This window comes from Manis pentadactyla, chromosome 8, assembly GCF_030020395.1.
Source record: "Manis pentadactyla isolate mManPen7 chromosome 8, mManPen7.hap1, whole genome shotgun sequence".
Lineage (NCBI taxonomy): Eukaryota > Metazoa > Chordata > Mammalia > Pholidota > Manidae > Manis > Manis pentadactyla.
In genome coordinates this window covers 90,495,524-90,627,045 of record NC_080026.1, presented here as the reverse complement: position 1 = coordinate 90,627,045, position 131,522 = coordinate 90,495,524, and the positions used below count along the sequence as shown (strand labels likewise).

General features: G+C 39.7%; 2 protein-coding genes across 6 annotated transcripts; both read right to left on the bottom strand.

Annotated features, from left to right (window-relative positions):
• Nucleotides 1-1,722: 1,722 nt before the first annotated feature.
• DDX50 (DExD-box helicase 50) lies at nucleotides 1,723-43,066 on the bottom strand. Of its 2 annotated transcripts, XM_036923989.2 has the most exons (15): nucleotides 42,850-43,066; nucleotides 39,253-39,549; nucleotides 36,832-36,907; nucleotides 36,288-36,466; nucleotides 23,748-23,865; nucleotides 23,447-23,632; nucleotides 22,851-22,996; nucleotides 19,504-19,653; nucleotides 9,748-9,909; nucleotides 9,198-9,317; nucleotides 8,368-8,441; nucleotides 7,986-8,145; nucleotides 5,615-5,749; nucleotides 3,841-3,885; nucleotides 1,723-2,219 (listed from the first exon to the last, which is right to left on the bottom strand). In XM_036923989.2, the coding sequence occupies exons 1-15, from the start codon at nucleotides 42,937-42,939 to the stop codon at nucleotides 1,941-1,943; spliced, it is 2,217 nt and encodes a 738-aa protein (XP_036779884.2). In that variant the 5' UTR covers nucleotides 42,940-43,066; the 3' UTR covers nucleotides 1,723-1,940. The 2 variants fall into 2 exon arrangements, with proteins under 2 accessions (XP_036779884.2, XP_036779885.2); XM_036923990.2 differs by lacking the exon at nucleotides 19,504-19,653.
• A 28,098-nt stretch (nucleotides 43,067-71,164) lies between these two features.
• On the bottom strand, nucleotides 71,165-127,395 carry STOX1 (storkhead box 1). 4 transcript variants are annotated; one of them, XM_036923986.2, is made up of 4 exons: nucleotides 126,972-127,395; nucleotides 79,419-79,571; nucleotides 75,528-77,886; nucleotides 71,165-73,276 (listed from the first exon to the last, which is right to left on the bottom strand). In XM_036923986.2, exons 1-4 carry the CDS (start codon nucleotides 127,279-127,281, stop codon nucleotides 73,129-73,131), a joined length of 2,970 nt encoding a protein of 989 aa, XP_036779881.2. In that variant the 5' UTR covers nucleotides 127,282-127,395; the 3' UTR covers nucleotides 71,165-73,128. The 4 variants fall into 4 exon arrangements, with proteins under 4 accessions (XP_036779881.2, XP_057361912.1, XP_036779882.1 ...); XM_057505929.1 differs by having other exon boundaries at nucleotides 77,690-77,886; XM_036923987.2 differs by lacking the exon at nucleotides 126,972-127,395 and adding an exon at nucleotides 100,358-100,522.
• Nucleotides 127,396-131,522: the final 4,127 nt, after the last annotated feature.

The following is a 131,522-nucleotide window of genomic DNA, read 5'->3' as shown; positions in this document are numbered from 1 at the left end:
TTTCCTGCCGAATCTACTGCTGAATAGCTTCTCTTCTCAATACTCCAGTAAGGTGATTGCTTCCAAAGTCAAATCTCTCTGCCAAACCAATGGCTATTACAGGCTTGTCTTCTGGTTCCTTTGAAAGGCTCATACCACTGGGCTTTGTCTTCTTAGCCCTTCTGGATGGGTTTCCCTTTCGTCTTCTATGTAGTAGTAACATTGGTCTGCCTCTGGGTTCCCTCCTCAGTCCTCTTTTCTTAATAAACTTCAGTTAGATAATCTCATCTACAACCTTAACTACAATTACCACTTTTTATTATTCCCAAATCTTTGTCTCCAGAACATATCTCTCTCCTGCTTCAAACCTATAAATCCAAGTGCCTACTGTTTATCTCCTTACATATCTCACGAGCTTCTCCATATTTAAATATATATAATCTTAACTCTCATCTATTCCCACTCTCCCCACTCACTTTTCATGCTCTTCCTCCTAGCACCTTAGTGACAGAAATCTAGGTTTCATTCTTCTGCTCGCTCATCTTCCAGTTCAATCAAGCACTAAGTCCTAACAATTCTGTTTCCTAAAAGCTTCTGAAATCTATCCGTGTTTCTCAATGTCCACTGTGACTATTTCACACAGCGGTTAAGAGTGCTGGTTCCAAAGCTACACTGATGTTGGTTTAAATCCTCACTCCACTATGTATCATCCAGCTATCATTCTGGACATGTACTAACCTCTCAAGTGCCTCAGTTCTTACCACTCAAAACATGTTACCTATTATTAGTGCAGACCACCATCTCCTCTGCCTTGGATTACTCCAACAGCATCTGAAGAGGCTCCTGGCCTCTAGTCTAGCCCCTCTCTAATCCAGTCTCTTCAGCGTAGCCAGTAATCTTTCTAAAACACAAATCTCTTCATGTTACTCCTTACTCTAAACCCTTTCAATGGTTCCCCACTGTCAAGAGAATGTTTAAATCCTTAACAATGCACACTAGCCCTTTAAAAGCTGCTCCCTGTGAATACTAAATCCTTCTCTCTTATTCCTTTCCTGTCACATGCATACCATACTGAACTAATTGTAAGTCCTCAGACTGACTATGGTGTTCTTTGCCTCTGGGTTTCTGCATATGCCTATGGGTTTCTCTATCTTGCAAACTCCCTCCCTTCTAAACTCTTCTTCACACCATGCACATATACTGAGCTAGGTCAACTGATATACTTTTTGCTTTACGGCTCCTTTTGGGTATCACTTCTAAAAGACTTCCATTCCTAAGACTGGTTAGGTATACCCCACCAGGTCCCCAGCATTCCATACCTACCTTCATCTTAGCCATCAGATGTTACTCTCATTCACCTAATTCTTGATTATCTTTAAACTATATTCCTTGAGGATAGCAACTGCCTTGTTCACCACATTATATCCCTACTGATTAGTACAGTGATGGGCACATAGTAGACATTGAATATCTATAGAATAAATTATTGTGTGTGCACTGCTTGCATACCCTTTTAATTAACTGTATCTAAAAGTTAAATGGTACACCTAACCAATCATATCACCAGTGTATACAACCCTTTAATGTAGAAGGGATTTATTTTCTACCACATATCCAATGGAAGGAATAGTCTAAATACAAACACACCACATTTTGTAAAATGCAAGTAACCTTAACTAACATTAACTTGACTGCCACATTTTGGAAGAAATTTAAAAGACTGAGAAAATTCTTAGCACATAGTGAAAAGAGACAATAAAAGGAAGTTTTTTATTCAAAGGTATAAGTGCGTGAGATTTTTTTACAACCATTCTTGTGAAATACTTCTTAAAAAAATACGACCGACTTTTTTGCAAGTAGCAAACACATATCTCAACTATGATAACCTAAGTTTTGGTGGCCAATGTACATGATTAGGTAGAAATAGGCAAGCTCACACTGGTAGATTAACTATCAAATACTCAGTCAAAACTCCGTTTGTGGCCCCCACTTCTTGATCGATTTCTATTCCCACTTCGTCTTCTACTATCTTGTCGACTTCCTGACTGACTGCCCTGTCGATTCTGTCTACCTGACCGGCCACCAAATCGACCACCTGACCAGCCCAACCTGCCCAACCGGCCACTTGACCAGCCACTCCTCTGTCTGGAATTAGAAAATGTGTTTCCATCATAATATTCTTCAATTTCAGGTAACTTGGTGGGCACTGAGAGTATCCAGTCTGAATCATGCCACTCTGCCTGTTGGGGGAATTTACAGGATTAATATATATATATGCAAAATAGAAGCCACTAGCAAGCACATGAATATAGGAGACTCTTTTTGTAATATCCATTATCTATTAGCTAAAGGCTGTCTGCCCATCAAGTGCAAAGTATCTAGATCAAAATTTTTCTGAAAGCCAGAAAATATATATATATATATATATAGCTAAAGCTCATCCACTAAAGTTCCTAAATCTTATCCTCAGGGAAACTCTCAGACTCATTCTGAGACTCTAGATTTCATACTTAGTTTATACTTCCTATAAGAGAGCACTAGTTTCTTAGCACAAAATAAATAGGCCATTATTAAGTAGTGTGCTGCCTTTAGTGGGTATATTGACAGAAGCAAGAAGTGAGAGTTGATGATGGAGATTAAAAATTGTCAACATCAGCTAGGGATTAAAATATGTAACCACTGGAAACAATTTGGTATGGGAGTAAAACTGAAGATACAAAAATTAACAGCTCCTAAGAATATCATTATATCTTGTCTTGCCATATTAATTGTCTTCATTGTGATCAAGAGTTGCCAAGGGAAATTAGTATTAAAATACCCTGTTGATAAGAGTGAGCAGAGACAAGCACCCACACACATCACTGGTGGCAATATATGACCAAAGCCTTATAAATGTACAAATCTTTTGGCCAAGCAGTTATCTTAAAAATTCATCTTAAAGAAATAAACATGGCAGTGCATGAAGAGTTAGCTATACCAAAGTTTAGGGTTGTCCTGTTTATAATAACATATTATTAGAATTAATGTAAATGTCAGAAAATAGGAAACCAATAAATAAAGTTGGCCAGCCATGCAGCCAAATGCAAGGGAGCCATTAAAGATAAGTAACTGTATAGCTGACACAGAAATGTGTCCACAATATATTCTGAATTTCTAAAAAGACATTAAAAAACAGAACAATCTCGTTCTTATTTGAAAATATGTATATACACATGCACAGGGATGCAACAGACAAATTCTACACTGCAAATCCAGTGAGAAATCTCTTTCTTCAAATGATAAAATACGAGGAAAATTTTTAAAAAGAGAAAGGAAGGAGAACGTACAGATTAAAAGAGACTAATTAAACATCAAATTACAATGTATGGACCTTGTGTTAAAAAACGTTTAGGATACAATGGGAAATTTAACACAAAATTGGATGATCTTAAGGAATTATTATTTTAGGGGGTTTATTTATGGTATTATTATTTTTTTCAACAGTGTCCATATTAACATTTAAGTATAATGTGGAAATATTTATGTTTGAAATGATAGAATGCCTAAAATTTGTTACAAAAGAATACAGGAGAGTGGGGAAGTGGATGGAAGAAGACATGGAACAAAACTGGCCATGAGTTGATAATTGCTGGAGCTGGGTGATAGATACATGAGGATTCATTATGCAATTCTATTTTTTTATATGTTTGAAATTATTTATAATAAAAAATGTTTTAAATTATGATACAGATTGGCTATTTTATATTAAGGAACTGTTAATTAATATAGGCATGATAATCATACTTTGACTATGGTTTTCTTTTAATCCCTAATTTTTAGAGAAACATATTCAACAATCAACAGATAAAACTTTAAAAATACCTGTAACTTTTCAGACTCGGTTGTGGGAACATCAAAGCAAACACCCTAAAAGCAAAATGAAAAACATTTTTATTTAGATGCATGAGTTGATTTTTTTTACTAATACTTGCTGGCCAATCTTTTATTAGCTAAAAAAAGAAAAGCTTATGTGTGTCCCATGAGTGCTTAGAGGATTAAACAGCTAATATATAATAATGTATGATACTGAGTGCTGCTTATTTTATTTTCTAAATCAGAAAAGTAACTAAACACAAGATCTAATAAGAATCTACTACTACTGGACAGTGACTGTAATGGGTTATGTGGTGGGGACTTGATAATGGGGGGAATCTAGTAACCACGGTGTTGCTCATGTGATTGTATATTAATAATACAAAACAAAACAAAACAAAACAACTGAAGGAACAAAACAACAGCAGACTCAGACTCCAAGAAGGGACTAGCAGTTACCAAAGGGAAGGGGTTGGGGAGGGTTGGGAGGGTGAGGAGGGAGGGAGGGAGAAGGGGATTGAGGGGCATTATGATTGGCACACATGGTTTGAGGGTGGTCATGGGGAAGATAGTGTAACACAGAGAAGACAAGTAGTGACCCTGTGGCATCTTGCTACACTGATGGACAGTGACTGTGGTGGGGTGTGTGTGGGGGACTTGATCATATGGGTGAATTTAGTGACCACAATGTTGCTTATGTGAAATCTTCATAAGATTGTAATCAATGATACCTAAGACAAAAGAAAGATAAGGAAGGAAGGGAAGGAAGGAAGGAAGGAAAGGAAGAGAGAGACAGACAGAAAGAGAGAGAAAGAAGAAGGAAGGAAGGAAGGAAGAAAGGAAGGAAGGAAGGAAGGAAGGAAGGGAGGGAGGGAGGAGGAAGGGAGGGAGGAAGAAAAAGAATCTATTACTACTAAGAATCTGGTGTATTCTTTAGAGAAGTTTTTGTAGACACTCTAATGTTGTTCCACATCCCTTAAATTCATCTAGTAAATTCTTTAAAAAATTTAGTGTCAGAAAGTTTCTCTCCTGAAAAGCTACAATGTTTATCAGATAAAGAAAAGGACATAACCCAGGACATAGCAACCAGTTTGACCCAAGGATCTTGTTATAACATTTTCCCTGCCTTCCATGTTTTTTCTGAATGTGTATTTGTCTCATACTTGCCACAAGGTTTTTTTTAAGGTAAGTAATATTAAACTTTGAAAGAGATGATTATTTCCAATAGACAACTGAGTTAATAAAGTCTAGGCTACAGTGAACCTATATGGTGAAGTAAAATGAACAAATATAATGTCTTTTCTCTAAACCATTAGACGAAATCAGTCACTAAGATTATAGATGGTTTTAACTTTGCTCTTTCATAAATGTATTAAAATATTTAATTCACAATCCACTTCATTATCCTCATTAACAACCAATAGCAAGCCACTTATAAACCACTACTGTTTATTTTCTAAATAATACAGCTGTTCAGCCACTGCCATCATCATTTACTTAGTCTTGCAGAATAAACACACAATCACACATAACATGTATACAAGGGCAGAAATTTTGATAACTTATGATCAAACTAAGCAGAATAACTTACTACTTTCTTCAAGAAATGGGTTATTTTTATAAACCCAATATTTACAACTGAAAACAAACACACACACAGAGAATACATTATTATTCATCCCATTGGGCTTAAAAAAAACAAAGGAGGACCAAAATCTACTAGTCTTCATTAACATTTATGGCAACTGATTAAAAAGCATTTTACTAGTCTAGAAAAGCTTACCATATTTCCTTTTAGGGGGCACATTCTGGTAACCTGGGACACAGCATTACTACTCAGCTTCCTGTTAAGTTCTTTCCAAGCACAGCTGACATTCTGTATTTCTTCTGGGCTCTCCAGAGTCATGGTCACAAACCCCTGAAGGAAGAGTCACATCATGTTTGGGAAAAAGGAGCAGCAGCAAAACAGTGAGGTTCTAACTCTGGGCCATTCATGACTTACCTGTGCACTTCTTATGAGCCAACATGACTGCTAAAAAAATGTCTTTGAAACTATATTAACAGATACTAATGTTTATATATCATTGAAAGGACCATTCTTTCTATGCATTGCTGTAATTACAGACTATACTTAATTCTAACCATCATGCTTTAAGAGACAACTAAACTAGAGAATAAGAGAAAAGATAAGGTAGTGAAAAATTTAGGAATGCTGAAGGAGTCAAAAGCTAGCTTGGAGTGGAAAAACAAGAGAACATAAATCCCTTTAAATGTCTGAAGGAGTATTACATAAGCAAAAATTACTTCTTCTGTTAAGACTTCACTGGACAGCAAAAGTATCAACAGGAAGAAGACACAGGGAGGGGTTCATCTAGCAAATATTTACTGAGTGCCCCTATATAGGTGCCAGAGACTGTGCTAGGGGCTAGAGATTCAGCAGTAAATACTCCTTTCTCTCATGGAGGTTACATCCTACTGTGGGTAGGGAGGAGTGGTGGGTTGGGGTGGAGAAATAAGCAAATAAATATATAGACTGTCATAAGCATCATGGTTATGCTTATAGTTATAAGCATCATGAAAAAAAAAAGCATAGGAAGGGAATAGAAGGTAAAAGGAGGGATGAGCTCTTTTAGATGGGGTGATCAGGAAAGACCTAAAATACTGATATTTGAGGAGAGCCCTGAATGATGAAGGAGGAAGCCATGTGGTTGTTAAAAATGAAGAACATTTGAAACAGTGCAAGGAAGTACCAACGTCTTCACAGGAGAAGGTTTATGTTTGAGTAACAAGTAGGTTAGGGTAGCTGAAACAAGGAAGAGAAAGTGATAAAAGATGAGGTCAAAGAGGTAGCAAGGGAAGATCCTGTAGGACATTCACAGTAAAAACTCTGCATCTTGGCTTAACCCATAAAAGAAATTTCAAACCCCTGAGACCCTGTTTCTAAGACATTTAATCAGAGGTTAGATGACCCATCTGCCAAAGAGGGATTCTTTTATTAGATAAGGGTTGGGACTAAATGACCTCTTAGGTTCTTCTTAGATCTAAAAGTCTATCTTAATATTTTCTTAGTAAGTATGGTTTAAATATTTTCTTAGTATTTGGTGGGTTATTATGGGTATCACCCCACAGATTACTTACTAATTACAGAGAGTAAAACATACCTTTAATATGGGAATATGTAGCAGTTTACATCTTTAATAAGTGATCAAACTAAGCATTACTAGTACTGGAACAATCTGACATTATATACCTCCTGATATGAAGCAGTATGAAGTAGACAATTTCTCCTAAAAGGTACTGTTGACCAAACTGTCTAACCTGTATATAAAATCAAACTTTGACATTATCACCAGTTTATAGAAAAGAATGAAAAGGCAAACGTTAAATGATGTATGAAGAAAAGAAAACCAGACAAATCCAGAAGGTAGGACATTCTAGACTGTGATCTTGACAACTCATCTAGATTCTTCAAAAAATCAATAAAAATGATTGGAAGACAGCTCCTGATAAAAAGAGAGATGTTAACAACCAAAGGTAACATATAATCTCTAGTTAGATCCTGATTTTTTTATAAAGGTACACAGTATACACACATACAGAGGGAGGGGGGAAGGGAGAGAAAACCAGAGTTGGACACACTAAAATGTGTTCTGCCGGGTGGAAAACATGGCGCTGCAGATGCACTCATATGCTACACCAGGTACAGCACGTGGGGTTTACCTGCCTTGATCCTTTTGTTCCCCACTCCCACCAAGTCTGTCTTCTCTCTCTGTCTTTCTCTTCCCCCCACCCAGACATCAGAGGGCATTCTTACTAATGGATGCCCTTACCCAGAGACTCCTTGCACTTCTACCGTAGTGAGTAATACATCTTTGAATTACTTTCAAACAATGGCTCTGGTGTGATCTGGCATCTGATATTAACCTGGTGCAGAGTCAGGTCAGATGGTGTTACACACACACATACACACACACACAGTAAGGCATCCTTACTTTGCATGGTACTGTGTTAACTACACAGAGTCTTTTCCTCAATTTGCATGGTTCCATGGCAACTTAAAAAATGAAGAATAGGTTCTGGTGTGCAAGTTTCAGTTAAGGTTTTCCTGCATTTCTCTCCCAATAGATAGATATCTATGTTTCAATTATTTTTACCTTATCAGAGGTGATCAAAGATCGTGGTTCAAAACTTGATGCACCAGAGATGTGGGCTAATGCTGCAGCCAAGGCATCCACTGCCCCCTTCTCATCTATCAGTCTCTGAGCTGATGGCCGGAAAAAATCAACAGCATCGTAAGAAACGGAAGCCAGAGACCTATGGTTTAAAAATAGTAAATTTCTTGGTCAAACAGTGAAGAAAAATAAAAGGTAAGAGAATGAATGGGAAAAGAAAGAGCAACATTTTCATATTTTAACATAACTAAATGTCTGCTGGTAAAACTGGTGATTAAATTTTCTGATATTTGAACTAGGAGAGCTTAAAGATGAATATCCTAATACAAAAGAAAAAATTACTCAGCAAGGTCAGAAAGCATACCTGATGGCATCCATGCTTTTAGATTTAACTAAATCCATTGTAGAAGGAACACCTACACGTTTAAAAGTAATTCCCTGAAAATGAAAGAATTACATTAAAGAAAAATGGAAGTTTTTACAATTAATTCCTAAATTAATATAGTTTGTTGAATTTCCATTTCTTGGACTTAAACATTTCCAAGCTGTAGCAAATCAAAAGATCTACTTTTTAAAATAAATCATCAATAATAAATTTTGGAAAAACAAAAAATTTTTGTGAATTGCCCCTTAATTACAATCATGGAATTTCTCTTGCAAATAAAGGTGATTCAAAAAAAGAAAGACATTGTTTACATCTATCAACTTTTTTTTCTTATTATGTAATCTCACTTTACAAAATATATGAAATAGTGTATAAAAACACACATCAAGGAATAAGAAACAATGTAAAACACATAAAATCCAGACCACAAAGAATGTATTATTTCTGATAGAAACTGAGTATTGTACCATTATTCAATATAATCTTAACTGTAAAAACAAGACCATGTCACAGTCACCCCTTTGAGTGCTAGAATAAGAGGTACTGAAATCACAGTGCACTTCTGATTTTAGTTATCAAGGGAGAAATTCATGGTAAAAATGAGAAAGTCAGTTCTCTGTCTTCACAGTAAAAGCTGTATTAGAACAAAGTCTTGCAACTAATATAAATTTAGCTCTTCACATGCTTCATATCCAAATGCGGCTTAAGCTGAGAAAAGTTACAAAGATCTATTTATGAGAACAAACATTAAGAGATTTTTCTAAGGCACCATTTAAGTAATAAGCCTGAAATAATTTAAGTCTACTTACTGCTTTTTGTTCCACATATCTTAGTTGGCCTCTTTCTCTTGGCTGATAAAAACATATGCAAATCCCTGTCCGACCAGCTCTACCTGTGCGCCCAGAGCGATGAATGTAGGACTCAACATCCTAAAAATAAGAGATAATACTTTAAAAAAATCTGGCAAGTTACAAAGTCATTCCAGTATCCAAATAATAATGTTAATAACAAAACTACTACCAATAATATTTTAAATTCAATACTGTTGTTTTCAACATCCCAAAGAATTTTTATGCTGAATTTTGAGATAAAAGGAATGTAACTTAAAACCTTTTAATCCAGGACTCATCAAACAGTAACTTTATATTCCCTTGTATCATTCCATGCTTTGATCCAAACAATGAGGTTATGTATTTGCAAACGCATCAGATTCTGATCAGTTTACCACCACACTAACAAAAAAATGGCTTAGAGTAAGAACAGGTAACATATTTTTCGTATCCCAAGCAGTATCTTGTAAATAAAATAGCCATTTATATAGCTGCTCTTATTTTCCCCAAATCAAACTTCATTTCCTACCTGTGGAGGAGAACTTTGAATCACCAGGTCAACCTCAGGAATGTCCAAACCACGGGCAGCCACATTGGTGGCCACCAAAACTTTAAAGCTACCTTCTCTGAAGCCTTTCAGTGTAATTTCCCTTTGTGACTGTGCAATGTCCCCATGTAAACACTGGGCATTCTATTTGACAAAAGGAGAAAAGTAAGTACAACTCATAATTGACAGCACTCTAACAGCACACCATCTGTGCTGTTGTTTTTTAATCATATTTTCTGATCATTATAATGCATGCTTATTGTTCAACAAACATTACAGAAAATATTTAACGTAAAATGTAAAAGCTTCGCTTACTATCAGCTTACTAATAATCCACTAATAACAGATGGGTGAACATTCCTCCAGATATTTTCTTTTTAATATACACACACATACTACTTAGATGTAGTAACATATATTATGTATATATACTTGTAAAAATAGGATCATACTGTGTGTGTGTACTGTTCTGTAAACGGCTTTAAAACTTATATCTTAGCCATTTTTCCACATCTATACATATAACTCTACTTAACTTTTAAAAACTATGTATTATTTCTCCATTTGGATGCAATATCACTTATTTTAGCAATATCCAACTAGTGAACATTTGGGTTATATCCAAATTTTTACCTGAGAAACAATGCTACAATGAACAAGTGAATTTCTTAGCAGATGTGTATTTTAGCAGGATATGTATGTAGAAGTTGAATTACGTGAAAATTATGAACATTTAATGTTTTAATAGCTATTGCAAAACTATTATCCAAAGAGGTTGTGCCCATTCACTCTTCCACAATTCTGAGGTTTATTTCATCATACCCTACCTACCCTGTATCTTATGAATCATTATAATTCTTGTGAATCTAACAGGCAAAAATGATTTCTCATGTTGTTTTAATTAATTTCTGTAATTTTTAGTGAAGTTGAACCTATTTATACTATTCATATATTTATCTTCCATCTGTGTTGCAAACAATTTTTATTTCATGTTAACTTCCTAGTCACTAGAAAAACTTGAAAGCTCTAATATAATGACTTAATCCAGTACCTAAACTTTAGTATCTAAAGCCTAATGCATTCATGAATGAATTCACTGAGTAGTTGCTATGTGCCAGGCACAATGCCAGATTCTATAACAGTCAAACAGAGATAGCCCTGGATCAGATGACAGGCGTTCTCGATACAATAAGATATGTGCTATAGCCAGACGCACAGTGTTATAGGAATACCTAAGAGGAAACCTTCCTCAGTCTTGTTTGAGGGGAAGGCAGCACTGAAGCTGAGACCTGACAGGAACTGGGAGTCAGGTCAGAGGAGGAGCAGGAGGCTAGGGAGTTCATACCTAAATAGTATGTCCTGGGGAACTACAAATATTGGGAGTACTGCTGAAGCATAAACTGAAGAGGGGAAGTGATGAGAGATGAGACTGAAAGGAACATGAATTTTATCCTAAAGACAATATGAAACAATTTATTGTAAGCAGATTATCATGAACATATGTGCATTGTAGAAGGAACACTCTGGCTACTTGGTAGTAGTCTCTTGTTTGCAAAAATACAGAAGTTATCAGTGGAAATGGCTATCCATTCATTCGGCAAGTATTTAGTAATCTACAATATGTCAAGCACAAGGGATAAAATGGCAAACAAAAATAAGACTGCCTCTGTCCTCAGGGTCTTTCTACTCTGGTCAGGGAAATGGGCATTAATCAAATAATCAGGCATGCAAATAAACTTAGCCAACAAGTAATGGCTGACACACAGGTCTAAGAAGCAAAGACCATTTATAAAAGAACAACCTGACCTACTTTGTGGCAAGGAAGAATTCCCTGAAAAGTGAGGCTCTGAATTGATATCTGAAGGTGAGTAGGAGCTCCGAGGCAAGGTAGACTACAAGTTCAAGTCGTCTGGGAGAAAAAACATGGCATGTATGAAGAGTATAGAAATTAGGGGATGGAGTGCATATTTTTTTCTTTTTAACTACTCTTTGCTTGTAAAAATAATAAATTTAAAACAAGAAATTAGGGAAAAGTGTGATAATAAGAGGAGACTGGAAAGGTAAGTAGGGGCTCAGCCATAAACAAATTCAGGAACTATTAGTAAAAGAAACTGTAAGGACTTGGTTAAGGGATTGGAAATGAAGTATAAGGGAAAGAACATATTATATATGACTCCAAGATTCTGAGTTTCTGCAAAAAAAAAAAAAAATGCAGAAAAAACAGTAGGAAAGAAACAGTAGGAAAATAAATGGACCACTTTAAACCATAGGAGATAGATTCCAAAATACTTTATAGTTAAGTGGATGGTAAATGGTAAGGAAAATTCAAGGGTGATAATAGTTTTTTGGCTTCAGTCTATCAGATGTATCATTCAACAATATGGAATGTTGCAGATAGAGTAGGTATAAGAGCATAGAAGAGAATAAATTCAATTTTAGTTCTATAATGGGTTGGATTATCTGTGGCCATAGGATAAACACAGGTCTGGGAGAGCTAACCTGGAAAAAGATGTGTACATCATCAGCATATATACAATGACCAAAGCCACAGGAGTGATGGGATATATGCACAACTATACTTCTATATTTCTGCATTTATTGACAACTTGGCATAAGAAAGGCATTGTGTTAAATGCTTTAAGTAAATTAGTTCATTTAAATCATAAAAGTGTAAATAATTTATTTTTAATACCACTTTTTAAAGACATGAGCACAAAAATATAAAGTGACTTGCTCAAGGTTACACAGCTAGTAAGTAATACAACTGGTGTTTAAGCTTTGATCTGTCTGCCTCCAAAGCCTGTGCTGTTAATCACTAAGCTCAGGAAGAGTGAGTTGAGTGAGAGGAAGCAGGTACAGAAGTTAGAATTGTGAGGGATGCCAATATTTAAGGGCAAGCAAGGATACAGAAAGACCTCAACAAAACGGGAAAGTTTGGCAGAGAAGGAAGAAAACCTGTGTGATATTATAGAATCCAAGTTACAAGAAATGTTTCAAAGAAGGAGACATTAATCATATTATTTTTAAAAGTCATAAGCAAACATAGTTTAAGGTAGTCAGTTTTTCATAGTGAATTTTTCAAATTCACTTAAAAATTTTTGATACAACACTGACTTTCTACTTGATAATTATTCCTAAGGGGGACATACTACATTCATAATGCCAGTGATGGTTTCCAGGTCTCCAAATTATGAATAAATTATTTTCCAAAACTTTGTGTGTTTGTAACTGTTTGGAGTAAGAAGGCATTTTTCTGGTAAAAAAATTTGCCATTAAGAAATACTATCAATTAATATTTGACAAAGGAGCCATGGACATACAATGGCGAAATGACAGTTTCTTCAACAGGTGGTGCTGGCAAAACTGGACGGCTACATGTAGGAGAATGAAACTGGACCATTGTCTAACCCCATATACAAAAGTAAACTCAAAATGGATCAAAGACCTGAATGTAAGTCATGAAACCATTAAACTCTTGGAAGAAAACATAGGCAAAAACCTCTTAGACATAAACATGAGTGACCTCTTCTTGAACATATCTCCCCGGGCAAGGAAAACAAAAGCAAAAATGAACAAGTGGGACTATATTAAGCTGAAAAGCTTCTGTACAGCAAAAGACACCATCAATAGAACAAAAAGGAACCCTACAGTATGGGAGAATATATTTGAAAATGACACATCCAATAAAGGCTTGACGTCCAGAATATATAAAGAGCTCACACGCCTCAACAAACAAAAAACAAATAACCCAATTAAAAAATGGGCAGAGGAACTGAACAGACAGTTCTCCAAAAAAGAAATACAGATGGCCAACAGACACATGAAAAGATGCTCCACATCGCTAATTATCAGAGAAATGCAAATTAAAACTACAATGAGGTATCACCTCACACCAGTAAGGATGGCTGCCATCCAAAAGACAAACAACAACAAATGTTGGCGAGGCTGTGGAGAAAGGGGAACCCTCCTACACTGCTGGTGGGAATGTAAGTTAGTTCAACCATTGTGGAAAGCAGTATGGAGGTACATCAAAATGCTCAAAACAGACTTACCATTTGACCCAGGAATTGCACTCCTAGGAATTTACCCTAAGAATGCAGCAATCAAGTATGAGAAAGACCAATGCACCCTTATGTTTATCGCAGCACTATTTACAATAGCCAAGAATTGGAAGCAAGCTAAATGTCCATCGATAGATGAATGGATAAAGAAGATGTGGTACATATACACAATGGAATACTACTCAGCCATAAGAAAAGGGCAAATCCTACCATTTGCAGCAACATGGATGGAGCTGGAGGGTATTATGCTCAGTGAAACAAGCCAAGCGGAGAAAGAGAAATACCAAATGATTTCACTCACCTGTGGAATATAAGAAAAAAGGAAAAACTGAAGGAACAAAACAGCAGCAGAATCACAGAACTCAAGAATGGACTAACAGGTACCAAAGGGAAAGGGACTGGGGAGGATGGGTGGGTAGGGAGGAATAAGGCGGGGGGGAAGTAGGAGGGTATTAAGATTAGCATGCATGAGGGGGTGGGAGAAAGGGGAGGGCTGTACAACACAGAGAAGGCAAGTAGTGATTCTACAACATTTTGCTGTGCTGATGGACAGTGACTGTAAAGGGGTTGATAGGGGGAACCTGGTATAGGGGAGAGCCTAGTAAACATAATATTCGTCATGTAAGTGTAGATTAGTGATACCAAACAAACAAACAAAAAAAAAGGCAGTTCCTGTGTGGTAACCTCCAGTGAGTTCTACACAAGGGTATAAAGGGCATATAAAAGTGTAGGCAAAGGGTCTGTTTGTGTTTATACAGAGGATCAAAGCCTAATTGGGCTACCCCGAAAATCAACTAAGATACGATATGAAAAAGAACTTCCAACATCAGCACTCTCTGGAAGACTCATGCCAGAAGATGATCATCAAAAAACCCCAACAAAGATCCACGCACTGCTACAGCTGTAGATGCACTCATCCCACCAGTTCCTGGACTTGCCATGGGAATGAAGAAGGATATATCTAAGCTGGCCTGTGCATACAGTAAAACAACAAATTTGACTGGATCTATACTGTTGGAACTCAACCAAGAATTAGGAGAAGTGTAAATTGTAGCGTTCCAAAATCTTACAACTACAGACTATTTACTGTTAAAAGAACATATGGGATGTGAACAGTCCCCAGGAATGGGTTGTTTTAATTTGTCTGATTTCTCTCAGACTGTTCAAGTTCAGTTGGACAATATCCACCATATCATAGATAAGTTTTCACAAACGCCTAAGGTGCCTAACTGGTTTTCTTGGTTTCACTGGAGATGGCTGGTAATTACAGGTATGCTTTGGTTATGTAACTATACTCCTATTATGTTAATGTGTGTGTGCAATTTAATTAGTAGTTTAAAACCTATACATGCTGAAGTTACTCTACAAGATATGTCAAAGAAATAATCAATCTTCCCATGTTTTCTTCCGCCTGCTACTTCTATAGCTTTTCTTCTTCCTTCCTAATTACAACCTTTAAATAGAATTCGGGCCTCATATCGAATTTACCGAGTATCATAATTCTTCCAAGTGGTAAAGATACCTCAAGACAAATGCTGGGCATAGAAGCTACAGGGCATAAATATGCAAAGAAATAAAAAGCTAACCATTTCAAACAATAAGGCTTCTCTCTCACTTACCAACTTTACATTTCCCTGTATGGCCCCGGAAGATGACTGGTTAGCTAGAGACGGGTAAGATTCCTCAAGGGAGGAACAACCTAAGACAGGCACGGTCGCAGGGGGGCCATCAGGTGAGAAATTGGGGATCAACAGAGGTGAGGCTTAGAACCTCACTCCCCTGTTCTGAGAGAAATCTTCTGCATACGTGGATGTTTTATTGCCCTTGTCTAGCTTGGATTAACACATAGTCTACAGGCACACACCTGATCATCTACATTTGCTCTCTTACAACACTAAACTATGTTTTCTACCTTTATCTTGTATCTACCTACCACTTCAGCATTTTATTAAAAATAATAATAATAAAGGGAGAAATGTGGTATCCACATATAAATCAAGTATAAAAATCAAATGAGTATTCATATTTGAACTGACTGTTTAGAGTTCAGAATGCATGAGCAAAACCGAAAGTTTCTGTGATGACTGCCCGTGTACTGTTCACCATGTAACTTATTCACTATGTAAGAATTTGTTCTCCATGTAAGAACTTGTTTGTTATGCTTCAGAAGATTGGAGACTGACAAAAATTAGGCTTGGGGTGGAGTAATGATTGTGCATTGAGCATTGACTCCCCTATACAGAATTTTATTTTTGTTAACAACCATTTGATCAATAAATATGAGAGATGCCCTCACAAACAGAAAAGAAAAAAAAAGTACACACTTCCAATTGTAAAATAAATAAGTAACCGGGATGTAATGTATAGCATAAGGAATATAGTCAAAATATTGTAACAGCTTGGTATGGTGATAGCTGGTACCTAGAATTATCATGTATATAAATGTTGAATCACTGTGTTGTACACCTGAAACTAATGTAATGTAATACTGTGTGTCAACTACCCTTCAATAAAAAATAATTATCTACAAAAAAAAAAAAAAAAAAAGAAATACTAATATTTGAAAATAAAAATAAACAAACCATTAAAGTTCCCTTGTTAGTCTATAAAATCCCATATCCCCATAATGATGATATGCTACTACTACTTTTTACCTAAGTAGCAAACCAGCAGAGGAGAATTTCCATTATTCTCAACCATAGAAACTGATAATTGTCCAGTAAGAGGAGAATTCTCACCCAGCCTTTGCAGCAAGGCAATTCCTCCCTACAAGATAAAGCAAAAGCTTCTACAAGACAACTGCTGATGAGTGTTCTAAAGCAATGACAGCAAAGGAGACACTGCTGAGCAAAAGTAAATCAACTACCCTCCAACACTCTTTGACTATTTAGTATCTGTTTATACCATACAGAAAACTAAAGCTGTACAATTAATTGAAAAGGCACTGGGGAAGATGGTGACAGCATAGTCTTTCAGTTCCACATAAAAAAAACAGAGCAACTAAGATAAAACTAAAATTCCACAGACAACATCTACAACAAAACTAAGTGAGACAAGGTATTTTCACGATTTCTAAAACATGAGCAGGTAGAATGAAGATCTGTAGGTATGGGGGGAATCTGCTGGTCCTAACAACAGATACTCCCCAGAAAGCATAATGGGCCAATTTGAGAACAGCAGCTGAAACTGGGAGAGTTTTTGCACACTCAAGGTGATTGTGAGGAGCTGGAGGTAAAGTATGAAAGAGGCTGGAGCAGCCTGGACCCTGTAAGAATTTTCAAAAATAACAAACCAATGCTCCTTGCCAGGATGAAGCCACATGAGGAGAAACTGTTGGACCTAGAATCCAAACTGAGGATGCCAGAGATCACAGAAGAAAATAAAAGATCCAGATAAAAGTAAGGGGAAGGACAGACAGAGCTCAGAAAGTATGAGACCTTTTTCTTTAATAGCTTTACTGAGTTATAATTTACAGTCCAAATTCTTAAACACTAACAAAAATAACAGAAGCAGCAGCTCTAGAGCTGTGAAGCTAGAAAACTATTCTGACTCATGCCTCCCCATCTGAAGTTCAGAAAGATTAATTTCATCTAAAAATGAGCAACAGAAAAGACCACAGTTATTTCTTATAGAAAGTAATTAGAAGGGGAAAAAATAAGCAGAATAATATCCACAAATAACGAAAAAGCTCTAGAAAGGTATGCCCCCACAAAAGTATAGCATTATATTTCTGAATGAGCTAAAAGAAATTTTTTAAACAATGTATCAAAAAGCAAGAAAAATCAGGAGGAGAAAAACTAAAAAATGAGGTGAAGTGACTCAAGTAAGAAGTAGAAATAAAAAAATAAACTTTACAAATAAAGACTATACTGGAAGGAACACAAGACTGCCACAATAGTTAATGCCTTAAAAACGGGAAACAGAAAATTGAAATAAAGAAAATGAAGAGGATTTGAGATAAAGCGACAAAGGAGAATGGAAAAAGGAGCCTATATATATATTATATATATATATATATATATAATGAGATGCTAAAGAAAAAAAAATAAAGGAATCAGATAAACCAAACACCAAAATATTGTAATTGAAGAAAATTTTGCTGAAACTATAAAATATGTATTTAAACCTACAAATTGAAAGCATACACTGTGTACTCAGAAAAGGTCAGCAAGAACACCACCAAAATATATTCTAGTAAAACTACTGATTTTAAAGCAAAAGAAAAAGTCTTTTGCATTCAGGTAATGCATCCAAATCACTTACATGGAAAAAAAATCAGGCTGGCATCAGATGTTTTATAGAATGTTTTATTCCAAAAACAGTGGAAAAATATATTTAAGATGTTGAAGGAAAAAAAATGTGAACCAAGATTTTTATATCTAGTCAAGATAATTTTCAGATATAAATTTACAAACTATTATCATGGTTACATGAATGTATATACATGTCAGAATTCACCACGCTATACATTAAGATTTGTGCATTTTACTGTATGTACCTCCATTTAAAAAAGCAAAAAACAAATAAGCTATCATCAACAGGTAATACTGTTTCCATGAACCCTTCATCAGGAATCTACTAGATAACAAGTCACAGACAACAAAAAATGACTGGAGAAACAGTGACATAAGGATGGATGGCATTATTATCAATGGGTATTAACATTACAGAAAGACAAAGAACTAGATAATACATACTTCCTGATGGAAGCCCACCATCTATGAAATAGTTTTATACTAAATAAACAAATCTGAATTTTCAGGAAATACAGAAGACAGAGGAACATGCTAAATGATGCCACAGGGAAGAAATAATCTAGATTATGGAAACTTGGTTTCTTAAACAACAATTTAAAAATCTCCAAGAAAAAAATAGTTGAAGAAGGAATCCATAATTTAAAGAGATTTAATGAAATCACACAATGTAAAATCACTTTTGGATTCAGATTCTAGAATAACCACAAAAGAAAAAACAAAGCATTTAAGTATTTAAGTGGCAACTGAGAATCTGAATACATGATTGATATTTGATACAATTTGCATCAATTGATATTTGATACTGATTTATTAATTGGTATTTGAAGATATTCATTACTACTTAAAATTAATTTTTAGATGTGATCATAGTAGTGTGGGTTTATAAGAAATAACCCTTTTTTTTAGAGACACATACCCAAATATTTATGGAAATAATATGAGTTTGCATCAAAATAATTCAGGAACAGGCAGTGAATAGGCATCTGGATGAAATAATTGTTGCAGCTGGAGAATAAATACACAGGGACTCATCACATCGTCAACTTTTATGTATGTTTGAAAAAATTTCTACTATTAAAAAGTTACAAGAAAAAAAGACATGTGGACTTAGTATTCTGACCCATTTGCTCAATAAATATTTGATTCATTTTGTAACACAACTCTAAAATATTACCCACAGAAACTCATTTTGTTTCAACCTTTTTATTTTCAAGATCAGAACTGCAAAGTTTTGAAAAACCTTTGGATGAAAATGGATAGAATTCTCTCCTGACTTAACACATTATGAGAGGCTGGCTACAACTTCCTTCTGAATTAGACTCAATTCTAAGAATTGTTATCAAAGTTGGTCCACAAAGGACAGTTCAGTCAGTGAGTTATCCCTATAATCTCAAATAGAGAAAGCATGAGAACAGACTTACCTGTTTTATGTGTGGATTCATGGCCATTTCAGTTACATTCTTTTTGGTCTCACAGAAAATAATAGCCCTCCCTTCAGACCCACTGTAGACTTGAAGGACATCTCCAATGACTGCTGGCCTCTGAGACCAATGGCACTGGATGGCCAAATGCTTTGTGGGAAGAAAATGCCAAATATCTGTTTCATTAAAATCAGTGAAAAAGCTTTCTCTTGTACTTTTTTTTCCTATCTGTTCAAGAATTAGCCTTCCTGGGAGACAGTAAGACAATAATTCTCTCCAAAACAGTATACAGATGGCCACCAATAGGTTTAAGGATAAACAAATTGTAATATATTTATACAATGGAATACTATTCAGTAATTAAAAGGAATCAACACCAAAAAAAGAGAAAGGAACTGACTACTGATACATTCAACAATATGGATGAGTGTCAAAACATATGCTGAGTAAATGAAGCCTTACAAAACAAAAGAGTATATACATAGTGTGATTACACATGAAGTTCTAGAATGGGCAAAACTAATCTACAGTGGAAAAAAAATCAGAACAATAGTTGCCTCTGGATGGGAGGCTATGAGGGAACTTTCTGGGATAATGGGATATTCTATATTTTGATAGGAGTTTGGGTCACACACATGCATGAATTATTCAAAACTAAACAAATGTACACTTAAACTTTTTTGTATACAAATCTTCTTTTAAATTTTTAATTATTATATGGATGAACCTCAAACACATTATGCTAAGTAAAAAGAAGCCCAACACAAAAGTTACATATTGTATGATTCTATTTATATGAAATATCCACGAAAGGAAAATCCAGAGTCAAAAAGCAGACTGGTGGTTGCCAGGGGCTGGGAAGAAGAGGAATGAACAGTAACTACTTAATGTTTATAGGATTTCCTTTGGGAGTGTGAATTCTGGAAGTAGATAGAAGTGGTGGCTGTACAACACCGTGAATGTACTGACAATGAATTGTATACTTCATAAGGTTAATTTGTTATGTCAATTTTACCTCAGTAAAAAAAATCTAAATATTGAGCTGCAGCTAATGATATGCATACTAAAATATTTATGTGGAAATTTATTGATTTCTGCAATTGAACAAAAAAATAAGACAGATATAGGGATGGGTATATATGTGATGAAGCAAATACAGTAAAAGATTAATGGTAGAATCTAGCAGATGGGTATATGTGGTTCACTGTAAAATTCTTTCTTTTTGTTGTGTTTAAAAATTTTCATGATAAAATGTTGGGAAAAAAACAAACAACATTTTAAATCTGTGCATTTTAACATTATCTGAGCAGAACTTTTAAAAATGTAACATATGAATTATGGAACACCTTGAAAACAGAAAAAAGCACAAAGAAAAAAAACCAAGAATCCTTTGCACCACCTATGACAGTGCTGCTTCTCCAGTTCTTAAGAAAAAGAGAAGCTGAATCTGATCAAGCCTCACAATCTAACCATCACCTCACAGGAAAATGAAGGCAGAGGGAACATGTCAAATAACACCACTGGATCACAAATCAGCAAATCTGAGACTGTGGGAAACTCCTAAGACAAATGATCAGTTCTTTTCAATAAAAAATTGCAAGGAATGATTTCACTCATCTGTGGAGTATAAGAACAAAGAAAAAAGCTGAAAGAATAAAACAGCAGCAGACTCACAGAACCCAAGAATGGACAGTTACCAAAGGGAAAGGGACTGGGGAAGATGGGTGGGAAGGGAGGGATAAGGGGAAAAAAAGGGGCAATACTATTAGCAGACATAATGTTGGGGGGGACATGGGGAGGGCTATACAACAGAGAAGACAAGTAGTGATACTATAGCACCTTACCACACTGATGGACAGTAACTGTAATAGGGTATGTGGGGGGAACGTGATGATGGGGGAATCAAGTAAACAATGTTGCTCATGTAATTGTAGATTAATGATACAAAAAAAAAAGTAATCCTAAAAAAAAAATATTGCAAGGATAAAAAGGGACAAAGGAACCTGTAGATTATAAAAGATTTAAGACACATACAAACCAATGGTAATGTAAGGATCTTATTTGGATCTAGGTCCATACTATAAAAAAAAAAAAAGACAACTAGGGTAATGTGGACATTAGATATTTAATAATATTAGAGATTTATTGTTTTTTTCCTACTGTGACAATTTTGTGGCTGTTTGTTTTTATTTAAAGAGCCCTTATCCTTTTAAAAATATATACAATTACATGAAGATGAAATGATGACTAGGTTGCTTCAAATGCACGGATGAAGATTTTATGGGGTATAGAAAAGATGGTCATTAAAGCTTGCTGATAAGATCCCTTATAGAATGATTTTCATGTTTCCAAATACATGAAAAAACTTTTTTTCACTGATACAGTTTTAAATTATATTCTTATTGTAAAATTTTCAGCCATTACAAAAATATACAAAGCCTCTTTTGACCATCCCATAGTACGAAAGTCCTCTTTCCCAGGGGTAATCATTGTTATTAGTTTGATGTTTATCCTTCCAACCAACCTTTGTACATTTACATAAATACATAAGGAATACATTTGGCATTATATGTGCATTTTTTTGAAAAGCATTATATATGCAGTTTTTTAAAAAGTATGTATTTTGAAATTTGTTTTTTATCACGCAATTCATTCTTTTTAATCATTACATTGAATTTACAGATTATACTATTGTTCATTTAGTGTATTTTTATCTACATACATGTATGTACAACTATTAAATGGAAAAGTGACACATATGGTACAAACCTATCATAATAATGCAAGTATTACCTTTAATTCTTTTTTTAATAACATACTATTGGTTTAAATTTTCATGGAGTTGAAATTATCAACCTTTTCGTTTATGGTATCATCTACTGACTTTATGTTTAGAAAAGCCTCCTTTTCCTGAAATCAAGTAATTATTTATCTATATCTGCTTTATGATTTTATGCTTAATTTGTTTTAAATCTTTTGGAAATTTTTTTGGCATGAAGTATAAGATGAGGATCTTTTTCTCACCTAAGCTTACTAAATTATTCCAGCACTATTCTTTTCAAATTGATATGCATCACCTCCTTTCTCACATTCTACGTACTTTAAATCTATCACTATAGCTGCTTTGTGTATTTCCTATTAGAACTTGCCTGTTCCCATACTTGACCTCCACTACTTATCCTATTTTGCTCCTCAGTCTCAAATCATACAAATACTAAGTATCTTACTAACTAAGAGCAAAAAAGAGAGGTTTGGTCTGAATTGGCACCCAAAATTTAAGTTCAGCTTTAACAAATTTCAAAATACCAACTAAAAGCTAACATCTATCATGCTGGAAAGCTACTTACTTCCACAGTAGTTGCAGCCTTTTGAGTCATTTTTCCAACAAGGTCAACCTGTTCATATCTGGATTTCATGTATTTTTTTGCAACTTTGTATACCCACTGTGGGCAAGTTGCAGAAAAAAGTAAAGTCTGAGGATTGTCTTCAGAATCTTAAATAAACAAAAAGAATTCAAATGCTTTCTTAATATCCATATTAAAAATCCCTCCAAACTTCAAAGAAATAATGAAAAATTCAAAACTTGGGGTTAATTTTGAACATACAAACTTAATTACTAAAACTTTCAACTTTCACAACTATGGAGAAATATGAAGAAAACTGAACCCAGAAGGCAGGTGATAATTTAAGAAGGAACAATTAGCAAAGAAATCAGTAAAATAACTACTGACTATAAAAAAAAAAAAGAAAGAAAGCACAGAATGCTAAGAAAACAGTTAAAGTACACTATTGCACTTTCCTGTTCAGGAAAAAACCAGATGCCAAATAGCTTCAGTTTTGTTATAACTCTGGGGACAAAATAATAATAAAAATTATTAAAGAATTCATAAGTTTTTAGATAAGGGAATAATTGCTAATGTGCTCATTTTGAACTAGGATATACCAGTTTTGTAGGATTTATGGATAATATCTTCAACTTGTTCAGCAAAACCTAAATCTAACATTTGATCCACTTCATCAAGCACAACGTGGCGCAGTTTAGAAAGATCTAATCGGCCGCTCTGCAGATGGTCTTTGATACGACCAGGTGTCCCAACCAAGATGTCAATGCCATTTCGAATATGACTGACTGTGAAAGGAGAGAAATATCAGTAATACGTAAATAATCAAATATATATTTTCACATCATTTCTTTAGATTTCAGTAGCAAATAGATCTCTGCACTATCACACATATTTACTCACTTTGGCTTTGATAAGATGTTCCACCATAAAAACACGCCACGCTGAGTTTCCTAGTTATATCTTTGAAGTCTTTGGCTACTTGGTTTGCCAGTTCCCTTGTAGGAGCCAAAACAAGTACCTGACCAAGAGGGTTAAAAAACAAAAAGATATTTCTCTAAAGATATCTAAATTCAAACTGAGAAGACTTTTTTTAAAGGTGCATTTAAAACTAGGAATCTCAACACTGAAGTTATAGTACTTAAAGACAGAGCAGAACAAGAACAGCAGCTTATATTTATTATATCATCCTTACTTCCTGTAGATATCCTTTCAAAAATCATTTTCTCAGTGAAGTTCCTCACCCTCTTTTCATACCCTCCCACCACTGCTTAACTGTTTCTCCTGAGCACTTATGCTGTATTAAATAGCTATACTTTTTGCTTATTGTCTGTCTCACACACTAAAATTTAAGCTCCAGGTAGGGATTTATGTCAGTTTGAGTTACTGTATTCTTTGCACATCAACAGTGCTTGGCACAGAACAGATACTCAAAAAATATTTGTTAAATGAATGAATACTTAACCACATTCCAGGCATCAGTGCTTTACATGAACTAACTAATATGATCCTCACAAAAACCCTGTTAAGTAGCACTATTATTCCAATTTTACAGATGAGGAACCTGAGTCTTCCCAAGATTAAATAGCTAGAAGTGGTGCAGATGGAATCACAGTAATGTCCTTCTAGCATAAAAGACTGTATTGAGACTGTGTTTTACTTCTATTTCTTACAGTCTTTCCTAATTTCACCTACGAAACAGAACCCTCAACAAAATATCTGTCCTGCTGGTCAATCGGATCCAAGACAATTATGACTTGATTATATTCATATATGTGAATTCACTTTCATACTGTAATACTATTTAGGAGTCTCAAAGAACAAATTATTTTTAGTCACATATCTGCACAAATTATGGTGAGTTTCTTCTTTACTTTTATGAACTTTAAAGTGAACACAGGTTCTAAAAAAGTCAAATTTTAGGCAAAAATTTTGCTAGGTCTTTTCTCTGTTCTTTAGTTATTTAAAAATTGACAGATCTCCAGTACTCCAGTAATATAGGGACTAGCAATATCATCTCTATAATCCTTTTTAAAAAGTCAACCACTATAATCAAAACACTCCCAATAAACAAAACTCAAGGACCAGACAGCTTCACAGCTGATTCTACAAAATGTTTAGAGAAGACCTAATATCCACACTTCTTAAAATACTCCAAAAAGTAGAAGAGGAAGAAGTACTTCCAAACTCACTCTGTGAGGACAGCATCACTCTAATACCAAAACCAGACAAAGACACTACACAAAAAGAAAATTACAGAACAATATCCCTGATGAACAGATGCAAAAATCCTCAACAAAATATCAGCAAACTGAATTAAAAAAATACATCAAAAGGTTCATCCAATATGACCAAGTGGATTTATTCCAGGGATGCCACGATGGTATATACTTATAAATTAATCAACATCATGTACATTAACAGAAAGGATTAAAACCACATTATCACCTCAACAGATGTTAAAAAAGCACTTGACAAAATTCAACATCCATTCAAGATAAAAACTCTCAACAAAATGGGAATAGAGGATACTGTACCTCAATATAACAAAGGCCACATACAACTAACACACAGATAACATCATACAGAATGGCAAAAAGCTGAAAGCTTTTCCTCTTACATACGGAACAAGAAAAGGATGTCCACTCTCACCACTCTACTCAGCCTAGTACTGAAGGTTCTAGCCAGGGAAATCAGACAAAACAAAGACATAAAAGGCATCTACAGTAGAAGAAAGAAGTTAAAGTGTCACAATTTGCAGAGGACATGATATACATAGAAAACTCTAAAGACTCCACCAAAAAACCATTAATAACTGAATTCAGCAAAGTTGTAGGACACAAAATTAATACACAGAAATCTGTTGCCTTCCTATATACTAACAAAAAACTAGTAGAAAGAGAAATCAGGAAATAAAATACCTAGGAATAAACCTAAGGAAAGACCTATACCCTGAAAACTACAAGACACTCTTAAGAGAAATTAAAGAGGAAGAGAAAGACCTATACCCTGAAAACTACAAGATACTCTTAACAGAAATTAAAGAAGACACTAATAAATGGAAATGCATCGCATGCTCTTGGCTAGGAAGAACTAATATTCTCAAAATGGCCATCCTGCCTAAAGCAATCTAGAGATTCAATGCAATCCCTATCAAAACACCGACAGCATTCTTCAACAAACTGAAACAAATAGTTCTAAAATTCATATGGAACCACAAAAGACCCCGAATAGCCAAAGCAGTCCTGAGAAGGAAGAATAAAGCAGGGGGGATCTTGCTTCCCAACTTCAAGCTCTACTATAAAGCCACAGTAATCAAGACAATTTGGTACTGGCACAAGAACAGACCCATAGACAAGTGCAACAGAATAAGAGTCCAGATATTAACCCAAGCATATATAGTCAATTAATATACGATAAAGAAGGCATGGATATACAATGGGGAAATGACACCCTCTTCAACAGTTGGTGTTGGCAAAACTGGACAGCTACATGTAAGAGAATGAAACTAGATTATTGTCTAACCCCATACACAAAAGTAAACTCAAAATGGATCAAAGTCCTGAATGTAAGTCATGAAACCATAAAAAACTCTTAGGAAAAAACATAGGCAACACTCTTCTGAATATAAACATGAGCAACTTCTTCATGAACGTATCTCCCCGGGCAAGGCAAACAAAAGCGAAAATGAACAAGTGGGACTATATCAAACTAAAAAGCTTCTGTACAGAAAAGCACACCATCACTAGAACAAGAAGGTATCCTACAGTATGGGAGAATGTATTTGTAAATGACATATCCCATAAGGGGTTGATACCCAAAATATATAATGAGCTCATGTGCCTCAACAAACAAAAAGCCAGTAATCCAATTAAAAAATGGGCAGAGGAGCTGAACAGACAGTTCTCCAAAGAAGAAATTCAGATGGCCAACAGACACATGAAAAGATGCTCCACATCGCTAATCATTAGAGAAATGCAAATTAAAACCACAATGAGATATCACCTCACACCACTTAGGATGGCCACCATCCAAAAGACAAACAACAAATGTTGGCAAGGATGTGGAGAAAGGGGAACCCTCCTACACTGCTGGTGGGAATGTAAATTAGTTCAACCATTATGGAAAGCAGTATGGAGGTTCCTAAAAAAACTAAAAATAGAAATACCATTTGACCCAGGAATTCCACTCCTAGGAATTAACCCTAAGAATGCAGAAGCCCAATTTGAAAAAGACATATGCACCCCTATGTTTATCGCAGCACTATTTACAATAGCCAAGAAATGGAAGCAACCTAAGTGTCCATCAGTAGATGAATGGATAAAGAAGATGTGATACATATACACAATGGAATATTATTCAGCCGTATAAAGAAAACAAATCCTACCATTTGCAACAACATGGATGGAGCTGGAGGGTATTATGCTCAGTGAAATATGTCAGGTGGAGAAAGACAAGTACCAAATGATTTCACTCCTCTGTGGAGTATAAGAACAAAGAAAAAACTGAAGGAACAAAACAGCAGCAGATTCACAGAACCCAAGAATGGACTAACAGTTACCAAAGGGAAAGGGACTGGGGAGGATGGATGAGAACGAAGGGATAAGGGGGTGAAAAATAAAGGGGACATTACAATTAGCATGTATAATGTGGGGGGGGGCACATGGAGGGCTGTGCAACACAGAGAAGACAAGTAGTGATTCTACAGCATCTCAGTCTGATGGACGGTGACTGTAATAGGGTTTTTGGAGGAGACTTGGTGAAGGGAGGACTCTAGTAAACATAATGTTCCTCGTGTAATTGTAGATTAATGATAGCAAAAAAAAAAAATTATGGTCCTGGCATAAAAACAGGATCAAAAGAAGAGAACAGAGAGTCCAGATATAAACCCACACATATATGGTCCATTAATATTTGATAAAGGAGGCATGAATATACAATGGGAAGACGACAATCCCTTCAGTAACTGGTGTTGGGGAAACTAGATAGCTATATGCAAGAGAATGAAACTACATTTTGTGTCTAACTCCATACACAAAAGTTAAGTTGAAATGGATCAAAGACCTAAATGTAAGACATGAAACAATGAAACGCATAGAAGGCAAAAATCTCTTGAACAATTTTTCCTTCGACACATCTCCTCAGGCAAGGGAAAAAAAAAAAATGAACAAGTGGGACTATACAAAGTAAAAACCTTATGTACAGCAAAGGACACCAACCAACAGAACAAAAAGGCAACCTACAGTATGGGAGAATATATTCATAAATGATTTATCTGATAAGGGGTTAATGTCCAAAATATATAAAGAACTCATATGCCTCACCAAAAAAACCAACAACCTGATTAAAAAATGGGCAGAGAGGAGGAGGAGTCAAGGTGGCGGTGTGAGCAGGGCAGCAGAAATCTCTTCCCAAAACCATATATAATTTTGAAAATACAACAAATACAACTATTCCTAAACGAGAGACCAGAAGATACAATACAACAGCCAGGCTACATCTACATCTGCGAGAACCCAGCGCCTCACAAAGGGGATAAGATACAAGCCGCGGCCCGGTGGGACCCGAGCACGCCCGCCACCCCACCTCTCCAGTGGTAGGAAAGGAGTCAGAGCAGGAGGGAGAGGGAGCCCAGGACTGCTAAATACCAAGCCCTAGCCATTTGCACGAGAGTGCAGACACACAGTGCGTGGTGTGCTGGATATTTGGAAAACAGAACAATAAAACCTGCAAGTGGGTCCCCGCAGTCGGCACCCCTGGGACAAAAGAGAAACAAGTGCTTTTTGAAAGTCTTAAAGGGACAGGGGCCTCACAGCTGGATGGAAGTGTCCCGGCACACTCAGCTGAGCAGCTTGGAATCCCGTGGAGCTCCGGGTGCCCTAACCCTCTGGGAGGCAGCGCAGCTCTGAGGCCCCTCACAGCGATAAACAGCCTCCCATCCATTCCCCCTACAGCGAGGCCCCGTCATAGCTGGGGAGCAGCCTGAGAGCGGCCGTGCCCACAGCAACCGCCCAGAGCCTCCCCCGCAGCCACCTGGGCCAAACTCAGAGGCCCCGTTGGCGCACAGCTGCCCAGCACAATAACTAGGGGTCGCCTTTCTCACAGAAAAGGAAGGCAACAACCAAGCAGGAAGGGACTTTGTTCTCCCAGCTGACACACACGCGCCAACTGCCGACGACAACCTCTACACCATGAAAAGGCAGAAGAATTTGATCCAGACCAGACTAACACAGACATCCTCCCCTGAGAGGGAATTTGGGAGATAGACCTAACCAATCTCCCTGAAAAAGAATTCAAAATAGAGGTCATAACCATGCTAATGGTTATTCAGAGAAATATGCAAGAGCTAAGTGATGAAGTCTGCAAGGAGATTACAGAAATGAAACAGTCTCTGGAAGGACTTAAGAGCAGACTGGATGAGGTGCAAGAGACCGTTAATGGAATAGAACTCAGAGAACAGGAACACAGAGAAGCTGAGGCAGAGAGAGATAAAAGGATCTCCAGGAATGAAAGAATATTAAGAGAACTGTGTGACCAATCCAAATGGAACACTAGTCGCATTATAGGGGTACCAGAAGAAGAAGAAGAGAGAGAAAGGGATAGAAAGTGTATTTGAAGAAATAACTGCTGAAAACTTCCCCAAACTGGGGAAGGAAACAGTATCTCAGACCATGGAAGCTCACAGAACTCCCAACACAAGGGACCCAAGGAGGACAACACCAAGACATATAATAATTAAAATGGCAAAGATCAAGGACAAGGACAGAGTATTAAAGGCAGCCAGAGAGAGAAAAAAGGTCACCTACAAAGGAAAACCCATCAGGCTATCATCAGACTTCTCAACAGAAACCTTACAGGCCAGAAGAGAATGGCATGATATACTTAATGTAATGAAACAGAAGGGCCTTGAACCAAAGAAACTGTATCCAGCACGATTATCATTTAAATATGAAGGGGGGATTAAACAATTCCCAGACAAGTAAAAGTTAAACAAATTTGCCTCCCACAAACCACCTCCACAGGGTATTTTAGAGGAACTGCTCTAGATGGAAGCACTCCTAAGGCTAAATAGAGGTCACTAGAGAAAATGAAATCACAGCAAAGAAAGCAGACCAACCAAATACTAACTAAAGGCAAAAAATAAAATCAACTACTCACAAAAGCAGTCAAAGGAAATACAAAAGAGCACAGAATAAAACACCTAACATACAAAGAATGGAGGGGGGGAGGAATAAGAAGGAAGAGAAATAAAGAATCATCAGACTGTGTTTATAATAGCTCAATAAGCAAGTTAAGTTATCAGTTAGATAGAAAGAAGCTAACCTTGAACTTTGGTAACCACGAATCTAAAGTCTGCAATGGCATTAAGTACATACCTTCCAATAATCACCCTAAATGTAAATGGACTGAATGCACCAATCAAAAGACACAGAGTAATAGAATGGATAAAAAAAGCAAGACTTATCTATATGCTGCTTACAAGAGACTCACCTCAAACCCAAAGACATACATACACTAAAAGTCAAGGGATGGAAAAAGATATTTCATGAAAACAACAGGGAGAAAAAAAGGTGTTGCAGTACTAGTATCAGACAAAATAGACTTCAAAACAAAGAAAGTAACAAGAGATAAAGAAGTACATTACATGATAAAGGGGTCGGCGCAACAAGACGATATAACCATTATAAATATATACGCACCCAGTAAAGGAGAACCAACATATGTGAAACAAATACTAACAGAATTAAAGGAGGAAATAGAATGCAATGCATTCATTGTAGCAGACTTCAACACACCATTCACTCCAAAGGACAGATCCACCAGACAGAAAATAAGTAAGGACACAAAGGAATTCTACAACCAAAAGCAGCAGGATACACATTCCTCTCAAGTGCACATGGAACATTTTCCAGAATAGACCACATACTAGGCCACAAAAAGAGCCTCAGTAAATTCAAAAAGATTGTAATTCTACCAACCAACTTCTCAGACTACAAAAGGATAAAATTAGAAATAAATTGTACAAAGAAAGCAAAAAGGCTCACAAACACATGGAGGCTTAACAACATGCTCCTAAATAATCAATGGATCAATGACCAAATTAAAATAGAGATTAAGCAATATATGCAAACAAATGACAACAACAACACAAAGCCCCAACTTACCTGGGACACAGCAAAAGCAGTCTTAAGAGGAAAGTATATAGCAATCCAGGCATATTTAAAGAAGGAAGAACACAAATGAGGCCTAAAGTTAGCAGAAAGAGGGACATACTAAAGATCAGAGAAGAAATAAATAAAATTGAGAACAATAAAATAATAGAAAAAAAATCAATGAAACCAAGAGCTGGTTCTTTGAGAAAATAAAATAGATAAGCCCCTAGACAGACTTACTAAGAGAAAAAGAGAATCAACACACATCAACAGACTCAGAAAAGAGAAAGGAAAAATCATGACGGACCCCACAGAAATACAAAGCACTATTAGAGAATACTATGAAAACCTATATGCTAACAAGCTGCAAAACCTAGAAGAAATCGACTTCCTAGAAAAATACAACCTTCCAAGAATGACCAAGGAAGAAACAGAAAATCTAAACAAACCAATTAACAGCAAAGAAATTGAAGCAGTAATCAAAAAACTACCCAAGAACAAAACCTCTGGGTCAGATGGATTCACCGCTGAATTTTATCAGACATGTAGAGAAGACGTAATACCCATTCTCCTTAAAGTTTTCCAAAAAACAGAAGCGCAGAGAATACTCCCAAACGCATTCTATGAAGCCAGCATCACCCTAATACCAAAAAACAGGCAAACACCCCACCAAAAAAGAAAATTACAGACCAATATCCCTGATGAACGTAGATGCAAAAATACTCAACAAAATATTAGCACACCGAATTCAAAAATACATCAAGAGGATCATACACCATGACCAACTGGGATTCATCTCAGGGATGCAAGGATGGTACAACATTAGAAAATCCATCAACATCATCCACCACATAAACAAAGAAGGACAAAAACCACACGATGATCTCCACAGATGCTGAAAAAGCATTTGACAAAATTCAACATACATTCATGATAAAAACTCTCAACAAAATGGGTATACAGGGCAAGTACCTCAACATAATAAAGGCCATATATGATAAACCCACAGCCAACATCATACTTAACAGCGAGAAGCTGAAAGCTTTTCCTCTAAGATCGGCAACAAGACAGGGATGCCCACTCTCTCCACTGTTATTCATCATAGTACTGGAGGTCCTAGCCACGGCAATAAGACAAAGCAAATAAATACAAGGCATCCAGACTGGTAAAGAAGTCAAACTGTCACTATTTGCAGATGACATGATATTGTACATAAAAACCCTAAAGACTCCACTCCAAAACTACTAGAACTAATATCAGAATTCAGCAAAGTTGCAGGATACAGAATTAATACACAGAAATCTGTTGCTTTCCTATATACTAACAATGAACTAACAGAAAGAGAAATCAGGAAAACAATTCCATTCACAATTGCATCAAAAAGAATAAAATACCTAGGAATAAGCCTAACTAAGGAAGTGAAAGACCTATACCCTGAAAACTACAAGACACTCTTAAGAGAAATTAAAGAGGACACTAACAAATGGAAACTCATCCCATGCTCTTGGCTAGGAAGAATTAATATTGTCAAAATGGCCATCCTGCCCAAAGCAATCTACAGATTCAATGCAATCCCTATCAAAACAACAACAGCATTCTTCAATGAACTGGAACAAATAGTTCAAAAATTCATATGGAATGACAAAAGACCCCGAATAGCCAAAGCAATCCTGAGAAGGAAGAATAAAGAGGGGGGGATCTCACTCCCCAACTTCAAGCTCTACTACAAAGCCACAGTAATCAAGACAGTTTGGTACTGGCACAAGAACCGAGCCACAGACCAATGGAACACAATAGAGACTCCAGACATTAACCCAAACATATACAGCCAATTAATACACGATAAAGGAGCCATGGACATACAATGGGGAAGTGACAGCCTCATCAACAGTTGGTGTTGGCAAAACTGGACAGCTACATGTAAGAGAATGAAACTGGATCACTGTCTAACCCCATACACAAAAGTAAATTCAAAATGGATCAAAGACCTGAATGTAAGTCATGAAACCATAAAACTCTTCAGAAAAAACATAAGCAAAAATCTCTTGGACATAAACATGAGCAACTTCTTCATGAACATATCTCCCCAGGCAAGGGAAACAATAGCAAAAATCAGCAAGTGGGACTATATCAAGCTGAAAAGCTTCTGTACAGCAAATGACACCATCAATAGAACAAAATCGCATCCTACAGTATGAGAGAATATATTCATAAATGACAGATCCAATATCGGTTGACATCCAAAATATATAAAGAGCTCATGCACCTCAACAAACAAAAAGCAAACAATTCAATTAAAAAATGGACAGGGGAGCTGAGCAGACACTTCTCCAAAGAAGAAATTCAGATGGCCAAAAGACACATGAAAAGATGCTCCACATGGCTAGTCATCAGAGAAATGCAAATTAAAACCACAATGAGATATCACCTCACACCACTTAGGATGGCCACCATCCAAAAGACAAACAACAAGAAATGTTAGCGAGGTACTGGAGAAAGGGGAACCCTCCTACACTGCTAGTGGGAATGTAAATTAGTTCAACCATTGTGAGAAGCAGAATTTAGGTTCCTCAAAAAGCTCAAAATAGAAATACCATTTGACCCAGGAATTCCACTTCTAGGAATTTACCCTAAGAATACAGCAGCCCAGTTTGAAAAAGATAGATGCACCCCTGTTTATTGCAGCACTATTTATAACAGCCAAGAAATGGAAGCAACCTAAGTGTCCATCAGTAGATGAATGGATAAAGAAGATGTGGTACATATACACAATGGAATATTATTCAGCCATAAGAAGAAAACAAATCCCACCATTTGCAACAACATGGATGGAGCTAGAGGGTATTATGCTCAGTGAAATAAGCCAGGCAGAGAAAGACGAGTACCAAAAGATTTCACTCATATGTGGAGTATAAGAACAAAGAAAAAACTGAAGGAACAAAACAGCAGCAGATTCACAGAACCCAAGAATGGACTAACAGTTACCAAAGGGAAAGGGACTGGGGAGGATGGGTGGGAAGGGAGGGATAATGGGGGGGAAAAAAGAAAGGGGCCATTAAGATTAGCATGTATAATGTGGGGGGAGGCACGGGGAGGGCTGTGCAACACAGAGAAGACAAGTAGTGTTTCTACAGCATCTTACTATGCTGATGGACAGTGCCTGTAATGGGGTTTGTGGGTGGGGGGACTTGGTGAAGGGGGGAGTCTAGTAAACATAATGTTCCTCATGTAATTGTAGATTAATGATACAAAAAAAAAATGGGCAGACTCTTACAGCATTAAACTATGTTTTCTATATCTTGCATTTACCTACCACTTCAGCATTTTATTAAAAATAATAATAATAATAATAATAAGGGAGAAATGTGGGATTCACATATAAATCAAGTATAAAAATCAAACGAATATTCACATTTGACCTGATTGTTTATAGTTCATAATGCATGATCAAAACCAAAAGTTTCTGTGATGACTGCCCTTGTACTGTTCACCACGTAAGAACTTATTCACTATGTAAGAATTTGTTCTCCATGTAAGAACTTGTTCGTTATGCTTCAGAAGATTGGAAAATGACGAGAATTAGGCTTGAGGTGGATTAATGATTGTGCATTGAGCATTGAGTCCCCTATACAGAATTTTATTGTTGTTAACAACCATCTGATCAATAAATATGAGAGATTCCCTCTCAAAAATAATAATAATAATAATAATTTTTTAAAAAACCATGTAAGAACTTATTTACTGTGTAAGAATTTGTTCACCATGTAAGAACTTGTTTGTTTTGCTTCAGAAGATTGGAGACTGTTGAGAATTAGGCTTGGGGTTGATTAATGATTGTGCATTGAGTCCCCTATACAGAATTTTATTGTTGTTAACAACCATTTGATCAATAAATATGAGAGATGCCCTCTCAAAAAAAAAAAAAAAAATGGTCAGAGGACCTGAACAGACATTTCTCCAAAGAAGAATGCAAATGGCTAACAGGCACATGAAAAGATGCTCCAGGCTGCTAATCACCAGGGGAATGCCAAACAAAAGCATGAGATGTCACTAAATCATACAAGTTAGAATGGCCACTATCCAAAAGACAAGAAACAAGTGTCGGTGAAGATGTGGAGAAATGGGAACCCTGGTACACTGTTGGTGGGACTTTTAACCGCAGCCACTATGGAAAACAGGATGGAGGTTCCTCAAAAAACTAAAAATAGGAATACCACACAACCCAGTAAATAATTCCACTTCTAGGAATTTACCTGAAGAAAATAAAATCCCCGATTCAAAAAGACATACACACCCCTATGTTTATCATCACATTATTTACAACAGCTAAGTTACAGAAGCAACTTAAGTGTCCATCAATAGATGAATGGATAAAGAAGATGTGGTACAGATACAACATGGGATATTATTCAGCATAAAAAAGTAATGCTGCTATTTGCAACAACATGGATGGATCTAGAGGTCATTATGCTAAGTCAAATAAGCCAGGCAGAGAAAGACAAATACCATACGATTTCAATTATTTGTGGAATATAAAAACAAAACAAAACAAAACGAACAACATAACAGTAGACTCATAGACACTGAGAAGTAACTGGCGATTACCATGAGAAAGGGGTTGGGTTGGGTGGGTGGACAGGGTGAGGGGGATAACGGCACACAAAAATTTTCAATCATAAGTTGGTCACAGGGATGGTAGTACAGCATGGAGAATACAGCCAATGGTTCTGTAACATCTTCCTATGCTGACAGATAGTAACTGCACTGGTGGGGTGAGAATTTAATAATATGGGTAACTGGTGAACCACTGTGTTATATACTTGAAAGCAATACAAGATTATACATCAATGATATTTTGATTAAAAAAATAAAAATAAAAGTCAACCAGTGAAATAAGTGATAATATTTACTGAATGACCAAATAAATGAATACCTCTTTAGCAAATTCATTGCTTAAAAGCAAGTCAAGACTGAAAAAATAGAAGAAAAAGGTTGATAGATACACCAACTGTAAATACTCCTAAAATTATATATTATGTCTTCATAATATACAGTTTATATAAGATGTCTATAGATCCATACACATTACTTCATATGGAACAAGTATTTCACTTTAGCTTTACTTGAGATTTATGTTGAAAATCAACGAATTTTTGCTTTAGGACCCCAATTTTTTACTTTACGCCACAGGGCTAACTTTTCTATCTCAGGGGTACATGAACTTAAGATAACCTTTCTTTCTCTTTCTGTTAGAGTAACATTTAATCCTTTTACCCCCTATAATGCTTACCTTTGGTGAGCGGCTTTTTCTAATAGTCTCTTGATTTCTTTGGAGTCTTTCAATCAAGGGGATGGCAAAAGAGAATGTCTTTCCTGTTCCTGTCCGTGCTTGAGCAATTAAATCTTTTCCTTCATAAACAGGACCAAAAGTCTTAACTTGAATAGGAAAGAGATATGTTACCCCTCGACCTGTAAAATGAGATTTCATTGAAATATATTTAAAACTAGCATTAGGAAAAAATAGATTAATTTGAAAACGACCATCCTGATTCCTCATCTGCCTCAAGACACACCATTTAATGACATTTACAGTTATTTCTACTCCAAAGAGGAATTGTTCTTTAAAAATAATCTTGACTTTTGATAGACACCTATAATTCTTTAAAGTTAAAAACAAGTCGGAATACCAAAAAAGATGATGTAGAAATAACTTCAATTAAAGAAGAGCTATTTTTCTATGTTTTCTATATTCTCTTTTTGGTCAGAAAAGGCAAAGAGTTTTATAAAATCTAATTGTAGATTTTCAAATGCATATCTATTAAAATTCATAGTACCTTTCAGAAGCTTTATAGTCTCTTCAGAAATAGGGAAATTGGAGAAGTCTCCTTCTTTCTGTTCACAAGTTACAGTCTGTCAAAATGAAATCAAAATTCTAACTAGTATAGTTCATATTCAACAAGGTATTTAGAATCTTTAATTCACTTACATTTTATTCATTTTTAGTATTTAGTATCATTTTAGTTAGCTAACAGATCAACTTTAGTACTTGCATAAATTGTATAGATTAACTTACACAATAAATTCATGGGAAATTCTTTTAATTTCAAAAGTATCCCTTTAGATAGCAAGCTTGCTTAATACACTTCCCAAAATACACTTAAAAATGGTCAATTCACACATAAACCTACCTTCAGAAATACATCTACTACATAAATCAAAATATATTTCCATCTAAGATGTTACAAAAGAGCTAATAATTTAAATAATTCACAGATAGAGACAATATTAATTACAAGGATTAATACAAGCCTTAACCAGCCCTAAAAGAAATTACACAATGAGAAAAGTAAATTACTTCCCCAGATAAAAGTTAAAAAGTTGTTCTGTGACTCTAAAAAGCATTTCTTAGGTCACTAATACAAAAAAGGTTCCAAGTTGAAAATTTCTTTAACATATACAGGTTAGCATGACATTATCATTTAATGTCTATTGAAAACATTATATAATAGTCAATGTATATATAGAACAAAAACAATTGTCTGGTTTTAAAAAAAATTCACTTTATTATTAATGTTTATTATTGATGTTTTAACTTTATTATTGATGTTTTAAAAAAAAGTAGTTCCAGAACCACACACAATAGCTATTTTCAAACAGAGAGCCAGATAAGACATAGTATCAAATTCAAGTTGTAAGCCATTTAAGCAAACCTCAATGCTGTTATCTTTTTAAGATTAAGAGAAAATAATTTTATTGTAGAAGTAACACATTTTCACGGTAGAAGTTTTAGAAACCACATATAAACAGAAATTCAAAAAATTATCTATAATCCAGTCAGCTAAAGCCACATTTGAAACAAACCTCTCCAGTATTCACACTACGCACATATCAATTTTTAAAAATAAAAATAAAACTCTATGTACTGTTTTGTAATCTGCTTTTTTCATTTAATAAGATTCACTGAATACCTTTCTAACATTCTTCTAGGACCTCTGGGATAGATGTAGTCTACTGCATGGATATAAGCATATTTTATTAAGCCAATTGCCTACTATCAGACATTTAGGATGTACAAATGTTTCATTATCAGAAATGTCACTATGGTAAGAGTACTTATTCATATGTCTCTGCAGACCTCATAATTATCTCCTTAGCAAGATAGATTCCTAGAAACAGAATTTCTGAACACTAACATAATCTAAAAAACATAATACACAGTTAAACCTATTATAATGCAGAGCATAGTACCAGAGCAAATCCCAACAGAGCAAGAGCAACCTGTACATTCTGCTATTAGCAATACAGATTTACAGGGCTTTATTTATATCAACTCTCTAACATATGTGCTTCCTCACAAAAAGTAAATTCACCAAAAATAAACCACACCCATATTCAAAATCTTTTCCCAACGCTCCCAAAGATTATACATTAAACTAAGCTCAAATGTATTTAAGTCATCAGCCAATGTGTCAAATTTTAAAAATATAAAGAAGTTTTAGCTACCAAGAATTATAAGGAATATCAAAGTTATTTCTTTCAGAGGACCTGAGTGATTTTCTGACAATTCATAATACCTAGATAAACTATGAACTCTGCTAGAGGAAAATCACAAGAACAAATTAAACAAATTCTGTGCAAGAAAGTAGCTACTCTGATAGGTACTAGCAAAAGCAACGGGTCCAAGAATGTAGATTCTATACTAAGCATGTTTTCTACCTCTTCCAAAAAATTAATACCCAGCAGAACTGATTACAGATCATTTTTATGTGTTATATCCGCTTTAAAAATGCAAACAGCTTTAAGACTGAGTTACAATAAGACCTAAAGATCATTTAAAGGTACTATTGTACAGAACCAGAAAAAGCAGAAGGCAGAATATACAAAGTCAAGAGGCCTTATGTACCCGTTTCAGGAAGTCAATTCATGAGTACTGGCAGATTGAAATAACCATAAGAAATGCAAGTAGGTGACCATCAGTAAGCAAGCTGGAAAATCTCTTTGGTAATCCAAATGTCCAGGGAAGGTTTAAATTTGCCCATCCCACCTCCACCCCAAGAAAAAGGCAATGCAATGAAACAGACAAGGGACAAAGGAAAAAAAGGGTCAGGCTTCAGCAGTACAGACTCTCTGTTCCAACTGACAGTATTGGACATTAAGCAGGAAATATTACAGTCAATTCTTATTAGTCTAAAAAAATTCAAATTAGCCTGTATTTCAGGGATAATGTCAAAATGCAAAACAAAAAGTATCCATACCTCCTCTGGTTTATTATCACTTGATTTATGAGTAGAACTACCTAAGGATGACAGTCGCTTTGATTTTTCTTTATATTTATCAATATCTCCATTTGACAGGTCTTTTCTTCTTGACTTACGAGATTTAGAAAATTCATCTGAAAGTCTAGTACACTCTTCTTCAGTGTCTCCATTTAGCTTCTCTTTCATTTTAGTTTTTTTGGGCTTGGGAGCTTCCAGGTCATCTGCAACACCATTTTCTCTTATTCCTGATTTCTCATCTGAGTCATAATGGTACCTTGACTTCATTCTATCACTCTGTGAAAAAACAAAGCAGCAGTGACAAGAGGATCACAAGCTCTCCTGTTAAGGTTCTAGAGAAGTTAAGCATGATTCCCCAGCCAGCAAAGCTCACTCCAACTGCTGTTACCTTGAAAGGTTACCTGGTAGAAATCCAGACTGGTTATTAACGCCGAACCTAAACTTCACCTCCCGCTTCCTTTCTTGCATTCTCAAGACTGGGGCTCTAAACCTGCTCTAATCCCATCATAAGATTCAAGCAAAATTAAAACAGCTCCTTTTCAGAAAAAGTATGAGAACCCAAAATTTATAAATTAAAAAACAAATTTCAAGAATCTCCAAGAGAAAGAAAAATATTTATTGAGTACCTACCCAGCATCGTGTAATGTTTTCGGCTTGTTTAAATCTTCATTAACAACCCTATAAAGGAAGTACAGGTCCATAATCCCTTATTCGAAATTCCAATATCCATAAAGCTCTGAAAACCTAAAGTTTTTTTGTAACTTATTTGGAGGCAAAACCTTACCTGATCTGAACTCATTTTATGGCGAAATTTGATTTGAACTAATGTGAAGCTATTTATAATCAGTTATTTCATTTAGTTTGAATATCCATGTTTAACATTAAGATGTTTGATTATAAATTGGAGTCCCAAACCCTACTGGGGTGTTACCTTTCTGAGAATCCCCCGAATTCTGCATTCCAAAACACATCTAGGATTTTGGATAAGGGATAGCGAACCTGTATTACCTTTGCAATTTTACAGAGGAAACAGAAGTTCTTAGAAGTAATTTGCCAAAGACCCACATGCAGAATTTCCTGTGAGCAGAAGTAGTAGACATCAAGCCCTGTCTGACTTGAAAGCCCATGTTCTTTTCACAACATGCTTCATCTCTGAACTTTTAATATTTAACACTTAAAGAAAAAGCAAACTAAACAAAATGAATGCATGAAAAACAATTGTTATATCCCATGGAAGGACAAGCATATTCATAATCCTGGAAATTTTAAAGCTTTAAAAATTCAGTTAATAGAATTAAAAAAAAGACTAGTCTGCAACTTTAGTTATAAAACACTAAACTGGTGGCCAGAACTATAATATTTGCAGATAGAAATGATTTAGAAATTTAAGCACTTCAGAATTACTTGGTCAAATGTTCAGATAGATAGTTAAAACTACTACCACCAAAATATTCACCATAATTTCCATAATTTTTACAGAGTAGTTTCACATATAGTTTTCTCGTCCATAAAACAGTTGCTGTGAAAATTGAAACACATGCGTGAAAATGCTCTATAAACAGTAGAGTTTTACAATAACATAAATTAATTGTATCATTTGATCTTTAGTTAACTGAATTAGCCTATATCGTTCCAAAGCAGTATATTCTATAGAAAAACAAGGTTATTTATACAGCCAGCCTTGGGGTTTGAATTACTCCTGGGCCCTGTACTTCAGGGAGATGAAGCGTGGTAATGTATAGACCTCTAGGTCCAAGCCCAGCAATATCCCAAGGTGATGAAATACATTGATTGCTCCTCATCAGATCCACAGTGCTTGACACTCTCCACTTTCTTGGCTCCCATGACACTTTATATTCCCTCATCCTTCTGACCTCTACCCTCTTCACTAGATCCTCTCCCTCCTCCTCCTGGGATGCTCCCAAGTCTGTTCTCTATGTAAAATCTCATACCATTTTCACAGCTTCAACAAACACTTCCAGGCTTCCTTCTTCAGCTGTACTCCACTTCTGAGACCCTAAGGTCCAGCTCCAAATCTCAAATATACCCAAAACCAAAGTCATCTTCACCTCAATGCCAGATCACTTTTCTACTGCTCCAAGCTGTTTACATATCTTTAGTCATCTTTCATAGTTAAAGGAAAATCAACAAGTATCGCTGAAGAATCTATAACATGAAAGCCACCAATTTACAAGAATATGAAATGTAGGATGGACAAATAAATATATGGGCATTTCCCTAAAAAATCTTTGGGAATATTTGGGAAAGATACAGGAAAAATGACCTTATTTTACAAAGAAGTACATAATAAATGTCAACAGAGGCATAAAGATAGCACAAAACTTCAAAGGGGAATGAGATACTGTACATGTACAAGGGAGTGGTTAGAACAAACTAAACCTTGACAGATGGATAGATTTCAATGCAAAAGGAGAGACAAGCACTTAAGGAGGAGACAAAATTAAAATAACTGCTTGGTGATTTCATTTATGTGAGGTATCTAAAGTAGTGAAATTCACAGACAGAAGTAAAATAGTGGCTGCCAGGGACTGAGGAAAGGGGTTAATGCAAAGCTGGTGTTTAACAGGCACAGTTACAGTGGGTGAGGACAAAACAGATTTGAGATGGTGGAGATGGCTGAAAAACAATGTGAATGTACTTAGTGCTACAAAACTGTACACTTTAAAATAGTAAAAATAGTTAAAATAATTTTTATGTTGTGTATATTTTACCACAATGAAAAAAGTAACTGCTTGGCTGGAATGGCCTGTTCACCTTGGTAATAGATTAGAAGGGTAGGTTCTGCTGTCTGGTCCTAAACAGAATGTTTTCATTCTTTTGTCAAATGTCAGCCTTCAAATACCGTTTCTTTACCCTTCTTCAGCTCTCTTTTCTTTTCTCCAAGTCTTTTTTTTTTTTTAGGGGTCTGGTGGGAAGCTTGTACAACTCAAGGCAGGGACTTTTAAAGTCCTTGGTGCCCAACAAAGAGCCTAGGACAAGTAAGGCTCATGAAATACTTGCGGACTGAATGAAAATACTAACAGTAAAAGTCGTTCATAATACAACTCATACTATCCCCATTACTGCCAGATCCTGCAACGTGGGCTGTGATATTGTTCTTTAAGCCTCTGAAGACTAGTTATCGAGGTTTGTAAACCTAAGATCGCTTTCCCCAAGACTCACAACACAGGCCAGGTTGATGGAGAAATAACACATATTCAAAACAAACATTTCTTTAAATCATCTTCTAAGACGGCCAGCAAGAACCAAAAGACAAGCATCTTAAAGAGGAGAAAGTACAGATTCCGCGGCGATGGGCGCTTCAGCCTGCCCGCTCGTTGCGCCCACAGGAAGGGCTCAGGGACCACGGGAGGCCTGTCCAAAGCCCACTGCCTCCTTTCTCCAGGTTGGGGTTGTGGAGGTAGGAATGGTCCCGGAGCAGCCTGAGAGAGACGAGGGTTGCCGAGGAGAGGCCCTCGGATGTCCTGGCCCGGCTTCGACAAGCCATCAGGGGCAGCTCCCTCCCCGCCAAAGCCGGCGCAGCCCTACGGGAGGCGCGGCCCATCCTCTGCGCACCTTTTGCCTCTCCTCCTTCTGGCTCTCGGTCTCCTCCAAGGGTGCCTCCAGCTCCATAATGTCCCCCCAGAGGAGTTTCCCAGGCATCATTCGCCACGGCTGCCTCCCTCTGTGCACGGTGCTCACAACCACCTACAACAGGGAACCACAGCAAGAGAGGAAGCGGGCATTCGGAGGCCGCCCGGCCACAGCCTTGCGTCACTTCCGGGACAAGAACCGCAGGGCGGGAGGAATAATCCTGGATACTCTGAGTTTAAACTCTACCCTTATGACGCAGTCTCTCAGCCAATGAGAATGAGGTCTCGACTGAGCCGCCGTTGGTCTACAGTGACTGGCTTTAGAGTAAAATCCCTGGCCAATCCCTCCAAAGGACGCGCGAACTGCTCATCATAAAAGGATCCGGGGTTTTTTTTTCGTTTCCCTGCCCCTCCCCCTCTCCGCACCCTTCCCCGCCGCGAGGCAGAGGCGCTTCGGTGCTCCCGAACTTGCGCTGGTGGGGCTAGTTAACCCCTCAACGGTGGCGGAAAGGGGCTCCCGCGCGCGGTGGCGGGCCGGGCCCGAGGGAAGCATCGCCTCCCGCTCGCGACCAAAGCTACCGGCCCCGCCCCGCCCAGCACGGGGCGAGGCATATTATCGCCTAACGGCTTACCGAGAGGCCCGCAGCCAGGCGTTGGTGGGAAGGGGCTTCGTGGGGTCTGGAGTGGGCGAGGACGGCTTGAAGTGAAGGCCGGGACCGGACAATTGCCCCTCGAGTCTTAGGTTTTAGTCATGAAGTTGGTCCTTGGTTCATTTTAGCTCCTTGCCACAGCCCCCCATTTGACATACAGGAAACTAAACTCCTAGAATGGGGTTTACTTTCCTGAAGTCGCACTATCAGTAGTGGCACAGTCAGGACTGGAGAACTCATCTCCTGAATCCGGGATCAGTGCTTTCTCTGCCACACCAACCTGAAAGCTTTGTTTTGCAAAGCGTTTGGGGAAAATTATCCCATAAAACAGAGTAAGTAGGAAACCACGGGAAAAAGTAGAAAACATATCTAAATGTCAGATTATGGTACTTGCAGTGAATAAAAGGATTTTTTTACTTACGGAACAACTGCCCCTGAATTACAACATTATATAAATATACTGGCAAACTTCTGCAATACAGAGAGTTAATTCCCTAGCATACAGCTTTTCCTGTATCGTGGAGCTAGCTGGTCGGCTTTTCACAGCCTTTTCTCTTGTCTCTTCATTATCGCTTCATCCAAGCTACTGGAGTGGAGAATGAGAAACCAAACTGAGACGTAGATGCAGGGGCGTTTCCCAAACCACGTAACAATCACATGCCAGCCTTGTAACCTGAGGATCAAACTTGTGTCTTACCAAAATTAAAAACTACTTGCGTGTCATGGATTTTGGGGATTGATTCTGAATAGCCAAAACGACAAATGTTCAATCTATGATTGCTACAGGCCTTCTGCATAATTACAGATTGGTCTGAATGTTCAAATTTACTTTAAAGGAATCAGTACTGTGAACCAAAGGAGTGTTCACCTAATGATGGGAAAATGCACCTCTCTCCCTAAATTATGAAAATAGTTAGGCATCTCTAGATCTCTACAACTGTAAATCACTTTGTCCTACTCCCTCACACCCAAGTCTACCATTTTAAGTTTTTTGTAGCTATAATGTGCATTAGAGACACAGTGGATGTTACTAAGAATGTCACAAGTATAAAACTGAAATAATCATAGTTATAGATGTTAATATGCTGTGGTTAAGATCAAAGTTTTTAGCTCATGAAGACTATTTTGGACACTTTTTTTTTTTTTGCCTTGCCAAAGGATCTTGTTTTAAGTACAGAAACAGAAAACAGAAATGGGGGAGGGAGGGATCTGTAATTTGACCACCTAAAATGGACAGACGACTTTGGGTTTACTCCAGAAGCTCAATAGAAATGCAGCATCTCAGGCCCCAGCCAGACCTGCAGAACCATACAACAGACTGTGCATTGTAACAAGATCTCCAGGTGATGTGGTCACATCATAGTCTTAGAAGCCCCACTGTCTTCACCAAAGCAGCCACTGAAATCAAGATGTGAGGTCATGACTTCCTAGGACTAGCACATATCATGTGATTAACCCTGAAAGCTCAGCAGTATGACCCAACTAAATCTAAATGGATCCAGAGTGGATGTTAGCCCAGTGGGTTTATTTTTCAGGAATCAACTTGCACCTGTTATCAAATGAGCAAGCAAGGCACTGGGTAAAATGCGGATAAGGTGAGCACCTGTGAGGAGATCACAGGCAGATGATGACAGAGGGGACAGCATGGCACCTGCACACTGCCCCTCTAATTCTAGGTCATAGGGTTAACTATGGACCAAAGGAGCTGTTTCAGGAGCTCATATGAGGATCTGGAACTAGAATGATGTGGTGCAACAGAACAGCCAGCTATCCTGTCCTCCCATCACAGTGCAGGAGGGCAGCATGGGCCTTGAGGACACAATTACTGTCAGGAACCCCTAGATTGCTGGTTGAGGTCTGTGAGCACGTTGGGGCACTAACATAAATGGCCTTGTTTGTTGCACGGGCCACCAAGGCCTGGGATGTGCCAAGGACCAGGACAACCGCATTTCCTCTCTGCCCACCCTTCTTCCAGGGGAACCCTCCTCTGGCTTTCCAGTGACGTGGTCACATGAAGTTTTCTAATCACTCTGCCCACAAGTGGCTCCATGCACTAATGCTGGCAGAGCCTCTCTGTCCCTCACATTGTCCTTCTTTGTAGCATCTAATGCAGTTTTCCTTTCCCTGAGGCTTCCCCTGGGGACAGCTTATTTTTCAGTCTCATCCCTTGGTTTAATGTTTCCTTCCAACAAGTCTCAACTGACCCACAGGCTCTCCCTGGGGTGTCATACTCACTCTGTGAAAGGGCAGGCTCCCAGGCCAGCCCATTGTTTCCTACAACGTGGATTCTTAATCTCAACTGTCTGTTGCAGCTTGATGGTCCACAAACACTTTGATTTGGGCTGAGGTTTGCTTTACTCAGTGTTGTCTGTAGAAGCTCTTTGGGTGCATTCATTTGGAAGGGGAGCATTAAAGCACACCCCACTGTGGGACGATTTCCAGGGAATTTGACCCCTACAACGCTTCTTAGTCGGCTGTCAGCTCATTGAACCCACAAGTCCTCACAGGCCTGCTGGTTGCAATCAGCCTGTGTCAAAGTTTGAACACACTGGGCAAGCCAGAGCATCACATGCCATCCCCAAACTACTCTATCCTCTTTTTTCTAGAAATACTGAGCACATCTCATTTCCACATCTTCATGCTTTGATTTGGATGGTCCTTAGATTGATGTAAATACACTTGGATTACCTGAGCTATATGTCAATGCCTAGCTCTGCAGGCACTCCGCTCTCATTTACAGATGTTTGCTGATGACAACTCTACTGTCCATTATTGGACAGGATAGAGAAGGCAAAGAGCCTATGGATTCTTCAGAAAACAGTTTTTATTTTTTTATTTTCGTTTTTTTTCTTACGGTGAATTTTTTTTGGTATAATTAATCTACAATTACATGAGGAACATTATGTTTACTAGAGTCCTCCCTTCACCACATCGCCCACACAAACCCCATTACAGTCACTGTCCATCAGCATACTAAGATGCTGTACAGTCACTACCTGTCTTCTCTGTGTTGCACAGCCCTCCACATTCCCCCCCACACACATTATACATGCTAATCTTAATGGCCCCTTTCTTTTTCCCCCACCTTATCCCTCCCTTCCCACCCATCCTCCCAAGTTCCTTTCCCTTTGGTAACTGTTAGCCCATTCTTGGGTTCTGTGAATCTACTGCTGTTCTGTTCCTTCAGTTTTTTCTTTGTTCTTATACTCCACATGTGAGTGAAATCATTTAGTATTTGTCTTTCTCTGCCTGGTTTATTTCACTGAGCATAATACCCTCTAGCTCCATCCATGTTGTTGCAAATGGTATGATTTGTTTTCTTCTTATGGCTGAATAATATTCCATTGTGTATATGTACCACATCTTCTTTATCCATTAATCTACTGATGGACACTTAGGTTGCTTGCATTTCTTGGCTATTGTAAATAGTGCTGTGATAAACATAGGGGTGCATATGTCTTTTTCAAATTGGGCTGCTGCATTCTTAGGGTAAATTCCTAGAAGTGGAATTCCTGGATCAAATGGTATTTCTATTTTGAGCTTTTTGAAGAACCTCCATACTGCTTTCCACAATGGTTGAACTAGTTTACATTCCCACCAGCAGTGTAGGAGGGTTTCCCTTTCTCCACAACCTCACCAACATTTGTTGTTGTTTGTCTTTTGGATGGTGGCCATCCTAAGTGGTGTGAGGTGATAGCTCATTGTGGTTTTAATTTGCATTTCTCTGATGACTAGCCATGTGGAGCATCTATTCATGTGTCTGTTGGCCATCTGAATTTCTTCTTTGGAGAACTGTCTGTTCAGCTTCTCTGACCATTTTTTAATTGGATTTTTTACTTTCTGTTTGTTGAGGTGCATGAGCTTTTTATATATTTTGGATATCAACTCATTATCAGATCTGTCATTTATGAATATATTCTCCTATATTGTAGGAAGCCTTTTTGTTCTATTGGTGGTGTCCTTTGCTATACAGAAGCTTTTCAGCTTCATATAGTCCCAGTTGTTCATTTTTGCTTTTGCTTGCCTTGCCTGGGGAGATATGTTCATGAAGAAGTCGCTCATGTTTATGTCCTAAAGATTTTTGCCTATGTTTTTTTCTAAGAGTTTTATGGTTTCATGACTTACATTCAGGTCTTTGACCCATTTTGAATTTACTTTTATGTATGGGGTTAGACAATGATTCAGTTTCATTCTCTTATATGTAGCTGTCCAGTTTTGCCAACACCAGCTGTTGAAGAGGCTGTCATTTCCCCATTGTATGTCCATGGCTCCTTTATCAAATATTAATTGACCATATATGTTTGGGTTAATATCTGGAGACTCTATTCTGTTCCACTGGTCTGTGGTTCTGTTCTTGGGCCAGTACCACATTGTCTTGATTAATGTGGCTTTGTAGTAGAGCTTGAAGTTGGGGAGCAAGATATCCCCTGCTTTATTCTTCCCTCTCAGGATTGCTTTGGCTATTCGGGGTCTGTGGTGGTTCCATATGAATTTTAAAACTATTTGTTCCAGTTTGTTGAAGAACATTGTTGGTATTTTGATAGGGATTGCATTGAATCTGTAGATTGCTTTGGCAAGGATGGCCATTTGGACAATATTAATTCTTCTTAGCCAAGAGCATGGAAAGAGTTTCCCTTTGTTAGTGTCCTCTTTAATTTCTCTTAAGAGTATCTTGTAGTTTTCAGGGTATAGCTCTTTCACTTCCTTGGTTAGGTTTATTCCTAGGTATTTTATTCTTTTTGTTGCAATTGTGATTGGAATTGTTTTCCTGATTTCTCTTTCTATTAATTCATCATTAGTGTATAGGAAAGCAACAGATTTCTGTGTGTTAATTTTGTATCCTGCAACTTTGCTGAATTCAGATATTAGTTGTAGTAGTTTTGGAATGGAGTCTTCAGGGTTTTTATGTACAATATCATGTCCTCTGCAAATAGTGACAGTTTGACTTCCTCTTTACCAATCTGGATGCCTTGTATTTATTTGTTTTGTCTGATTGTCATGGATACGACCTCCAGTACTATACTGAATAACAGTGGGGAGAGTGGGCATCACTGTATTGTTCCCAAACTTAGAGGAAAAGCTTTCAGCTTTTCGCTGTTAAGTATGATGTTGGCTGTGGGTTTGTTGTATATGGCCTTTATTATGTTAAGGTACTTACCCTCTATACCCATTTTGGTGAGAGTTTTTATCATGAATGTATGTTGAATTTTGTCGAATGCTTTTTCAGCATCTATGGAGATGATCATGTGGTTTTTGTCCCTCTTTTTGTTGATGTGGTGGATGATGTTGATGGATTTTCGAATGTTGTACCATCCTTGCATCCCGGAGATGAATCCCACTTGACAATGGTGTATGATCCTCTTAATGTATTTTTTAATTCAGTATGCTAATATTTTGTGGAGTATTTTTTTATTCAGTTTGCTAATATTTTAATTCAGTTTGCTAATATTTTGTTGAGTATTCCATCTATGTTTATCAGGGATATTGGTCTGTAATTTTCTTTTTTGGTGTGGTCTTTGCCTGGTTTTGGTATTAGGGTGATGCTGGCTTCAAAGAATGCATTTGGGAGTATTCTCTGCGCTTCTGTTTTTTGGAAAACTTTAAGGAGAATGGGTATTATGTCTTCTCTACATGTCTGATAAAATTCAGCGGTGAATCCTTCTGGTCCAGAGGTTTTGTTCTTGGGTAGTTTTTTGATTACTGCTTCAATTTCTTTGCTGGTAATTGGTCTGTTTAGATTTTCTGTTTCTTCCTTGGTCATTCTTGGAAGGTTGTATTTTTCTAGGAAGTTGTCCATTTCTTCTAGGTTTTGCAGCTTGTTAGCATATAGGTTTTCATAGTATTCTCTAAAAATTTTTTGTATTTCTGTGGTGTCCATCATGATTTTTCTTTTCTTGTTTCTGATTGTGTTGATCTGTGTAGATTCTCTTTTTCTCTTAATAAGTTTGGCTTGTCTATTTTGTTTATTTTTTCAAAGAACCAGCTCTTGGTTTCATTGATTTTTTTCTATTATTTTATTGTTCTCAATTTTATTTATTTCTTCTCTGATCTTTATTATGTCCCTCTTTCTGCTGACTTTGGGCCTCATTTGTTCTTCTTTTTCCAATTTCAATAATTGTGACTTTAGATTATTCATTTGGGAATGTTCTTCCTTCTTTAAGTAGGCCTGGATTGCTATATACTTTCCTCTTAGAACTGCCTTCGCTGCATCCCACAGAAGTTGGGGCAGATATCTGTTAAGTCCATCTGCTCTAGGATGTTGTTCAGTGCCGGTGTGTCCTTACTTATTTTCTGTCTGGTGGATCTGTCCTTTGCAGTGAGTGGTGTGTTGAAGTCTCCTAGAACAAATGCATTGCATTCTAGTTCCTCCTTTAATTCTGTTAGTATTTGTTTCACATATGTTGGTGCTCCTGCATTGGGTGCGTATATATTTATAATGGTTATATCCTCTTGTGGGACTGAGCCCTTTATCATTATGTAATGTCCTTCTTTATCTCTTGTTACTTTGTTTTGAAGTCTATTTTGTCTGATACCTGTACTGCAAACTGCTTTTTTCTCCCTGTTGTTTGCATGAAATATCTTTTTCCATCCCTTGACTTTTAGTCTGTGAATGTCTTTGGGTTTGAGGTGAGTCACTTGTAAGCAGTACATAGATTGGTCTTGCTTTTTTATCCTTCTGTTACTCTGTGTCTTTTGAGTGGTGCATTCAGTCCATTTACATTTAGGGTGATTATTGAAAGATATGTACTCATTGCCACTTCAGGGTTTAGATTTGTGGTTACCAAAGGTTCATGGTTAGCTTCTTAACTATCTGTCTAACTTAACTCACTTATTAAGCTATTATAAGCACAGTCTGATGATTCTTTATTTCCCTCCCTTCTTATTCCTTCTCCTCCATTCTTTATACACTACGTGTTTTATTCTGTGTTCTTTTGTGTTTCCTTTGACTGCTTTTGTGAGTAGTTGATTTTATTTTTTGCTTTTAGTTAGTATTTGGTTGGTCTGCTTTCTTTGCTGTGATTTCATTTTCTCTGGTGACATCTGTTTAGCCTTAGGAGTGCTTCCATCTAGAGCAGTCCCTCTAAAATACCCTGTAGAGGTGGTTTCTGGGAGGCAAATTCCCTCAATTTGTGCTTGTCTGAAAATTGTTTAATCCCCCCTTCATATTTAAATGATAATCGTGCTGGATACAGTTTCCTTGGTTCAAGGCCCTTCTGTTTCATTGCATTAAATATATTATGCCATTCTCTTCTGTCCTGTAAGGTTTCTGTTGAGAAGTCTGATGATAGCCTGATGGGTTTCCCTTGTAGGTGACCTTTTTTTGTCTCTCTGGCTGCCTTTAATACACTGTCCTTGTCTTTGATCTTTGCCGTTTTAATTGTTATATATCTTGGTGTTGTCCTCCTTGGGTCCCTTGTGTTGGGAGTTCTGTGGGCCTCCATGGTCTGTGAGACTATTTCCTCCCCCAATTTGGGGAAGTTTTCAACAATTATTTCTTCGAAGACACTTTCTATCCCTTTTTCTCTCTCTTCTTCTTATGGTACCCCTATAATGCGACTAGTGTTCCATTTGGATTGGTCACACAGTTCTCTTAATATTCTTTCATTCCTGGAGATCCTTTTATCTCTCTCTGACTCAACTTCTCTGTATTCTTGTTCTCTGATTTCTATTCCATTAACGGCCTCTTGCACCTCATCCAGTCTGCTCTTAAGTCCTTCCAGGGACTGTTTTATTTCTCTATTCTCCCTCCCTACTTTATCCTTTAACTCTTGCATATTTCTCTGCAGATCCATCAGCATGGTTATGGCCTTTATTTTGAATTCTTCTTCGGGGAGATTGGTTAAGTCTATCTCCCCAGGCCCTCTCTCAGGCTTTGTCTGGGTACTTCTGGACTGGACCAAATTCTTCTGCCTTTTCATGGTGATAGAGGTAGCTGTAGGCTGCGTGTGTGTTAGCTGGGAGAACAAAGTCCTTTACTGCTTCCTCGTTGCCTTGCCCTTCTCTGCTGCCTGTGTCAGTTACCCGCACTCCTGTAGCAGCCTCTGGGTTAATCCCTTAAGCTGCTGTGGGTGGGGTCTTCTCTGTCAGGGTAGCGCAGAGCCCTGTGGGGAGTGGCAGGCATGCCAGGTGTGCACTCCCATGAGAGCAGTGCTCCGACCAGGCAGCTGTGTGCTGGCTGTGGCCTTTGGGTCTGGCCTGGGCAGCTGTGCACCAGGAGGAGATGCTGGGTGGCTGCTGGTGGTGGGGCTGCTCCCTGGCTGCTCAGCCGCCACTGCTGCCGGCTCGTGCTGGCTGCTCCCGGGCCACCCGGCGACCGATGCAGCCAGCTTGCATGGGCCGCTCAGCCACCGCTGCTGCTGGTGTGCGCGGGCCTCTCCTGGGCCCTATTGGTGCTGCTGCCACTGCAGTGTGCAGCCGCTCTCCCGCTACTGGGCTGGGGTGTTGCGGTCCGCGCCAGCTGGTGGAATGACTGGCAGGCTGCTTATCACTCTGAGGGGCTTCAGAGCTGTGCTTCCCAGAGGGTTAGGTCACCTAGAGTTCTCTGGGATTCCCAGCTGCTGGGCTGAGTGTGCCAGGAAAATTTCGTCCAGCTGTGAGGTCCCTGTCCCTTTAAGACTTTCAAAGACCACTCGCTTTTCTTTTGTCCCAGTGGAGTCAGTTGCGGGGACCCACTCGCACGTTTTGATTTCCGTTTCTCTAATATCCAGCACACTGTGCACCATGTGTCTGCACTCCTGGTGCGGATTAGTAGAGCTGGTTGTTTAGCAGTCCTGGGCTTTCACTCCCTCCCTGCTCCAACTCCTTTCTTTCCACTGGGGAGCTGGGGTGGGGGTGGGGTGCTCAGGTCCTGCTGGGCCGTGGCTTGTATCTTACCCCCTTCATAAGGTGCTGAGTTCTTGATGTAGATGTACCTGGCTGTTGTACTGTATCCACTGGTGTCTCTTTTAGGAGTAGTTGTATTTGTTGTATTTTCAAAAATATATATGTTTTTGGGAGAAGATTTCGGCTGAACTACTCACGCCGCCATCTTGGCTCCTCCTTCAGAAAGCAGTTTTTAAACAATTTTGACTTCTTGATAAGACAACCTCCAAGTACAACACATAATAAAACAACAAGCAAGAAAAACTTTGAGGGAAAATTCATTTCCTAAAGATATATGATTTTCATTCATATTCAGGAGAGGAGACACATTTGAAAAATATGTAAAATAATAATAAGGGAGTACTGGGGCGGAAAATGGCGGCGTGAGTAGAGCAGCAGAAATCTCCTGCCAAAACAACATATATCTATGAAAATATAACAAAGACAACCCTTCCTAGAATAAAGACCAGAGGACATAGGACAATATCCAGACCACATCCGCACCTGAGAGAACCCAGCGCCTAGTGAAGGGGGTAAGATACAAGCCCCGGACCGGAGGGAGCCGAGCGCCCCTGCCCCCACCTCCCGGCGGGAGAAGAGCAGGCAGAGCGGGAGGGAGACGGAGCACAGGACTGCCGAACACCCAGCCCCAGCCACCCGGGCCAGAGTGCAGGGCCCTGGATAATAGGAAAACAGGGCAGCAAGAACAGTGAGCGGGCACTGGAGGCCGGGTGCCGGAGGACATAAAAAAAGTGCGCGACCGTTTTTTTCTTTTTTTTTTTTTTTTTTTGCTTTTTTGCTGTTTTGATTTGGCGAGCCCTTTTTGGAAGTCTTAAAGGGATAGGGACCCCAATACTAGGGAAACAGGGTAGCAAGACTGGTGAGCAGAGGCCTGAGGCTGGCACTGGAGAATAAAGAAAAACGAGCGACCACCTTTTTTTTTAATTAAAAATTTTTTTCTTTTTTTTTTTTTTGGTGGTCATTGTTTTGTTTTGGCGGGTGCTTTTTGGAACTCTTAAAGGGGCAGGGTGGGACACTTAATCCAGAGGTAGGGAATCCGGGGATCTCTGGGCACCCTAACCCCTGGGCTGCAGGGAGCAGGGAGAACCCTTACAGAGATAAATAGCCTCCCAGCCACTCCTGCTCCAACGCGACTCCATCACTTTGGAGCAGCGGCCCGAGCCAGGCCACGCCCACAGCAACAGCGGAGATTAACTCCATAGCAGCCGGGCAGGAAGCAGAAACCCTGTCTGCACGCAGCTGCGCAGCACAAGCCACTAGAGGTCGCTGTTCTCCCAGGAGAGGAGGGCCACAAACCAACAAGAAAGGAAGTCCTTCCAGCCGTCACTCGTCCCAGCTCTGCAAACTATTCCTATCACCATGAAAAGGCAAAACTACAGGCAGACAAAGATCACAGAGACAACACCAGAGAAGGAGACAGACCTAACCAGTCTTCCTGAAAAAGAATTCAAAATAAGAATCATAAACATGCTGACAGAGATGCAGAGAAATACGCAAGAGAAATGGGATGAAGTCCGGAGGGAGATCACAGATGCCAGAAAGGAGATCGCAGAAATGAAACAAACTCTGGAAGGGTTTATAAGCAGAATGGATAGAATGCAAGAGGCCATTGATGGAATTGAAACCAGAGAACAAGAACGCATAGAAGCTGACATAGAGAGAGACAAAAGGATCTCCAGGAATGAAACAATATTAAGAGAACTGTGTGACCAATCCAAAAGGAACAATATCCGTATTATAGGGGTCCCAGAAGAAGAAGAGAGAGGAAAAGAGATGGAAAGTATCTTAGAAGAAATAATTGCTGAAAACTTCCCCACACTGGGGGAGGAAATAATCGAACAGACCACGGAAATACACAGAACCCCCAACAGAAAGGATCCAAGAAGGACAACACCAAGACACATAATAATTAAAATGGCAAAGATCAAGGACAAGGAAAGAGTGTTAAAGGCAGCTAGAGAGAAAAAGGTCACCTATAAAGGGAAACCCATCAGGCTAACATCAGATTTCTCAACAGAAACCCTACAGGCCAGAAGAGAATGGCATGATATATTTAATACAATGAAACAGAAGGGCCTTGAACCAAGGATACTGTATCCAGCACGACTATCATTCAAATATGACGGTGGGATTAAACAATTCCCAGACAAACAAAAGCTGAGGGAATTTGCTTTCCACAAACCACCTCTACAGAACATCTTACAGGGACTGCTCTAGATGGGAGCACTCCTAGAAAGAGCACAGCACAAAACACCCAACATATGAAGAATCGAGGAGGAGGAACAAGAAGGGAGAGAAGAAAAGAATCTCCAGACAGTGTATATAACAGCTCAATAAGCGAGCTAAGTTAGGCAGTAAGATACTAAAGAGGCTAACCTTGAACCTTTGGTAACCACGAAGTTAAAGCCTGCAATGGCAATAAGTACATATCTTTCAATAGTCACCCTAAATGTTAATGGGTTGAATGCACCAATCAAAAGACACAGAGTAACAGAATGGATAAAAAAGCAAGACCCATCTATATGCTGCTTACAAGAAACTCACCTCAAACCCAAAGACATGTACAGACTAAAAGTCAAGGGATGGAAAAACATATTTCAAGCAAACAACAGTGAGAAGAAAGCAGGGGTTGCACTACTAATATCAGACAAAATAGACTTCAAAACAAAGAAAGTAACAAGAGATAAAGAAGGACACTACATAATGATAAAGGGCTCAGTCAAACAAGAGGATATAACCATTCTAAATATATATGCACCCAACACAGGAGCACCAGCATATGTGAAACAAATACTAACAGAACTAAAGGGGGATATAGACTGCAATGCATTCATTCTAGGAGACTTCAACACACCACTCACCCCAAAGGATAGATCCACTGGGCAGAAAATAAGTAAGGACACGGAAGCACTGAACAACACAGTAGAGCAGATGGACCTAATAGACATCTATAGAACTCTACATCCAAAAGCAACAGGATATACATTCTTCTCAAGTGCACATGGAACATTCTCCAGAATAGACCACATACTAGGCCACAAAAAGAGCCTCAGAAAATTCGAAAAGACTGAAATCCTACCAACCAACTTTTCAGACCACAAAGGCATAAAACTAGAAATAAACTGTACAAAGAAAGCAAAGAGGCTCACAAACACATGGAGGCTTAACAACACGCTCCTAAATAATCAATGGATCAATGACCAAATCAAAATGGAGATCCAGCAATATATGGAAACAAATGACAACAACAACACTAAGCCCCAACTTCTGTGGGACACAGCAAAAGCAGTCTTAAGAGGAAAGTATATAGCAATCCAAGCATATTTAAAAAAGGAAGAGCAATCCCAAATGAATGGTCTAATGTCACAATTATCGAAATTGGAAAAAGAAGAACAGATGAGGCCTAAGGTCAGCAGAAGGAGGGACATAATAAAGATCAGAGAAGAAATAAATAAAATTGAGAAGAATAAAACAATCGCAAAAATCAATAAAACCAAGAGCTGGTTCTTCGAGAAAACAAACAAAATAGATAAGCCTCTAGCCAGACTTATTAAGAAGAAAAGAGAGTCAACACAAATCAACAGTATCAGAAACAAGAAAGGAAAAATCATGACAGACCCCACGGAAATGCAAAGAATTATTGGAGAATACTATGAAAACCTATATGCTAACAAGCTGGGAAACCTAGGAAAAATGGACAACTTCCTAGAAAAATACAACCTTCCAAGATTGACCCAGGAAGAAACAGAAAATCTAAACAGACCAATTACCAGCAACGAAATTGAAGCGGTAATCAAAAAACTACCAAAGAACAAAACCCCTGGGCCAGATGGATTTACCTCGGAATTTTATCAGACATACAGGGAAGACATAATACCCATTCTCCTTAAAGTTTTCCAAAAAATAGAGGAGGAGGGGATACTCCCAAACTCATTCTATGAAGCTAACATCACCCTAATACCAAAACCAGGCAAAGACCCCACCAAAAAAGAAAACTACAGACCAATATCCCTGATGAACGTAGATGCAAAAATACTCAACAAAATATTAGCAAATCAAATTCAAAAATACATCAAAAGGATCATACACCATGACCAAGTGGGATTCATCCCAGGGATGCAAGGATGGTACAACATTCGAAAGTCCATCAACATCATCCACCACATCAACAAAAAGAAAGACAAAAACCACATGATCATCTCCATAGATGCTGAAAAAGCATTTGACAAAGTTCAACATCCATTCATGTTAAAAACTCTCAGCAAAATGGGAATAGAGGGCAAATACCTGAACATAATAAAGGCCATCTATGATAAACTGACAGCCAACATTATATTGAACAGCGAGAAGCTGAAAGCATTTCCTCTGAGATCGGGAACTAGACAGGGATGCCCACTCTCTCCACTGTTATTTAACATAGTACTGGAGCTCCTAGCCACGGCAATCAGACAAAATAAAGAAATACAAGGAATCCAGATTGGTAAAGAAGAAGTTAAACTGTCACTATTTGCAGATGACATGATACTGTACATAAAAAACCCTAAAGACTCCACCCCAAAACTACTAGAACTGATATGGGAATACAGCAAAGTTGCAGGATACAAAATCAACACACAGAAATCTGTGGCTTTCCTATATACTAACAATGAACCAACAGAAAGAGAAATCAGGAAAACAACTCCATTCACAATTGCATCAAAAAAAATAAAATACCTAGGAATAAGCCTAACCAAAGAAGTGAAAGACTTATACTCTGAAAACTACAAGTCACTCTTAAGAGAAATTAAAGTGGACACTAACAGATGGAAACTCATCCCATGCTCGTGGCTAGGAAGAATTAATATCGTCAAAATGGCCATCCTGCCCAAAGCAATATACAGATTTGATGCAATCCCTATGAAACTACCAACAACATTCTTCAATGAACTGGAACAAATAATTCAAAAATTCATATGGAAACACCAAAGACCCCGAATAGCCAAAGCAATCCTGAGAAAGAAGAATAAAGTAGGGGGGATCTCACTCCCCAACTTCAAGCTCTACTATAAAGCCATAGTAATCAAGACAATTTGGTACTGGCACAAGAGCAGAGCCACAGACCAATGGAACAGACTAGACAATCCAGACATTAACCCAGACATATATGGTCAATTAATATTTGATAAAGGAGCCATGGACATACAATGGCAAAATGACAGTGTCTTCAACAGGTGGTGCTGGCAAAACTGGACGGCTACATGTAGGAGAATGAAACTGGACCATTGTCTAACTCCATATACAAAAGTAAACTCAAAATGGATCAAAGACCTGAATGTAAGCCATGAAACCATTAAACTCTTGGAAGAAAACATAGGCAAAAACCTCTTAGACATAAACATGAGTGACCTCTTCTTGAACATATCTCCCCGGGGAAGGAAAACAACAGCAAAAATGAACAAGTGGGACTATATTAAGCTGAAAAGCTTCTGTACAGCAAAAGACACCATCAATAGAACAAAAAGGAACCCTACAGTATGGGAGAATATATTTGAAAATGACACATCCGATAAAGGCTTGACGTCCAGAATATATAAAGAGCTCACACGCCTCAACAAACAAAAAACAAATAACCCAATTAAAAAATGGGCAGAGGAACTGAACAGACAGTTCTCCAAAAAAGAAATACAGATGGCCAACAGACACATGAAAAGATGCTACACATCGCTAATTATCAGAGAAATGCAAATTAAAACTACAATGAGGTACCACCTCACACCAGTAAGGATGGCTGCCATCCAAAAGACAAACAACAACAAATGTTGGCGAGGCTGTGGAGAAAGGGGAACCCTCCTACACTGCTGGTGGGAATGTAAGTTAGTTCAACCATTGTGGAAAGCAGTATGGAGGTACATCAAAATGCTCAAAACAGACTTACCATTTGACCCAGGAATTGCACTCCTAGGAATTTACCCTAAGAATGCAGCAATCAAGTATGAGAAAGATCAGTGCACCCCTATGTTTATCGCAGCACTATTTACAATAGCCAAGAATTGGAAGCAACCTAAATGTCCATCAATAGATGAATGGATAAAGAAGAGGTGGTACATATACACAATGGAATACTACTCAGCCATAAGAAAAGGGCAAATCCAATCATTTGCAGCAACATGGATGGAGCTGGAGGGTATTATGCTCAGTAAAACAAGCCAAGTGGAGAAAGAGAAATACCAAATGATTTCACTTATCTGTGGAATATAAGAACAAAGGAAAAACTGAAGGAACAAAACAGCACCAGAATCACAGAACTCAAGAATGAACTAACAGGTACCAAAGGGAAAGGGACTGGGGAGGATGGGTGGGTAGGGAGGGATAAGGGGGGGAGAAGTAGGGGGCATTAAGATTAACATGCATGGGGGGGTAGGAGAAAAGGGAGGGCTGTACAACACAGAGAAGGCAAGTAGTGATTCTACAACATTTTGCTATGCTGATGGACAGTGACTGTAAAGGGGTTTATAGGGGAGACCTGGTATAGGGGAGAGCCTAGTAAACATAATATTCGTCATGTACATGTAGATTAGTGATACCAAAAACAAAACAAAACAAAACAAAACAAAAAGGCAGTTCCTGTGTGGTAACCTCCAATGAGTTCTACACAAGGGTATAAAGGGCATATAAAAGTGTAGGCAAAGGGTCTGTTTGCATTTATACAGAAGATCAAAGCCTAATTGGGCTACCCCGAAAATGAACTAAGATACGATATGAAAGAGAACTTCCAACATCAGCACTCTCTGGAAGACTCATGCCAGAAGATGATCATCAAAAAACCCCAACAAAGGTTCACGCACTGCTACAGCTGTAGATGCACTCATCCCACCAGCTCCTGGACTTGCCATGGGAATGAAGGAGATATCTAAGCTGGCCTGTGCATACAGTAAAACAACAAATTTGACTGGATCTATACTGTTGGAACTCAACCAAGAATTAGGAGAAGTGCAAATTGTAGCGCTCCAAAATCTTACAACTACAGACTATTTACTGTTAAAAGAACATAAGGGATATGAACATTCCCCAGGAATGGGTTGTTTTAATTTGTCTGATTTCTCTCAGACTGTTCAAGTTCAGTTGGACAATATCCACCATGTCATAGATAAGTTTTTGCAAATGCCTAAGGTGCCTAACTGATTTTCTTGGTTTCACTGGAGATGGCTGGTAATTACAGGTATGCTTTGGTTATGTAACTATACTCCTATTATGTTAATGTGTGTGCGCAATTTAAGTAGTAGCTTAAAACCTATACATGCTGAAGTTACTCTACAAGAAGATATGTCAAAGAAATAATCAATCTTCCCATGTTTTCTTCCGCCTGCGACTTCTATAGCTTTTCTTCTTCCTTCCTAATTACAACCCTTAAATAGAATTCGTGCCTCATATCAAATTTACCGAGTATCATAATTCTTCCAAGTGGTAAAGATACCTCAAGACAAATGCTGGGCATAGAAGCCACAGGGCATAAATATGCAAAGAAATAAAAAGCTAACCATTTCAAACAATAAGGCTTCTCTCTCACTTACCAACTTAACATTTCCCTGTATGGCCCCGGAAGATGACTGGTTAGCCAGAGATGGGTAAGATTCCTCAAGGGAGGAACAACCTAAGACAGGCACGGTCGCAGGGGGGTCATCAGGTGAGAAATTGGGGATCAACAGAGGTGAGGCTTAGAACCTCACCCCCCCGTTCAGAGAGAAATCTTCTGCATACGTGGATGTTTTATGGCCCTTGTCTAGCTTGGATTAACACATAGTCTACAGGCACACACCTGATCATCTACATTTGCTCTCTTACAACACTAAACTATGTTTTCTACCTTTATCTTGTATCTACCTACCACTTCAGCATTTTATTAAAAATAATAATAATAAAGAGAGAAATGTGGTATCCACATATAAATCAAGTATAAAAACCAAATGAGTATTCATATTTGAACTGTTTATAGTTCATAATGCATGAGCAAAACCGAAAGTTTCTGTGATGACTGCCCTTGTACTGTTCACTATGTAAGTTATTCATTATGTAAGAATTTGTTTTCCATGTAAGAACTTGTTTGTTATGCCTCAGAAGATTGGAGACTGACGAAAATTAGGCTTGGGGTGGATTAATGATTGTGCATTGAGCATTGACTCCCCTATACAGAATTTTATTGTCGTTAACAACCATTTGATCAATAAATATGAGAGATGCCCTCACAAAAAAAAAAAAAAAAGACAGACTTCCAATGGTAAAATAAATAAGTAACCGGGATGTAATGTATAACATAAGGAATATAGTCAAGATATTGTAACAGCTTGGTAGGGTGATAGCTGGAACCTAGAATTATGTATATAAATGTTTTATCACTGTGTTGTACACTTGAAACTAATGTAATATAATACTGTGCGTCAACTACCCTTCAATAAAAAAAAATAATAATAATAATAAGGGAGTATTATGAAGAATTTAATGCCTATAAATAAAACTGTTTAATGAAACAGATGCATCCTATGAAAGATACATGTTGTCAAAGTGCACTTGAGAAGAAATTAACTTAAGTAGCTCCACTGTGTCATTCTTTGGGCATTTTTATGTCAGGTGTCAAGCAACAGGTCTGTAAAAGGAAATGATTAGACTGTTCAATTCTCCCTATGCAAGATATCAACAAATACCTTAGTGTTTTTCAGAAGGACCTTTGGTGATTTAGGACACTCTACACACTCTGTCTTTCTAAACCCTGAATTCATCGAGGCATATTTGAGGCTGATGTCTGTGTCAAGTGGAAAGGGCAAATATGTGTAAATTAAACTGAGTCAATAGTAACTTGACTAAGGTGTGCTTAGCTGCAAAGAACTTTGGGAACTACTACATGTTCTCAAAGGTTATCATCTAGAAAACTTTGGAATGGGGATTGGGGAATGGAGAATCTTTTTGTTTCTTGGATTTGTCACCTCTACAAATCTCAAGAGATTTGTATCTGATGTTTATTGGGGGTAGCATAACGAAAATGCACAATTCAAAATGTAATCTTACTAGAACATCCTTATTTTCCAGATGTTACAGAGTTGCTCATATCATTTCTTTCTCAAAATCTCAGTATTGGTGTGCCTCATATGTTGCTCTGTTCCAAGGTTCTATATTTTGCTTGCCTTTGGCTTCAGCTCATTAAACTCTCTAAACTTAAGATACAAAAACAAGATGGCTATTTATAAACTTGCCTCTTTCTAGTCATTCTCAAACCTACAGGGATAAATTTTAATTTTTACTCCATAATTTGAAAGTAGATGTTTTTTTGAAAAGCTACCATTTTGCATCTACATATCAATCTTATGTGGCACAAGGAACTGAACCATTTAAAAATGTCAGGACGTGGAAATAGTTTAAGGGCAGCTACTAATCAAGAAACACTGGAGGCAGATAAAGAGGGTTTAGAGTAATGAGAAAATGTAAGAGGCAACAGGAAGGATATTTCTGCCATTTGCTAGTCATATGGCCTTGGCCATTTCAATTCTAAAATCTGTTTTCTGTTAGTGATGTGGGGATAAAAATACCTTCCCTGCTGATAGTTCAGGGAAATTGGATCAGTGGGTACAATAGTACTACAGAGATGCACAGAACTGCTTACATTTCTACCTTCAGCTCAAGGTTTTATAGGTTTTAAAGCTGTGGGAAGGAAACAGCTTTGACCGCACTTAGTTCCTAATTCGAAGTATTTGCAAAAGTTTTGGAGCTTGTTTAACCTTTGGAGACCAGTCTAACCGTTTCTTTAGTCACTTTGTAGATATTTTGAATCAAGTAATGCAAAGTAGTCACAGAAGTTACTCCAGAAGTTGGTACCATTACCCAAGCAAAGAAGTTGCTACTGATAAAAGAGGGACCTTTTCTAAGGTTTCAGATGGAAGGATTCTAAAGGCCAGCAAAGTAGTCTGAGTTTGTTTCTGATACCCCCATTCCTGTTTCATGACTCTCATGTCTCTCTTGCCCACTTCTTTAGGCCCTAATCTCTCTTCCTCACTCCCCAAAGGCCTTTTCAGGTGGCTGTAGGATGTTCTCAAAATGCAGTGGTTCCCAATTTTTGCACTACTATAGCTCTTTCCATTGTTTTTCCCTCATTTTGAAACACTTTGCTAAATTCCATTTAGTAATAACTAATTTATGACTATTCTAATCTATAAAAAGATACAAGTGCAGCTTAACCATGTCACCTCAGCAAGTGATAATATGTTACTGAGCTGACAGAATTTCCCCCACTGTCAAAGAAATGATGCTTTTGTTAGCAAGGAGTTAGGCAGAGGAAGTACAATTTCTATTACCATCTTTGAAATATTGAAAATAGCTTGCAAGACTGGAGGAATTCCAGACAACTGGGCAAAAACAGAACATAGGTACAGTAGGCCATGTATTTACTTATAGACAAGTTTTGTGATTATAAATATGTAAAAATATACATACATATATTGATAAAATATTAGGTGACTCCTGCATTGGACACTTTCATTATCCTCAAATCTTACCAGAACCCTGTAAAGTAGATATCATTACTCTCTCTCTTTCACCAGATGAGAAACCCAAATCAGAGTTTAGTAATTTTCACCATCACACAGCTAACCAAGGACTGGATGGGATTCAAACTTGTCTGACTCCAAAGCTCAGGTCATCATGCCTCCTCAAGGGAATAGTTTTCTCATTAGGAAATAGACTGCAATGGGGAAGAAAAATTTAAAAAATAGTTTACACACAAAAAAGTTAATACTGGGGAAAAATGCAAGTCACCTATTTTAAAGAATAATCTCGACATTGGCGGAGCCAACATGGCGGCGTGAGTAGGACAGTGGGAATCTCCTCCCAAAAACATATATACTTTTGAAAATACAACAAACACAACTAGCCCTAAAAGAGAGACCAGAAGACGCAGGACAGTGGCCAGACTGCAGCTACACCAGCGAGAACCCAGCGCCTCGCGAAGGGGGTAAGATACAAGCCCCGGCCCTGCGGGACGCGAGCGCCCCTCCCCCCAGCTCCCGGCGGGAGAACAATAGGCAGAGCGGGAGGGAGACGGAGCCCAGGACTGCCGAACACCCAGCCCCAGCCATCCGGGCCAGAGCGCAGACACAGTATATGCCCAGGGGGCCCTGGATACTGGGAGAACAGGGGGTAGACCTCAGAGCGGGTGCTGAAGCTGATGCCCCTGTGACAAAGAAAAGCGGGGGCTTTTTTTGAAAGTCTTAAAGGGACAGGGACTTAACAGCTTGACGGAAACAACCCAGGTCACAGTACAGCAGCTGGAAATTACAGGGAAAACCGGGTGCACTAACCCCCTGGGCAACAGCTCTGAGACCCCTCACGGAGGCAAACAGTCAAGCAGCCCCCCCATCCATCACCCCACCGGGCGCTGCGAAAGCAGAGAAGCAGCCTGAGACAAATTCCGCCCACAGAAAGGGAAATTTCTCCCTTCCGGCCAGGCAAGACACAAAGACCCACTCTACACGCAATTACCCAACACAAGCCACTAGGGGTCGCAGTTGCCCCAGTAAAGAAAGGCCAGTAGTAAGTGAAAATTTTGGCCCTCCCAGCTGACAGTCAATAGCACCTGTCAACATGAAAAGGCAAAAAAATATGATTCAGACAAGACTAACCCAGACAGCTTCGGCATCTGCTACATCTTCCCCTGAGAAGGAATCTGGGGAGATAGATTTAGCCAGTCTACCTGAAAAAGAATTCAAAACAAAAGTCATAACCATGCTGATGGACTTGCAGAGAAATATGCAAGAACTAAGGAAGGAGAATTCAGAAATAAAACAAGCTCTGGAAGGACTTCAAAACAGAATGGACGAGATGCAAGAGACCATTAATGGACTAGAAAACAGAGAACAGGAACGCAGAGAAGCTGATGCAGAGAGAGATAAAAGGATCTCCAGGAATGAAAGAATTCTAAGAGAGCTGAGTGATCAATATAAAAGAAATAATTTAAGAATCATAGGCATTCCAGAAGAAGTAGAGAGAGAAAAGGGGATAGAAAATGTCTTTGAAGAAATAATTGCTGAAAATTTCCCCAAACTAGGGGAAGAAATGGCCTCTCAGACCACAGAGGTACACAGAACTCCCATGACAAGGGATCCAAGGAGGGCAACACCAAGACACATAATAATTAAAATGGCAAAGATCAAAGACAAGGACAAAGTATTACAAGCAGCCAGAGAGAAAAAAAAGGTTACCTACAAAGGAAAACCCATCAGGCTATCATCAGACTTCTCAACAGAAACCCTACAGGCCAGAAGAGAATGGCATGATATACTTAATGCAATGAAACAGAAGGGCCTCGAACCAAGACTACTGTATCCAGCACGAATATCATTTAAATATGAAGGAGGGATTAAACAATTCCCAGACAAGCAAAAGTTGAGGGAATTTGCCTCCCACAAACCACCTCTACAGGGCATCCTACAGGGACTGCTCTAGATGGGAGCACTCCTAAAAAGAGCACACAACAAAACACCCAACATATGAAGAAGGGAGGAGGAGGAATAAGAAGGGAGAGAAATAAAGAATCATCAGATTGTGTTTATAATAGCTCAACAAGCGAGTTAAGTTAGACAGTAAGACAGTAAAGAAGCTAACCCTAAACCTTTGGTAACCACAAACTTAAAGCCTGCAATGGCAATAAATTCATACCTTTCAATAATCACCCTAAATGTAAATGGACTGAATGCACCAATCAAAAGACACAGAGTAATAGAATGGATAAAAAAGCAAGATCCATCCATATGCTGCTTACAAGAGACTCACCTCAAACCCAAAGACGCGCACAGACTTAAAGTCAAGGGATGGAAAAAGATATTTCAAGCAAACAACAGAGAGAAGAAAGCAGGTGTTGCAATTCTGGTATCAGACAAAACAGACTTCAAAATAAAGAAAGTAACAAAAGACAAAGAAGGACATTACATAATGATAAAGGGCTCAGTCCATCAAGAGGATATAACCATTATAAATATATATGCACCCAATACAGGAGCACCAACATACCTGAAACAAATATTAACAGAACTAAAGGAGGAAATAGAATGCAATGCATTCATTCTAGGAGACTTCAACACACCACTCACTCCAAAGGACAGATCCACCAGACAGAAAATAAGTAAGGACACAGAGGCACTGAACAACACACTAGAACAGATGGACCTAATAGACATCTACAGAACTCTACATCCAAAAGCAACAGGATACACGTTCTTCTCAAGTGCACATGGAACATTCTCCAGAATAGACCACATACTAGGACACAAAAAGAGCCTCAGTAAATTCCAAAAGATTGAAATCCTACCAACCAACTTTTCAGACCACAAAGGCATTAAACTAGAAATAAACTGTTCAAAGAAAGCAAAAAGGCTCACAAACACATGGAGGCTAAACAACACGCTCCTAAATAATCAATGGATCAATGACCAAATCAAAATGGAGATCCAGCAATATATGGAAACAAATGACAACAACAACACTAAGCCCCAACTTCTGTGGGACGCAGCAAAAGCAGTCTTAAGAGGAAAGTATATAGCACTCCAAGCATATTTAAAAAAGGAAGAGCAATCCCAAATGAACGGTCTAATGTCACAACTATCAAAATTGGAAAAAGAAGAACAAATGAGGCCTAAGGTCAGCAGAAGGAGGGACATAATAAAGATCAGAGAAGAAATAAATAAAATTGAGAAGAATAAAACAATAGCAAAAATCAATGAAACCAAGAGCTGGTTCTTCGAGAAAATAAACAAAATAGATAAGCCTCTAGCCAGACTTATTAAGAGGAAAAGAGAGTCAACACAAATCAACAGTATCAGAAATGAGAAAGGAAAAATCACAACAGATCCCGCAGAAATACAAAGAATTATTAGAGACTACTATGAAAACCTATATGCTAACAAGCTGGGAAACCTAGGAGAAATGGACAACTTCCTAGAAAAATACAACCTTCCAAGACTGACCCAAAAAGAAACAGAAAATCTAAACAGACCAATTACCAGCAACGAAATTGAAGCGGTAATCAAAAAACTACCAAAGAACAAAACCCCCGGGCCAGATGGATTTACCTCGGAATTTTATCAGACATACAGGGAAGACATAATACCCATTCTCCTTAAAGTTTTCCAAGAAATAGAAGAGGAGGGGATACTCCCAAACTCATTCTATGAAGCTAACATCACCCTAATACCAAAACCAGGCAAAGACACCACCAAAAAAGAAAACTATAGACCAATATCCCTGATGAACGTAGACGCAAAAATACTCAACAAAATTTTAGCAAACCGAATTCAAAAATACATCAAAACCATCGTACACCATGACCAAGTGGGATTCATCCCAGGGATGCAAGGATGGCACAACATTCGAAAGTCCATCAATATCATCCACCACATCAACAAAAAGAAAGACAAAAACCACATGATCATCTCCATAGATGCTGAAAAAGCATTTGACAAAGTTCAACATCCATTCATGATAAAAACTCTCAGCAAAATGGGAATAGAGGGCAAGTACCTCAACATAATAAAGGCCATCTATGAAAAACCCACAGCCAACATTATATTGAATAGCGAGAAGCTGAAAGCATTTCCGCTGAGATCGGGAACTAGACAGGGATGCCCACTCTCCCCACTGTTATTTAACATTGTACTAGAGGTCCTAGCCACGGCAATCAGACAAAACAAAAAAATACAAGGAATCCAGATTGGCAAAGAAGAAGTCAAACTGTCACTATTTGCAGATGACATGATACTGTACATAAAAAACCCTAAAGACTCCACTCCAGAACTACTAGAACTGATATCGGAATACAGCAAAGTTGCAGGATACAAAATCAACACACAGAAATCTGTGGCTTTCCTATATACCAACAATGAACCAACAGAAAGAGAAATCAGGAAAACAACTCCATTCACAATTGCATCAAAAAAAATAAAATACCTAGGAATAAACCTAACCAAAGAAGTGAAAGACTTATATCCTGAAAACTACAAGTCACTCTTAAAAGAAATTAAAGGGGACACTAACAGATGGAAACGCATCCCATGCTCATGGCTAGGAAGAATTAATATCGTCAAAATGGCCATCCTGCCCAAAGCAATATACAGATTTGATGCGATCCCTATGAAACTACCAGCAACATTCTTCAATGAACTGGATCAAATAATTCAAAAATTCATATGGAACCACCAAAGACCCCGAATAGCCAAAGCAATCCTGAGAAAGAAGAATAAAGTAGGGGGGATCTCACTCCCCAACTTCAAGCTCTATTATAAAGCCATAGTAATCAAGACAATTTGGTACTGGCACAAGAACAGAGCCACAGACCAATGGAACAGACTAGAGAATCCAGACATTAACTCAGACATATATGGTCAATTAATATTTGATAAAGGAGCCATGGACATACAATGGCGAAATGACAGTCTCTTCAACAGATGGTGCTGGCAAAACTGGACAGCTACATGTAGGAGAATGAAACTGGACCATCGTCTAACCCCATATACAAAAGTAAACTCAAAATGGATCAAAGACCTGAATGTAAGTCATGAAACCATTAAACTCTTGGAAGAAAACATAGGCACAAACCTCTTAGACATAAACATGAGTGACCTCTTCTTGAACATATCTCCCCGGGCAAGGAAAACAGCAGCAAAAATGAACAAGTGGGACTATATTAAGCTGAAAAGCTTCTGTACAGCAAAAGACACCATCAATAGAACAAAAAGAAACCCTACAGTATGGGAGAATATCTTTGAAAATGACACATCCGATAAAGGCTTGACGTCCAGAATATATAAAGAGCTCACACGCCTCAACAAACAAAAAACAAATAACCCAATTAAAAAATGGGCAAAGGAACTGAACAGACGGTTCTCCAAAAAAGAAATACAGATGGCCAACAGACACATGAAAAGATGCTCCACATCGCTAATTATCAGAGAAATGCAAATTAAAACTACAATGAGGTATCACCTCACACCAGTAAGGATGGCTGCCATCCAAAAGACAAACAACAACAAATGTTGGCGAGGCTGTGGAGAAAGGGGAACCCTCCTACACTGCTGGTGGCAATGTAAGTTAGTTCAACCATTGTGGAAAGCAGTATGGAGGTACATCAAAATGCTCAAAACAGACTTACCATTTGACCCAGGAATTGCACTCCTAGGAATTTACCCTAAGAATGCAGCAATCAAGTATGAGAAAGATCAGTGCACCCCTATGTTTATCGCAGCACTATTTACAATAGCCAAGAATTGGAAGCAACCTAAATGTCCATCGATAGATGAATGGATAAAGAAGATGTGGTACATATACACAATGGAATACTACTCAGCCATAAGAAAAGGGCAAATCCAACCATTTGCAGCAACATGGATGGAGCTGGAGGGTATTTTGCTCAGTGAAACAAGCCAAGCAGAGAAAGAGAAATACCAAATGATTTCACTCATCTGTGGAATATAAGAACAAAGGAAAAACTGAAGGAACAAAACAGCAGCAGAATCACAGAACTCAAGAATGGACTAACAGGTACCAAAGGGAAAGGGACTGGGGAGGATGGGTGGGTAGGGAGGGATAAGGGGGGGAGAAGTAGGGGGGTATTAAGATTAGCATCCATAGCGGGGTGGGAGAAAGGGGAGGGCTGTACAACACAGAGAAGACAAGTAGTGATTCTACAACAGGTTGCTACGCTGATGGACAGTGACTGTAAAGGAGTATATAGGGGGGACCTGGTATAGGGGAGAGCCTAGTAAACAAAGTATTCGTAAGTATTCGTCATGTAAGTGTAGATTAATGATTAAAAAAAAAAAATGCAGTTCCTATGTGGTGACCTCTAATGAGTTCTACACAATAATATAAAGGACATATAAAAGTGTAGGCAAAGGGTCTGTTTGTGTTTATACAGAGGATCAAAGCCTAATTTGGCTACCCCGAAAATGAACTAAGAAACGATATGAAAGAGAACTTCCAACATCAGCACTCTCGGGAAGACTCATGCCAGAAGATGATCATCAAAAAACCCCAACAAAGATCCACGCACTGCTACAGCTGTAGATGCACTCATCCCACCAGCTCCTGGACTTGCCATGGGAATGAAGGAGATATCTAAGCTGGCCTGTGCATACAGTAAAACAACAAATTTGACTGGATCTATACTGTTGGAACTCAACCAAGAATTAGGAGAAGTGCAAATTGTAGCGCTCCAAAATCTTACAACTACAGACTATTTACTGTTAAAAGAACATATGGGATGTGAACAGTGCCCAGGAATGGGTTGTTTTAATTTGTCTGATTTTTCTCAAACTATTCAAATTCAGTTAGATAATAACCATCATATCATTGATAAGTTTTCACAAATGCCTAGGGTGCCTAACTGGTTGTCTTGGTTTCACTGGAGATGGCTGGTAATTACAGGTATGCTTTGGTTATGTAACTATACTCCTATTATGTTAATGTGTGTGCGCAATTTAAGTAGTAGCTTAAAATATATACATGCTGAAGTTACTCTACAAGAAGATATGTCAAAGAAATAATCAATCTTCCCATGTTTTCTCCCGCCTGCTACTTCTATAGCTTTTCTTCTTCCTTCCTAATTACAACGAATTCTTAAATAGAATTCGTGCCTCATATCAAATTTACCGAGTATCATAACTCCTCCAAGTGGTAAAGATACCTCAAGACAAATGCTGGGCATAAAAGCCACAGGGCATAAATATGCAAAGAAATAAAAAGCTAACCATTTCAAACAATAAGGCTTCTCTCTCACTTACCAACTTAACATTTCCCTGTGTGGCCCCGGAAGATGACTGGTTAGCCAGAGACGGGTAAGATTCCTCAAGGGAGGAACAACCTAAGACAGGCACAGTCGCAGGGGGGTCATCAGGTGAGAAATTGGGGATCAACAGAGGTGAGGCTTAGAACCTCACCCCCCCGGTTCTGAGAGAAATCTTCTGCATATGTGGATGTTTTATTGCCCTTGTCTAGCTTGGATTAACACATAGTCTACAGGCACACACCTGATCATCTACATTTGCTCTCTTACAACACTAAACTATGTTTTCTACCTTTATGTTGTATCTACCTACCACTTCAGCATCTTATTAAAAATAATAAAGAGAGAAATGTGGTATCCACATATAAATCAAGTATAAAAATCAAATGTGTATTCATATTTGAACTGACTGTTTATAGTTCATAATGCATGAGCAAAACCAAAAGTTTCTGTGATGACTGCCCTTGTACTGTTCACCATGTAACTTATTCACTATGTAAGAATTTGTTCTCCATGTAAGAACTTGTTCGTTATGCTTCAGAAGATTGGAGACTGACGAAAATTAGGCTTGGGGTGGATTAATGATTGTGCATTGAGCATTGACTCCCCTATACAGAATTTTATTGTTGTTAACAACCATTTGATCAATAAAAATGAGAGATGCCCTAACAACAACAACCAAGAAAAAGTACACACTTCCAATTGTAAAATAAATAAGCAACCGGGATGTAATGTATAGCATAAGGAATATAGTCAAAATATTGTAACAACTTGGTATGGTGATAGCTGGTACTTAGAATTATCATGTATATAAATGTTGAATCACTGTGTTGTACACCTGAAACTAATGTAATGTAATACTGTGTGTCAACTACCCTTCAATAAAAAATAATTATCTAAAAAAAAAAAAAAAAAAAAAAAAAAAGAATAATCTCCAAACAGCTATTTAATAAACATATACTCATCTTTAATCATATGTTTTGTAGAAAGTTTATTGGTTTCATAATAGGCTTCATTTAATACATTCAGAGAGTGGTATAATGCATCCAGCAGCAAAATTAGATGGATTTCATTGGTCCCTAGATGTGGCTAGAGCCACAAGACTTTGTATTTCTAACTCTACCAAGAAACCTGTTCAGGTCCAAAATCAAAAGTAGAACAAGGTTGCTGTTTGTCCTTTTCCCAAGGATCAGCAGGAAGAGGAGCAGAAATGGAGAACTGGAAGCAATGCTCAGGAATCTTACATGGGTTCAGTATTTCACAGGATCCTCACTGAATCTTTTTTGTAAATTGAGATATATTTGACCTATAATCCTCAGTGAATCTTGTAAGCACAAAACCTTAGAATCATCAAAACCATCTAGTTCAGCCATCCTGTTAAGCTAAATACTGGAAAAAGCTCTGCAACATACCAGTCAGGAGATCACAATGCCTCTGTTTGAATGCCTAAATAATGGGAAATTCATTCATTTACAAAGCTGCCTATTTCATCTACAGAATACTTTTGACTAATGGGGAGGTATTCATACTAAGCTGAAACTTTTCTCCCAACTTCCGTTCACTGATGCTGATTCCAAGATGTCAGACCCCTAAAACACTGCTTCCCCAACCAGGCTTTTCTATTCATATTACTTCTTGTTACTTTGCCCAGGATTTCGAATGTCCTTGTGACCATGGCTAAACTTATTGGAATGCCATGATAGGTTGGTCGGGACCACTAAAACCCAGTGATCAGGAGTGAGTGGTCCAAGCACTGCAAAACAGAGCAGCGTATGAGATCTCCACCCTCTTCACTCCCACAGGGCCTGGTGGCGGTCCTCAGTGCTGAGCTTCATTCTGGCCTTCACTGTTGTCAGGACAGTGAGAGTTTGAAAGAGGCACTCTACAATTCTTCAGTCAACCTTAAGATCTAAGCCCTTGACCTCAGAAAGCTTTAGAAACCTTTTAGAAGAAACATTCCTTCAATCATAAATAAGCATTAACATTTACACAATATGCTAAAACCATTCAACTGTTCCACATTCCCCAAACTCCAAGAGAACTTGACCATTCCACTACTTGGTCTGAAAGGCCTGCCAGAAAAAAATTCTGGCAAAGCTATCTTGGTCTTATGATCATGAGTGGAAATGGATCAAATGTAGATGAATTGTCTATCAGCCATATTCCATCTTCTCTCTAAATCTCGAATTCAGAACCTCCCTTTTACTTACAAGCCATTCGTCAACCATTCTGCTTCCCTTCTATGTCCACTATCTGAGAACAACTTGACTTCTCACTGGCATGCTATAGAGAGAGCCTCAAATGTGGGAAAGAACCAGAGATGGTGGAGATGCCACTGCCACAGTTATTTTGGACACTGTCAGTCAATCACAATGTAAAGCCATTTGTTCATGTTTAAGCTGATTGTAGAGAAGATCCTTGGCAGAAATGACTGTATGGAAGGAATTCTTGTTTCAAAGTCTAACACATCTCCATAAAGTCTTCCTGATAAAAAGACTTTAGGTGCAAACAAAGTATCCATGCAATCCTAAAATACTATGTTCTGGATTTTTGTGTTGAAACGTGGTGAGATCCATTTAACATAAGAACTCAGTAATAGTGTGGGTAGAGAAAACTCAATATCTGTATCCTATGTATTTGAGAAACTAATGTATGTTTGAAATTTTGCATTAATTACATTTAATTGGAAGAGGACCAAGGATTCCATGGTTTTTTTAATTGCAAAAAATCTATTCTCAATAAATTCATAGTAAAATATGCTAAAGAAAAGTTTTAAAATGTCAAAATCAGAAAAAAGCAAGTAGAAGAAAAGAAGTAATGAGATTAGTAGTATATATGTTTGGCTTCAGAGAATTCTTATATACACAGTTGATTAAAACATTCTATATGAATTTTGTATATTTTTATAAAAAGGCTTCCAAAATACAAGAAAGAATTAAACATTTATGACTGGAGTCACTTGTAGTAAGGCATTGGATGTGAGTGGTTGATTGCTCTTTGTGCCTTCAAAATTCTGCAGAAAATTCTGTCTTCGTTTTAGTCCATCCAAAATGACTGAATTATTAGATGCCAGACTCTGTGTCCTAAAGATATTAAAAATAATGGAATTATCACCTTCAAAAGGAGCCTGGATTTCTAACCAAGGCATTAAACCTTCATTTGTTCCTTTGAAGCACAGTAACATTCATTAACATTAAGCTGCATTTATCAAATAAGCTAACCTTAAAAAATCTAAAGCGCTCTTTACATTTTAAAGGCTTCACAATAGCATCTTAATTATTTGACATTAGTATCTTAATTGACAGCTGCTTTCCAAGTAGTTTATATTTTCTGAACAACATCTTTTATCAGATCTAGTATCATGTTCTAGTCAGAAACAAGTTTCCTGAAAAACTTTTCTATGTAACTAAAAGTGAACAGTATCTTCTTGTGGACTTTTCTTTTTTGAAGAGTCATACAGAAGGGAAAAGCAAACACTATTTTTCATACTAACACTGTTCCTTTACTGGAGGCTGGAAGCTATGTTAGTCCTTTAACACATCTGCCTTGCTTTAATCAAGGCGCATCGCTGTTTGGGCCATTTTGCTTTTGACAGTCCCCTTTTCTCACCCTGCCTCTTCCCCATCACCTGCCCATTTCATTAAACTATGTCTCAAAAATGTGTCCTCCGATATGTCTTTCCCCACACAGCCCCTCTTAATTCCACGTTTTTTGGCAGTTAGGAAGAGTTCTTTGTTTATGCTTTGCTCTTGAGTTCAATTAGTCTGTTTATTGTTTGTTGTTCTGCTCAAATCAACTAAATTTTAAGTTTCCTATGGGTAGCAATATCTTATTCATCTTTGTCCCCCAATCCCTATAAAAATTATGGCACATAATTGATGTTCATATGCTATCTTCCCTTTTCCCTCTACATGTCTTTAATGATTAGTTATAAGTCTTTCAAGAAAACCATATTACAAGCAATTTTTAAGAAATTAAACTTCTCAAGACTTTACAAATTTAAATTAACTGCATGTCAAGTAGTAATTTCCCTTATCTGTTTTGAGTTTGTTTTTGCTCTTGCCAGAGAGAAAGGGAACCCATGGCTTCTTGATTTAGACTACCAGTTTACTATGGAGACATGTTTTAATAGTTTAAAGACTTAATATGAATTAAACTATTGTTTCAAGCAGAAAAGGTCTGTTTCCCAATAAACATATATTTTTTAAATTGAGACTTCTAGGAATTTAGCTTAAGTTACAAATCATCAGAAATGTCTACAAACATTTATATGAAAAACAGTTCACTGAAGTTTGATTTATTTTAGTTAAAAACTAGGAAGAGTCTACATCCCAAAGGAAGACAAATAATGGTTTTATAAATAATGGGGCCCACATAATGGAATACTAAACAGGCATTAAAAAGAATGAACTAGAGCTATATGTATGATTGCAGGATATCCGTAAGTTGGGTGAAAAAAGAAAGCCACAGCTCAATATAACTTGCTGTTAAAAACTTATTTATAAATATGCAGGAAAAAGTTTGAAAGAATACACAGCAAACTGTTAACAATGTTTAGGTCATCTCTATAGAATGGGGATGGATAAGGTTAGAGAATGGAGACTTCTAGTTTTACTTCTTACCTTTCTGTATTGTTTCAAAAGGAGGTACACAATTTTATATAATAAAAAAAGTAAAGACATATGCCAAATTTTAAGATGGCCTTTCAGAAAACTATTTCATAACATGAGGGGAAATGATATACTATTACATGAAAAACACCATGCAAAATAGTAACAACTGTGTAAGTCCAATAGACAAAATAAAGATCAATATATTAAGACTAAGTGTCATACTAAATATAAAAGTATAAAAATATCTAAATAGTACGGTGATAATAGATATTTTCTAAAATACTTTTCAGTATTTCTCAAATATTCTATTATGACAATATTAGTTTTATAATCTGAAAAATGTTACTTAAATTGGCATGGAAAATATTCATGGAAAGTAACTGCATCACTTTCTCAAACTGTGTAGAACAGGAATATAAGTGAAATGTCCAAGACTCAGTTCAAAAAGTAGTTGGTTGATAGCAATAATAACTATTTCTAGAAATAATTCAAGATTTAGTAGTGGTGGAATGGTCAAATTCTGGTTCATGTTTAAAATGAACTCTATCCTGTTGTGTAAGAGATTTCATTTTAACTTTGATACAGTTTCTTCAGTAAAGGTTGGCAGAATTGTATTAGAAAAAGTTTATTCAGGAATCTCCCATTAGGTAACTCAATATGCTCTTGATTTTAGTAATTCCTGTGGGATAGGGTCTAATCAAATGCTTTTATACACACTTACCGTGGAGAATCTATTCCACTATCTCCTGCCATGCTATTATTTTCTGTTCCTTCCAAGTGACCTTGTTCATGTTGTATATTCTGAACCAGTCCTGGCATGTGTGAAGTGTTAAAAAGTTCTAACTTTTGTGAGAATGGTTTCCTCATTTCCTGATTCTGTATACTCTGACTCCAGCTAGCTGGTTTCTTTTCTGTGTCACCAACCGGGTCTTGTAGAGTTTCAGCCTCTGAATTGCCTTTCCTTGTGCTACAGTAATCAAATATACTTCCGCCAGCTGACGCTGAGGCCTGAACACATTCAGCAACATCGGGTTCCTGTTCACAGTTAAAACCAGACCTGGTCCCTGAACCGAGGCCACAGCTGTCAGCAGAGAGATTAGGTTTTTGGCTTTCCCTTGGGTTAGTGAGCAACCCAGTGGGTTTGTAACCTTCATTTCCCTTAACCACCTGAGGCTCAAACCTATGTATTTTGCTGTTGTACTCAGTCAGAGACCTTTCAGTCACCTTTTGTTTCCCTAAATGATTCCACTTGTTCCCCCCTGTAAAGGAATGCTGAATGTGGCCAGGCAGCATTGGACAGAAGTCATCGTTCTCAGAGAAGTCCTCCTCATCGAGATACAATGAACTGCAGGCACCATCATTCTCATCCACTTCATTCTGATATAAGGCCTGGTCATCGTCAGAAAGGCCTTCATTCTGTAGACTCTCGGTCTCTGCTTCCCAGACAAAAGCCTTTCTCATTAGTGTTTCTTCTGAGTCTCTATCTTGTCTCTCAGGTTGTCTCAAACGGTTCATACCAACTGGGTAATCCAAAAGACCAAGATTTTGGAACTGCTGCATTGTTTTATCAACTAATCTGTAAGCAGAGGATACTTGCTCTAAAGAGGAGGAATCTTGTGATGGTAGAACATGCTGTGTTTCATTTGTTTCCCCTAAAGTGTCCGAGTGAGAATAACTTTCCCTCAAGACTTCAGGGATTACCTCATTTTCTCCACCATACACATCAGATCTCAACATGCGTTCCCTAAAGGAACAGCATTTACTATCATTTTGCAAAACAGTACATTGCGAATAATTGAAGAGGTGATCTCTAAAGTCATCACTTTTGGGTTTGACAGCAGAGTTATTCATATTCATGGATTTTGTCCTCAGTTTATCACTATATTGTTCAGCATATGGCTGTTTGGCTTCACTCTCAAAGATTCTTGAGGAATCCAAAGATCTCGACATTTGGAAAAGCTTTCCCTTTGGTCCAATCTGACTGGGTTTCAGATCACTGGGCTTCAAGTTGTTGTGCCCTTTGGTTATTGGGCCCCCTCGGTGAGACAATCCCTGGAAAGGATTACTAATTCGTTTTTTGTAAATCAAATGGGAACCAAGCACTGATGGATTCTCACCAAGTGGTTTCTGAACTACTGCTTTATTTGACCTTTTAATTCTGGGGGAGGGCTGTGTAGCAGGGAGCTTGGGGTGTTTCTCCAGTTTAATGTTTCCTGCCTGGGGCTCACTTCCCTGACTTCTAGTTTTTTGTCTATCTCTGTGAGAATGGCACCGCATTTGAGGCTTTGCAGACCGGCCCCGCCTTTTCTTAACTCCCTCTTTTAAAGGATCTTTATGTCTGACTTTCAGCATATCAGTGGAAGTGCCCTGGCTATTATATTTTTTCTGTTCTTCATATTTTTGCATTAGGACTGTATGTTTGATTAAATTGTCAACAGTCAGAATGGGATTAATTCGTCTGATTATCTCATGTTCAATGTCTCGAGGGATATTGTCCAAATTATCTTCATCTCGGACAGGCCATTCTTCTGGTGGGAATTGAGCGGAGAAGCTCCTATGCTCTCTTCTGGACTTCTCCTTTCTGGATATACTGCGCCAGAAGAGGCTAAAGCCAAACTTCCTGCATTTTTCTCTGTCTTTTGTGTATGATAAAGGTTTGGTGCTCTCAAATAGACGATTCTGCCCAGACACTGAAACCGCTTGATTCTGTACTAAGGATCTAGATCCCCCAAGACCTTTCTGGCCTTTTCTACTCACTTCTGCAGCATCTGGTGGTTCCTGCACAACCTGAGTGCACACAGCAGGGAAACACTGGCAAGACTGACAATGGGAAATGGGGGCAGCATTTTCTTTGGCTAACTCTGCACAGCTCTCCATGCTCACCAGACATGTAATGCAAGTTGGCACCGGGTGACTTTCATCTAATAGGACTCTCTTACTTTCTTGGGGGTTTGTATTTGTGATGAAGTAAGTCCGAGGAGTAACTATGAAGTATCCTTCTCCAGTGTGATAAATCTTCCTTTCTTTAATCAGAGTTCCCAGAGTGGTATAGAGAATATCTTGAGATGGAACTGCAATGCCTAAAATAAACAAATATTTTACACTGATAGATTTTTAAATAAGAAACATTTTAACAAGTGAAATCAGTACCTCAGAAATGACCACACATTTGCTTGATGAACTAGAGCTAACTGTAATATAATTAATATATGTATTTAAAATGCCAAAGAAGCATTCACAATAATCATAATTTAACTGAACAATGGGAATATAATTTGGTCTACACAAAGATATATAGCTAGATTAATGGTAAAGTAGAGAAAAAATATCTGAGTTCACTCAAATTCAAACACAAGTTATATAACCCCACTATATATAAATTTAGATTTTGATTTAAGGAAATCATTCTTGAGAGCAAATATGGGAGTTTTTGAAAACCAGTCTCATATCATAAATCCTAATGGGAATCTAAAGAGAAATGAAAAACAGTCTGTGCTTGGATAAGGGCAAACTAACATCTGGATTATGGTGTTTTTCAAACTAGGAAAGTAACAAAAAATTTAAAAAGAAACTCCCTTTGCCAAATAGGTGGTTCAAAATTATACTGTGAAAACAATGTTAAAAATTTTTGTAGAAAACAATATGAACAAAACAGCAGTCGACTCAAAGACACTGAGATGAGACTAGTGATTACCGTGGGGGAGGGGCTAAGGTGGGTGTGAGTGGATGGGGACAGGGAGAGGGATAAGGGGGCACAAAAATTCTCGATCATAATATAAGTTGGTCATAGGGATAGTAGTACAGCATGGAGAATAGAGTCAATGATTCTGTAATATCTTCCTATGTTGACAGATAGTAACGGCACTACTGGCAGTGAGAATTTAATAATACAGGTAACTGGCTCAGTACTGTGTTATATACTTGAAATCAATAAAAGATTATATATCACTGAAACTTCAATAAAGAAAAGTTTGTGTATCAGTGGAAGAAAATTGATCAGTATGTTAACACTGATTTCCTTTTCTGTATTTTCTGAGTTTTTCACAAGCATACTCATTTTATAATGAGAAACATAAAAAATACTCTTCTACATTCATGCATTGGGATATGCAGCTATGAAAAGAATGAAATAGATCAATATATGCTAATATGGAAAAATCTCCAAAATATCTTTTTAAGTTAAAAAAGGAAATGTTTGGAGAAAATGTATTGAAAGATACAATTTATATTATAAAAAAGGATACACATACTCAACTACAACTTATTTATATTTGAAACACATAAGCTATAAACAATAGATGTCACCTCTGAGCAGTGACAACGAAAGGAGATAGGGGACGAGATGAACTTTTCCTTTTTTGCTTTGCACTCCTTTCTACAGAGTCTGATTTATGTATTGCCATAAGCATTATTTTTGAAAAAGTTCATCTGTAAAGTAAAAGAAATAACCTTATCAGATTTGTTCATGCAGGCTTTTTCCTGTCAGGACTCTAATATGAGGTTTGACAATAGAAAAAAAATTGGGTGTCACCCACTTTATGTGTTCAAGATGATTTATAAAAAGAAACCAAACACATGCAATGAACTAAAAGAGAAAAACTTGTTACTCTACCTGGGTAATGTTTCACCAAATGCTCCAATAGTGATTCCTGTGTTACCACAGTCTGAGTGGCATTCATATCAGATATGGCACAGCAAAGAACTTCAGCCAAGGGTATAAACTGAGACTGAGTTATTAGATTCATTTGTACTGGAAAGACATCACCTAAATTAGAGAAGAATAAAAAAAGGAAAGGTGATAAATTTGATATAGCATAAAATATTTGGATTTATTGAATCAGGAATAGTTAAAAAGACTGAATAGCAGGTGTAATTGCTATTCTTTCATCAGTCTTTACCCAGAATCTGTTAATATGATATGCACAATAATGGAAACTATGGAAGAAAAAGGTTTAGGTTATAGTCCCTACTTTTAAGTTTCTAGTATTTGTCCCTACTTTTTAAATAAGATAGTAAGTTTTCATACAAAAGGTACATAGTATCAGAGGTCAGGTCAGAGGATGCTTATACGGCAATTCACATCTTTCAGAGTACTTTTTGTATTAGCTATCTGAGACAGGCAGGGATGGGATTATTACCTCTTTATTTAGAATATATAAAGCCACAGAAAGCTCAATTAATTATCCTAAGGCCTAAAAGTAAGTAAAGTGACAGAAATAGATCTTCTGACTCCTAATCCAGCATTTCATTTCCATCATTCCACACTTTCCTGATTAGAATGATTAGGAAGATTTGAAGGAAAGGGCAGAAGTGTTTTCCAATTATCAAGAATACATAGAGCAAAACCATAGAAGGAGGAAAAGCAAGGTATATAAAAGCATGGATAGAGATAACCTGGGTAGACCGAGTTTAAGGGTTATATCAGAATGAAGTGGAAGATAAGGCTGGAAAGGTAAACTAGATCATATTGTCCTTCCTCCTTACCACCATTATTAAACATTCTTCTTAATATGTCATTCCTCAGGTTAAATTTTAGATATTGCTGAATATCCAAGGGAACCCCTTAATTAATTGGAAATGAAAGACTAGGACTGAGGAAAGAGATTTGGGAATCAACTAATAATGACGAGATCTGAGGCTAAGGAGTGGAATATATTCTTTCACAGAGTAAAGAGTCAAGGAACACCTGATGAAGGGACGGACTATCTACATTTAAGGGATAGTAGAAATAGGAAACCACCAAAGACAGAAGGCACAGTAATAAGGGTAAGAGAGAGAGAACCAAGAATATGAGGGGAAAAAAGGCTTCAAAGTGCATAGGAAATCAACAGTGTCAAATGCTTCAACAAGACTGAAAAGGTTGAGGGAGGAGGAAAACAGGCCACTGGTTTCTTGATTGGAAGCTGACCACTGGTGACTTTCAAGAGAACTGTTGCCATAGGAAAGAACAAAAATGTCATGTTGAAAGGGATTGGGTCAGTAAAAGTGAGGTTAGTGGATTTCTTTTTAGAACAGGATTTCTCAGCTGCCGCCCTTGACATTTTTGGGCCAGATACAGGGTGACCAACCACCGAATTGTAGCTCCACGGGGGAAGGGTGTTCCTGGCCTGGGGCAAGTCCCCACCATGAAACCGGTGAAACCAAAATAAGTCAAGGGAAAGGCTAGGTTGGGAGAAAGGCTTTTATTTCTTACAATCACGGAAGTTCACGAGCCAGGCCCAGCCCATCCATCTCCTCTGGCTGTGGCTCACGCTCCTCAGCCACCCTGTGATCTCTACTTCTCACCAGCCCCTTCTGGGAGAAACTCCATGGGTGGGTCCTTGGTGACTGGCAGACGCCAGGCCAATTATGTACCAGGAACAAAGGAGATGAGAGAATGGCCGTTTTCTCTCCACCCCTTGCCCCAGAGGCCGCAGTGGTTAACACCTATTGATATGTAAATGGACTAAGACCAGGCGGGACATTCTGGAAATTTTGCCATTTACCTCACACCAAGTACGCCCAGGACTGAAGGGTTTTCTGGGACATAGGATTTTCAGTGCTATAACTGAGAAAGCTGAAATCAAACCATGATGTTTGGTCTCTGTAGCCAGATAATTATCTGTTGTGCAGGGCTGTCCCATGCACTGTAGGATGTTCAGTAGCATCTTTGGTCTCTACCCACTTCTAAAGGCCAGTAGCATCTCCCACAGTTGCAGCAACCAAATGTCCAGGCATTGTCAAATGCCCTTGGAAGTGGGGGTGGGGGGCAAAACCGTCCCACTTATAAACCACTGTTCCAGAACATTTGTTGCAAATATATATATATAGGATTGTGAAAGAGGAGTAATGGAACACAACCAGAAAGGAGTAGAGTCAAGTGAATATCAATGTTATTGTTGTGATTTTCTTAAAAGAAAATCTCTGCACATTTGGATGTAAGGACAGGTTTTAATGCAGATGATGGATAAAATAATGCATAAAAGGTACAAAAGAGCTAGCTTAGAAATGAAGATATTACTTCATCTGAAACTTGAGAAAAGCATAGAGGATAGCAGAAGACTAGAAATAATATGAGGCACAGAAGGAAGTATTAGCACAACAAGGTCAAGGTCATCTGATCTCTGTAAACTGAGAGAGGGGATAGGAATGGAAGGAGAAAACAGTGGGAATGAAGTGATGAAGGGTGGAAGGGGGTTTGAGGAGCTATTCTTGGAATATAATAGGAAATAATAAATATGAATATTATGAAGGAGCCCTGAGCCTCAAGGTGATTTAAGTGTGGTTTCTGGCAGATGAAGTAGCAATCTGGAATAGAAAAGGATGAGAGCCAGGGAAGCCAGTAGTGCTTCTACAACTTTAATGTGCATATGAGAATCCCCAGGGGATTTTGCTAATGTGCAGATTCTGATCCAGAAGGTCTGAAGTGGAATCTATGATTCTGCCTTTCTAACAACCTTCCAGGTGATGTCTACACTGCATGTCTGGTGGAATGGCAGAGGGTTAGGATGTTCATGATAGCAGCGTTAAACTAGTCAACCATTCGACAAACAAATGTGCCCCCAGGGTAGCATGGAGAGTCCAGGGCAGGCAGAAAGAATTCAAAGAATTGAGAAAACTAGGCTATATCCTGTGGTGGGGGCTCTCCCAGTGACATGGGAAAGCCAGTACATCACACTGGTTGTTGAGGGGAAGAAAAGTAGTGAGGATTGGCAAGGTGTGAAGGGGTGCAGCCAAAGCTGGTAAGTGGCCCACAGTACTTACTGTAAGCACAGAGATAAAGGACTTTCATAAGGAAATTGATAGCAGGCTGCTGTTATACATCACACTGGTCTGTTTCCTTGTTTACTTAAGCGTCTCTGTCTGGCAGGTGGGGGCATCTCTGACCTTGGAAGGCCACGACACAGGGCAGCATTGCTGTCTGCTTCAGCAGCCCAGGGAAGGGTCTCCTCTTGCTGTGCTTGTGGCTATCCCACTGGGTGACACTGGGATACCTATAGCATTCTGAGAAGCTAGGATGAGTAGCTAATCAACTAGCATCTCAAAGGGCAATGATAAGATACGATGTTAAGAAAATTACTGTCCAAGTGAGCCATTAACTGACCTAAAACTCAAAATCCTCTGAGAAACTCTACCTCTGAGCCTAGGGTAAATAAGCCTGCCTCCCTATCTTCATTCCCTCTTTGCCTTTCTTTTTTTACCTCTGCAGCTGAGGTTTACTTTCTTCTGTTTCATCTCGCTCCTCAACCAGACAAAATAAAGAATTAAAGTGCAATTTCAAATATTTTTATGCTTCTTTAACATAACTTTATGTGCTTAATTTAAAATAAATGACTTTAAACTTTTATATATCTCTTCCTCATCTCGAAAACAGTCTAAGTGACTTTTTTCTTCTATGTGATCTTAAATTGATTACCTGCCCCCACTTCATGTGGACTAGAAGTCCTTTATTCAAAGAGGGGAGAGAAGGTCTCTCCTGAAGATAAGGACTAGAGTATTAGGGAAGTAGAGGGCAAAACCTAAAAAGGCTTTGCTCAACCACATAATAGATGTCCAACCCTCATCTCACCCCTACCCTAAACCCAGTCACCTTGAGGTGAGGGGGAAGGAGGAGACATTAAAAGGAACGAGTGGCTAGAAAGTCAGCTCCTGTCCGGTGACCCTGCTGCACCCCCTGCCTGCCAGTGGCCACCCATTTTTGTGCAAATAAAACAAAGAAGTGGTACTGGGTCCCAGGACTCATTTCCACTATGCCTTTGGGCTGGCTAGACATGAAGCAACCCATTTTCTAGCTCAGTCCTTAAGCTTGTTTCCTCTTTTCATAGGAAAACTAATAGTCAAAATAGATTTTTCATGGGGCTGGGGATAGAGGTACATGGGATGTTCCTATATAGTTCTTGTCAATCTCCTGTATATCTATAATTAGTTCAAAATAAAAGTTTAAAAGTAGATTTTTCAGAAAGCACTACTTTTAGTTAACAAGCAGAAATGTATGAGAAACAGAACATTCTTCTTACATTTAAAAAATCCCAAACACTTTTTTAAAAGAATCCTTGGCAAAATCCAAAGACTTTGCTTGTCAAATCCAAAGATGCTCTTAGAAATTTTATTACTAATTCCTACTATGGTATGAGGATGTGCATTGTCAAAGAGTAAGCATATCTACTACCAACTAGGAAGAAAAATCACCTTTTTTCTCCTTAAAGTTAATGAAACTACATCAACATCATTTTACAGCACATTTTAAATTGCATTTAACCTCTGCTTTGGCGCTCCCTCTAGACAAAGCCAAGAGAAAATTTCTCAGTACATTTCCTTCACAAATTTTGCTAAAATACACCTTCAGGTGTGTAACTTGGAGAAGGGGGGTGGGGGCAGGCGGGACTAAATTCCCATCCTGGAGCAAATTACCTTTAAAGCCAAAATCAGTTAAAGAGAGAAATAAAGTGGGAGAAACCCATTTACTGCTTATAAGCAGTTGTCCACTTCTGCTTGTCCATGTCTCTTGTAACCCAGCTACAAAATAAGGGACCCCACTAAACGTCGCCAGTCCAGATATGCCCTTGCTCCCATTACACTTGTAATCACCTATTAATATGGAGATGGCTACTTCTCTCCACCCCTATTGATATGGAGATGCCCTAAGGCTGGGAGAGAGATTCTGGCAATACTGCAATTTTACCCACAAGGTGCATAAATCATCAAGAGATTTTTGGTGCCAGAAAGCAGAGTGTACCCCAACATATGATAGATGCAGGAGTCATTTTCAAGCTACAGCCACTTTTTCTTGTTGTTTCAGTTATTTTTGCTTGGGATTTTGGAATGCAAACACTTTAGAGTTTTCCACCAAAAATTAACTTTCTGTGTAGAAGCTCCCACTTATAGATGTATCCAGATTTCACAGCAAGAGGAGGCCAGCCCTTTGGCTTTACGCCAACTACTATGGAGTATTTGAAGAGCACCCTTAAGTCCAGGCCTGTTGTGGACCTCTAACCCTTGACCCGGAGCAGGGATCAGGAGAGGCTGTGGGCCAGAGCAAACAGCTCACAACACTGTCTCCTCTGTTTACACAGTCTTCTGCTCTCCGGTGCTGTGGAAAGGGAAAAGTGTTCAGACTGAAACACGGGTCTCATAAAAAATGCCAGCAAAGTAGAACCAGATCGACCTGTGTCTGCTACACTTAATGCCAGTTTTTCTGCAAAGGGCATTTTTATTGCCACCTTTTTTTAATCCCAAATTGGTATACAAAATATTCCTAAATTTCCAAATTATAATAAGACAAATTACAATGACTTTTAAATCAATTATTCTTTAAAAGTCCACTTTTTAGAAAAAACAAAACAAAAACAATTCAAGGCAAATTAAATGTGAGTGGCTTGTAGATGCCCAATAGGCAAATGAAAATATGAAGCTCTTAACATCAAAAGCTGATGACATCGAGTGTGAGACAATGAGACAAAGAGATCAGTGGAGCAAGGCTTTAATGACGGTCTTGCAAGATCGGGTGTCTGGTGGGCAGGCACACCTGGGGCAGCTGGGGCAAATAATTTATTCCCTAGCACGGGAGTCCTTCCCCTGGTTCCTCACTGGCTGAGTACCACAGGGTTCACATTCTTTCCCGGACGTCACCTAAGCAAGTTATATCCATATTAGGCTTTCCCTTATGTCTTGATTTTATTGGCAGGTTTAAAACTTTTTTTTTTCTTTTCCCAAACTGGAACAGCCTGCTCCTTATCAATCCCCCACCCCACTCTCAGCCTGAGCAACTTCCTGGCATATTTTCCACCACACGGCCCTTTGTTAATACCTTACTGTTAAAATTTTTAAACCTCCTGGTGGGAATAAATCACATTTAAGTTTTATGCTTTTTGTAACATCGAGTAAGTCCAAAGTAGGTTCCTTATAGTTTAGCATCCTAAAACTGTCACTAGAATCAGCGTCTTTTGTGTGATAGGCATAAATTCATATAACTAGGCAGTCAATCCCTACTTACCCCCAAGTGCCCAATGACAATGGCCTAGAAAGCCCCTGGTCAATAGGAGCAGAATCCTGGAAGTATGGCTTGCTCTCAGAGTTGGTGACAAGCGCAGCAATAATCCGGGACAATCAAAGACCTCATCAAAATCCTGAGGAAGAGGAGGTGCTCTCTTTATGTCAGCACACAAAGGCCTCCTCCATATGCCTCAGATGGAAAGCCTCTCTAGAAGAATACCATACCCTGGCTTTTTCCTATCAGCAAAGAAAGTGGCTGAAAGAGCCATTTCCTGGCCAATTCAGAAGGTGTGAAGACTCAGGCCCCAATGTGAAATAGCAAGAGGTATACTGTGGCAAAGATGGACACAGCAAGACTGGCTTTCCCAAGAGCCCGAGGGCAGCTGAAGTAGGTGAGGCAAGCCCTCCCCAGGAACAGCAGTGAGGAAATCTTCCACCAGGGACCCTGGGCTCCTAAATCTGCCAGTTACAGATCATCAGTTGGAAGCTTGAGTAAAATTAAAACAAGCCTGAATGGGAGTAGTGGTGTCAGCACAGTAGCCTGTTCAGTGAGGTCACTTCCCACTGGATTGGCAGGTGGGGGCAGCACAAGCCAACACGTGTGAAAATGATGGGTGCCAGCACCCCGACTGAAGGTATGGTGCAAGGGCAACAATACAACATATTCACTGCACATCCTGAAGGCAATTATCAATTAGTTTCAGGTGAGGTTTGATATCATGACGATTTTGGAGGAAACAGCCAGATGCCAAGAAAGCATGTGAGTGACCTCAGGTCTAAGTGAGAAAGGCAGAATCAAAAGCAGGTTAACAGTCTACCTGGGTCAGTCCTGTGTTGGCTTTGTCCTCTGAGAAAAGCCTGGAAGTAAAAGCATCTTTATCAAAATTGAGTGTGTTAATTTGATACCTGAATGCTCTAGTTAAATTTCTGGGACAAAATTAAAGTTTTACACAAAAACTTTATCTTTAGGGGAAAAAAATTAACTACCATGCAATATCTATGAAATATTCTAATATTTTAATTTGGGGTGCTTGAATTTAAGGTCTATAAAATACTTCTGCTATCAAATATGCAAAACAGAGGGAAGATTTCTTTGGAAATTTGGAAACTATTCACATCAGAACTTCCTTGTACCATACTAACATATGAATTTGCATAAAATTAAATTCAGATCTAAATAGAAAACTAGTTTGTAATGTTACTTATTTCATATTTAAAACACAAAATTTTCTCTATAAATGTTTAGTCTCTATACAAGTTTATGGACACTGGGCTAGGCAGTCTGCCAGAAATTCATGCATTATTGACCTTCAAATGTTTTAACTGAGCCATTCAAATGAGCTAATTACCCAGACACATGAAATCTGAGAACATCTTTTTGGGCGCCTGTATTGAATCACATTGTGGGAAAAGGTTCTTCTAGGTGCATTAGAGATGACAAAAGAGCATGAATAAAACAGCCTGCAGGTACATACACTCAAGTTTAATAAAAAAGGATGTTTTGTTCAATGTAATCCAAGTAGCTTCCCTGATTTTAAACTGTACTATTATCTAGAACAGAATTTCCGAATTTCTTTAACATTCAAATTAATCCTGAACTTTTAAAAGTGAAAGTACTTTGTAACATGTATCTCACCAGAGAAAAGATGCTTGGCAAAAATTTCCATGGCTTTAAATAATTAGATCTATTGTGTTATAAACTTAAATAGGTTCAGAAACATCAAACAAAATAAGAAGAAAAAGATTTCAAGCCAGCAAAAACCCAGCCCCTCTCAATGTATCCCTTTTATTTTGGTAAAATGAAAGAATGCACATTTAGAAACAAAAAAGTACCGACAGAGAAATGGAGATTAAAGATCGTGGAATAGGAAGGCAAGATGGAAACCCAACATAAAAGAGGAAAATACAGCAAATGCAACCAGACCTGAAAACAATCTGGAGACTGTAGAACAGACCCCCTACAACCTGAGGAAGAAGAGAGGACCACACAGAAAAGGGTGAAGTGACAAAGCCAAGATCTAGCGGGACCCAAGCCCTCCCCTGCCCCACCCCGCCACCACCAACTACAAGCGAGGGAAAGAGGAACAGAGTCAGGAGGCGGTAGGAGCCCAGGAGTGCTGCACACCTGGGCCTGGAGATCTGCTCCGGAGGCAGGAGCCCACATTACATTGGGTTTTGGTAATTATCGGGGCTGGACACCAGGGGCAGGTGGAGCACTCCAGGAAGATGAGACTCCAACCAGTGTACAGGAACTGGCAGGAACACTCCACCAGTCCTGAGGCCCAAAGGAGCGGGAGCAGTTTGAATGATTTGCCAGCAGTGGGAGGGGTACCAGAGGGGAAGAGGGTTGGACGGAACTCTCTCCTCAGGGGAAAGGGCAGGTGGTGGATACCTCCCCAGCCCCTTCCTCAGCCCAACAGATTGAGAACTCTCAGGAGCCATCCAGAGGCTCCATCCTCCTTGCTGGCAACACAGCCCCAAGCCTCCTTCCTGAGAGCTTGCTGGACAACCCACTTGGCCCAGTGGCAGCATCAGACTTTGCTGCCTGGCAGGGAGAGGGAGACCCTCCCAGCTTGCTTGGCTCCATTTCAGCCCAACCAGAGAGGTGCCTGGAGGAGCCAGCCCCAAGGGCTGCCTCCTCCCTGAGGGTGTCCAAACCCAGTGCTGCACGCTTGGCCAGGGCACATAGGTCCGCCCACCCCCATTAACACTGCCGCCTGGCCCACATAGAGTTCAAGAGATTCCAGAGCTGATCACAAAGGCAGCAGCTCAAGCAAACTGCAGACGGGGATTAAGACAACTACAGAAGCCAGACAGAAAGGCTGCCCCACCCACGGCATGCCAACAGCTGAGGCCCCTGCAAAATGGAACCAGCCACTAGAGAGTAAAGAATCTTTAGCTGCTGGGCACCTTAGCACACCTTCTTCATAAAGCTATTACTCTTTAAACCAGAAAACAAAAGCATACCAAGACTCAGAAACTGGCTGTAGATATAAGGGTAATTGGGCTGTCTAGGATGGAAGCTAGAATTCTCTCTCAAGCACAGTGACATTTATTTTGGACTCCTAGACAAATGGCTCCCCTTCTGGGAAATGCCCTCTGTTGAAAAGCTAAAGGCTTCCCTCAAAAGTCTAGGCTGTTCAACACCAGGAGTCCTTAGTGCTATCTTCTCTAAGAACCACATCTGAACCTTTCAGGATTAGTATGTTAGCGGTTCCTTTCTTTTCAAGTGATACAGCCACTAGTCTCAACTCTCGGTTGAATCGTGGAGGCTGTGGGCCGTTTATGACGTAGACCCAATGATCTGGTTGTTGGACAGCCCACGGGTGTGGGAGAAAGGAGACACACACAGGCGGCCCTCTCTCAGGAAGCCCTCTTAGCCTCTAGCAGCCATGACCACAACCCTCACTTTGGGTAGAGATACAGGGACTGCCCAGCTGGGAAGGAATGACATGAATGACTGAAATCAGTTGGTTTTTTAAATACACTAAAACTCATTCACTCAACCACAAAGCCCTTCAGGACCTGAGGTGCCTTTTCCTAACTGTTCTTCCTTTCAAGGCTTCCACTTGGGATATGTTAATGACTTTACCCCATGAGTGTTAGTTTTCTAAAGCTGTTAAATTACCAAAAATTTAATGGCTTAAAACAATGCAAATTTATTATCTCTCAGTCTACAAGTCAGAAGTCTGGTGGGCTCCACTAGTTCCTCTGCTCCAGGTCTCACAGCCTAGCCTCTAACTGGAGGCTCAGGGGGAGAATCTGCTTCCATGCTCATTTGGGTTTTGGGCAGAATTCTATTCCTTGTGGTTGTAGGACTAAGGTCCCCCTTCACTCGATGGCTTCAACCAGGAGCCTCTTCTCCGAAACTCAATCACCTGCATTTCTTGTCATGTTGCCCCCTTCATCTTCAAAGACAGCATGGAGTATTTTTCATACTTTGATTCTCTCTGACTTGCCCTTCTGTTTCTTTGCTTCTGCTTCCAGCCAAAGTTCTCTGCTTTTAAGGGGTCATGCAATTAGATTGGGCCTACTCAAATAATCCAGGATAATCTCCCCTAGAGTCCTCAACCTAATTATATTTGCAAAGTCCCTTTTGCCATGTAAGGTAACATATTCACAGGTTCCAGGGATTCAGACACCACTGTGTCTACACCACCAAGTATAGGGTTACGGGGCAAGCAAGAGCTGAGAAGAGAGAGACAGGCTCTAAACTACAGCAGTCCCTGCATCTTTCTAAAAATGGCTGTACAGGAGAACATCCTTTCTTTGCCCTCCAGGCAAACCTGGGACTGATTTAAGATGAACTTTCCTCTCAGATTCTGGAGGCCACACATGCAATGACAGTGACTGAGCAGATCAGTCACGGTGATAAATATAAAATGCCACTGCATAAAACTGGGTGAAAATTTTAGCACCAAGGTTGATGTTTGAATTACAGATAAATGTTCCCTGTAAGGAAAAAGCTGTCTTTTATATACACAGTCTTCACATTACAGTTGAGCATTATATTGGAGGTTAAGCAATCTGATTGGGTTTCTAACCTAGGTTCTGCCATGCAGCTCTGAGTAAGTCACCTCTCTTCTCTGGGTCCCTCATCTGTAAGTGTGGGGGCCAACAATGAACAGCATTTCTCAAAATGCACTCTGTGGAAAATACATTTCACAAAAGGCTCTGCAAGGAAAGGATACCAAGGCTAAGTGTTTGAGAAATGCTTCTTGGGGTCACAGCAGGAGTGTTAAAGACTCTGGGAACTGTAATGGACAACCTCGTTCAGCTAACCCAGTGTTTCCCAATGATACATAACAACAATCCCTTTTCTCTAGTCCCTATACTTACCCTTCACCTGTGACTTCTCTCCATCCAAACTAGACTCTCCCTGAGTAATCACCACTTCCTCCTCTTGGTGACCTGGTCCTTGTTTCCTCCACTTAAAGCACTCTTCCCAAGCCTCAGTGTCTTGAAATCCTGCCATGGAGACAGGCCCAAATGCTGACTGACACTCCCATGAATTATTCTCTGATCCCATCAGCTGGCATTATATTCTCTTGCCTACATGCACCACTTAAGAAACATTTAATGAGTGGCTACCATGGTGTAGCATTAGGTACTCATAATACATTGATAATAGCACAGTCCTTCAACCATTCCTTAGCTAACAAATATTTACTAAGCACCTACTATGCGCCAGTCACTGGGGATACAGCAGTGCACAGAACAGTCTTTGCCCTCAAGGGGTTCCAATTCTAGTGCAGGCAATTGTGAGGCTATAAATAACAGGTAGGACAGGGACTCAGTATTCCTGAGTCCCCCTCCCGAGTGCCATTCCCAGAAGTTTGTGAATGCCTGGGCAGGAATGCTATTAGGAAGAAGAGGTAGATGGGGCCTTGGGGTACCAAAAGTAGCATGGGATAATAAAAGGAGCCCTGTAATTGGTCAGGCAGACCTGCGCTCAAATCCTCCACTTTCAGTTACTGTGTCATCTTCAAATATTCACTAGTGACCTCAGCAGTCCAATATGACTAACAGTATCTGGCACAAAGATTATTGTGGAAAAAACATCCCAAAGTACCCAGAATAAGATTGTGACACACATCAGTTCTTCTATTGGAATTAGTACTCTTGAACTCTTCTTCCTAAATTAAGGATATTAAACTTGATCATCCTTTGTTCTGTGTCATTATTAGTACTTCGAATTTTTCTTGTAGGGCACTGGTTCTGGACATGGATGGACTTCTTAGCCAATCCTGACTTTTCTCAATCCTCATAGCCTATCTGACCAGACAGCAGTCCTGACCGTGACCACAGCCCCACCTGGGAGAAAACTATGTTAGTCTACTGCTAGCCCTGGTTTATTCTATTCAGTGATATTTCATCATAACCCCTTGTGGCAGATATTTTAAGTCAGCACATTCAACACACATTCCCAATCACCTTTGTTTCTTGCCCTCTTCTAGAGGAAGAGGCAGGAAAGCGTATTTCCCAGCCTCTCTTAAAACTAGTGGGCATGTGACATCACTGGGATGAAGGAGATAAAGGCAGCCAGCCGCCATTGCCAGAGAGGTCTCACAAGGAAAAGGCCTTCCTTCGTTTTTTACCCTTTCAATTATTCATTCTCCCCTCCAGCCTCGATCTTAAAGATGATGCAGCTACTTTGTGCCCTTTAAGTGATGAGCATGATGTCAAAAGACCACCCACTAATGAAGGCAAGCAGAAAGAAGGAAAAAGCGCAGCTGTGTGACAGCTTTGCTGAGCTGCTGTGCCACCCCCTGCGCCCACCTCCAAACTTATGAGACAAATCTAACCCTCATTTGTTCATACCATTTTTACGTCTTCTATACTGTGCAACAAAACACATCTCTAACTAAAATACTTAGTCAAGGATATTTGACACTTTTTTCCTCATATTTTCTGCTGGGGGCCAAATGTTTGTCTTGTCAAGGGCTTGATTAAAGTTCCTGGATTTTATACCAGCCAGATGATTTTATTTCAGCACCTTAACTGCTATAAAACTAGAATGCCACACTGCTGAGGATTTAAATAAAAGGACCCCTGCTGCTTTGCCCAAATCATGTCAAGTCTGGGACATGCCATGAGAAGAATGAGATGCAGAAGCTTTAGCTAGTCATGCTAATTTTTCACTATGTGGGGAAGTCCACACTAAAATGGTTACAATAGTCACCCTTCTCTGGGTGAGGAAAGATTTCCTTATTGCATGCAGAAATCAGAGAGGGAAAGATAAGAACTGTCACAGCTGTAAATTTCACTCTCAAAATGGGTATCTATAGATACAGCTCAAGAATGGGATGACTTTCATTCTCTCCTGAAAGAGGGTCTTGTGAATGGAGTTAAAAGTTAGATCACTGTTAACATCAATGTAAGATTAACTCAGGATTTAAAGAAGCAAATAATGAAGCGCCCCACTTATATTTCATCCCTGCTATTTGTTGAGGAAAGTTGCCTTCGGTCCTGAAAGAGCCTGGATCCGTGAAGACCCTAAGTCTCTATAGCTGGGTCTGCACTGTGGCGGATTAAGCCCAGCAGAGGCTTCCTGCTCTATGGTTCTGTGATGATGGAGCTGAGAGAGGGTTATACTTTACATCATGAGATAAGCACCTTTAATGCTGCCTTTTAACACACATATACTTTACCAAAAGCACACAAAAACTGCATCCTTGCCTGCTCCTCTATTGATGGAAGTGGGGGTTGGGTGACCCAGAATAATGAACAGAATCTGCCCCAGAATCCAGGGAGGATTACCCATGCCCACAGGTACCTTCCCATGCCTCCTCAGCAGCTCTGCTCAGCCAGCCCCTCTCCCACTTCTCAACTGCTCATGCGCCAACCTGGAAAGCATGATTGGCTCTCTGCATCAATGGTCTCTTTCACTTCTCGCAGCCTGTCTGCTAGGCTTCCAGCTGCTTTCAAGGTGATTACAGACTCTTTCGGCCTCCTGAAGTACTAACTTTTAAAAAATAAAAGCCACTCCAGGGATACAATTCATATAAATGTAGTTTTACTGAGAAGCATTTCTAGGCTGTTAGAAACTTTAAAGACAAGCTCTTTGATTTTAAGATTGTGAATTCCCTTTTCTTCAGCACAGGTTTCATATTACCTCTGGGCAAATGCACTGCACCTCAGCAGGTCTTCAGCATATTTTCACAGGATCACTGCCTTAAAAATGAGAAGTTCACCACCTGAGAAATCTTAAAAAGAGGCTGAAGGTCTTGCTTAATAACAGTGGTTCTGATCTTTACATGTGAGGGTCATTTGATCACTGCTTCTAGGAGCCAACCACCTACTTTACACTAAGCCTTCTGTTAGTGTACCTTTGACCCAAGGCAGGCAAACATTTTCTCAGATTACGTTCTGGTAGAAAGTGTGGGTCTGTGCACATCATGTTGTGAGTATGTCCGAGCAGAAACTGCAAGGGTTCCTCTGCAGAGGTCATCTGACCTCTCCCTTTGCCTCCACACAGATATGGCTTCACACCCCAACTTGAACCTAAGTGCACATACTCTCTCTTCATCACTTTTGGGTTTCAGCCCAGGAAAGGGACTCCAGTATATTTTAAATACACTTGCTTCCCAGCTTACTGCCTCTGTAGGCCCCTCTTCTTCCTTTTTCGGAGTCTAAGACTGAGCTGTTCACTTACTCATGAACTCTCTCCCAAGTGCTGCTCAGTATTCCCACTACCAACACGCTGAAGGTTTTCTCAGCTCTTGCTCATACCACCAGCCCTGTTACTCAGGCTGCCTCCTTCCCTTCCTATGGCCACCTCATGCTTTGGCCTGGCAGCCCTCTGTGGGTGCCTAAACTAAGAGGCAGGATTGCAAAGCCAATTCCTTTGGAACTGCCTGGAGTAGCACAGACTGCTGGCCATGGCAGTCATGAATCCATCCCATTTCCAGCACAGCCCGGTGAAACAAACTGCTGGCAGAAGTAGAATCTCTGACTCAAGAGTTAGGGTTTTCTGAATAAATGCTGCCAAACACTCAGGCTCCTCAGCTATGTTAATTCACAACTATACAGTGAGAGAACTCCAGAGAGATGTACTGAACTCAGTGCATTTACATTTCAAAACAAAATGAGGCCCAAGACCTTGGAGACAGCTCTAGGTCTTAAAAACTGGAGCAACCAGGGTTGCTCTGGCTTCTGCAGAGATGTATTCAATTCCAAAAGGTTAAAGGAAGAACCCAGGATCCTTTCCATCCTGTCTTTCAATAAGGGTCTTTCTCCCCTCCTGGAAAGGAAGGAAGCAGTTGCTTCTTTCTCCCATATATAAGCAAAGAAATTTCATTTTTTTTCCATCCTTCACCTATGGAGTGTCTCACCACCCATGCTGGAGATTTTTTCATCACATCCCTGGGGTAAGCTCTGGGGCAAAGGAGGCTGATGCAGTAATAATTATTTACACAATAATGTTTTTCATTATTGATACAATATGTACACAAATTACTTTTAATTATTGTATAAATAATAACTAACTCATCTCTGATGTAGAATACCTCATGTGCATTCAGAATACAATAAAGGTGAATATTAAAAGCCCTACAGTTACAGTGGCAAGGACAATGGGGACCTGTTGGTCATAGGGTCCATTGGGAGGACAGATGAGAACCCTGAGGATGGGTAGCAGGATGTGAAGAGTATCCATGGGAACAAGGAACACATCAGCTGAAAGACTGGCTGGTGTGTTAACAAGGTGTTAGGAGACAGGCTTGTAAAACACAGTGCAAGTGGCACGTCCAGTTTTTGCTCTCTCCTCTGGGTGGGCCCAGAAATTCTTAAAAGGTAAACTTCAGGTCGGACAAGAGAAGTTTATGTTGGTCTCTCCTACAAATGAGAGGAGAGAGAATTAATTAGCTCCCACAGCCAGAGCAAGTTTATTAGGGTTGCAGGACTAAGCTCTCAATACCACAGGGAAGGTGTCTGGATTATTCCTATCTGGGAGACATTTCTCCGCTCCCCTCTGATCCCTAGTCTCCTTTCCACTCCAGTTGATCTTCCTGTTTCAGAAGGCACTGCACTAGTCCTTTACACAGAGGGAAGCAGGGGAGCGGACAGTAGAGTCCAGTGTTGACCGCTCTGTAGGATACTAGCATCCACATATACCCAGGTGGTTAGGGGACACTGCATTTAGGGAGTAAATGCAGATGCTGAGGAATGTAGAGTGAAACCTCTGTGAGCAAGGAGAAAGAGTCCTGGAGCCTTCTCACATAAGCCAAACAGGAAGAAAAGGAGAGAGCTGTTGTAAAGTGTCACCATGCAGCCTGCATTTTGCCGCACTCCTGCATTCCCCACCAAGGAGGAAACAGCTTCTCCCTGCAGCTGCAATTCTATCCCTGTAAATGCTGCTTTAATCGCTAGGAGTCTGTGCAAAACTGCAATGGGGAGAAAAGAGGAGTTTAAAAAACGGCTTTGTATTGTTTTCTGTGCTACTGCATCTGAATATGTATGGCAGAAATTTATTTGGATGCTATACACTTAAGTGCTAAAGAAGGATGGGCTCATCCCAACTCTATCATGGAAAACTGCAGAGAGAAGTGTTAACCGGACTCCCCTGCTTTTTGCCACGCATGGGTGGTACGGATGGATGTGTTGTAACCCTGAGGTTTTGGCAGTAAGGAGAAAACTGTTGGCTTCTTCCCATCAAATTGGAGATCTGAAAGCTTATTAGACTCTAGGTCTGGAAGACAAAACAAGCCTCCATGCCAGATTTTTGCTAGGATGTTTACCCTAGGAAAGGTAGTATACTGAGACAGCACAATAAGGGAAGCAGTTTCCAGGTGAAGGTTTACCTTAGGAATTTTTGATATGGTTACTAGATACACACCTTTTTGAAAAGCAGCTTTTAAAAAAACTTGCTATTGAGCTCTTGTGGTAATCAGATGTGCCCATTTGTGGACTAAACCAACTTGAACTCTATGACTGACAGGTAAAAGGAGCTTTTAAAAAAAATCCTTGCAAGAAAGGCAGCTTTGTAGGAGAAAGGGGCAGCTATATCATATCCCCTTCTACTGCTCCAAGCAAGGAAACGACACTGGCTTTGGTGGGAGTCAGAGGGAATTCCAGATTCCCAAGGTTGCTTTCCATTGCATGGACCTGGCTCAACAATGCCTGTTGTGATTTTCAGCTCTGCTAAGCTGAAAACAAGTATGGTGGCCCTGCTCTGTGAGCAGAACACAGACCTTTAGACTGTTGAAAGACACCCCTTGTGGGGCCATGAGCTCTGGGAGTGAATCACGAATGCCGGTGGACCTGTCTGGATCATGCACAGATGCCCACAGAAAGGGCTGTTCTCTCATAAGGCCACTGCTGAAGGAGCCTGACTTTTCCTGGCAGGATTCCTAGGAAAGCTGCAAGGTACAGAAGATCAAATCCTGAGAAGCGTGGCCTCTCCAAACACTGGGGTAGACTGCATCAGATGGGACTTTGGGACCTCTCACAGGGCACTCTCATTGCTGTTGGTTCTTTGTGTTTGGTCTTTCTGACTTTTGCAGTTGGGCAATTTGTGCTTTTTCTGGTTGTGGCAGAGGCCATGTGACAATGAGCTGCTGATCTGACTCACCTTTCTCCTGGTACACACACCTCCATAGGCAGCTTGATTATTCAATGCAGCCGTCACCAGGGAGGGCTGATCTCTTTAGGCTTTTCACTGGGTGATGGTAGGACAATAAGGGCAGAGCAAATATATATAGATCTATTCCAAATATTTTCAGATTCAGAATTCTGCCCTGACCATTCTGGACACGATGTACCTTTCTTTCTCTCCCCTCCCTAACAATAATCCCAGATCAGCTAGGCTGAAAAGGATTTTAGGAGACTTGGATTTAATAATTAAGTCTGTTTAAATTGTGTGAAAATGTTCTGGGAAGAGGCATTTTGTCTCTCTTGTACCTAACCCTCTGAACAACATATTGGCTTGGGTGAGAGGAGAGGAAGACAGATAAAACCTGCCAAGCCCTAGTAAGGAGACACACTGATTTTGTAACAATGGAAGGAAAGCCTAAAGCAAGGCCCCAGGAAAGGGAAACTTTAGACCTGGGGAGATGGTGGGAAGGATTAATGAGCTTAGTTTTTCAGAACCTGCTCCTGGAGCCCTTCTCCAGGAAGAATACTCCTCACTGCTCTCCCGACCTGCTGCTCTGTGCCCCTTTTCCTAACTGCCTTCCTTGCTGCTCTGAGTGCTCCAAATGCAAATGGAGTGTGAGCACGCTTTTGCTGCCTGACAGCTGACCAGACCAGAGCTGCATTTTCCACACAGTGCACCTCCAGACACTGTCCACATCTCAGAACAGATGCGCTGGAGTCACAAGCAAGCAGGCCTTGAAACTGAGTGCCTGAAGGCAGTTCCTCTGAAAAGAAGAACTCAACTGACCTGAAGTATCTGGGCTTAAGTGGGGAGCCCCAGAACTTCCACTAATGGGAGGCCACATTAGGGATCCTGAACACTTGTGCTGCCTGAGGTGCTGTCCCACTTGGGGGCCCTAACAATAGTACACCCTTTGTTCTCAGGGGTGCTATGTGTGCCCCTCTGGGGCTGTGTGGATGAAAGACCAGCATCAACTTACCTCTGGTGAAAACACTGACTTACACCTAGAAGTGATTATCAGAAACTTTCAAGTAATTAAGGAAATAGCCAGATAGATCAAGTAGGCCTTAGACAAGAACTCTGTGGGCAGCTTACCTACAATGTGAGTTATTCCATTAGAAAAGTGGTGTGAAATTTATTCCTCACTTTAGTTGAAGTGATTCATGACCCTTCCTCAGCCCCAAAGGCATCCATTCAGGTCAGGTTCAGCTCACTAGGGCCAGTTACAAGACTACAGGATTTGCCAGAGATTTCTTTCTTGCATGCCATGATAAAATCTGTGCAAAGTATTAATATACCCAGTTGTACCTGGGTATATGCCTCAGGTCAGGTACGCAAGGTTAAAACAGAAACCTGAGGAGGCCACCAGGCATTTTAGGATAGGCCTTTCTGGTAAATGAGATTTGTTCAACTGACTAAATGCAGGAGGAGCTTTGGAGGCTGAGGCTAAGACCACATAGTAAGAATGACCTCATCCTGCCCTTGGAATCCTGCTTGCAACAGCAGGGTAAGTGCTGTTTAAGACAAACCCAGGGGATCTGGTCCTTGCTCCTGCTGATTAGATTAAAACAAAATAATCAAGAAGGTGCCACAGTAGGGAGAAATTTACCAGTTGCCAACCATGGGAAGCACAAAAGGTAGAATCCTGGAGTAGAGAGAAAATAGCTTTATATTTCTGGACAGTTGGGGTTTTCTCAATAAACTTGTTGAAGACTTGGGATCCTGGGCTAAGAGCAAGTCTTGAAAAATAAATTTACAACAGTATAGGTAGTTCAGATGGATTCACCCAACTTTAGAGGTACGTGTTTATGTTTTAAAGGAAAATGAGGCCCAGGACCTTGGAGATATCTCTGGGTCAAAAAGCTGGAGCTTATCTGACCCCAGAAGAGATGTGCTTATGTTGCAAAAGGTTAGAGAGCCCATAATGTTTTCCATCCTGTCTCCAAGTAGCAAAGGTCTTTCTCCTTAGGAGAAGGGAAGGAGAGGCAACTGCTGGCTCTTCTACATAAGCAGAGAAAATCTATTTTTCTCAGTCCCATGCTTATGGAATGTCCAGCCACCTGTGTGGGAGGTTTTTCCAACTGGTGCTCATGGCATCACACCCCAGGACTGATGTAGTTGTTACCTAAGTAAAAACTAATCTGGTTCCACATCGGGATGTCAGTGTAAGAAACTCCATGGACCACTTCCAAGCAAAACAAAGGTGGTGGAAACTACTGAAAAAAAATAACATCAAAGTCTGGAAATTCTTCCGAGGGCATACACCAAATAAGGAAACATTTATTCAAGAAAATCTAGTACAACTTGGTAAAAACAATGACAGTCTGTAGCAACTGAGCACCACCCTCTCCGTCTACCACCCCTCACCTGTGCTAGGTCAGTTTGATGAGAGCTCCACTCCAGGCAATGTGGCTAAGTCAGGGCTCCTTCCCTCTCAGCTCCCAATCAAGGTTTACCATATCTCACTGGGAGGGGCAGACTGCCAGAATTTTCTATACCCTCCAACTCCAAGCTGAAGAGGATAAATTTAAAGTCCTGGTGAGTGTGGCCAAGTCTATCCCTTCCTCCACCCATTCTTTATCCATCTATCCTTGGCTCTACTCCAGGAGCAATAGGCCAAGAACAGTGGGACCCCAACCACCATCACCCCAGCTCACTCACTGGGCACAGGTTCCACCCTGGGAGAGCAGCAAGCTGAGAAGACCAGAGGCTACCCTTGTGCCCAGAGCAGTACTCAGAGCAGTGGCTCAGTTTGCCCAGCGGGGAGAAGCAATCCCTAAGAAAGAGTTCCAAAGGCCTCCCCAAAGGAACTGATACTATTTTAAAAAGTATAGGAAAGTTCAAGCCTAAGGGCACTCCTGAAAACAATAGCTCCTCTTAAGTACAATGAGCAAAACTGTGGCCAGCTAGCGCACCAGTGAGAACCAGAACAAGAGACAGCTAAGAAGAGCCCTCTTAGGGTCAGAAAAACCTCAGACTGGCCTCAAAAGCAATGCCTGCAGGAATTTAATTGGATCAGACTGCTGAGCAGGGCATTGTTGAAAACAGTAGAGCAGTAAGCTGGTAATTAGAGCCTCACAGGAGTGGGGTAATACCAAAGGAAGCAGACATCTTAAAGAGATCAGAGAAAGAGAGCCTGGCGAAAAAGCACTGTCAACCCTGGGCAACTGTGTGCCTGACCAAGGCTGCACTCTGAGGAGCAGCACCAAAGGCTTCATGCCAGGGTGGAAACAGGACTCACGAAAACAGCTAGGTCACAAAATCAAGCACAAGGCTTGGCAAGGGGAAAGAGAAGAGGAATCTGTATCCACATTGGCTCTATTATCTAAAAGGTCCAATTTTCAACATCACAAGACATGCAAATAACAGGAACTTGTGGACCATATGCAGGAAAAAAGTAGGCAACAGAAACTGCCTAGGAGAGGGACCAGACACCAGAATTAAAGCCATTACATGTTCCAAGAATTAAAGGAAAGCATGCTTACCTGGGGCCTCAGTGGCCTTTGGAGGGCTGCATGCATCTGGAGGGTGCTTGCACAGCTGTGGCCAACGCAGGTCTTTAAAACATGCATCCATACTTCATTTTTCCTGACTGCCCTTTGCTTGGGTATAGTCTCAGCTGTCCCACAACTTGATCAAAGCTTAGATGAACAATGGTGCCAGTGGAGGGCAACACACAAGCAACTATATGACAAGCATGAAGAAGGATGGAGGAGAGCAGTGCGGGAGAAGAATCTGAAAGTGACTGAACTGAGCAATTGGGAACATAGCTTAGGGAAACATGGCTTCACCATGGCAATGAAAGCCTTTGGTAACATGACCAATGAAGAACTCAGGCAAGTGGTGAATGGCTTTAAAAACCTAAGATACAAGAAGGGGAAAGTATTCCATGAACCTCCCTTTCTTGAAGTCCCTAAATCTGAATCTGTGGCTTGGAGAGAGAAAGGCTGTGTAACTCTCATGAAGAATCAGGGCCAGTGTAGTTCTTGCTGGGCTTTTAGTGCAGTTGGTGCCCTTGAAGGACAGATTCTGAAACCGTGGTAAACTTGTTTCACTGAGTGAGAACCTGGTGCACTGCTCTTGGTCTCAAGGAATGAGGGCTGCAGTAGTAGCTTAGTGGGTAAAGGCTTCCAGTACACTGAGGACGACGGAGGCCTGGACTCAGATGAGTCCTGTCCGCACCTGGCAAAGGACACAGACACCTGTAACCACAAGCCCGAGTCTGCTGCTCTAGACATCCCGCAGCGGGAGGAGGCCCTCATGAAGGCAGCGGCAGCCGTGGACCTGTCTCTGTTGCTACTGATGTGGGGCATGAGTCCTTCCAGTTCCACCGAGCAGGCATTTATGACCCACAGCGCAGCAGCAAAGACCTGGACCATGGCATTCTGCTGGTTGGCTATGGCTCTGAAGGAAGATTCAAATAGCAAATTCTGGACTATCTAGAACAGCTGGGGTCCAGTGGGGCTGGAATGGCTATGTAAAAATATCCAAAGTCCAGAACAACCACTGTGGAATTGGCTAGCTACCCCACTGTAGCAGCTGATGGGCAGTGATACTGGAGGACTTGAGGACAATGTATCCAGAAGAAATTTTTTTTAGGATGTGACCTTTTATGTTTGTTTGTTTCATTAATCTACAATTATATAAGGAACATTATGGATACTAGACTCCCCCCATCAAGGCCCCACCACATACCCCATTACAGTCACTGTCCACCAGCGTAGTAAGATGCTATAGAATCACTACTTGTCTTCTCTGTATATACTGCCTTTCCAGTGCCCCCCACCTCCATTATGTGTGCTAATAGTAATGCCCCTTTTTCCCCCTTGTCCCTTCCTTCCCATCAATCCTCCCCAGTTCCTTCTCCTTTGGTAACTGTTAGTCCATTCTTGGGTTCTGTGAGTCTGCTGCTGTTTTGTTCCTTCAGTTTTTTTTCTTTGTTCTTATACTCCACAAAAGAGTGAAATCATTTGATACTTGTCTTTTTCCACCTGGCTAATTACACTGAGCATAACACCCTCTAGCTCCATCTATGTTGTTGCAAATGGTAGGATTTGTTTTCTTCTTAAGGCTGAATAATATTCCATTGTGTATGTGTACCATATCTTCTTTATCCATTCATCTACTGATGGACACTTAGGCTGCTTCCATTTCTTGGCTATTGTAAATAGTGCTGCGATAAACATAGGGGTGCATATGTCTTTTTCAAACTGGGCTCTTGCATTCTTAGGGTAAATTCCAAGGAATAGGATTCCCGGGTCAAATGGTATTTCTATTTTTAGTTTGCTGAAGAACCTCCATATTGCTTTCCACAATGGTTGAACTAGCTTACATTCCCACCAGCAGTGTAGGAGGGTTCCCCTTTCTCCACATCCTTGCCAGCATTTGTTGTTCTTAGTCTTTTCGATGCTGGCCATCCTTCCTGGTGTGAGGTAATATCTCATTGTGGTTTTAATTTGCATTTCCCTGATGATTAGTGATGTGGAGCATCTTTTCATGTGTCTGTTGGCCATCTGAATTTCTTCTTTGGAGAACTGTCTCTTCATATTCTCTGCCCATTTATTATTCAGGTCACTTGCTTTTTGGGTGTTGAGGTGTGTAAGTTCTTTATATATTTTGGGTGTTAACCCCTTGTTGGATATGTCATTTACAAATATATTCTCCCATACTGTAGGATGCCTTTTTGTTCTGTTGATGGTGTCCTTTACCGTACAGAAATTTTTTAGTTTGATGTAGTCCCATGAGTTCATTTTTGCTTTTGTTTCCCTTACTCGAGGAGATGCGTTCAGGAAGAAGTTGCTCATGCTTATATTCAGGAGATGTTTGCTTATGTTGTCTTCCAAGAGTTTTATGGTTTCATGACTTACATTCAGGTCTTTGATCCATTTCGAGTTTACTTTTGTGTATGGAGTTAGAGAATAATCCAGTTTCATTCTCTTACATGTAGCTGTCCAGTTTTGCCAACACCAGCTGTTGAAGAGGCTGTCATTTCCCCATTGTATGTCCATGGCTCCTTTATCATATATTAATTGACCATATATGTTTGGGTTAACATCTAGAGTCTCTATTCTGTTCCATTGGTCTGTGGCTCTGTTCTTGTGCCAGTACCAAATTGTCTTGATTACTGTGGCTTTGTAATACAGCTTGAAGTTGGGGAGCATAATCCCCCCAGCTTTATTCTTCCTTCTCAGGATTGCTTTGGCTATTCGACGTCTTTTGTGGTTCCATATGAATTTTAGAACAGTTTTCTCTAGTTCGTTGAAGAATGCTGTTGGTATTTTGATAGGGATTGCATTGAATCTGTAGATTGCTTTAGGCAGGATGGCTATTGACAATATTAATTCTTCCTAGCCAAGAGCATGGAATGAGTTTTCATTTGTTAGTGTCCTCTTTAATTTCTCTTAAGAGTGTCTTGTAGTTTTCAGGGTATAGGTCTTTCACTTCCTTAGTTAGGTTTATTCATAGGTATTTTATTCTTTTTGATGTAATTGTGAATGGAATTGTTTTGCTGATTTCTCTTTCTGCTAGCTCATTGTTAGTATATAGGAATGCAACAGGTTTCTGTGTATTAATTTTGTATCCTGCAACTTTGCTGAATTCCGATATTAGTTCTAGTAGTTTTGGAGTGGAGTCTTTAGGGTTTTTTATGTACAATGTCACATCATCTGCAAATAATGACAGTTTGACTTCCTCCTTACCAATCTGGATGCCCTTTATTTCTTTGTTTTGTCTTATTGCCGTGGCTAGAACCTCCAGTACTATGTTGAATAACAGTGAGGAGAGTGGGCATCCTTGTCTTCTTCCTGATCTTAGGGGAAAAGCTTTCAGCTTCTCACTGTTAAGTATGATGTTGGCTGTGGGTTTGTCATATATGGCCTTTATTATGTTGATATACTTACCCTCTGTACCCATTTTGTTGAGAGTTTTTATCATGAATAGATGTTGAATTTTGTTGAATTCTTTTTCAGTATCTATGGAGATGATCATGTGGTTTTTGTCCTTCTTTTTGTTTATGTGGTGGATGATGCTGATGGATTTTCGAATGTTGTACCATCCTTGCATCCCTGAGATGAATCCCACTTGATCATGGTGTATGATCCTCTTGATGTATTTTTTAATTCGGTTTGCAGTATCATCTAAGTTTTACAGAAGGGACAGCACAGACATGAGGAGGTAAGTCAATGACTCACTGTGTCAGTTAGTGGCCATGACAGAATTTAAAGCCAGGCAGTCCAGCTCCAGAACTGGTGCTCTTGACCACTGCTATTTATTCAGCACCACGTTCTGAAATCCCTCTCTCCCTTTGTAAATAACAGCCGTGTCCAGTGGCATCAGAGAGTCCCCTGAACAGCCCAAGCAAAGGCTGGGTGAATGCAGGCACCTGGGCTTAGGTGGAAGGCCTGACCTGGCTGAGGTCGGGCCAGAATTAGCACCTTTCAGTGATGGTCAAGTGGCAGGGACTAGGCGTAGGCTCCTTGTCTCTGCCCTGGAGGAGACAGGAGGAGAAAAACAACAGACATGTTGTCCAGTGCAGGAAATGCTGCTCGGCCTAAGCCCACAGGGCACGGACACCCTGCTCCCCTCACTGTGCCCTGCCTGGCATCCAGAGCTGCCCAAGCATGGTTCTTCATGAACAACTGAAGGAAAGGCCTTGATCAATTCCAGACAGAGTACAGGCAGACCACTTGAAAATACTTGTTCCCTCCAATCCCCACCCTACTCCCGGCCTGACAACACAAACCCCAAGCCAAGCCACCACAGTAAACATATCTACAATGCTCTTAAAACTTGAACCAGAGTCATCTTTTGCTGCCTTTCAAAACATTTTTCCCCTCAGTCAATAGGGGTTTTCTAATTCTTCCTAAGGGATTTATTTGTTTCTTTTTGATCCTCAGGGCCCCTGTGCCTCTTGAGAATTCAAATGGATCTTCTGGGGTTTCTGTTTCCTCTGCTTCCTCATGCACCTGCATTGCTCGCTCCTCGATGTCTAGAAGGCATGTGGTTTCACAGAAGGCTTAAAAGACTCCAGGAGTCAAAGGTCAAAATTTACAGTTGTTACACAAAAAAAAAGGAGAGTAGAGAAATATACCATGTCAGCACTGATCAGAAGACAATATTGTTAAGATGTGAATTCTCATATTGATCTATAGATTTAACACAATATTAATAAGAATCTTAGCAGGAATTCTTTTTTTCGTAGAAATTGACAACCTGATTCTAAAGTTTGTCATTCTGAAAAAGTAATGAAAAGGAACAACGTTGGAAGTCTCACAATAACTGATTTCAAGATTTACTATAGAGCTACAGTAATCAAAACAGTGTGGTATTGGTGAAAGGCTAAGTATACAGGTCAAAGGAACAGAGTCCAAAAATAAACCAACACATATGTAGTCAGTCGATAGTTGACAAAGGGCCAAGGTTATTCAGTGGAGAAAGGACAGTCTTTTTAACAAATGGTTCTTGAAAAATTGGACATACAAACCTGAAGGTATAACATTTCAAAAAGAAAACAGTACAAAAATCTCTGTGATTTTGGTTTGGTGAAATTTTCTTAGGACAACAAACAATTTAAAGATAAACTGGACTTAATTAAAGTAAAAACTTCTGTTCTTTGCAAATGTTGGTAAAAACAGAATAATAAAATGACAAACCACAGACTGGAAGAAAACATTTGCAAAACACCTATTTGATAAAGGACTTATACCTAAAATATATGAAGAATTCCTAAAATTCCATAAGGGAAAAAAAAACAATTTTTAAAAACGGGCCAAAGAATTTAACAAACACTTCATCAGAGAAGACACAAATGACAAAAAAAGCACATGAAAATATGCTCAGTTCACTAGGCATTAGGGAAACACAAATTAAAACCACAGTGAAATACCACTAACTATCTTTTAGAATAGTCAAAAATAAATCAAATGAAATACACTATCAAAGGCTGAACTGGAATACTCATACATTGCTGGTGGGAATCCAAAATGTACAGCTGCTTTGGAAAATAGCCCTCTATTCCCATATCTAGGTATTTACCCAAGAGAAATGAAAACATATATCCACACCAAGACCTGTTAGTGAATGTTTATTATAGCTTTATTCAAAATCACTAAAATCTGTAAGCAACCCAAATGTTCATCAACTGGGTAAATGGATGAACAAATTGTAGAACATCTGCATGATGAAATATTACTCAGGAAGAAAAGGATGAATTACTGATACACTGATGAATCTCAAAAGGTCCAAAGGGAAAGAAGCCACACACAAAAAGGCTACATGCTATATGATTCATGTATGACATTCCAGGAAAAGCAAAACTATAGGGACAGAAATCAGGCAAGAAGTCAGGGTGGAAAGATGAGATTGATTAGGGTCACTAGAGCATTTTGGGGGTGCTGGAGATATTCTATTATCTTAATCATGCTGGTGTTTATGCAACTGTCAAAATTCAGACCTGTATGCCAAAACGGATAAATTTTTCTGTATGTAAATTATACATTAAACCCCAAAAAGGAAGTCAAATATTTCATTTAAAATATATAATTTAAAATGTATCAGTATACTTCAATTAAAATATATACATTATATAATAATATATTGAATTAGAATATATATAATTTATAAGTAGTTGCACTTACGTAAAACTAATGAGCCATGGAAAAATCTGTGTTGTCAGACCCTTCCATCAAATGAATATAGTTACAACTGATGGATTCAGACTTGGGGGGACAAAAGCTGATTTGATTTAAAAAGAACTTCACCAGGGACTTCCTGATCCTTAATAATTAACTGCTAAAGAAATGGTGCAGAGCCTTAGAGTGGCTTGCAAAAACAAAAAGGGAATCATTTTACATATTTTCCCCCAACAGATAACTTTTAATTATCACGTAATACACTTAATATTGCAAAGATCTTGGGCAAGCATTTTCTGCATCCTCATCTGCAAAATGTTAGCTAATTTAAAGAGTTCTCTGCATTGTAAAAGCTTAAAGTCTAACTCTCCTTACCAGCACAATTTAGCTGAACTTGCAGGGGCCTCTGAAAGCCCTCTGCTCTATGAAACCTGCGAATTCAAGGGAAGTCAGACTCAACCGATTCTTAAAACCTTCATTGTGTGTGTGTGTTGGGGTGGGCAAGCAATAACATCTTCCGATTAGGGCATTCCACATCCTAATCCCACAATTTTGGAGCAGGGCCCATTAATGGTGACTGTCATTTATAAGGGGAGGACTACAGGATCAGAGCGCTGGGAAAACGCTGACACAGTTCACATGATTCATCTCTTCAACCAGCCCAGACACTGTGGAGTGCTCCTCATGACCCAGCCCTGTCCTCCATCCCCCCCCACACCCATTCCTTACTGAGGGAAGGGTATTTTGTCTTTCTCCTTCCCACCAGCAAAGCAGCTGTGGGACAGTGGCTCTCACTCAGCAAGGAAGGCTTCTGGGCTGCTTGATGAGCTGATCAACTCCCTCCACAGGAAGATGCTCCACAGGAACCCACAGTTTTCCAAGAATGCCTCAAACATCTCCTTGAGAAGTAGTTCAGCTAAAGGGGTTTCCATAGTAGAATTAGCTTGGAGCACTTAAGATTTTTCTCCTGCCTCCTAGATGTAGACAATCAGCATACCAAGGTCTCCCAGTAATGCAATCTGTTTAAACATGGTTTCCAAACTCACTTAGCTTGGAGACTCTTTAATACTTGTTTACATGCCACAGACCAGTGTTTCTACCACATCTATATGCGTTTATACTTTCCCTTTTTTTAATGATCTTTTTAGAAAGATTTTGTTTCTAAGAAAAAAAGATACATGTAATATGCTAACATTTATGTGAGAATGGGGGAGGATATATCTATACATATTGCATGTAGATCTATAAACTGTCTCTGGAAGGATTAGGGAACGGGTCACTGCAGCTCTCTTCAGAGAAGAGAAATGAGTGGCTGGGAGCAAGGGAGAGAGAGCATCTTCATACCCTTTTCTACCCAGTGAATATGTCACCTAAGCAACACATTAAATTAAAATCAGGTTAATAAAACAGGTACTAAAAAAAAGGTAGTACTTAAAAAATATCAAAACATTCACAAGAACATGAGCATGCACACAAACACACATAACACCCCAGCTATAATCAGCACTAGAGAGAACATGAACACCATCAGTACCTGGTGTTTGTACTTTAATCCCACTTGTCTATTTTTGCTTTTGTTGCCTGTGCTTTTGGTGCCATATTCAAGAAATCACTGCCAAGACTTATAAAGTTCTTTTTTTTTTTTAGGAGTTTTACAGTTTCTGGTCTTACATTTAATTTTTTAATCCATTTTGAGTTGATTTCTGCCTATGATGTAAGGAAAAAGGTCCAATTCTATTCTTTTGCATGTGGCTATGCAGTTTTCCCAACACCATGGTATTGAAGAGACTATCCTTTCCCTGTTTTGTATCCTTGGCACCCTTATCAAAAATCAGTTGATCATATATGCATGGGTTTATTTCTGAGCTCTCTATTCTGTTCCACAGGTGTATATGTCTGTCTTTAATACCAGTACCATACTGTTTTAATTATTGTAGCTTTGCAACATATTAAAGTCAGTATGTATGATGCCTCATGCCTTGTTTTTCTTGTTCAGCATTGCTCTGGCTATTCAGGGTCCTCTGTGATCCCATATGAATTTTACAATAGCTTTTTCTGTTTCTGTAAAAAATACCATTGAGTTTTTGGTAGGGATTGCTTTGAATCTGTAGATCACTTTGGGTAGCATGAACATTTAAAAAATATTAAGGTTTCCAATCAATGAACACAGGATAAAATTACCTTAAAATAACCTTAACTAAATTAACATAAGAAAAGCACACAGCTAACATCATAATCAGTGGGGAAGAACTAGAAACTTTCCCTCTAAGATCAGGAATAAGACATGGATGCCCGTTCTTACCACTTCTATTCAGATAGTCCTGGAAGTCCTAGCCAGAGCAATTAGGCAAGAAAAAGAAATTTGAAAGTATCCAAATTAGAAAACAAGAAATAAAATTATTTGCACATGACATGATCATGTATGTAGAAAACCCTAAGAATACCACAAAAAAAAAACTGTTAGAACAAATCAACAAATTCAGTAAAGTTGCAGGATCAACATACAAAAAAATCAGTTTATTTCTATACACTGAAAAGGAGCTATCTGAAAAAGGAAATTAAGAAAGTAATCCCATTTACAATACCATCAAAAAGAGTAAAATCCTTAGGAAAAAATTTAAGGAAGTGAAAGACTTGTACACTGAAAACTAAAAAACAAAGATGAAAGATAAAAAACAATAAATAAATGGGAAGACATCTGGTACTTGTACTTTTCAAAGTGTTCTCATTTGAGCCTGATGCCAACTCTGTGAAGTATAAAGGGCAGGCAGGATGCTCACCAACAGATGAGGCAATGGAGGATCCAAGAGGACTGGATAAGAAGCTGGGTGCTCAGCTGACTAGTCATAGATTAGATTTTGGGTGTCTTACATGGTCTGAGGGCTCTTTCTACAGCCTTACTCAGTGACAGACTATCACTTAATAAGCACCCAAGGGCATAAACTGCAGTAGGTCCACAGGGGTTATATAACCTCTCAAAGGTACTACTCCTGCAGGAAACAACCTTGATGGAAGATAATGCACACATAAGATCAGGAAATATGTACCATGTATCATGTCAAACAGGATTATCTATATAATCACATATACATACGTGCATTCTACTCTTTAGTGGTCTCCGGCTCAAATCCACACCCCTCAGTATAGTGGTCAAAGCCTGTCAAAGGCCAACCTCTCTCCAGGCCCTTCATGCCACTCCCCACCTCCCATTCCATGCTCTGGCTGTGCTAAGCAGCCTGTGGTTGCCCATGTGGTCCATGCCCTGGGACACAAGCTCTCTCCCTCTGCTTAAAACGGGTTTCTCATCAAGCTACTATCTATTCATTCTTCCTGTCTTAGTTTAGGCATCACTTCCTCCAGGAAGTCTTCCCCACAAAAAACACATGAATGCCTGGGACTCTTGGTCACCTGTGCTTCTATTGCTCCCTATGACCATGTATCACTTATTCATTTATTTATTCTGACCCCTAGACTATCAGTTCCTTGAGGTCACAGTATAAGCATTCTGTTCCTCCATGTTGACCAGTACAGGGCCAGGCACTTAAATCCTCACAGCATACCTAACAAATGACTGTGTGAGCAAGGGAAGCCCAGTGTGAGGTGGTTGCTCCAGCAGCTGAGCTACTTTGGATGCTCCACAAAGAAGGAATAGTGCTAGGGAATCAAGATGTTTGGGCATAACTAAGGGGAAAGTGTAACTTCCCTTTTTATGGAAAACATCTTAAGCAACTTCAATGTGAGATTCTGTCTGTTCTTCCCTGGGCCTCCTGTCCCAGGTGACTGGGAGGCTGATCCAGCCACAGGCTAGTGCCAAGCCAGGAGTTGGGAAGCATTGGCCAGTCAACAGAGCCACTGTGAGCAGGCAGCCATTCACAGCTAAAGCCCCAGAGGCCCAAATAAATTAGATGAATGACCTGAAGGCTCTCAGCAATTTAGTAGCAGGGTTAAGTTCCAAACTCAGGCACTGGGATTCCAGTTCAGAGTTCTTTCTACAGCACCCAGCACCCTTTGGGATCTGGGCTAAGGCAAGGACAACAAAGGGCTGTAGACCTGACCAGCACCAAGGAGTCTGGGGATATAACAGGAGGACAGGACAAACGGACAGAGATCTGAAACATAAACATGGGCCAAACTAGCAATCATCAGCACAGGCCCCAGTGGAGATAGGCTTAGAAAAGAGAATCCGGAGACATGTTTTCTACCCACTCCATGCTGGAGTTTGCCATGTGTTTATTGTTTTCCTGACTTTGACTCTAGAGAAGGCACAAGCTGAGTGCTCTCAGACACCTATCTTCAAAACAACTGCAAAATAGCTATTATTTCTGCATTTATACTACGAAGACAACATAGCTGAGAGAGATTAAATAACTAGCTTAAAGTCACATAGCTAATAAATGGTGGGGCAGCAATCTGAACCTGAGTTTTCTCCACTAACCAGAGTTGTTCTGGGTGATCTGGAAACTTTAAAGTGCAGCTTTTAGTTACTCTTCAAGTCTCAGTTTTGCTGCTGCAATTGCAAATAATTTTACATTGGTGTTCTTCAGTATTAATGCACATGAGATTCACAAAGATACCAGAATACCTCATTTTATTGTACATTGCTGATACCATGTTTTTTTACAGATTGAAGATCTGTGGCAACTCTGTGTCAAGCAAGTCTAACAGTACCTTTTTCCCAACAGCATTTGCTCCCTTTGTGTCTCTATCACATTTTGGTAACTTTCACAATATTTCAAACTTTTTCATTATTATATTTGTTGTAGTGATCTGTGATCAGCAATTACAGAAAGTTCAGAGAATGGTTAGCATTTTTTAGCAGTAGAGTACTTTTTATTAAGGTATGCACACTGTTTATTTAGATATAATGCTATTACATACTTAACAGACTACAGTATAGCATGAACATAACTTTTATATGCACTAAGAAACCAAAAGGTTCATTTAACTTGCATTATTGCAATATTCACTTTATTGCAGTGGTCTTGAACCAAACCAGCAATATCCCCAAGGCATTCCTGTACTTAAATAGCTTAGTGCACAGTACAATGAGAGAAGTAAGGTGACCATATTTTATTTAAAACAAATGCCTGGAGTTGACCACCAAACTTTCTGGGACATCATCCCTCAGCCAGCAGCAGAGGTATGAATGGAAGCATTTTATTATTGATTTTGAAAAGCAAATCAGTAATTTGCTTTTCCTTAAAGAGCAACAGACATGTAAGTACACCCAGTGATGGGAGACTCTACTAATGGCAGGCATGGGGGAAATGAAAGAGCACCCATCTCAGGTACTCAGCATAAGGAAGAGTACACAAAAGAGCCTAAGTGACAGCCCAGTTTATTCAGAGGACAGCACCCAGGTCTGGCTGAAGGGAACTGTGATAGTCAGTCTTATATGTGAGCCTGGCTAAGGTACAGCCCCCATTATTCAAATACTAATCCAGGCATTGCTGTGAAATTATTTTACAGACATGATTAAAGTCTATAACCAGTTGGCTTTAAGTAAGGGAGACTATCCTACATAATCTAGGTCTCAGTCAATTGGAAGAAATCCCACCTATGCAAAGCAGCTTTGGCTTTTGCCTGAGAGTCCCAGTCTGCCCTTCATGATGGACAGACCTTTAGATCAGGGACTTGCCTCGCCAGTCCCCACAATCACGAAAAGCCAATTGCTCATAATAAATCTCTTAACGTATATCTCACACTGGTTCTGTTTCTCTAATCAAACCCTGAATGATGCAGGAAGACAGGCAGCTTTTAGAAGGTGAGGACAAAAAGGAGGTTCAGGCTGGAATTGGATTACAGAACCTTGCAGTGCATGTAAAAGGCTCTGGACTTTTCCTGAAAAACTAAGGGGAACAGCAGAAGAGATTTGAGCAGATGAAGAACAGAATTAGATGTACATTTTAGATGTCAAAAATCCATCTGCTTGTAGGATGTAGAATGAACTGGCACATACAGGGCCAGACAGGAGGTGACACCACAAAAAGAGAGGAAGGGGGAGGCATTATTCAGGTAGGAGATGGAGAGATCCAGGGTGGACAAAGGCCTAGCCCTGCTAATGGAGAGCAAGGGGAAGATTTAAGGGACCCTGAGGATGTCAAGCCTTCTGGAATTTGGTGCCCTACTAGTCAGACGCGTGAGGGAGGGGAGTCTGACTTTTAAGTTAACAGCTCGTTTCATTCCACTATATGGCAATGTTACATGGCAGCCACTACAGGTGTCGTCTCTTACCCACCAGTTGCTAAATTGAAACATGGAGCCAGGGCCACTCATTAACTACCCAGATGCTACATACAGATCATCCAGCTTGACGACAACACCATGCCTACATGACACCCTGTTGTGAGCCCGCTGGTTCTTTTAGCCTGAATACAGCTCCCTCTGCACAGAAGGTAAAAGGCAACAACTGCGGAACAAAGCCAGGAAAACATGGCTAAAAAGGTCCTGAGTAGGAAGGAGGGAGGTGAGAACAGGGACACAGTCAGAGCATCTGTTTCTGCCATTTCTTGGGCTTGGACCAAAAGCCTGATAGGAATCTGATGGTCTCCCAGAGATGGTGGGCACAAGGACACCGGCTGGTGAGAAGCAGCCTTCATGGGAGCCCTGGGGGATGGGTGGCAGAGAAATGAAGGCAAGAAACACAAGCAACACAAGCCACATCACAGCCTTGATTCTGTTTCTTGTCTGCAAAATGGGCAGAATAATTCCAGCTCACTGCATAACAAAAGAAAAGGAATAAAGCTAGAAAAGACTGGGGAGATAGAAGATGTGACTGGGAGAAGGAAGAAATGGAACAGAGGCACTTGTTTTAGAGGCACTGTCTAAACAATCTTAACAGCACCATTAGTGCCTCTATGGGCTAGACATTTCTCATCAACAGAGTAACATTTTAAAAGAGGAAAAGACACTTAAAAACATTCCTTAATGGGGTTTTGCTTCCAATAATGGTGGACAAGATCCTATCAGAACAACCCTCTTACAAATAATAACTATAAACTTTGGACAACATATTAAATCCTTTACCTGAAGGTATTAAACAGCAACAAAAACCAGGTAGAAACTGGAGGACAGGTCCTCTTGGAAGGAAACAGCACTGGGTAAGTTTCCCATTTTTTATAGCTCTTCACCTCAGGGCAAACCTCAGTAGAAGCCAGGCCAGGAGTCTAAAACTTTGGTAGAAATCACAGTTCTGCTGGCTTGAAAGAATGTAAGGAGATAGTCTGGAATGGCTACAACAGCAGAAAAGTGATGTTGCAAAAGACTGAGCCACAACGGTGGAATCACGAATTCTGCAAGTAAGCTCCGCCTAAATCTATGGCTGAACTATGAGGTATGCATGCACAGGGCACAGGCAGCCTACCTAGGAGATTTCAGCTGCCATTTACTGCAGGGTAGATTTTTCAGAGTTTGGAGTCCAACCAAATTAATTGCCTAATAAGATAAATTAAAAAATCAATACTCTACAGAGGAACATAACAATCCAGAGTCACTACAACATATCACTCATCATGTCAGAGATATAATCTACTATATAGAAACAGGAAAACGTGACCCATTCAAAACAAAAGATGACACTGATCCTGAGAGGACCATGATGTTAGAATTGCAAGGATTTTAAAGAAGCTGGTATAACTGTGCTGAAAGGTTAAAAAAAAAGAAAATAAAGCTTATAAGGAACAAATTAGAAATCTCATCAGAGAAACAAATTATTAAAAAATAATCAAATGCAATCTATGCAAGAATAAAAATATTTGTCCACACACAGAACACTCAAACAGAGAGATATACCACGTTCATAGACTTCTAAAATATCAATTCTTCCCATATCACGGTTACCAGTCATCTGAGTTTGCCTGGGAGTGAGGGAGTTAATGCAATACTATCATTTCTAACACCAGGGCAGTCTTGGGCAAGCCAGGGTGAGTTTCTCTTCTAACTTCAAGTTAATCTATTATTTCAACACAATCCCAATCAAAATCACAGCTAGATTTTTTTAAAGAAATTGACAAGCTAATTCTAAAATTTCTGTGGAAAAACAAAGAATCTAGAGCAGACAAAACAATTTGAAGAAGAACAAAGTTGGAATTGCAATATATGACTTCAAGTCTTACTATAAAGTACAGTAAGACAGAAAGAATGGCATTGGTGAAAGGACAGACTCAAGACCAATGCAACAGGTCCTCACATATATAGTCAATTGATTTTCAACAAAAGTTGCAAAGGCAATTCAACAAGAAAGGATAGTCTTTTCAACAAATTATCCTTAAGCATTTGGATACCCATATACAAAAATTAAAAAATGAACTTCTACCTACATCTCATACCATCCACAAAAATTAATTTAATTTCAAAATGCATCACAGACCTAAATGTAAAACCATAAAACTATAAGGCTTCTAGAGGAAAACACAGGAGAAGATTTTGGGTTAGGCAAAATTTCTTTCTAGAGCATGCAAAAGTATGATCAATAGGGAGAAAAATGGATAAATCAGACCCAATCAAAATTTAAAATGTCTATCCAAAAGATACCACTGATTAGGCAAGCCACAGGCTAGACCATATTCACAAAGCATATCTCTAACAAAATGATTGGTATTAAGGATACATATAAAGAACTCCTATGGTTCAATAATAAAATTAAAAAGAACCCCCCCCCCAAAAAAGAGCAAAAGATACGGATAGACACTTCACAGAGGAAGTTAATAAGTACGTGAAAAATTGTTATAATTAGTTATCAGGGGACTGCAAATTAGAACCACAAGATACTACCAGAATAACTAAAATCAGAAAGACTGACAAGAAATGTTGACAAAGATGTGAAGCAACCCAGTCAGGTGTCTTATTTTGTTAATAGTTGCATAAAATGGTACAACTACTCTGGAAAAAGTCTTCCTAAAACTAAACGTTACCTACTTGACAAGTCAGCAATTCCTTTCCTAGGTAAGGGCCCGAGAGAAATAAAAGCCTAAAAGAACTTGTATGTTAATATTCATATAAGTTTTATTAATAATAATCATAAATGGGAAGAATCCCAGGTGTTCATGGGGAAATGGATAAACTCTGGTATATTCATAAAATGGAATTTTACTCAGCAATGAAAAGGAGCAAATCAGTAAACTAGTAATACAATAGAGATGAATCTCAGAAACATTAAGCTGAATGCAATAATCCTCACACAAAAGAGCAGTACACACTATATGATTTCATATGCATGCAGATTTTGAACAGGCAAAGTTAATTTATGGTTTAAAATATCAGAATTTTTTTTTTTTTTTTGGTTACTTCTGAGGACAGAGCAGCCTAGGAAGGAGCAAGAGGAAACTTTCTGGCAATGGTCATGTTCTAAATCCTGTTAAGAATGTGGGTTAGATTCATGTATGTATTTGAAAAACGTTACATTTATGATTTGTACATTTACTAAATATAAATTTCACCTTAAAAATTCCATCAGCTACTGAATCATACAAGACGCCCTATTGCCAATTAAGATAGGACTCCAGAAACAAGGCAGAAAAGGAGTTCCCTCTCCTCACCATCTCTACACAGTGCCCAATGCCATTCCCTAAATCATGGGATAAAAGTCAGAATGGAGAAGATGGCGGCGTGAGAAGAGCAGCGGAAATCTCCTCCCAAAACAACATATATCTATGAAAATATAACAAAGACAACCCTTCCTAGAATAAAGACCAGAGGACACAGGACAATATCCAGACCACATCCGCACCTGAGAGAACCCAGCGCCTCGCGAAGGGGGAGAGGAGGGCCACAAACCAACAAGAAAGGAAGTCCTTCCAGCCGTCACTCGTCCCAGCTCTGCAGACTATTCCTATCACCATGAAAAGGCAAAGCTACAGGTAGACAAAGATCACAGAGACAACACCAGAGAAGGAAACAGACCTAACCAGTCTCCCTGAAAAAGAATTCAAAATAAAAATCATAAACATGCTGACAGAGATGCAGAGAAATACGCAAGAGAAATGGGATGAAGTCCGGAAGGAGATCACAGATGCCAGAAAGGAGATCGCAGAAATGAAACAAACTCTGGAAGGGTTTATAAGCAGAATGGATAGAATGCAAGAGGCCATTGATGGAATTGAAATCAGAGAACAGGAACGCATAGAAGCTGACATAGAGAGAGACAAAAGGATCTCCAGGAATGAAACAATATTAAGAGAACTGTGTGACCAATCCAAAAGGAACAATATCCGTATTATAGGGGTCCCAGAAGAAGAAGAGAGAGGAAAAGAGATGGAAAGTATCTTAGAAGAAATAATTGCTGAAAACTTCCCCACACTGGGGGAGGAAGTAATTGAACAGACCACGGAAATACACAGAACCCCCAACAGAAAGGATCCAAGAAGGGCAACACCAAGACACATAATAATTAAAATGGCAAAGATCAAGGACAAGGAAAGAGTGTTAAAGGCAGCTAGAGAGAAAAAGGTCACCTATAAAGGGAAACCCATCAGGCTAACGTCAGATTTCTCAACAGAAACCCTACAGGCCAGAAGAGAATGGCATGATATATTTAATACAATGAAACAGAAGGGCCTTGAACCAAGGATACTGTATCCAGCACGACTATCATTCAAATATGACGGTGGGATTAAACAATTCCCAGACAAACAAAAGCTGAGGGAATTTGCTTTCCACAAACCACCTCTACAGAACATCTTACAGGGACTGCTCTAGATGGGAGCACTCCTAGAAAGAGCACAGCACAAAACACCCAACATATGAAGAATCGAGGAGGAGGAACAAGAAGGGAGAGAAGAAAAGAATCTCCAGACAGTGTATATAACAGCTCAATAAGCGAGCTAAGTTAGGCAGTAAGATACTAAAGAGGCTAACCTTGAACCTTTGGTAACCACGAAGTTAAAGCCTGCAATGGCAATAAGTACGTATCTTTCAATAGTCACCCTAAATGTTAATGGGTTGAATGCACCAATCAAAAGACACAGAGTAACAGAATGGATAAAAAAGCAAGACCCATCTATATGCTGCTTACAAGAAACTCACCTCAAACCCAAAGACATGTACAGACTAAAAGTCAAGGGATGGAAAAACATATTTCAAGCAAACAACAGTGAGAAGAAAGCAGGGGTTGCACTACTAATATCAGACAAAATAGACTTCAAAACAAAGAAAGTAACAAGAGATAAAGAAGGACACTACATAATGATAAAGGGCTCAGTCAAACAAGAGGATATAACCATTCTAAATATATATGCACCCAACACAGGAGCACCAGCATATGTGAAACAAATACTAACAGAACTAAAGGGGGATATAGACTGCAATGCATTCATTCTAGGAGACTTCAACACACCACTCACCCCAAAGGATAGATCCACTGGGCAGAAAATAAGTAAGGACACGGAAGCACTGAACAACACAGTAGAGCAGATGGACCTAATAGACAGCTATAGAACTCTACATCCAAAAGCAGCGGGATATACATTCTTCTCAAGTGCACATGGAACATTCTCCAGAATAGACCACATACTAGACCACAAAAAGAGCCTCAGAAAATTCGAAAAGACTGAAATCCTACCAACCAACTTTTCAGACCACAAAGGCATAAAACTAGAAATAAACTGTACAAAGAAAGCAAAGAGGCTCACAAACACATGGAGGCTTAACAACACGCTCCTAAATAATCAATGGATCAATGACCAAATCAAAATGGAGATCCAGCAATATATGGAAACAAATGACAACAACAACACTAAGCCCCAACTTCTGTGGGACACAGCAAAAGCAGTCTTAAGAGGAAAGTATATAGCAATCCAAGCATATTTAAAAAAGGAAGAGCAATCCCAAATGAATGGTCTAATGTCACAATTATCGAAATTGGAAAAAGAAGAACAGATGAGGCCTAAGGTCAGCAGAAGGAGGGACATAATAAAGATCAGAGAAGAAATAAATAAAATTGAGAAGAATAAAACAATAGCAAAAATCAATGAAACCAAGAGCTGGTTCTTCGAGAAAATAAACAAAATAGATAAGCCTCTAGCCAGACTTATTAAGAAGAAAAGAGAGTCAACACAAATCAACAGTATCAGAAACGAGAAAGGAAAAATCACGACGGACCCCACGGAAATGCAAAGAATTATTGGAGAATACTATGAAAACCTATATGCTAACAAGCTGGGAAACCTAGGAGAAATGGACAACTTCCTAGAAAAATATAACCTTCCAAGATTGACCCAGGAAGAAACAGAAAATCTAAACAGACCAATTACCAGCAATGAAATTGAAGCGGTAATCAAAAAACTACCAAAGAACAAAACCCCCGGGCCAGATGGATTTACCTCGGAATTTTATCAGACATACAGGGAAGACATAATACCCATTCTCCTTAAAGTTTTCCAAAAAATAGAGGAGGAGGGGATACTCCCAAACTCATTCTATGAAGCTAACATCACCCTAATACCAAAACCAGGCAAAGACCCCACCAAAAAAGAAAACTACAGACCAATATCCCTGATGAATGTAGATGCAAAAATACTCAACAAAATATTAGCAAACCGAATTCAAAAATACATCAAAAGGATCATTCACCATGACCAAGTGGGATTCATCCCAGGGATGCAAGGATGGTACAACATTCGAAAGTCCATCAACATCATCCACCACATCAACAAAAAGAAAGACAAAAACCACATGATCATCTCCATAGATGCTGAAAAAGCATTTGACAAAGTTCAACATCCATTCATGTTAAAAACTCTCAGCAAAATGGGAATAGAGGGCAAGTACCTCAACATAATAAAGGCCATCTATGATAAACCCACAGCCAACATTATATTGAACAGCGAGAAGCTGAAAGCATTTCCTCTGAGATTGGGAACTAGACAGGGATGCCCACTCTCTCCACTGTTATTTAGCATAGTACTGGAGGTCCTAGCCACGGCAATCAGACAAAATAAAGAAATACAAGGAATCCAGATTGGTAAAGAAGAAGTTAAACTGTCACTATTTGCAGATGACATGATACTGTACATAAAAAACCCTAAAGACTCCACCCCAAAACTACTAGAACTGATATCGGAATACAGCAAAGTTGCAGGATACAAAATCAACACACAGAAATCTGTGGCTTTCCTATATACTAACAATGAACCAACAGAAAGAGAAATCAGGAAAACAACTCCATTCACAATTGCATCAAAAAAAATAAAATACCTAGGAATAAACCTAACCAAAGAAGTGAAAGACTTATACTCTGAAAACTACAAGTCACTCTTAAGAGAAATTAAAGGGGACACTAACAGATGGAAACTCATCCCATGCTCGTGGCTAGGAAGAATTAACATCGTTAAAATGGCCATCCTGCCCAAAGCAATATACAGATTTGATGCAATCCCTATGAAACTACCAGCAACATTCTTCAATGAACTGGAACAAATAATTCAAAAATTCATATGGAAACACCAAAGACCCCGAATAGACAAAGCAATCCTGAGAAAGAAGAATAAAGTAGGGGGGATCTCACTCCCCAACTTCAAGCTCTACTATAAAGCCATAGTAATCAAGACAATTTGGTACTGGCACAAGAGCAGAGCCACAGACCAATGGAACACACTAGACAATCCAGACATTAACCCAGACATATATGGTCAATTAATATTTGATAAAGGAGCCATGGACATACAATGGCGAAATGACAGTCTCTTCAACAGGTGGTGCTGGCAAAACTGGACAGCTACATGTAGGAGATGAAACTGGACCATTGTCTAACCCCATATACAAAAGTAAACTCAAAATGGATCAAAGACCTGAATGTAAGCCATGAAACCATTAAACTCTTGGAAGAAAACATAGGCAAAAACCTCTTAGACATAAACATGAGTGACCTCTTCTTGAACATATCTCCCCGGGCAAGGAAAACAACAGCAAAAATGAGTAAGTGGGACTATATTAAGCTGAAAAGCTTCTGTACAGCAAAAGACACCATCACTAGAACAAAAAGGATCCCTACAGTATGGGAGAATATATTTGAAAATGACACATCCGATAAAGGCTTGACATCCAGAATATATAAGGAGCTCACACGCCTCAACAAACAAAAAACAAATAACCCAATTAAAAAATGGGCAGAGGAACTGAACAGACAGTTCTCCAAAAAAGAAATACAGATGGCCAACAGACACATGAAAAGATGCTCCACATCACTAATTATCAGAGAAATGCAAATTAAAACTACAATGAGGTATCACCTCACACCAGTAAGGATGGCTGCCATCCAAAAGACAAACAACAACAAATGTTGGCGAGGCTGTGGAGAAAGGGGAACCCTCCTACACTGCTGGTGGGAATGTAAACTAGTTCAACCATTGTGGAAAGCAGTATGGAGGTATATCAAAATGCTCAAAACAGACTTACCATTTGACCCAGGAATTGCACTCCTAGGAATTACCCTAAGAACGCAGCAATCAAGTTTGAGAAAGACAGATGCACCCCTATGTTTATTGCAGCACTATTTACAATAGCCAAGAATTGGAAGCAACCTAAATGTCCATCAATAGATGAATGGATAAAGAAGAGGTGGTACATATACACAATGGAATACTACTCAGCCATAAGAAAAGGGCAAATCCAATCATTTGCAGCAACATGGATGGAGCTGGAGGGTATTATGCTCAGTGAAACAAGCCAAGCGGAGAAAGAGAAATACCAAATGATTTCACTTATCTGTGGAATATAAGAACAAAGGAAAAACTGAAGGAACAAAACAGCAGCAGAATCACAGAAATCAAGAATGGACTAACAGGTACCAAAGGGAAAGGGACTGGGGAGGATGGGTGGGTAGGGAGGGATAAGGGAGGGGAGAAGTAGGGGGGTATTAAGATTAGCATGCATGGGGGGGTAGGAGAAAAGGGAGGGCTGTACAACACAGAGAAGGCAAGTAGTGATTCTACAACATTTTGCTATGCTGATGGACAGTGACTGTAAAGGGGTTTATAGGGGAGACCTGGTATAGGGGAGAGCCTAGTAAACATAATATTCGTCATGTAAGTGTAGATTAGTGATACCAAAAACAAAGCAAAAAAAAAAAAAAAGGGCAGTTCCTGTGTGGTAACCTCCAACGAGTTCTACACAAGGGTATAAAGGGCATATAAAAGTGTAGGCAAAGGGTCTGTTTGTGTTTATACAGAGGATCAAAGCCTAATTGGGCTACCCCGAAAATGAACTAAGATACGATATGAAAAAGAACTTCCAACATCTGCACTCTCTGGAAGACTCATGCCAGAAGATGATCATCAAAAAACCCCAACAAAGATCCACACACTGCTACAGCTGTAGATGCACTCATCCCACCAGTTCCTGGACTTGCCATGGGAATGAAGAAGGAGATATCTAAGCTGGCCTGTGCATACAGTAAAACAACAAATTTGACTGGATCTATTCTGTTGGAACTCAACCAAGAATTTGGAGAAGTGCAAATTGTAGCGCTCCAAACTCTTACAACTACAGACTATTTACTGTTAAAAGAACATATGGCATGTGAACAGTCCCCAGGAATGGGTTGTTTTAATTTGTCTGATTTCTCTCAGACTGTTCAAGTTCAGTTGGACAATATCCACCATGTCATAGATAAGTTTTCACAAATGCCTAAGGTGCCTTAATGGTTTTCTTGGTTTCACTGGAGATGGCTGGTAATTACAGATATGCTTTGGTTATGTAACTATACTCCTATTATGTTAATGTGTGTGCGCAATTTAAGTAGTAGCTTAAAACCTATATATGCTGAAGTTACTCTACAAGAAGATATGTCAAAGAAATAATCAATCTTCCCATGTTTTCTTCCGTCTGCTACTTCTATAGCTTTTCTTCTTCCTTCCTAATTACAACCCTTAAATAGAATTCGTGCCTCATATCAAATTTACCGAGTATCATAACTCCTCCAAGTGGTAAAGATACCTCAAGACAAATGCTGGGCATAGAAGCCACAGGGCATAAATATGCAAAGAAGTAAAAAGCTAACCTTTTCAAACAATAAGGCTTCCCTCTCACTTACCAACTTCACATTTCCCTGTATGGCCCCGGAAGATGACTGGTTAGCCAGAGACGGGTAAGATTCCTCAAGGGAGGAACAACCTAAGACAGGCACAGTCGCAGGGGGGTCATCAGGTGAGAAATTGGGGATCAACAGAGGTGAGGCTTAGAACCTCACCCCCCCTGTTCTGAGAGAAATCTTCTGCATACGTGGATGTTTTATGGCCCTTGTCTAGCTTGGATTAACACATAGTCTACAGGCACACACCTGATCATCTACATGTGCTCTCTTACAACACTAAACTCTGTTTTCTACCTTTATCTCCTATCTACCTACCACTTCAGCATTTTATTAAAAATAATAATAATAAAGAGAGAAATGTGGTATCCACATATAAATCAAGTATAAAAACCAAATGAGTATTCATATTTGAACTGACTGTTTAGAGTTCATAATGCATGAGCAAAACCGAAAGTTTCTGTGATGACTGCCCTTGTACTGTTCACTATGTAACTTATTCATTATGTAAGAATTTGTTCTCCATGTAAGAACTTGTTTGTTATGCCTCAGAAGATTGGAGACTGACGAAAATTAGGCTTGGGGTGGATTAATGATTGTGCATTGAGCATTGACTCCCCTATACAGAATTTTATTGTCGTTAACAACCATTTGATCAATAAATATGAGAGATGCCCTCACAAAGAAAAAAAAAAAAAAAGGACAGACTTCCAATGGTAAAATAAATAAGTAACCGGGATGTAATGTATAGCATAAGGAATATAGTCAAGATATTGTAACAGCTTGGTAGGGTGATAGCTGGAACCTAGAATTATGTATATAAATGTTCTACCACTGTGTTGTACACTTGAAACTAATGTAATGTAATACTGTGCGTCAACTACCCTTCAATAAAAAATAATTATTTAAAAAAAAAAAAAAAGTCAGAATGACATCTCAGATGTTGCCCACTCTTGTACCATCAGGCACCAGGTACCCCTGAGCTGTTCCTCTTCTCCCAAAGCAAATTCCAGAATAGATTCTGAAATCAGTTAGTTACACCTAGCATAAATTAGTGACGAGCCTCTACCCTCTTGGGGCCATTGCAAATTTGCCCTGATACATCTCTGTGCTCACAGATGTTTTAGGGAGCAGGCAGGAGGCACATGAGTAGAGGCAGGAAGGTCCTCTCATCACCCTGCCTTCACCAGCTGGACCTGCCTGATCTTCAGTACCCCTGAAAGCCCCAGAAAGCATGCACCAGGGAACTCTTGCCCAACTAATCTGAGGTAGAACCTGTAGTGCCCACACATGTCACCAAGAGATGGAGAAGAGTATGAACAAGCCAGCTTCCAGAGCACAGCCACCCTCTCAGCTATCCCCTCTTGAACTAAATATGCAGGTAACAGGTTGACTGCACATTTTCCTTGAGCACACACAACTCTGAATGAAAGATGCATTAAAACACAGAAACACCTAGAACAGTGCCTAACACGTGAATGAATTAACAAATATTTCAAAAGAGCCAGGCATTTTTATTCCATGAGAAAAGATGGAAGGCCAAATGGGGGGAGAGGTGGGGAACGTGAAAAAGTAGAGCTACCTCAGCTATAAATTTCAAAAGGGAACAAACTTGTTTGGCCAAGTGGCTTTCCCTCACTCACCCCAGGAAGCCATCATCAAACTTTCACCTCCCTAGTAGGTGTAGTCCCAGAGTAACAACTCATTCACCCAAACAAATACAGGTGTCCTCAACCCCTACCACCTGCTGTGGCTCAGTTTGGTAAGCAGATGTCTCCCTCCAGCTTCCAGAGCGCATCCCTTAGATTTGTTAATGTCATTTGCTAATTAAAAGTGAAAGAAAACACTTAAAGAGAGGAGCATAAAGGAAGAGTTAGCTCCCAGTTATCATGCCAAAGACCTCAAGTCCCTCTTTTTAGAGAAATGTTTCAGCCTGGGAACTAGTTTTTCTCATCAAAGCGAAGCTAAAATAGAGCAAGTGAAGAAGGAATGAAAAAGACACAAAACATGGAACAGAAATGCAGGTCCTAAACTAGGGTCTGCATGTGGGGCTCAGGTCACAACCTACTCACATCTTGTGAGGCCCCATGAGCCCCAGGTCCAGAAGCCCAGAAGGACTCATGGGAGTGCAGTGGGTTAATAAAACTGACGTCCATCCCTCCTTCACTCCCTGCATTTTGTCTGAACTTGTCAGTATCATTCCCAATGCCCAGATGTTTCATTTAGGAGTAAATGAGTCTTTAAAAAAAAACCAACAGCAAAGAGACCAAATTCACCTGACCATATTGATCCTTTGTGTCTCTTTCAAGTATTTTGCTCTTTCCCACAAAGTCACAGTAAGAATGGAGTAGTTTCTCACAGTGCATAGCTGCTCTTCCCTTGACATACTGGAAGCACATTTTTAACTTCTGGAAGCCAATTCTGCCAGATTTGGGGAACCACACAGACTGAAACTTACAATTCCTTTGGGAAAGGGAAGCTCCTCCTGCCTTCACCACTTTCTGGGACTGTGAGGTAGCCCAAGAGCTGCCTTGATGCCTCTTTTCCTTTGATCTGAGCCAAGGATCCCAAGTTACACAAGTAACTAGCAACTCTATTCAAAAGAAATGCCCCTCCCCATGTCATCCGTTGACCTGCATCAAATAAGACATTTTCCCATAGTGCTTCTCAAAACATCCTATTAGGTGGTTTCCTATAAACCCCAACTAAATGTCCAAATTCTTATCTGGACTCTGTTAAAAACCTCAAAATCATTCCTGCCAACAAACCCAAATCACGGATGATGACCCAGTGGAAAGCCCACTATATTACTGCATACTCCACAGAACAGTTCCCAACGCATCCTAAGTTGTGCAATGAGGCACCATTACCTAGTGGGAGAACACCTGATGATGTGTTCACTGTGACCACTCAGTTTTCAAATGGCAGCAAACAGGGCCAGCCCAGGAGCCAGCACTTGCCACTGCTCACTGGGCCCCCAGACAGCTGCCTCTGGCTTAGCACAAGCCCTATCTATTTTACCCACAGCTTTAGACCCCAAGTCCCCCTCTGCAAATATACTCTATGCTAAGCCTTTGAAAGTGGGTGGGAGAACCAGAGAATGCAACCACTAATTCAAAACAGAAAAACTGAGGACACAGACCTGAAAAGAGTTTTTCATCCAGACTGTCTGAAAGACCCCTTCCTTCCCCAGTGGGAATTTTGGCTTGGCTACTTGGCTCACTGCTTTCAGAGCGAGAAACCTATTTCCTTCACTCACTGCTGCAATAAAAGGGCATTAAACGTGTGTGGCTTTCCATATGAGTTCTTTTGTGCTCTTAAGGGAAGATAAAGTGGGGGTGGGGGTGGGGGTAAGTACCTGGCAGAATGAATGGAGGTGAAAAGCCAAGGTTTAACCTCACTGGCCTGGACTCTGGAGACATCATCTCTGGGCAGACTGTACACATCAAAGACCTCTTGCTACCCTGTTCCCTGCTCCTTGGGGACTAAAGCAAATGCTGCTGCTCCTCAGATGGAGGAGGAGGAGGAGGACTTCTGAACCGAGACAGAGAGGGGTTCCTTAGCAGGAGGGCTGGAACTGGTGGCGCGTCAACAGCAACCATACCATCAAATGGTCGTCACAACCCCACCTAAGCGCAGACAGGCAGAACCAGGCTGTTACAAGGAGCTGACATGGCCACCTGGGTTCAGTGCCGGGTGGCAGAGACCACTCAGCGGTGCAGTGCTTTAGTTTCTCAAACGAGAAGCTGCTTTACACTGGCAAAAAGCTGCTTTCTGTCTTCTAACAACGGGCTATCTGAAGACGAGAAATGAGGAATTCTATTTAGCTAATAGGATGGGATGTGTCCACAGCGCCATTTGTCGTTTCTTTTTCCCAAGCAGTTAACGACCCCAAACCTTCCGCTAGGCTCTGTTCCAAGACCACTGCACCACCCGGTACAGCAGGACATGAAAACCACAGGCTGTTGTCTGCTTGAAGTCTGTAATTTAAAAGAAAAAAGCAGCAGCCAGCTCAGCATCTGTAGCTTCTGGCTAGCCCCTGGGGAACCCTCCGTAGGCGTACCAAGCAGACCAGACAGAGGCCCCTGCCCCCTGACCACAGTTCTGGCGCCCTGGGCTCCCCTGAGCATCACTATCTTAGGTAGAAAGTTCCTTCGGCCAGGAACCTGTGCGCTCCACTAGCTAAAAATGCTGAGGAATGGGGAAATGGTGGCGGTGGCGGTGGCAGGGGCCAGGCATACCTTGAGGGCCTGATCTTCAGTGTCCTAGCAGGGGAAAGTCTTGGGACGACAGCCCTCCTCCAGCCACACGGCCGGGCCTCCCGTCCCCTCATCCTACCCCCGCCCCACCTCCCGCTCCTGCCCCCTCAAAGCTGAGCGGAGGCTGCACGCGGCCCAGCGGCCAGGTCTCGGAGCCCTCGGGTCGCGCCGGGCGCCCCGCACTCACCCACGGCCCTGATGCGGAAGCCGCGCGGCGGGCGCAGAGCCCGACGGCACCAGGCGTCCCGCAGCACCTGCAGGCTGGCCGGAGGCGCATGGACCAGCAGCACTCCGCGCCGCAGCCAGCCCTGGAAGGTCAGTCGCGAGGCGGCGCGCGCCAGCCGCGAGTTCCAGAAGCAACGCGCGTTGGCGCGGCAGAAGGCGCGGAAGACCGCGCGCCCGCCAGCCTCCTCCGCGCCCCCCGCCGTCTCCTGTCCCTCCAGCCTGCAGAGCACCAGCGCCAGCGAGCCCGGCGCTAGCTGCACGGGCCGGGTCATGCTACGCGGGCGGCCTAGGTCCGCCGCCAAGCGCCTCGTCGGGCGCGGCAGCTCCACAGCACAGACGGCAGAGGCGCCGCACGCCCGGCGGGACCGACCAGCTCACTGCGCGCGGCGCCGGCTGCCCGGGGAACGGGCCCCAGGGGGCGGGGTCGACAGTGCTCGGCGGGCCGGGGAGGGGCGAGACGCGCAGCAGCCGCCAGGCGTCCAATAGGGGTTTCCAAGGGCTGAGTTTCCAGGGCGCGCTCCACACCCCAGCCCGGCTGTGCCTTCCCCGCCCCGCCCTGCCTTCCAGCCCCAGCCCCCGGGCGGCCCCGTATTCCCCTTCCCCTACGGCCGGGCGCTGGGGCTTTTCAAAGTCTCAGGGGAGCCCCGCAGCCCGCCGAGAGCTGAACTGGAGAGCCGGCGGGCCCCGGAGCCGGGAGGGCCAGGGTGCTCGTCGTCGCCTTGGCTTTGGAGTCGCTCCCTGTGACAAAAGACACCAGGGACAGCCTAGGGGCTGTCGTGGACCTTGCTCGGGCTGGGAGTGAGGAGAGCCGAGTTTGGGTCTCGCTCTGCTCAGCTATTTACCCAAGTTACGCCCCGCTCTCTGAGCTTCCGTTTACCGGAGAGTAAAGTGAGGCGTTGGGACTCAGTTCTAAGGACCTTTTCATCCATGAATTTCTGAGGTTCTAGGATCTGGTCCCCTCCCTGAGATATCCCGTACACTTAAGGGGTAAAGGAAATAAAGCTCCAGAAGTGCCATCCCGATTGGCGACGCACAGTGGTGAAATCCGTGAGATTCGGCCCTGGGTTGGATCTGGGGATTCCGAAAAGACACCACCTTGCCCCAGGAGTGAAGAGAGTAGAGCCTGTAATCCCCCACGTGCCTCTGAGCAATAAGGGACAATTCAGATGCTGAGAGAGGGAGGAGCCTGGAGCTCTGATTGGGCCACTGGGTGAGGAATCCTCGAAGAAAGGGGCTGGGGATGGGCGCCTGTGCGTGGTAAAACCCTGGGGTCATTCCCACTCCCCAGCTCATCAATCATCAATAGCAACTATAATTTGAGATAATCTACTAGCCCTAGCAAATCATTATCACAATAAATGATAGATGATGTTATAACACAGCTAACGTTTATTGAACACTTTATGCTGGGGGCAATAACTTCACAACTCTGTTGATGAGGACTGAGTGTTCTACAGATGGAGGAAACTGCAGCTGGGTTGGATTAAAAAATGTTTCCCAGTCACAAACGGGGTCAAACAACCACCAAGCTAAGTTCCCTATGAAATATAAGTCTGAGGCAGTTCTCAATCAAATAAGCATGCAAACCTGAGTGACCGTCTCACATCTGAATTCTGATTCTGGGATGGATGGCAATAAATACAGCAGAGAGCCCAAATGAACTAAACTTCTATGTCTGTATAATCTCCACAGGGGAAGTTCTGTGCTCTGGCACTCATGTTTAGGGGTCAAGAATAACTTTGCCGTGTTCCCCATCCTGGAGAACTATGACTTTAATATCCATATCTCTAGCATCTAGTACAGTGTCTTTTCCATCATAATAAGGATGATGATGATTCCCACTTTCTCTCAATTCACTCTGTGCCTAGAACTGTACTAAAGGTTTCACATGTGTGATCTAATTTTATCCTTGAAATTAGTTCTCTAAAAACTGTAATATTATTAAGCTCCATCTTGCACAAGAAAAACAAAAGCTTAGAAAGTTCAGGCAGCGCTTGCCCATGAGATCCCAGGGTCTCTTTGCCCATACACCTGGCGAGATAGGAGGCCGGATGACCATCACCCTGACTTACTGGACCTGTGGCCTGGCACGAAAGTCCTGAGCTTGATTCTCTCTCCCAAGAATTTGAACTGGAAGTACACAATCAGGCCTTTCCTAGCAGAAACCCAACTGTAAGTATTCTGTGAGATAGACACGGCTCTGAGATTTCATGGCCTGAAATTATGAAGTAGAATTCTCTTAAACTACAGGGACTTTGATTTGGATTGTGTGAAATTTCCCTTATCATTTTACTTATGCTAGTACAATTAACAAAAGATGAGGAAAAGAATGTGAGAAAAAAATTAAACTACAGCCAAATACCAGTCCACTTGTTTTCCCAAAGAATCAGCTACCCCCAAATATTCCTGAACTCCTAAAAATGGAACATGTCTTAAAAGTTAAATGGAAAACTGTAGGCTTCCAACCTGTATAGTCTGTATTATATGGCAAAACTAGAAAAACAGTAACTTCTCAAAGGCCTTCCATCTTTGTGGTCTCTGCAGATAAGGCACGAAAACATTTAGAAACAAATTTGGTATTCTCCACTTAAAGAGGCACAGAGTGGTCAAACTAAAAACTAAATTAAAAAGTCTCAAGACAGAGGGATTTTTAAAAAATTTTATACTTCCAGTGGCCTCTGCCTGAGAAAGGACAAAGTAATTCTAACACTATATACAAATCTAAATAGCATGCTATGCAATCATTAAAAAAATTGAGATAAAAATTTATGTATTGATACAATATCCCTGATAAATATATACACATTTACTTTTTTTATTTTTTTGAGCATCTATTTTATTATTTTTTTAAGGTACTATTGATATACACTCTTAAGGTTTCACATGAAAAACAATGTGGCTACTACATTCACCCCTGTTATCGTGTTCCCATTGCAGTCACTGCCCATCAGTGCAGTAAGATGCCACAGTCACTATTTGCCTTCTCTGTGCAGCACTGTCTTCCCCATGACCACCCCATACCATGTGTACTAAACATAATACCCCTCAATCCCCTTCTCCCTCCCTCTCCACCTGCCCTCCCACAACCCTCCCCTTTGGTAGCTGCTTGTCCCTTCTTGGAATCTGTGAGTCTGCTGCTGTTTTGTTCCTTCAGTTTTGCTTCGTTGTTATACTCCATAAATGAGGGAAATCATTTGGCACTTGTCTTTCTCTGCCTGGCTTATTTTACTGAGCATAATATGCTCCAGGTCTAACCACACATATGTATTTTTAAATTAGTTTATTTTTAATTGAAGTATAGTTGACATACAATATTATATTAGTCTCATTTGTACAACATAGTGATTCAACATTTATATACATTAGGAAATGTTTACTGTGGTAAGTGTAGATACCATCTGTCGCCATACAAAGTTATTATAATATCATTGACTATATTCCCTATATTGTACATTACATTCCCAAGTCTTATTTATTTTATAACTGGAAGATTGCACCTCAATCCCATTCACCTATTTTACCCAGCCCTCCACACCCTCCCCTCTGGCAACCACCAGTTTATTCTCTGTGCTAATAAGTTTATTTCTGTTTTGTTTCTTAGATGCCACATATAGGTGAAATAAGATGGTGTTTGTCTTTCTCTGACTTATTTCACTTAGCATAATGTCCTCTAGATCCATCCATGTTGTCACAAATGACAAGATTTCATTCTTCTTACAGCTAATATGTCCATTTATCTATTGATGGACACTTAGGTTGCATCCTTATCTTGGCTATTGTCAACAATGCTGCAATAAACATAGCAGTGCATATATCTTTTCAAGTTAATGTTTTCACTTTCTTTGTGTAAATACCCAGAAATGGAATTATTGGATTGTATGATGTTTCTATTTTTAATTTTTTGAGGAACCTCCATGTTGTTTTCCATGGTGGCTGACTAATTTACATTCCCTCCAGTATGGCACATGGGTTCCCTTTTCTCCACATCTTTGCCAACACTTGTTACTTTTTGTCTTTTTGATACTAGCCTTTCTGACTGGTGTGAGGTGGTATCTCATTATTGTATTGATTTACATTCCCTGATTAGTGATACTGACCATCTTTTCAAATGTCTGTTGGCCAACTGTCTGTCTTCTTTGGAAAAAATGTCTATTCAGGTCCTCTGTCCATTTTTTAAATTGCATTTCTTTCTTTTTTTTGGTCTTGAGCTATCTCAGTTCTTTATATATTTTGGATATTAACCTCTTACCAGAATATCCTAGATACATTATAAGTAAAAAAGAAAGATTAATAAAAGAGTAGGTCTAATAGACCAACTACTTATGTTATAAAAAGAAAAGAAATGGGCACATGTGTAGATGTGTGACTGGAAAAATCTCTGGAAGGGTACATAAGAAGCTAGTGGTTACCTCTAGAGAGAGGAACAGGAGACAGGGTAAAAGTGAGGCTTATATTTCACTGTGTATTATCACATGCCAACACTTCTCTTTCTAAAAATATTCTCAAAACTTAT

Coding starts and splice junctions, on each gene's coding strand:
- DDX50 (XM_036923989.2), bottom strand. CDS start 42,939: ATGATGCCTGGGAAACTCCTCTGGGGGGACATTATGGAGCTGGAGGCA. Junction 9,910..19,503: donor TGAATCCACACATAAAACAG/GTAAGTCTGTTC, acceptor TTTGTCAAATAG/AATGCCCAGTGTTTACATGG. Junction 3,886..5,614: donor GCCCCCTAAAAGGAAATATG/GTAAGCTTTTCT, acceptor TTTTGCTTTTAG/GGTGTTTGCTTTGATGTTCC.
- STOX1 (XM_036923986.2), bottom strand. CDS start 127,281: ATGACCCGGCCCGTGCAGCTAGCGCCGGGCTCGCTGGCGCTGGTGCTC. Junction 79,572..126,971: donor CTTCCGCATCAGGGCCGTGG/GTGAGTGCGGGG, acceptor TCTCTAATTTAG/GTGATGTCTTTCCAGTACAA. Junction 73,277..75,527: donor AGTGGAATAGATTCTCCACG/GTAAGTGTGTAT, acceptor TAATATCTTTAG/GACACAGAGTCTGGCATCTA.